At 45.3% G+C, this 122156-nt stretch overlaps 1 protein-coding gene across 3 annotated transcripts; it reads left to right on the top strand.

Moving 5' to 3' along the window:
- The first annotated feature begins 24194 nt into the window (after positions 1 to 24194).
- Positions 24195 to 121410, top strand: LOC143981833 (interferon alpha/beta receptor 2-like). Of its 3 annotated transcripts, none has more exons than XM_077479962.1 (8): positions 24195 to 24295; positions 44042 to 44145; positions 80831 to 80957; positions 89475 to 89644; positions 99944 to 100119; positions 104230 to 104392; positions 109256 to 109386; positions 120525 to 121410. In XM_077479962.1, the coding sequence occupies exons 2-8, from the start codon at positions 44097 to 44099 to the stop codon at positions 121194 to 121196; spliced, it is 1488 nt and encodes a 495-aa protein (XP_077336088.1). In that variant the 5' UTR covers positions 24195 to 24295; positions 44042 to 44096; the 3' UTR covers positions 121197 to 121410. The 3 variants fall into 3 exon arrangements, with proteins under 3 accessions (XP_077336088.1, XP_077336086.1, XP_077336087.1); XM_077479960.1 differs by having other exon boundaries at positions 99944 to 100158; XM_077479961.1 differs by lacking the exon at positions 24195 to 24295 and adding an exon at positions 69801 to 69920 and having other exon boundaries at positions 44036 to 44145; positions 99944 to 100158.
- The last annotated feature ends 746 nt before the right edge of the window (positions 121411 to 122156 follow it).

Raw genomic sequence — 122156 nt, 5'->3', positions numbered from 1 at the left:
GACATAGACCCAAAGGGCCTTGTATGGATTTTGGGGGGAACCCCCACACCATTTTTTAAAAAGAAAATTGGTGTGGAGTTCACCTTAATATCTATAACAGACCAGGGCCTAGTTTGAACTGGGGGGGGGGGGGGGCCCAACCGCGTTGCTTTTTTAAATTACTTTTTATGTATATTGCCAGGATCTGGAAATACGTTACAGCCGTGAGCAATTTTAAATTACATGTTTTTCTTTAGAGAACACTTTTACATATAAGCCTTTAAAATGAGCACTTTTGATTTTTCACATGCATGTCCCATAGACTTTAACTGTGTTCATATGTTCGCACAAATTTTTTGTCTGTTCGCAAGTTCTGGTGCGAATAGAACCGGGGGGTGTTCGGCTCATCCCTAATCTGGAGAGTCTTTCAGTGATCTATGGTGAGCTATGGTATCTGGGACCCATAATCCTCACCTCCTTAACCTTCTGTAATAAAACTATTGTAGCACACAGACCAGGTTGGTCTGGTGGTTTGATCCTTGTTCCATTCCCAGATAGGCATGCAGCAGCCAGGTACATAGCATTTCCACAAACACTTGGGTCAGTAACGAGGTTGTGTAAGTCTTTTTTTGTTTTGGGGATAGAACTTGCATAGGGTGAGGGTGAGTCTAGAGATACTCCAGTAACAGTAAACTTGAATAATTAGGACATTACTCTGCACAAAGACTTCAGGGTGAAGGTACCCCATGTGAAGTGTCTAACGAACAGCACAAAACAGAAATTCCTCAACAGGAATACAGTCCTGAGTATACAGACAGCAACTGCTGATTTTACAGAAAAGCTAAGGAAAGACTTTAGTATGTCAGGGTGAAGGCATTCCCTGAGAAGTCTATTGTTGAACAGTACCAAGCAGGAATAATGATGAAGGGCGGGGCATGAAATGTCCCCGACCCCACCACCTGTGGGATCGTGGCAGACCACTAATTTTAAGTTAGGTCAGTTATTTAAAAGAAAAGAATAATGTAAAAATAAATACTTACTTGGTAAGGATTGGTAGATACATTGGCAGTTGCCCAAAAAAATTGACCTCTTATATAAAAGTCTCAACCTATAAAAAGAAAGAGGATGTGTCATTAGTGGGCAGGAGATGACGAGGATACAGAAAGCAGCACATCTACGTTTGCCTCTCATGGAGCCCTTGCTTTGCCTGATGATGGATCAGGCTGCGGCAGGGGATGGTGATAGTTGGATGCAACAATGCCTCTCTCTGCCTGGGCCTTCGTCTGTGCTGGATTAGCTTCCTTCCTTGCCTGCCTTTGTCCTCTTGCCCCCTGGAGCCCAATATTAAGGCCATGTGGACTAAGGGTACCCAACCTATGTATCCACTGGGTTTCGTTCTGCGAGATAGCTTTTTTAAGGTTAGAACCCCTCCAGTGGGATTCAACTCTGTCAGTCCCACAGAACTTCAAACCCCTAGGATCACTATTATGAAATAGTCTAAAATGATTAGACAAACTATGATATTTAAAAACCTTTTTTAATCCTGTTCACATGTTCTCTTAACCACATGCCAACCGGGCCATAGCCGAAAGACGGCTACAGCGCGGTCGGCTTGTTCTGGAAAGTCTTAGACGTCCTCTGGAACTCCTGCTCCCCGCGCGCCCTGTAGGGTGCATGCACGGAAGTGTCCATGCCCGCCGGGTTCACGGGACCCGGCGCAACACGGATCACGGTGAAGGGTAAATTACAGCGGCCCTTTACCATGTGATCGCTCCCTCCAATGAGGGAGCGATAATAATGTCAACAAACTTGGGTCATGCAAAGATCCCAGCTCTCTTCTCTCCTTACACCAATACAGCGTGAGAGGAGAGAAGAGAGATCTAGTGAAAAACAGTGAGTGATCAGTACAACAGTGCCCAGCAGTAGAGATGGACGAACTTCCGATGGGAAGTTTCGAGAACGCGGCCGAAAGTTCGCGAAACGCAAAGTTTGCGGCGAGCCCCATTGACTTCAATGGCAGGCGAACTTTAAAAACCTACAGGTCATATTTCTCATTCAAAAGTTTTTATTTTATGTTAAAATAAATTATATGTACAGAATATAAAACAAATTATTTGATACCAGAAATAAAAAGACATATTGAAGTACGGATGATATAAAACAAAGAAGAATTTCAAGATATTCTCGTGGGAATGACAATAAATGGCCTTATATATTTTAGAATTTGAAAACATTCTTATAGCTGAGTTTTAAACATTTTAATCCCAAGAAAATATAAATATGTCTAAAAGAAAATATATGATTTTAAAGTTTTGACCATAACTTCTAAACTATGTTTATAGTAAGTATTATATAGTAAGGGAGGAACATAAAAGGTATATAGGAGGGGAAGGGGAGGGGATAGTTCTCTGGAGGAGGTTTTATATATCAGCTAATGTTGTAATTCTATAAAAAATCTTAATCACCATAACAATAAAACTCGGTTATCAATATTATCTGATGTATAATATTTAATCCAGGGTTTCCATATGATATCAAACTTTGTCATCTGGTTTTTATCTATAGCGTCCATTTTAGCATGGATGAAAGATTGATTCATTCTACGTTTGGTTTCTGCAATATTCACCACGTCTGTTTTCCACGCATTGGTAGTTGGAGTGTAAGAACTAATTTGAATTGTTTCTGATTCAGAAAGGCTGGTTTTAAATTAAGGCGAGCTATAATTGGGTCTGGAAAAATTGGACGATCAAAAAATTTTGAAATGATCAGAAAGATCTTTTTCCAAAATGATTGTACAATTGGGCAATGCCACCAGGTATGTATATAGGTAACTTTTTCTGGACAGCCACGAAAGCAGAGGCCAGTGTTGTCTGTTGAGAATTTGGCGATTTTCGCAGGAACCAAATACCAGCGTGTGAGAACTTTATATGATGATTCAGACGCCAATATATTTATAGAGGAAGATTTTGTGAAAGACCATATGTTGGACCAAGACCTAGAATCGATCGTACAATCCAAATCTTTTTCCCACTTGGCCACGTATTTAGGTATAACAGTATTAGAATTAGATATCAATTGTGTATACAATGATGTAAAACAACCTTTAGCATGTGGTTCCTTGAGACAAAATCTTTCAAATTGAGAAATATTATGTAAGTTTACATTTAAATTGAGAAGAGGAGTATAAAAAATGTTGATTTGGAGATATCTGAATATATCTGATTGTGGAAGCTTATATAATTTACATAGATCTGTAAAAGATTTTATTGATATAGTTGAAGTTAAATTATATAGACAAGTGATACCAGCCTTAGACCAAGCTTTAAAGGTTTTGGGATATTTCCAGGCTGGGTAAAAAGTCGGATTCTTGTGAAAAGATAATAGCGGATTTTGTGGAGATTGCAGACCATGTGAATTTCTATACCTATCCCATATAGATAGAGAGTGCTTAGAAATGGGGTTATTTATAGACTTACGATCCGCAGGTTGTAAAAACCTACAGGTCATATTTCAAGCCACAAAATAATTACTAGCTGTGCACACATAGTCCCACCACATGGCTACTGACATAACACATGTATGAAGTGAATCTGGGATCGACAACTACAAGCATTCTTTTTTTATATGTGAAATTTTGACAATTCAGGACTCAGGAGCACATGAAGGCAATGGAGGAGAGGAAAGGTCAGGGTACACGAGCACCGTGATAGAGTGCTCTGACACCAGCACCGTGATATAGAGAACTGACACTAGCACCGTGATATAGTGCACTGACACCAGCACCGTGATATAGAGAACTGACACCAGCACCGTTATATAGTGCACTGACACCAGCACCGTGATAGAGTGCACTGACACCAGCACCGTGATAGAGTGCACTGACACCAGCACCGTGATAGAGTGCACTGACACCAGCACGGTGATATAGAGCACTGACACCAGCACTTTGATATAGAGCACTGACACCAGCACTATGATATAGAGCACTGACACCAGCACCGAGATAGAGAGCGCTGACACCAGCACCAAGATAGAGAGCCCTGACACCAGCACCATGATAGAGTGCACTGACACCAGCACCGTGATATAGAGCACTGACACCAGCACCGAGATAGAGAGCACTGACACCAGCACCAAGATAGAGAGCACTGACACCAGCACTGTGATAGAGTGCACTGACACCAGCACCGTGATATAGAGCACTGACACCAGCACTGTGATAAAGTGCACTGACACCAGCACCATGATAGAGTGCACTGACACCAGCACCGTGATATAGAGCACTGACACCAGCACCGTGATATAGAGCACTGACACCAGCACCATGATAGAGTGCACTGACACCAGCACCGTGATAGAGTGCACTGACACCAGCACCGTGATATATAGAGCGCTGACACCAGCACCGTGATAGAGTGCACTGACACCAGCACCGTGATATAGAACACTGACACCAGAATGAGATAGAGAGCACTGACACCAGCACCGAGATAGAGAGCACTGACTGCAGCACTGATACCAGCAACTCGCCGCTGGGTCCCAAAAATATGTCACCGCTCAACCTCTTCAAACAGGAGGGTACAGGCATATAGAACGGTGTGCTTTTTTTGTACAAGGAAGTGAGCCAAATGTAGAAAAAAGGTCTGTGTGCTCGATTAAATAAATTGTTTATAGAGATATATATGGTCTACTGGTCACATGTGTTGAATTCCTCCGAGATCCATGCCTCATTCATTTTCAGAAATGTGAGGTAGTCAACACTGTTGTGAGCTAGGCGAATGCGCTTATGCCCCCTGCTGCGCTGAACGTGCTTTCAGACAGGACACTGGACGAGGAGCAAGCCAACAGTTCCACTGCAAATTGGGAAAGCTCTGGCCAGAGGTCAAGCCTGCCCACCCAGTAGTCCAGGAGTTCATCACTCCTCAGAGCGTCCACATCGGCCGTTAATCCGATGTAGTCGGACACCTGTCGGTCTAGGCGTTCCCTGATGCTGGATCCAGATGAGACCTGTCGATGGATCGGCTGAAAAAATGACCTCATATCAGAAGTCACCAACACATCTTCAACCCGCCCTCGTCTTGCAGGCGCTGTTGGATTGGTACCCGCAACTCTTTCTCTGGGAGTGGGAATTCCTCCTCTGCCAGCGCACGCAAAAGCAGAATGCAGCATTTATCGAAGCAAGGCCTGGAAGTGCTCCATTCTGACAGCCCTCTGTGATGGTGGTAACATTTCCGCCATTTTGTGTTTGTACCGGGGGTCTAAGTACGTTGCCACCCAGTACTGGTCCTTGACCCTTATGCTTTTTATACGAGGGTCCCTGTTAAAACACTGGAGCATGAAGGCCCTCATTTGCACTAAACTGGAAGCGGTGTGGTGGCCAGGCTCCTGCTCACCATCCAGGATAATGTCGTTCTCCTCTCCCCATACATGCACAACAACAGGGATCCCAGAAAGGTTTAAAGCATGTTCTTCTTGCTCCTCCTCATCCGCCCCGCCACCATCCTCCTCTGACTCCTCTTCAGACTCCTGTTGTTGACTTGTCTCAGATAGAGTAGCCCACCCTGGGAATTCATCCAGCATTGCGACTTCCTCATGTCACATGGCCATGAACATGGCCATATAGCTCTGGGATGCCCTTCTGTGAGAAATACTTCCTTCCTGGGACCATTGTGGTGTTCCAATGGCCACAAATTTGCGAAAGGCCTCCGAGTCCACCAGTTTATATGGCAGTAGTTGGCGGGCTATGAGTTCTGACAAGCCAGCCGTCAACTGTTGGGCAAGAGGGTTATCCGGCGTCATCATTTTTTTTTTACGCTCAAACATTTGGCCCACGGAAGCCTGCCCTTTTGCAGAAAAACGTGAGCTTGTCGTTATGGAAGGTGGAGTGGAGGACAATTGTGAGGAGAGAGGAGTAGGAGAAGTAGAAGATGAGGCTGGACGGTGAGAGCCTGGAGTGTGGCTTTGTGTGTTCCGTTGCTCCCACTGGGCTCGGTGATGGCAGCTCATGTGCCTTTTTAAGGCGGTCATCCCTAGGTGAGTGTTGGGCTTACCGCGACTTATGCGTTGACTGTAAAGATTGCAGGTGGCAACACTATTGTCATTAGTGGACAATCTAAGTTCTTCCTGCTTCTCCTCCCTATCTGCTGGTCCATATCTCCCTCTGAACTCCCCTCCTCTTCCTCTCTTGTGGGCACCCACGTGGCATCACTAGACACGCCATCATCGACGTCACCTTCCCCACTGCTATAATTAGAGATCTCGGATTAGGCAGCAACAGCGGGGACAAACCTCCTCCTTGGGCTGATCTGGGTACTGTCATCAGACTGCTGAGCGGCGGCTGTTGCTACCTCCTCTTCCTGATCCAATGCCAAGAGTGGCTGCGCATCGGAGATGTCTTGATATGGATCAGAAAATAATTCCTGTGATTCAAGCGGAAGGTAAATGGTGGTGGTGGTGTTGGTGGTAGTGTCTTTGGGGGTGCACATAGCAAAGATTAAAGAAGAGGGTGCAGATTGAGAGGATGAGGAGGGTGCAGAAGAGTAAGGCTGAATGAGCCACTCAACCAAGTCTGGTGCATCCTTTGACGTAATCGCATGCACCTTCTGCAATTTGCCACTTCGGCTCAAGTCTGTTGCTCCTGCCCTACCCCTACCACCCCTGCGGAAGGGCCTGCCTCTTCCTCTGCCTGTAATTTTTTAAATGACCCTGTGACAAAAGTCTCTAGAGAAGTGCAGTATGTATGTGGAAGAAGGTATATAACACCCCGCTTCAATCTGTTATTTTGGGGGGCCACTGGTCTATCACACCAGTTATAATACTTTTTTTTATTGCGTTTGTCACTCTTTGTAGTATCGCTGCAGAACCGCTCAGCAGTCACAATGCTGCACAGTGGAAATGCACTATACTATGCTTTCTATATGTGCAAGTATTTTATACGTGTATTACACAACTATATACTGCACACCAAATAGTACACCTATACCAGTCCTTACAAGGACCTTTGTGGACCAAGTACGTAGCTAGTGATTTGCAGACTGTACCTCAATCCCTACACTGATAAAGGACTGCTGCAGAATAGGACAGCAATCTGCAGCAGTGCACCACAACCCTCCAAATAGTACACCTATACCAGTCCTTACAAGGACCTTTGTGGACCAAGTAGCTAGTGATTTGCAGACTGTACCTCAGTCCCTACACTGATAAAGGACTGCTACAGAAAAGGGCAGCAATCTGCAGCAGTGCACCACAACCCTCCAAATAGTACACCTATACCAGTCCTTACAAGGACCTTTGTGGACCAAGTAACTAGTGATTTGCAGACTGTACCTCAGTCCCTACACTGATAAAAGGACTGCTGCAGAATAGGACAGCAGTCAAGTATAATTTTCTTTCTATATTTGGAAGAAAGTATATTATATGTGTACAACCCTATATACTGTACACCTATACCAGTCCTTGAAAGGACCTTTGTGGACCTAATAGTAATAGCTAACTAGTGATTAAACTGACTGTCCTTGCTGCACTCAGCGTCCTGTCCCGCCCTGCACTGACAAAAGACAGGCTGCTGCAATCACCAACACAGCAGTGCACTGAACTCTATATACTGTACACCTATACCAGTCCTTAAAAGGACCTTTGTGGACCTAATAGTAATAGCTAAGGATTAAACTGACTGTCCCTGCTGCACACAGCGTCCTGTCCCTCCCTGCACTGACAAAAGACAGGCTGCTGCAATCACCAGCACAGCAGTGCACTCAACCCTATATACTGTACTACACCTATACCATACCAGTCCTTAAAAGGACTTTTGTGGACCTAATAGCTAGCGATTTGTGTCACTACAGTCTCTCCCTGCTCCACACAGCGTTCTGTCCCAACACTGAAATAAGACAGAATGTAAAATGGCCACCAGAACAGGTCTATTTTTAAGGTAGGGGGAATGTACAATTGTCCATGTGCTGAAATGTCTCAATTGGTTGTCCTGTACCCCATGATGGATGTGTCATCATGGGTCAAAGTTCTTTCTGTAAACACATATGTCCGCCGGGCGAACAGCGGCAATAGTCCGCCGATCGGGCGAATCGAGAACACGCAAAATTCGCCGTGAAACGACCACTGAGCGAACAGTTTGGCCATCCCTACCCAGCAGTGCCATACAGAGCCAAACAAGTGCCACTACAGTGCTAATCTGTGCCATACAAGGCCATCAGTGCCACTACATTAACCATCAGTGCCACTACAGTACCCATCTGTGCCACCATTGCCACTACACTACCCATCAGTAACACTACAGTACTCATCTGTGCCACCCGTGCCACTACAGTACCCATCAGTGCCACTAAAGTGTCCATCAGTGCCACTATAGTGCTCATCTGTGCCATCAGTGCCACTATAGTGCTCATCAGTGCCACATCAGTGCCACTATAGTGCTCATCAGTGCCACCTCTGCCACTTCAGTGCCCATCTGTGCTGCCAGTGCCACGTCAGTGCTCTGTCAGTGCCACACCAGTGCCCAGTGCCATTACAGTGCTCATCTGTGCCATCAGTGCCACATCGATGCCACCAGTGCCCATCAGTGCCACCTGTGCCACTACAGTGCCCATCAGTGCCACCAGTACCACATCAGTGCTCCATCTGTGTCACGTCAGTGTTCCATCTGTGCCATGTCAGTGCCACTACAGTGCTCATCAGTGCCACATTAGTGGCAATACAGTACTCATTTGTGCCATCAGTACCACATCAGCATCGCTAGCATGCTCATCTGCACCACTACAGCGCTCATCAGTGCCACTACAGTGATCATCCTTGCCACTACAGTACCCAATAGTGCTCATCAGTGCCACCATAAAGGTGGATCCTCTCAGTGTCCATCAGTGCTACTTTATCAGTGCACATCAGTGCCAGATAATCAGTGCATCCTCAGTGTGGTGCATTAGTTCCCATCAGTGCACCCTCATCAGTTCCCATCAGTGCACCCTCATCAGTACCCAGCAGTGCACCCTCATCAGTACCCAGCAGTGCACCCTCATCAGTACCAAGCAGTGCACCTTCATCAGTACCCAGCAGTGCACCCTCATCAGTACCCAGCAGTGAACTCTCATCAGAACCCAGCAGTGAACCCTCATCAGAACCCAGCAGTGCACCCTTATCAGAACCCAGCAGTGCAGCCTCTTCAGCACCCAGCAGTTAAGCCTCATTAGACCAGCCTCATCAGCACCTATCAGTGCAGCCATATCTGTCCAAGTGTCCCTACCACAGCAGTTTGTCACCACAGCCCACAGACACCAGTATGGCGAAAAAAACTGTTTCCGCTGAGGAGGCATACCAACAGCTTAGCTTGACCGATGAGAGCAGCGGGGAGCTCTCTGAGTCTGCATCTGATTCTGGTTCAGAATATGAACCCTTTGTAAGCAGTGGGTCTGATGCAGAATCAGAGGAAGAGCAAAGTGCGCCCGTGAAACGAAGGCGTTCTGGCATGGAGCAACAGGCTACCACAAGTAGTGCTGTGGCATCAACCAGCAGCTCAGTGCCATCAACTAGCAGCTCAGTGCCATCCACCAGTAGCACAGTGTCATCCAGAAGAAATGAAGTACCACTGCAGCAAAGGCCAAGAACTAGCGGGGTGTCATCTCTGCCCCAAAGCGTTAGGACCCATGCCGGCCTTCCCTATGCCCTTGAAAACCCTCTGTGGCTTCACGCTAATTCAGGAGCAGCAAACATCCCCCCTTTCACCACCCAGCCAGGTGTTCAGGTGAACACAGAGAACACAGAGAATTTTGCCCCTATTGATTTTTTAATCTAACTATTGATTTTTTAATTTAATTTTTACCCAAGACCTATTTTCCTCCATCGTGGCCCAGTGCAACCTCTATGCACAACAATTCATAACACGCAACCCTGGTTCAAGTTATGCCCATCCCTATGAGTGGAGATCATTAACAGTGGAGGAACTTAAATTATTTTTAGGCCTAACATTCAATATGGGTCTCACAAAAAAAGGAATTATACTCCTATTGGTCCACCAACCCCATCCACCACATGCCAATCTATTCATCCATTATGCAAAGATCAAGATACCTCATGATAATGCATTTCCTCCATTACAATGATAACACCCAGTGCCCTCCCCGAAATGACCCATCACATGACAAATTATTTAAAATTCGGCCACTTCTAAATTCTTTCTCTGAGAAATTCCCCCAGCTATTTATTCCCGACCAAAATATCTCCGTGGATGAGTCATTGGTCCACTTCACAGGCAGGCTTGGCTTCAAGCAGTTTATCCCCAGCAAAAGGGCCCGATATGGGGTTAAGCTCTACAAGTTATGTGACCGAGAAACGGGGTATATCTACTTCTTCTGGGTGTACGAAGGGAAGGACACCCAACTGCATCCCCCTGAATGTCCAGAGCATATCGGAGCCAGCGGAAAGGTTGTTTGGGAGCTTGTATATCCACTCCTTGGAAAGGCTTACCACCTTTATATGGATAATTACTATACAAGATTGCCCCTCTTTCGCAATTTTTACCGCAAGGACACTCCAGCATGTGGTACAGTGTGAGCCAATAGGAAGGGCTTCCCGCAAAGGCTTGTTACTGAAAGACTACGACAAAGGTAGATGGCGTCTTTGCGCAATGAAGAGATATTGGCTCTCAGGTGGAGGGACAGGCGAAACGTCCACATGCTCACAACTATCCACAATGACACCTACGTGGAAATCCCCAGACGAAACGGCCCAATCCAGAAACCAAAATGTGTCCATGACTATAATTTGCTCCTGGGGGGAGTCGACTCCAATGATCAGATGATCGAACCCTACCTTCCCACTTTTGGTATAAAAAAGTCTCCATATATCTTTTCAGTTTGGCCATTTACAATAGTTTTGTTATTTACCGTAAATCTACAGAGAGCCCCGTATCTTATCTTCAGTATCAAGAAGAAATTATCTCCACCCTTTTGTACCCTGAAGGAGCATCAGAAAGCATTCTGTCGGATTCAGTGAGCAGACTCCACGAACACCACTTTCCTGAAAAACTCCCTTACCATGAAACAGGTCGGAAATGTCAGAAGAAATGCCAGGTGTGCCCCAGAGGAGGAGCTAGAAAAAGACACTGTGTATTATGCCGCGTACACACGAGCGGACTTTTCAACATCCAAAGTCCAACGGACTGAGTCCGTCAGACTATTCGATCGTGTGTGGGCTGCAACGGAATTTTGACTCGCCAAAGTCCGAAGGACTTCAGAATATAGAACATGCTTCAAATTTTTCCGGAGGAACTCCGCCGGACCCGGTCCCTTCGAAAAATCCGCTCGTGTGTATGCTATTCCGACGGACTAAAACCGACGCTAGGGCAGCTATTGGCTACTGGCTATGAACTTCCTTATTCGAATCCAGTCGTACGTCATCACGTTCGAATCCGTCGGAGTTTAGTGTGATTGTGTGTGGCCAAGTCGGCTCCGCCGAAAAGTCCGTCAGAACTCCGTCGGAACTCCGGCAGAACTCCGACGGAACTCCTTCGGAAGTCTGTCGGACATAAGTCCTCTCGTGTGTACGGGGCTTTATTGTCCTGATTGTCCTTCCCAACCAGGCCTCTGTATTGATGAATGTTTCCGCCGTTACCATATTCCTCTACATTATTAGGGAAATATGGTAATAACTGTACATACCGCTGCCTTCTCTGGAACTGACCCTGGCCTGCTAAACGGCCACGCTTTTGCCTAATGCTAAACTGTAGCTACCTCTGCTTTCTCCGGAACTGACCCTGGCCTGCTAAATGACCACACTTCTGCCTAACGCTAAACTGTACCTACCTATGCTGGCTCTGGAACTGACCCTGGACTGTTTGACCATGTTTTTTGCCTGCCTCTTGAACTGGTCTTTTACTCTGCTACTGGAGTACTGGGCTTCATAACACATATGTGAGGGCTCCAGAATTGTTTTTCTGGATGAAGAAAACTCTTTTTTTTTGTTTTCTCATTCCCGGATTAGGGTCTGGAGACTCGGAGGCTTCAAAGAGATTTTGGTGGGAGAAGCCTCTACCCCTGTCCCCATTCTTTCCCGCCCTGCTACTTGGACTATGTTCCTGCTTACTACCAGGACCAATATTTTGGCACTGCTGGAAATGTCTCTACTTGCACTGACCCTGGACTGTATATGGACAGTATCCCTGCCTGTACTGACTATGGACAATATTCCTGCCTGCTGCCTGGACATTTCCATTCACTGTTGCTGACCATGTCCCTGCCTGCTGCCTGGATCAAGGCTCTCCTCCTCTGGACAGCTGCACTATTAAAACCACAGGTAATATTTTGTTTACCCTTTGTTCAGTAGAATGTATTTTAGGGTGTAATTCTTGGTATGTTCATGCTATGTGTTAGAAATATGAAGGGCCTTCAAAAATTTGATAGATTGTACAGAAATTAGATGTGTAATTTATGCTCCTAGAACGCCTGAATCTGCTACTTCAATGTTGGGCCTCTGTTTGTGGCCAGGCTGTGTAAAAGTCTCACACATGTGGTATAGCCACACTCAGGAGGAGTAGAAGAATATATTTTGGGGTGTCAGTGCCTGAATGTTCTACTTCAATGTTAGGCCTCTGTATGTGGCCAGGCTGTGTAAAAGTCTGGTGGTATCACCATATTCAGGAGGAGTATCAGAATATATTTTGGGGTGTCATTTTTGGAATTTACATGCCATGTGAGAGCAATAACCTGTTATGATGATAATTTGGTGTGAAAAAAAATAAAAATAAAAAAAATCTTAATTTTGCAAAGAATTGTGGGAAAAAATGACAACTTCAAAAAAACTCACATGCCTCTTACTAAATACCTCGGAATGTCTACTTTCCAAAAAGGGGTCATTTTGTGGTTATTCATACTTTCCTGGCGTGTTAGGGTCTCAAGAATTGAGATAGGCCTCAGTACATCAGGTGTGATCAGCTGTGATCAATTTTCAGTGATTGGCACCATAGCCTCTATAACTTTCACACAGACTAAATAACATTCACTAATTTGGGTTATTTTTATCAAAGATATGTAGCAGTATAAATTTTGGCCCACATTTATGAAGAAAAATTACTTATTTGCAAAATTTTATAATCGAAATGAAGAAAATGTATTTTTTTTACAAAATTTTCAGTCTTTTTTCATTTATAGCACAGAAAAAAAAAAAACAGAGGTGATCAATTGCCACCAATGACTAAGTAATTGTCATTCAAAGTGTGAGAGCACCAAAAGCTGAAAATTGGTCTGGTTAGGAAGGGGGTTTAAGTGCCCAGTTGTCAAGTGGTTAATCTAATACCTAATTTTCTGATAGCTCTCCATACATATTGAATCCCGCAGGGGCAGGCTAAAAGATAAGTTACATGGGTAGCTCCACAAGCCATGAATGTATTTATTTCATATGTTTTACCTTGAAAAAAAAGAAGTAACATTTTTCATTTTTCACAACTATAAAAACCTATCTGATCCAAAAAAGTAAGAGATTTCTTAGGTGGATTAACAACAATATGTACCAGTTTTAAGTGGAGGTTTTGGTATAACTGAACTGCCCTACAGTGGGTAAGACCTTACCAAGATCTCTATCTTTAAGCAGCAATGGCCAATGTTCTTTAATTATTTTTTCAAATTGCTTATGCTGTCTATCCTTTTTCTTTTGAGGATTTGTTTTAAAAAGAGAGGGAGAACCACCAGAAAATTAGGTATTAGATTAAGAGAACATGTGAACAGGATTAAAAAAGGTTTTAAATATCATAGTTTGTCTATTCATTTTAGACTATTTCATAATAGTGATCCTAGGGGTTTGAAGTTCTGTGGGATTGACAGAGTTAAATCCCACTGGAGGGGTTCTAACCTTAAAAAAGCTATCTTGCAGAATGAAACCCAGTGGATACATAGGTTGGGTACCCTTAGTCCGCATGGCCTTAATATTGAACTTGACTTGAATTGTTTTTTATCTAATTGGTGAAAAAAAAATTTCCCCAAGTTTTAATTTAATTTTATATTTATTTTTATTATTTATTATTTTTTATTTTCATTTTTTATTCATTTGTATTTATTTATTATTTGTTTTTCATTATTATTATTATTTTTTTATATTTTATTTTCATTTCTATTTTATTATCTTTTTTTTTATTTACATTTTTTATTCATTTGTATTTATTTATTCATTTGCTTTTTTAATTTTTTTATTTGTTTTTATTTTCATTTTATTTCAAATAAATTTTACACCAAATTGATTTATTTATTTAATCCAAGTGGCTTTTTTCCCTCAACTTAAAGATTTTGCAAGTATTTATATTTGTATACATTTGTATTTTATCATGTTATTATTATGTTTCTGAATGTGTAATTTGCCATTAAAATTTTTTACAACTTGATATAAGACAGGAAATGATGTAATATGGAAGTCAAATGAGTGTTGATTACACTGGATGGTTTCCTTTCATTTCATTGGTGTATTCACCAATTAGCGGCGATCTGTAAGCATATATAAACCAACTCTGCGATACCAGAAGTGATGTCCTTGATGACGCTCTGGAGGAGGAGCGAAACGCATCAACGTATTTCCGATATTGAGTACCAGTGACGCTACTTCCGGTTTCCGGGGGAACGCACGCTGAAGGTGTGGACCCGGAAACACGCTGATGCCTGTTTTATCCAAGTCTTGTGAGTGACAAATGTTAGCAGCGCATTTTGTGTGTGTATTGGAGGTACTTCACATGTACGTTTTCTCTCTTTTTTTACCCCGGCATATTCCAACATTCTGGATTCTTTTGAGAACATAATGATTGAGTCTCTGGATGGTTTGTACATTGTCTCCCCCACTCTTTAAGCTCTCTCTGACCCCTGGACTGAAAAGCTGAGGGTTCAGCAAATTTGGTGAGTGCGGTTACCAGAGGGGATCATCACCTCAAGGAATAGAGTTTTTTCATCATCATCGAAAGCACTATTTTAGCACTTAGCATTTTTATTTATTTAAGCACCTTTGCTAACACTGTTATATTATGGCGTCATAAGATTATTATGTCACTTGTTATAGCACTTTATATGTACAAGCACTTTATTCCGCCAGCGCAGTTTTTTTTTGTTATTTATTGCTTTCTAAAATTTAGCTGGATCTGTTGTGTTTACATACTGTTTTGACTAATACTATTTTTTTTTTTCAGAAGTGAGCCTTCAACTTAGTTGATTTTTATACTCTGATTGTAAATATTTTGAGAAATTTTGAAAAAGACTTAATGGGGCTATGGATAAATTCATACCTATGGCTCATGGTATGTCATATAGACATGTGAACTTAGAAGCAGTGGCGGGTGGTGCTCAAATTTTTTTAGGGGGGTGCAAACAAACTGAAACATTCTGACACACACTGTGCAGGGACCGTCCTGTCAGATCTCCGCTCTCCTCTATGGGGGATCGGATGAACACGGACTGTCTGTCCGTGTTCATCCGATCCGCTCTGCAGATGGACAGAAAAATAGGATTTTTCTCCGTCTGCAGAATCGGACCATAGCGGAGACGGACGATATCGGGTGTCAGAGGATGTTCGTCCTCAGACACCCGCTATCCCATAGGGATGCATGTATGTCCGTATTTCATCCGCAAACGGATGGATGAAATACGGACATACTGTCCGCATGTGTGAAAGGGGCCTTTGGTTCTAATCAGGTGCTTCAACAGAAACACTCCGTTGCTGTAATTCAGGCACCCGGCATTCTCAAAGGGCCAGATGCCTGAATAGGAGGTGGCCGCGGTGGCCATGGATAAATTAAAGCTCTGCATGAATATATCCATGATACATATAGGGTGGGTGGCGTGATAATGGGGGCCGCGCCCCTGCGCCCTTAATGCACAGGCCGCCACTGCTTAGAAGGCGGATTGTCTGTTTGTTTGTTTTTTAGACATGACAATGTGCATTTATCTGATATAGCCCGTGACAGTGGCTGCCCAAATGAGGGGCTAATGTGGCCACCAAGCAGTGGAACTACAAGACTCAGAAACTGCCTGAGTAACACAAATGATGTTCCCAGGACTGAAGCCCCTGGGTGCGAGCCCTGCCATGCCTGACCTAATTGCGCTGACGTACGTGATGTGGCAACACAAATGAGGGGGTGAACTGAGGCCACCAGTTTGAGGAACTACAAGACCCAGTTTGCCTGAGTGACCCCACTGAGGTGCCCAGTGCTATGGCTCCTGGTGCTGGAATGTTGACCGCTGGCCAAACTGACGGTAATGCAACTGCCACATGGTGTCATAAGGACAGCTTTGCCATGAATAACCATCAGGAGCCGCAGGTGCGGAAATGGAAGTGTGGTGAACAACGAGTTGACAGGTACACATGAAAACAAGTGAAGAAGTAACAAACTGCAAGATTCAATTTCAACCCCATAACCTGTGAACACTGGGATTCCGCAGGTTGAACCTGAGTGATGTCAGTGGGACTGCCAATGCTGTGAGCCACGGGGACAGAGAGTGGCTGACTGCTACCCTTGGACTGAAATAGTGCCCTGCTACCCTGGGCTTCTGGTCCAGCACCTACCTTCTATCTGAATGAAGCATGCTAAATCCTGTGATATCCTCGCTAAGTACCCACACCACTGGCCGAGACTGATGCTGCTATGACAATGAAGGAGAGTCAGAGGGCCCAGAGTATCCACACTGCCTGCCACAGACCACTGTACAGAAACCAGAAGTGACATTGTCGACCACGTCACGGAAATTAAACCAGAAAAAACGCTAACCGATGAGTGAGTAGGGAAGGAGGGGGGATTAAAAGCCCCAGACTCCTCCTACAAACTCAGACTAGCCAATGGCCAGCCTTCAATATATATATATATATATATATATATATATATATATATATATACATACATACATACATACATACATACATACACAGTGGGGACGGAAAGTATTCAGACCCCCTTAGATTTTTCACTCTTTGTTATATTGCAGCCATGTGCTAAAATCATTTAAGTTCATTTTTTTTCCTCATTAATGTACACACAGTGCCCCACATTGAAAGAAAAACACAGAATTGTTGCATTTTTGCAGATTTAAAAAAAAAGAAAAACTGAAATATCACACGGTCCTAAGTATTCAGACCCTTTGCTGTGACATTCATATATTTAACTCGAGTGCTGTCCATTTCTTCTGATCATCCTTGAGATGGTTCTACACCTTCATTTGAGTCCAGCTGTGTTTGAATATACTGATTGGACTTGATTAGGAAAGCCACACACCTGTCTATATAAGACCTTACAGCTCACAGTGCATGTCAGAGCAAATGAGAATCATGAGGTCAAAGGAACTGCCTGAAGAGCTCAGAGACAGAATTGCGGCAAGGCACAGATCTGGCCAAGGTTACAAAAAAAAATTCTACTGCACTTAAGTTTCTAAGAGCACAGTGACCTCCATAATCCTTAAATGGAAGACGTTTGGGATGACCAGGAGCCTTCCTAGAGCTGGCCGTCTGGCCAAACTGAGCTGTCGGGGGGGAGAAGAGCCTTGGTGAGAGAGGTAAAGAAGAACCCAAAGATCACTGTGGCTGAGCTCCAGAGATGCAGTCGGGAGATGGGAGAAAGTTGTAGAAAGTCAACCATCGCTGCAGCCCTCCACCAGTCAGGGCTTTATGGCAGAGTGGCCTGACGGAAGGCTCGTGAACCCATGCATGGAGTTTGCTAAAAATCACCTGAAGGACTCAAAGATGGTGAGAAATAAGATGCTCTGGTCTGATGAGACCAAGATAGAACTTTTTGGCCTAAATTCTAAGCGGTATGTGTGGCGAAAACCAGGCACTGCTCATCACCTGTCTAATACAGTCCCAACAGTGAAGCATGGTGGTGGCAGCATCATGCTGTGGGGGTGTTATTCAGCTGCAGGGGCAGGACGAATGGTTGCAATCAAGGGAAAGATGGCCAAGTACAGAGATATCCTGAATGAAAACCTTCTCTAGAGTGCTCAGGACCTCAGACTGGGCCGAAGGTTTACCTTCCAACAAGACAATGACCCTAAGCACACAGCTAAAATAATGGAGTGGCTTCATAACAACTCAGTGACTGTTCCGGAATGGCCCAGCCAGAGCCCTGACTTAAACCCTATTGAGCATCTCTGGAGAGACCTAAAAATGGCTGTCCACCAACGTTTACCATCCAACCTGACAGAACTGGAGAGGATCTGCAAGGAGGAATGGCAGGAGATCCTCAAATCCAGGTGTGAAAAACATCAAAATCAAAAGGGTGCTTCTACTAAATACTGAGCAAAGGGTCTGATTTACTTAGGACCATGTGATATTTCAGTTTTTCTTTTTTAATAAATCTGAAAAAAATGTCAACAATTCTGTGTTTTTCTGTCTATGTGGAGTGCTGTGGGTACATTAATGAGTAGGAATGAGCTCAGGCGTGTTCGCATACTCCACACGCAGAGCCCTCCAGGAAGTCAGCGCTGCGCTAAGCACAGGCAGTGAGACATTGCTCGATCTCTGCACCCGCGCATCGGGGTGATGTCTCACTGACTGTGATTAGCACAGCGCTGTGCTGACTTCTTGGCGGGCTCTGCACATGGAGTATGCAAACACGGAGCTCATCCTTATTAATGAGGAAAAAATAATTATTTTAGCAAATGCTTGCAATATAACAAAGAGTGAAAAATTTGAGGGGGTCTGAATACTTTCCGTCCCCACTGTGTGTATATATATATATATATATATATATATATATATATATATATATATATAAACATTTTTTTTTTTTTACATTGGGACTTTTTGAAACGTCACACTGTGGTGTTGGGTCGTGATGGTTTTCGCCACAACCCGCTGCGCTGAGAACTACTAAGAACTAAGTTTTCAGCGCACACCACCACAACGCAGTGGTGTGAACGGACACCATAGGAAAAAAAGCAAATTGCATTGTCTTTGTGTTGGGACTGCAATGCACAAAGCTGCCTAGCGCACCCCAAAGCAAATGGTGTGAATGAGCCCTCACAGCCAAGGAAGCTGCCATCATAGCCTCTGTCTGATCTGCAGTTGCCATTGTGCTGCACATGTGATCAGTTAGGACACCAGACATTTGATGGCTTGACAGTTCTGTTTAGAGCACAAGTAACTGTGGCGTTATCATTGACAGCACGCCTTGAATGTAAATGTTTAGGGAAGCCATTAAATGTTTGGATTTAGTACCGCAATAAAGGGTTAGTTCACCTTTACCAAAAAACGAAGAGAGATTAGTGGCATCTGTAGATTAAAAACAAACTGTGCACCTTTTACCAAAGCCGAATAATGCCCTTGCTATAGGTGTAGGCCATTTACATACCTCATGAAGCCTGACTGAAAAACTCCCAGGATGTTGCAAGAATATTGATAAGCAAAGCCCAGCTTTTACTCTTCACCTTCCCAAGCGTGAGCTCTCAAACACCGAGCTCAGAGCTACTACATCAGGAAAGAGGAAGCTCATGTGAGGAGGTTTGAATCAAATAATGAGCTTGCTCCTGTCATGGTGAAGGTGAAGCATAATATCTGGGCCCCGCTTAGCAATGTCCTAGCAAAGGGATTTTTCCAGTCAGGCTTTATGAGGTACATAGGTACAGGTACATGGCTTGCCCTACACCAATAGTAAAGGTATTATTCAAGTTTGGTCAGAGCTGCACAGTAAAGATACTCCTTTATCTGCATAGGTAGTTTTTTGGTAAATGAGACCTAAGGCCCCGTTCCCACCTGAGCGATTTTCTGTTCAAAGCTTGTAGCTCTAAAACGCTCAACAAGCCAAATCCCATTTATTTGAATGGTCCCTGTTCACATATGAGCGATCTGTTGCCTGAAGCAAAATGCCTGTTGCTCAAAAAAGTACATGAACTTCTTTTTAGCAGATTACAAGCATTTTTGTCCCCATAGACTTCAATAGAAATGCCTGAAAATATGTGGCTTTAGTGTTTTATGAGTGTTTTGTCACACGTTTTCTACTCAAACAGCAGCTCTCTACCCCTAATCTCCTCCCCATCTCTTCCCCCTAGTGCTTTCTATTGGCTAAACAAAAAGGCCTAAAGCTGTAAAGCACTTGTAATAAACTTCTAAAAACGCTCAAAAACACAAAAAAAAATGCCTGAAAGTTGCTCTGCTCGGGTGTGAACGGAGCCTGAGGCCACTTCCACACGGGATGGGCTGTGTCAGGGGTCCGTTTGCTCAGCGGGGGGATCTGTCCATTGATCCTCAATGAGCAGGTGATTCACACAGAGGTGCGTTACAGGTGCTATATCGCTAAAAATAGCGCCTGCATAGCGTCTGTAAAGAGCCTCTCCTGTCTCTCCAATGTGAAAGCCTGAGTCCTTTCACACTGGAGCGGTGCGCTGGCAGGACTCCAAAAAATGTCCTGCAAGCAGCATCTTTGCAGCGCTGTAGGAGCTCCTAAAGCTCCCCTGCCCATTAAAATCAATGGGCAGCACCGCTTTTTACCCTTTTTCGGTTCTAGCCCTTTTTCAGCCGCTAGCGGGCCGTCAAAACCTCCGCAAAAACAACAGTAAAGCGCCGTTAAAAATAGCGGCGCTTTACCGCCGATGCCCCCAACGCCCCAGTGTGAAAGTAGCCTTAGTGCAAGTCCAGATCCCACCTCAGGTTTACCCATAGCTCCCAACTGTCCCTGGTTTGGAACAATGTTCCTCTTTCCTCCTCATTTGTCCCTCATTTTGGTCTGATCTATATAGTTGTATATAAAATGCACTTTTTATCTTTTCAAAAAGTGTTTCCCAGTGCTAAACCTTTCATCCAATTTCTAAATTGCTGCATTTGTACATTTTAAAAGCCAATATAAAGGAATAGTAGTGGTAACAAAAAAGTCCTTGTGAATTTAATGAACCTTTTTTGGTTAATTCTCCTTTAAGGGGATGTGACAGGGGCCTGCATACATTTGTTAGTAGATGTCCCTCATTCCCATCTCTAAATGTTGGGAGGTGTGGGTTTAACCCCTGAGGCGATCTAGTTTTTAATCTAAAAATCCACCATGTTTCTCTCCCTGTCACCTCCACTGGATGAATGAGACAACCGTTCTATGAAACGAGGAATCCCTGAGGACAGTCCCTCTCTAGTCTAAAGTGAAGTGTTGCATTCTAAATATTTACTATACTACTAATACATGCGTTTTCAGGTTGTTGAGAGTTATTATTGGACGTGGGAGACCCCTTTTTATTAGGCTTTTAACCGCTTCCCACCCGCCCTATGGCCGAATGACGGCCTTAGAGCGGGCGGCTTCCTTCGCCTGGCCGTCCCTGGATGGCCTGGTGTTTACTTCCGCAATGTGCGCCGCCGGGGGCGCGCATCGCGGAAGTATTGTATTTGCCGTGTCTCCCGGAGACAGGCAAATACAGATCGCCGTGAACGGCCAATCAAAGCGGCCGTTCGCAGCGCGATCGCAGCTGCCAATGGGAGATGATCTCATATGTAAAGATCATCGTCTCTCCCTCCTCACACAGAGACAGCGTGTGAGGAGGGAGAGCGATCTGTCAGCCCCAGTGCAGCCCCAGTGCCTGTGTCAGCCCCAGTGCCAGCCCCAGCCCCAGCCCCAGTGCCAGTGTCAGCCCCAGTGCCTGTGTCAGCGCCAGTGTCAGCCCCAGTACCTGTGTCAGCCCCAGTGCCATCTGTCAGCCCCAGTGCCAGTGCCATCTGTCAGCCCAGTGCCATCTGTCAGCCCAGTGCCATCTGCCAGTAGTGCCAGTGCTGCCAGTGCCACCTGCCAGCGCCTGCCGTCAGCCCCAGTGCCGTCAGCCCCAGTGCCGTCAGCCCATGCCGCCCGCCAGCCCCAGTGCCGCCCGCCAGCCCCAGTGTCGCCCGTCAGCCCCAGTGCCGCCCGTCAGCCCCAGTGCCGTCCGTCAGCCCCAGTGCCGTCAGTGCCGTCAGCCCGAGTGCCGTCAGTGCCGTCAGCCCCAGTGCCGTCAGCCCCAGTGCCACCTGCCAGTGCCACCTGCCAGCACCAGTGCCACCTGCCAGTGCCATCCGTCAGCCCCAGTGCCGTCAGCCCCAGTGCCGTCAGTGCTGCCAGTGCCACCTGCCAGCGCCAGTGCCACCTGCCAGCGCCAGTGCCATCCGTCAGCCCCAGTGCCAGTGCCACCTGCCAGTGCCACCTGCCACCACCAGTGCCGCCAGTGCCAGTGCCGCCAGTGCCACTTGCCAGTGCCACCTGCCAGTGCCACCTGCCAGCGCCAGTGCCACCTGCCAGCGCCAGTGCCACCCGTCAGCACCAGTGCCGCCAGCCCCAGTGCCGCCAGCCCCAGTGCCAGTGCCACCTGCCAGCGCCAGTGCCACCTGCCAGTGCCACCTGCCAGCACCAGTGCCACCTGCCAGCGCCAGTGCCATCCTTCAGCCCCAGTGCCATCCGTCAGCCCCAGTGCCGCCAGCCCCAGTGCCACCTGCCAGTGCCACCTGCCAGTGCCATCTGCCAGCCGCAGTGCCATCTGCCAGCCCCATTTGCCAGAGCAATTAGCCAGAGCAAATAGCCAGCACCATCTGCCAGTGCCATCTGCCAGTGCCAGCCCCAGTGCCAGCCCCAGCCCCATCTGCCAGCGACATCTGCCAGCCCCATCTGTCAGCCCCATCTGTCAGCCCCATCTGCCAGCCCCATCTGTCAGCCCCATCTGCCAGCCCCATCTGCCTCCAGTGTCATCTGCCTCCAGTGCCATCTGTCAGTGCCACGTGTCGTCAGTGCCACGTGGGGTCACTTTGTGGGCATTTCCATTGTCCTGGTGCTCCAGGGCCTTCAAAACTGTAATAGGTGGTTGAGAAATAAGATGTGTAATTTATGCTCTAGAACGCCTGATGGTGCTATTTCAATATTGGGCCTCTGTATGTGGTCAGGCTGTGTAAAAGTCTCACACATTTGGTATCGTTATACTCAGGAGGAGTAGTAGAACGTATTTTGGGGTGTCATTTTTGCTATGTACATGCTATGTGATGGAAATATCTTATAAATGGACAACTTTGCGTAAAACAAATGCGTTTTCATTTTTTTTCCACATTTTCCCAAAACTTCTGGAAAAAAAATGAACCATTCAAACGACTCATTATGCCTCATAGATTATACGTTGGGGTGTTAGCTTTCCAAAATGGGGTCACTTTGTGGGCATTTCCATTGTTCTGGTGCTCCAGGGCCTTCAAAAATGTAATAGGTGGTTGAGAAATGAAATGTGTAATTTATGCTCCTAGAACGCCTGATGGTGCTATTTCAATATTGGGCCTCTGTATGTGGCCAGGCTGTGTAAAAGTCTCACACATTTGGTATCGTAATACTCAGAAGGAGTATCAGAATGTATTTTGGGGTGTCATTTGTGGTATACACATGCCATGTGAGAGAAATAACCTATTACATTGAAAATTTTGTGAGAAAAAAAATAAATAAAAAATCTTCATTTTGCAAAGAATTGTGGGAAAAAGATGACAACATCAAAAACCTCACCGTGCATCTTAGTAAATACCTTGGAATGTCTACTTTCAAAAAAGGGGTCATTTGGGGCGTATTTGTACTTCCCTGACTTGTTCGGGTCACAAGAAGTGAGATAGGCCACCAGTACATCAGATGTGATCAATTTTGTGCGATTCGCACCACAGCTTGTAGACTCTCTAACTTTCACAAAGACCAAATAATATCCACTAATTTGAGTTATTTTTACCAAAGATATGTAGCAGTATAAATTGTGGCCAAAATTTATGAAAAAAAAATTATAATTTGCAAAATTTTATCACAGAAACAAAGAAATATGCGTTTTTTTTCAAAATTTTCGGTCTTTTTTCATTTATAGCGCAAAAAATAAAAACCCCAGAGGTGATCAAATACCACCAAAAGAAATCTCTATTTGTGGGAAAAAAAGGACACAAAATTCATTTGGGTACATTGTTGCATGACTGAGTAATTGTCATTCATAGTGTGAGAGCACCAAAAGCTGAAAATTGGTCTGGTCAGGAAGGGTGTTTAAGTGCCCAGTAAGCAAGTGGTTAATACTGTAAGCTAAAGCACAGGTACTCAGGTATTTATTGTTATTATAAGAAGTGTGAGGGGACAATCAGTCACTCCTTATCTGGAGCACAGACTCAGCAGAAACCAGGCTGTGAGGAAACAGAAGCGAAACCACGTGACCCGCCCCTGACTCATGACGAAGGGAAAGCCATCTACAAGCACGTGATCGCAATCCCTCCCCTTTGCTTGTCATTCATGGGTGTTTCGCCAATCAGAGGACTGAATGGCTTGTTGCTGGAGGAGAGAGGCGGGGACACGAAGCAAGTGTGTGTGCTTTCAGGAAATGACACAGAGAGGAGCTGGAGGAGGAGGGTGGTGCAGGTAATGTGCTTCTGTGTATGTTCTGTATTGTATTTGTATATGTTCTGTATCTGCGCTATATATGATCTATGCATGCTGGGTGTTATATATATATATATATATAAAAAAAAATTATAGGTCTGCTCTATATATAGCCTATGTATGCTGGGTGTTCTATATATAGGTGTGTGTGTGTTGTGTTCTTAAATAAATAAATAAATATATATGTCTCTCCTCCCCCCCCCCCCCGTGCAGTTAGTTGAGGTGAAGTGTTGGTGAGTTGCCTCTATCTATGACATGGGGTGCCCAACCAGTGGCCCGTGGCCTCCTGCCCTGGGATGTCAGCTTGGCAAGTCCAGATAGTGGGTTGCCGACCCACCATCCCAAAGCAAGAGGGTTGCGAATGAAGCCGGCGGTAGAGGAAGCAAGTGGTTGCGGAGCAGAGCCTCATAAGCTGACCTGAATGGAAGACTGTTATTAAAGGGAAGTTTATTACTAAAATCAGTGTGTATATGGACATATCTGGGCTGCTTTCAAAATGATCTGCAGGTGCAGCGCAGAACACCTGCAGGTTACCTGCACTGAGCCATAGACTTCTGCTATTACCTGCTTGTTTGATGCACTTCAGAAAGTGCACAATCCCTGCAGAATATAATAAAAGTCTATGGCAAAGTACAGCTAAGCCACAGGTGCACTACGCTGCACCCTCAGTGTGGGTAAACCACAGTGCGTCAGGGTGAAAGCAGCCTTGGGCTGCTTTTGAGACGATCAGTTCTAACACAATCAGAACCTCCATTCACCTCTAGTGAACCACAGATGTAAACAAACTTGTGGCTATTTACACCCACCTACCTCCAATCCGATAAAAAAAAATACAGAAGGGAAGGGGGTCCATCCCCTTCGATCTGAGGGCCCATAGAGTTGAGTGGGCTGTGTCTGTATCAGCTCTGCATATGCGGAGTGCACTTGGACCTGTCATCCGCCCACTCATTGTGGGTCGTGATTAGTTACCAAGTTGCAAAAGTGGCCCTCGCTCTTCAAAAGGTTGGGCACCCCTGATCTATGACCTCCTCATAGTTTGTGGCCCCCTTGCAGTCTTCCTGCCCCCCCCTCCATTGCCTCTTAATATAGACCCTATCAGGAAATGTGGGGACCCCATATAATGACATCGGGTATCCCTGGTCTGTTATGGGTTTCCTGTGTGTCACGCTGGCCTGGTTGGCATTACCGGGTATGCAGCAGAATTGTGTGTGTGCTCCAGAAGCGCGCTGTTCCTTAGACTTTAGTATCGCCAGCTGCATGCGCAAAACTGCATGGTGCGGTACAATGGTAAAATAAAGATTGGGAGACTTCTTTCCCCATGATTCTCCCAGGAGAGGCACCCCTTTGAAATGACTGCCCTGCAAGTGATGTGTGAATGCACATGGGGTTGCACCGATTCCAATACTGCGCATTTGCACAAGTACTTGTGCAAATGCTGTGATACTTTTTTATACTTTATAAAGAAGATCTCCCTGAAAGGGGTTGGTGACGTAGCCTTCCCAGGATTCATCTGTGGTGGGGGGAGGGGGGGCGCTACATCACCAGAACCTAAAGTTAGCCATACATGGATTTCTTTTTTTCTGGGTGGAGAAATTCTTCCTGCTGTGTTATTGTATTCTGACAGCAGGTACTGCTCTCTCTCCCCCCCCCCCCCCCAAATATGGTGGGTGGGGAAGGTCCACTTAAGTCTAGGTTCACATTAGGGTTGCACCTAGTTTTGCAACAGCTGGAGCTCCTCTAATTGCATATCCCTGGTGTAAGAAATAGGTAATTTTATTAGTTTTACTAAATAGATTGCATTAATGTAGTCAAGTTTATTAATGTGGAAAATAATTATTATGACTCAGGAAAACTGGGATAAATATACTTTTTTTTTTCTTACAAATATATTTAATACCTAATTGCAATAGGTGAGTTCTAAAGTGGGAGGGGCCTGTGCAATTTGAGTGGACCATTTTACTGCAGGGCCTGCTTTTAATAAGACAAGGTCCAGGAGAGATGCACATTGACATGCAGAGTGTTAAGCATAACTCCTCTTGTTGTGGGGGGAGAGAGACTTCACCTCTGGGTGATCTATGTACACTGCAGGGTTTTTAACAAACGACTGTTATAGATTCCTATCTTTTGTTATTTTAAAGAAATAGCCGTTTGGTTGTCTGTATCCATGTGCAGCGTGAATGTGTATGGGAGCGGTTTTATCATCATCATCATCAATCAGCTGCTGCACCTGCAGGGTTCTAATGAGGAAAGTGGCAGGATCTGCATCCTTTTTATGTATAATTGCACCAAAAATTAATATTATGTTGCATGAGATGCCAAAAATCTGACTTGTATCTAGGAAAATCAGTGAGCCAATCACACAAGTAGAAAATCACATTTCTGGGGAAGTTCTGTACACCATCTGTATACGGAATGCCTCCAGGTTGCCATAGTGCATTGCATTTTACAGAAAATTGCAGCGGCTGCAGATTAGGAAGGAAATGCATTTTTGGAAATTTTTTAATATTCAATTACAATATGACTTTAATAATTTCTAATTTCGTCGAACAAAAAATAGTAAGTTCCTCTTTAAGGCAGCCATTTAATTTGAATGGGCATCCTGATCCACCAAAAATGGAGCATGCACTATTCTTAGCAGAACACAACAAAGCAACACAAATAACACACACTTGCATAACACAACAGTATCAATCCAACATCCACAGAGTACAGTAATAATATTGGGCCGGGGCTATGAGATCTGGAAACGTTTGCTGTAGACTTTCCCCACGGCTGTTCTTTACATGCTGGATCTCTGTAAAGAACAGCCGTGGGACCAGAACGTAATGTAGCCAACTATGTTGACGGGACATGCTTTGGGCACGTCTTCCGCCTGTGATGTCACATCGAGTTGCTTCCGCTGTGATAATGAAAACGAGGCTTGGTCTTCACACAGGAGTTAGGGCTAACCAGACACTATTGGTCCTTCATTTTTTGCAGTATGGGGATTGGATATGTGGGAAGGTCACGTGATAGCGTTACTTCCTGTGCGGAAATACAAACGGGATCCGGAGGAGGAGGTTTAGAGTGGGATTCAGTATATAAAGAAAGGCAGTATGGCGTGTCACCCGAGCCCCGAGACGACTTGAAGTTTCACGAAACGCGTCGGGCGGTGTTACACGCTGTTTACTGCCTAGAGAAATTGTATCAGTTGGAGAAGGAGAGACACGTGGACATCAGCGTACGGCCGACGCTTTCCACTCGTTCATGCCTAATCTCACTGCTGTATTGTAAGTGTGCCTTTTTAGTTTGAGTTTTATAATTAAAAAAAAAAGCAATTTTACACTATTGGAGCGCCTTTTTCTCCCTTTTATGGTGAATTTGGTAATTTGTACATATGGGGAGCCTCTCTATACCATGATCTTGGAAGAGGGTGGAGTTCTGCAGGACTGAGGAGCATGTGTAGCAGGATCCAATCTTTCTCAAGTCATCTTCCAGGACGGCACACCTGAGAGATGAGAGGCTCCTCCCTACAGGAAACACAATCAATCGACAGCTGTTTTAAGTCCCCACCCTTCCCCTTGATCCTCAGTTTTTGATTGTGTTTCTCCCTACACAGCGAAACTGTTTGTTTTTTTCCAAATGACCCGAAGCCTGGGGCTGGTGGTCTCCCCCTGGGAGCCAGACCACAAGCCTGGGAAGCCTCTGGGTCTGGTAGGATATTCTTGTCCTTCCTGGGGGGTTCCCCTATCTTTTCCTCAGGGCGGGCAGCAGAAATTGGAAGAGCCCCCCTGAGAGCTGAAGGACCCTGGGTACAGTGGTGTACCCAGAACTTCAGGGGCCATTATCCTGTCTCCCCCCTCCTTACCTGTACAGGTGGCTGTTCAGACGGGGGTGCTGGCCATCGGTTCTTTCCAGGGGGCTTGTCCCCGACTCCTGGGTCCCCGGTAGCTCGCGTGGGCTGCCGGAGAGGGCGTGGCAACAAGCACCCGCGTCATTTTCAAACTTCGGGAAAATGGCAGCGGCGTTCTTACCCAGGAGGGAAGGCTGAGAGTCAGTAGGAGCAGGCGCCCACATCCTCCTTTCTCTAGAGCGAGGAGGCACCAGTTTACTACGGTGGATGTCTGCCTTAACCACCTCAGATATGAAGATGGGAATGAGGAATGGAAGGCATTGCCCCCCCCCCCCATGTATATAGACTGACTTCCCTATGGGGACAGCAGTTGGGGGGGGGGGAGCACTTTGGCGGCTATCCTCCTTGCGTGTGGACCATAAGGATGGAAAAGCAAGCCCGCTGGCTGTGGCAAAAAGAGGAAGACGACAACGGTGAGTACTTTACTTTCCTTTTGCCGTGGGAATTTAGCTGCAAAATCCCCAATTCCAGCCAGAGGGTTCCTGGGCATTTGAGATCTCACCTGGGGTCTGGATTCAAATAGCCCTTAAGCTTCTGCTAAAAACACCAGCCGCAGCTCCCTCTTACATCAGAGAAGCTGTATGGTGGACAGGTGGTGCAGAGGAACGAGTGTGCCTAAACCACCTCAGATGAGAAAGAGGTAGGTAGGCCATTGCTCCCCCTTCCCCGTGTATATACTGACTGGTGCAGTGCAGAACCTGGGGTCGGGATACAAATAGCGCAGACGCCACTGCTAAAACCACCAGCCACAGCTCCCTCTTACAGCAGAGACACTGTGGTTATCGCAGCAGTAGGTTGCCAGCCTCTCCCTACATGCCCAGTTGTGGTACATTTAGTAGGGATGAATATAGCGTACAGAGGGGACCTGGTAGATACAAAGTTACTTACAGGCCAGGTATACCACTGAACAGGTTATTAATTGGGCAGTGGTTGGTGGATTCAGAAGCTCCCCTGGTCAGCAGGTGCACTAGGTTACCGGCCCTATTAGCCCAGCTGCTAGGAATCTGAAGTTGCTTCACAATGTTCAAAAGCTGACCTAACATTCAAGGATGGGCAGAGACCAAGCTACTGTGTGGCACAGTAGGGGTTCCCTTGTCACAGATCCTCCTTTTGGGGGTTGCCTGCTATAGTTAACTTTCATAAGCTCCAACCTCCCACTCCACCTTTACACTGTGTTTATATTATAGTGTAGGAGGTAAGAAGAAACTTTTTTTATTGGTTTGGGCTACAATCCACGCAGTGGCAGATCTAAAGGCGATTCACCATAGATCGCTCCCTACATCCTTTTAATTGAGGATTTTCTGTGCAAACCTATGCAAGAGCTACATAATTAATTATTTGAAGCCTGCAAATAGCTATTTACCTCCCAGGCTAAACTGGTAACCACCTCTTCTAGAGAGGTCTTAAATTGGTCTCTAGGGCTGGGCTGATTGAGACTTTAGTTGCTAATCAGCACCACCTGGATATGTGCTGGCTAGCGTTTGCTCAGTCTATGGAGGTAAGGTAGGACAACAACTACTACTAATAGTAGGGTGTCCAACCATTTTAGGATCTGTTCCTTCTCTGGTGGTGAAGGTTTAGTATCTACAGCCCAGGCTATGCCTATGAAATAAATTGCCTGTTGGTTATTTCATAAAGGGATAGACCATGACTCCTCATTGGCTGCACACCAGTAGACCTCAGTAGTGAAGGTTTGTGCTTGCTGGGATGTTTTTGTGGCACAGCAGAAATACACATTGAGATTTGTGACATCTCTGCTTATAAGGTCTATATTGCTGTACATCAGAAGTGCACTGCACTGAAGCTTGTTTGCTGTCCTTTATATACTAAAGGTACTGCTTTGTTTGGCTACAGATCAGAAAAATACAACAGTGAAGGTGGTCTGTACTTTCTGGTTTTGTGTTGCACAGCAGAAATGCACATCATTGTGTCTGGTGACATCTCTGCTCATAATGGTTATATTGTTGCACATCAGACATACACAAGATTGAGGTCTGTCTGTGGGGCTTTGTGTCCTGTTTTACTGCCTTGTTGGTTACTTATCAGAAAGGCAGCAGTGAAGTCTGATGGTCCTGATTTGCGTGGCGCTGTGCTGATTCAGACAGTGCTATTAACAGCAATGGCTGCCGAGTTTAAACATGCGATTTGACATGTTGAGTCGCATGACAAATCATTTCAATATGGATGTGCTATCTCTATTCATAGTGTTTTATTGTTGCACATCAGATTTATACAGCATTAAGGTCTGTGAGGTTTTGTGTCCTGTATTACTGCCTTATCAGAAAGGCAGCAGTGAAAATTGATGGTTCGAATTTGTTGGGCTACATAGTAGAAATACAAATTGAACCCCTGCCAGGTGTAGTACATATACTGCCTTTGGTAATCCATGTAGCACCACAAAGTGGTGTTGTGCTGATTTTAGCCATGCGATTTGACATGTTGAGTCGCAAGGCCAAATCGCTTCAATATGCATGTGCTATCTCTATTCAGAATTGTTATATTGTTGCACATCAGACATACACAGGATTGAAGGTTGTCTGTCCTCTATGCCTTGCATATACTGCCTTATTGGCTGCATATCAGAAAGGACACAGCAGTGAAGATTGCTTGTCTTTTTCTGATTTTGTTTTTGCTGCTCAGCTGAGAGACACATTGAGGATGGTGGCCTCTCTGCTCAGTATTGGTATATTGCTACACATCAGACATACACAAAGATTGAATGTTTGTGTCCTGTATGTCCTATATTTACTGCCTTATCGTTTGTATATCAGGCTAAGCAGTGTTTCTCATGGATCTACCTTTCTGCATCTTAGGGATACACAGCAGGGGTTTGTTGGCTGCAATCCTCCAGGGAGTCACAGCATTGGGGACCCCTTACTTGTTCGACCTGAAAATTGCTATTTGTTTTTTTTTTTTTCCCTGCGACCTGTGTAATCTTGAGGTCTGTGGATCCAGGAATCAGGGACTGCTGGTGTCGCACAGACACAAATGGTACCCATTGGAAGCCATAGTATATGACTTCTCATGCGTCTTGCAGTCCCAAGTCGCAGGTTGGGTCGCACGGGTGTGGGAACCCTAAACTTATCTGTCCCTTCTGATTGAGGTTTTGCTACACAGCAGGAATACTCATCATGGCGTTATTGTTTTATTTTGCAGCAGACCAGAAAGATTGCAGCTGTAAAGGCTGTCTGTCTTTTTCCTCAGTGTCTGCTTTTATGTTGTTGCACAGCAGAAATACTCAAGATTGAAGCTTGTTGGTGCTTTCTGTTTCAGAAAAACACAATGCTGCAGGTTGCTTGTGTCCTTTCTCAGTGTTGGTTCTATCTGAACTACACTACAGAAGTGCATGACAGAAAGGATTGTCTTGTGTTCCATATTTTTCCCTGTGGCATAGCAGAAATGCACAACACGGGAGTTGGTGTTCATATTAATCTTATAACTGTGGTGGTTTGTCAGAAATACACAACATAGAAGTTTGGGTCTTTCTGTCTTTATAGCCTTGTTTTGCTGTACATAGGTAAAGCACAACAGTAAAGGGGGTTCCTGTCCTTTCCGTATTTATATATCAGTTATGACCTAGCTAGCTGCACTAAAGAAATACGCAGCATTTAGGGTTTGCTTGAGTCTTAATGTTTTTACGTCTTGGCAGCACATCAGAAAACCAGACTATGAGGACTGTTTGTCTACGTTGAGGTTCAGATTTGGGTCTCTTCCCATATTTGATATATTGGTTTAGCTAGTCACACTCAGGCACACAACATTGTTGTCTATGCTTGTGTCCTTTCTGTCTAAATCTATTGTGCCGTGCCCACAATCTATGATCATTTTATTTGTGATATTATTAATGCATGTATCACCTTTTTGTATTTCAGCCTTCTTTTCCATGGAGGGGCCAGGAGTTCGGGCTGCAGCTGCCACATGTCAGAAAACCTTGACCACTTGCATTCAGGGATGCCAGAACCATTTCCTAGGGTTGAAGCCCTGTAGGGTTATGGGACACTGGAGGAAGGGGATAATGAATCGCCCTGTTTAGTAAGAACTTGGAGAGCTCTGTTCAGAGGAGTATTAGGGCCTGAGGATGAAGTATAAAGATGTATACCCGATCGAATAGGTTTCGGCTCGGTGCATGGCCTTCATTTTGCCCTTTTAGCAAAACTAGACATAGCAATATGGGTAGTCTACTCCTGCTAGGGACTTTAATCTCCTGAAGAAGGCTCTCAGGCGTAAGTAAGGACATAGATTGGGCGTGCCTTAAACCCAGGGTTCAAGCTTCTGTTAATCTATTTCCCTTAAGTAGGCTTCCCTTTAGTCTTTTGCTGACATAAAGATAAAAAGGAAGCAGTTTTATTTCCCTCAACAGGATAGTGTTAAGACAGGCCCTCTTATTGATTAATGTAGTGTCCTTGTCTTACACAGGTCTCTTATTTATCTTTTTAGTGGTTCTAAGTAGCACCTACAGGCATAATAGGCCATGGTTGTTAGATGTGGAGATAGGCAACATTGCTAACCTACAAGTTTAACATGTTTTCTGATTCCATTTTTAAGAGCCCATTTCACCTAGATACTGCATCTGAAGCGGAAAAGGCAGGAACATCTGTGGAGCAGACCTGCAGATCAGCCGCATGATCCAGCTAAGATGCCTTCATCAAGCATATGAGCGTATGGAGTGGAGGTAAAGCTCACTGCAGAGCCAAGGTTCGCCAAGAGGGTTTTGCAGTGGCCCCACCCTAAGGTAGGCCTGAGGTACTTGTTTATCCTCTCAGGTGTGCCGTCCTGGAAGATGACTTGAGAAAAGTACCAGTTACTTACCGGTAACTGTCTTTCTGGGAAATCTTCCAGGACGGCAGGCCTACTTCCCGCCCGTTGGAGGAGGGAAAATTCTAGAACACTAGAAGGTGAGTACCTATGAGGAATGATTTCCCTTGTGAACCTGGTTCAGGAGTTACTTCTCTACAAACTGAGGATCAAGGGGAAGGGTGGGGACTTAAAACAGCTGTCGATTGATTGTGTTTCCTGTAGGGAGGAGCCTCTCATCTCTCAGGTGTGCCGTCCTGGAAGATTTCCCAGAAAGACAGTTACCGGTAAGTAACTGGTACTTTTTTGATGTGCGAATATTTGTTTGACATCTGGTAAGGAGCCAATTTTGATGTTTGGTGGTGCACTACGCTTTGTTCCACGATTTATGAAGCAAGAACTCAGAATATTTTGGACACTATTACTGACACGGGGTGTTTTTTCTGCTTATAATTGATTTCACAAGTTTTTTTGAGGACTACCACACAAGGATATATTTAGCAATTAAGGAGGACATTTTTTTTGATCAACCTTTCATGCATTTTTTGGGATTATTAATATGCAAGCTTAAAATGTAATTCATATTATTATTGTTTGGTGAATAATAATCCCGTTCACTATGACTATTTAATAACACTTTGTGCACTTTATTTCTATATATTTTTACTTTTATCCAACACGGTCCATTTGTTTGAACATTGGGATCACGTGGGAAATTATTTTAGTAAACATAAACTGCTAAATACTAGAGCTGCATGATTCTGGCTAAAATGAGAATCACTATTTTTAATTTTTTATTTTTTTTTTACTTGCGGCATTTTTCATTATTTTATTTTTAAATTTATTCAAGTGTATTTTTTTTCTCAAAAAAATGCGTTTGAAAGACCGCTGGGCAAATACAGTGTGACATTAAATATTGCAGCAATTGCTATTTTATTCCCTAGGGTCTCTGCTAAAATATATATAATTATGTATGTATGTATGTATGTGGGTTCCAAGTAATTTTCTAGCAAAAAATATTGATTTTTAACTTAAGAAAGAAGTGTTAGAAAAAGATTTAGACTTTTAAAGCGGTAGTAAACCCGCTGAATTTTTTTTTCCATACCTGCAAGGGAAAAGGCACAATGAGCTGGTATGCACCGTATACTAGCTCATTATGAAACACCTTTAGAACAAGGCCCCAACATCTCGCCCAATACACGCCGAGGGAGCTGACATGTTTCCTCATGTGTCTTCCAGATATCGCGGCTCTGGCGCTGTGAGTGGCCGGAGCGGCGATATCGTCCTGTTTCCTGTTTCAGATTTTTCTTTCAGACTGATGAGATTTTGGGGAGATTCGCTTTTACTTTTCCTTGTTGACTAATTGTCTCTAAATGATGGATAAACCAACATTGTACGGTTGCTGGAACATAACATGAGGGGAAACCTTCCAATGGGGACATCAAGATATAGTCAAAAATTTCCCCTCAAAAGGGTGGAACTTTATAGGCATGAACTGTGAGATATACAATTTTTTTTATTTTTATAAAAAAGTATAAAGTATTTTTATTAAACAATGTATCAAAAATACAATAGATGTTGTACTCATGCAATCATATACTTGAAAGGTATTTGTACAAATTTATCCTTTTGAGTGCGTAATGTATTCGAAAAAATTGCAGCAACATATGCATTCAAAATATAAGTGAAAAAAATAGATCATATGCATTCGATGTAGCCTACGCGCTATGCAGTCTTTATGTACTCCTTCAGGGATAGTTCGATATGCAATCTAACATGTAGAAAAGAGATATATATTTTCAAGCAGCAACATAAACAGAAACGCAAGCAAAAACTGAACAGCTAAAAAACGGCAATAAAAAATAAAAATAGCTATTAAAGTGGAGGGCCACCCTAAAAAAATAAATAAAATGCATTTTAATATTCTTAAAAAAAAAAAAATTTACAAAAAAATTTTTTTTTTTTTACTCCCCAGAAACCCTGTTGCTAATCTGCCTCTTCCTATTCCGAGGCGCTGTTTCTTCAATTCTTCCTCCTTGGCGAGCTGCCCCGTTGTCTTCTGGGACATGTGTGTGTGTCCCAGGAAACCCACGGGGCCGATTACAAAGCGGCTCGCGCCCGTAGGCAGTGAAGCCGCAAGGCTCCACTGCCTGTTTCCCTTAGGATGGCGGTGCCGGCCGCTGATCCGATGGACGGATCGGCCTCAGGGTGGCTGACATCGCGGGCTCGCTGGACAGGTAAGTGTCCTTATTAATCTGACTTTTTTTTTTTTTTCAATGTTCCCCTTTAAGTGGCAGAAGCTGGTTTAGACAAATGTAGGAAACATGCATAAAAGTGTAAAGCCCATACCAAATGAGCAAAAATTGAGCAAATGACCAGGATGGACCGATTTTTTTTTTTTATTTATTTATTTTTTTTTTTTCCTACGAGGTAATCGCCTCACAGTACAATGAAAATTGCAAGAGTATACTTGCATAAGGACCGCCTCACGCCGATATACGTTGGCAAAATGGCACGGCTGGACACAATCGCGTATCTGGTTTTTTTTTTTATTTTTTTTTTTTACCAAAAATATGTAGAAAAATAAGTATTGGCCTAAACTGAGGGAAATTATTTTATTTTTTTTAAATATATATTTTTGGGGGATATTTTATTATAGCGAAAAGTAAAAAATATTGCATTTTTTTTTTTTTTTTTCAAAATTGTCACTATTTTTGTTATAGCGCAAAAAATAAAAACCGCAGAGGTTATCAACTACCAACAAAAGAAAGCTCTATTTGTGGGGGAAAAAATGACATCAATTTTGTTTTGGGAGCCGTGTCGCACGACCGCGCAATTTTTCAGTTATACAACACAGTGCCGAATCGCAAAAAGGGGCCTGGTCCTTTGGCTGCAAATTGGTCCGGGGTTTAAGTGGATACAGATAAAGCTGTCTACATTTCCATTCCTCCCGACACAAACCCCTCAAAAGAAAAAAAAGGGCCTATAATTAACTTCCTCTTTTGCTCCCCCGTCAGGCTTGCAAATTAAAAGCATAATGGGCTAGTATGCATTGCATACTAGTCCATTATATGACACACTTACCTGCAAACGAAGCCCACACCCCCTCTTTCATCCGGGGCCACGGACTCTGGCTCTGTGACTGGCCGGAGCCATGTGATGTCACTCCCGCACATGCGTGGGAGCCGTCAGTCACAGCACACAGGGGTCTGTTTCTTCACAGCGCACAACATCGACACACAACGGTGCATATTTAGGAGATATTTCCACTACCTATAGGTAAATTGCAGACAGGCTAGATCAGTGATGTGGCAAACTCTGGTGCCCCAGATGTTTTGGAACTACATTTCCCATGATGCTCATGCATTCTGCAGTGTAGTTGAGCTTCATGGGAAATGTAAGTCCAAAACATCTGGGGTGCCAAGGTTCACCACTACTGCATTAGATTATACCAGTGTTTCTCAACTCCAGTCCTCAAGGTGCCCCAACAGGTCATGTTTTCAGGATTTTCCCCAGATGAAACAGCTGGGGTAATTACTAAAGCAGTGAAACTGTTAAAATCACGTGTAAAATAATGGAAAGCCTGAAAACATGACCTGTTGGGGCGCCTTGAGGACTGGAGTTGAGAAACATTGGATTATACTAAAGATTTCTGCCTTGATGTCTAGGACTCTGTGCAGCAGACAGTAAATTGAAATGAGTTTCTTGATGGCAGTTTCTGTGGTCGGAGACAAGGGAAGGGTATTTGTCACTGCTTCTGTAGCATGCTGTTGCTTTGTCAAAATTGAATGGGCGCCAAAAAAACGATTAATTTATTATATAATTTTTTTTTTTGTTTTTAAGTGTTATTTAGTTCTCTCTTAGGAACATTGACCAGTTTAAACTAGTTCTTGGTTTCAATGATACTTAGTCTTGTATCCCAACTACACATAATATTATTCATAAACAATCATTCTGGGGCTGACTTTGGTTTGCAACCAGTTGAATTACCAGTAACGTTAAACTTTGGTGTCCATTATTTGAATCATATCCAAGACCACGTTGCTGTAAGCGGGGCCACATTTAACTTTGGGCGCCATAATCCTGTACCTGCAGTATAGACAGATTTTCCCTGTATAGTTATAGGATACTTTTTTTCTTTTTTTGATATGCTGCAGCTACTTGAGTACAATAACCATCAGTGTACATTCCTCCACCTAAACTCAGCTTGCCAGGCATCCATCTCGGATATTGAAAACAATGGGACTGTGCCGCAGCCACAAGCCCCTTGGCTCAAGGTTGTGTGGTGGTATATCAATACAAAATCCCCTTTTGGGTTTAAAATAAAAACGCACTCAGGATGCAGCAGATTCACCTCCTGAATGCCTGGCAGCTACTACCTCCCTCGGAAAAAGGATTTGCCACGGCATAGGTTGACATATCGGGGCCCTTTAGCATCAGACCTAAAAAGAAAAACCCCTATAACTTCCCTTACAGACCTTTCTTTAGCTAAAATACCCAACTTTTATAACCTGTCCTTTACACCTAGCCCACATCCAACTCCTAAAACCCCCTCTACCTTGCACAGCATGGCTTATCTCCTCCAGAAAAATAATTGAACACTTCTTTGCTCAAAATTGTTGATGATGGAGAAGGCACTTGGAAATGACATGCACCAATCAGCCATAACATTATAACCACCCACTGAATATTGAGTAGGTCCCCTTTTTGCCACCAGAACAGTCCTGACCCATTGAGGCATGGACTCCACTAGACCTCTGAAGGTATGCTTTGGTATCTGGTTCCAAGTCACCAGTACCTGACCCTTCATGCTTCCACCAGCTTGCTGCCTTCTTCCCAGAGTGCATAATGGTGCCATCTCGTCCCCAGTTAAGCGACATACATGCACCCAGCCATCCATATATAATAGAAAAAAAAAAACTTGATTTATTTAGTCAGGTCACCTTCTACCATTGTTATGTGGTCTAGTTCAGTCATGCTCATGTGCCCATTGTAGAAGCTTATGGGTCAGCATGGGCACCCTGACCAGTCTGCAGCTATGCCGCCCCTTGTACAACAAACTGAAACAAAATAGGGGATAGTTTTATAGCATTTTTATTTGTTTTTTTACTAGTAATTGCGGCGATCAGCTTTTTATATATATATATATATATATATATATATATATATATATATATATATATATATATATATATATATATATATATATATATATATATATATATATATATATATATATATATATATATATATATATATATATATATATATATATATATATATTAATTTTTTTTTTTTTTTTTTTTATATATATTGTGACTGTGACATTATGGCGGACATATCAGACATTTTTGGGACCATTTATACAGCGAACTGTGCTATTTACCGTATATACTCGAGTATAAGCCGAGATTTTCAGCCTCTTTTTTGAGGCTGAAAGTGCCCCCCTCGGCTTATACTCGAGTCATCGCTGTCTGCCCGCTCGATCAGCGTGTCGAGCAGACAGACAGCGGCCATTCTGATTCAAAAGCCGCGCCTCCGGCTCCCCCTTCGCCTGTGATAGGCGGAACACTGAATTTCCCAGCAGCCTGTGTTCCGCCTATCACGGACTTCGTATCATCCTCGTACTACGGACGAGGATGATACGACGTCTGTGATAGGCGGAACACAGGCTGCTGGGAAATTCAGTGTTCCGCCTATCACAGGCGAAGGCGGCGGCGCAGCTTTTGAATTTTACAATGGCCGCCGACGAACGAAGAGGGCACGGGACGGAGGCAAGGCACAGGACGGCACGGCACGGGACGGGACGGGACGGGACCGGAGGCAAGGCACGGCGGCGAGGCACGGCGGCGAGGCACGGCGGCGAGGCACGGAGGCAAGGAGGCTCGGCACGGGACGGAGGCTCGGGACAAAGGCTCAGGACACAGGTAGGCTGGACACACACACACACACACACACACACACACACACACACACACACACACACACACACACACACACACACACACACACACACACACACGGATACACACACACACACAGGGATGGATGGATGGATGGAGACACACACACACAGGGATGGACGGACACACAGGGATGGACGGACACACAGGGATGGACGGACACACAGGGATGGACGGACACACACACAGGGATGGACAGGCATGTCTTACCCTCGGCTTATACACGAGTCAATAAGTTTGCCAGTTTTTTTGGGGGTAAATTGGGGGCCTCGGCTTATATTCGGGTCGGCCTATACTCGAGTATATACGGTAAATGCACTGATTCCTGTGTAAATGACACTGGCTGTGAAGGAGTTAACCACTAGGGGGCAGTGTAGGTGTTATGTATGATGTTATGTGTGTGTTTTTTATTTTTTATTGTAGGGGGCGTGGCCTGGCATGTGACATCACTGATTGTCCTTCCCTATGAAAGGGAACAGATGATTGGTGCCAGCAACAGTAGGAAGCACGGGGAGAGGTTTGTTTACGCGGACCTCTCCTCGCTCTGTGACCCAATCGTGGGATACCAGCGGCGATCTGGTCCTGCGGTCACGGAGCTCAGGACCGGGTCGCTGGCGGCACGCTCCCGACCCACTGCTGGGCACTTAAAAAGCAACGTACAAGTTCGTGATTGTGCCATTCTGCCGACATATATGTGCAGGAGGCGGTCCTTAAGTGGTTAAAGGAATGGGCTGGGACATTCAGGCTGTGAAGGAAAGATCTAGATGATGCTGGATGTTCTCCAGCCAGGACATAAGGCTGGGTTCACACTGCTGCGGGGGGGAGATCCGGATGTGATTCGCACTGCAGTGCAAATCACATCCGATCTCCGTAGCGATGCGAGTTCAGCCATACAGATAGTATGGCTGAATTCGCATCGCTCCCGCAGCAAACTCGCACGGGACCCTTTTTTTGGTCCGCAACAGAATTGGATCGCATGGGGGTTCACACCATGCGATCCGATTCCTGTGCAAGTCGGCAGATCGCACTGCGATATGCGGACGGATCTGGGGGTGTCATTAACCACTTGCCGACCGCCTAACGCCGATCTACGTCATCAGAATGGCACGGGCAGGCATAAGCACGTAGATGTACGTGTTTTGCCTCCCGCGGGTCGGGGGCCCGATCGGGCCCCCGCCCGGTGCCTGCGGCGGTCGGTTTTCGTTCGGGAGCGATCCCGGACGAGGGGACGGCCATTCATTCATGGCCACCCCCTCGCGATCGCTCCCGACGAATGGAAATCCCCGGTGACATCACTTCCTCTCCTGTAATGTAAACACAGGAGAGGAAGTGATGTATTCTCTCCTCCGTGTCGGTATTTTTCGTTCCGACACGGAGGAGAGCGGATCAGTGAGTTGCACCAACACATCCCACACACAGTAGAACATGCCAGGCACACTCACACCCCCCCTTTACCCCCCGATCACCCCCCCAATTACCCCTGCCCCCCAGTCACAGTGACACCAATGTCATTTTTTTTTTTTTTTTTTTTTTTTTTGCATTGGTGTCATTTGTGACTGTAATAACTGTTAGGGCAGTTAGGGTTAGCCCCCTTTAGTTCTAATGTACCCCCCTAACCCCCCCAATAAAGGTTTAACCCCATGATCACCCCCCGTCGCCAGTGTCACTAAGGCTGGGTTCACATTGCAGCGGTTTATGAGAACGAATGTGATTCGCACCGCACTGCAGTGCAAATCACATCCGATCTCTGTGCGATTCGAGTTCAGCCATTCGCCGCACCCGCCGCACCCGCCACACCCGCCGCACCCGCCGCAAATTCGCACGGGACCCTTTTTTTGGCCCGCAGCAGAATCGGATCGCATGGGTGTTCACACCATGCGATCCGAGTTTGCAGATCGCACTGCGATATGCGAACTGATCTGGGGGTGTCAGTAACATTTCACTGACACTCCCAGCAGTTCGCATAGGGCAGTGTGAACTGCCGCCGGGAGGCATGCGATGCGGGAACCCGCCGCGGATTCGCGGCGTTTCCGCATCGCTCCAGTGTGAACCCAGCCTAATAAGCGATCATTTTTCTGATCGCCGTATTAGTGTCACAGGTGACGCTAGTTAGGCAGGTAGGTATTTAGGTTCGCCGCAGCTTTTTATAGCGCTAGGGACCCCCATATACTACCGCATAAAGCCCCCTGATTGCCCCCTAGTTAACCCTTTCACCAGTGATCACCATATAACTGTTACAGGTGACGCTGGTTGGTTAGTTATTTTTTTATAGTTTCAGGGCACCCGCCATTTATTACCTAATAAAGGTTTAACCCCCTGATCACCCGGCAGGTGTCATTTGTGACTAATAACTGTTAGGGCAGTTAGGGTTAGCCCCCTTTAGTTCTAAGGTACCCCCCTAACCCCCCCAATAAAGGTTTAACCCCGTGATCACCCCCCGTCGCCAGTGTCACTAAGGCTGGGTTCACATTGCAGCGGTTTATGAGAACGGATGTGATTCGCACCGCACTGCAGTGCAAATCACATCCGATCTCTGTGCGATTCGAGTTCAGCTATACAGATAGTATGGCTGAATTCGTGTCGCACCCGCCGCACCCGCCGCAAACTCGCACGGGACCCTTTTTTTGGTCCGCAGCAGAATCGGATCGCATGGGTGTTCACACCATGCGATCCAAGTTTGCAGATCGCACTGCGATATGCGAACTGATCTGGGGGTGTCATTAACATTTCACTGACACTCCCAGCAGTTCGCATAGGGCAGTGTGAACTGCCGCCGGGAGGCATGCGATGCGGGAACCCGCCGCGCATTCGTGGCGTTCCCGCATCGCTCCAGTGTGAACCCAGCCTAATAAGCGATCGTTTTTCTGATCGCTGTATTAGTGTCACAGGTGACGCTAGTTAGGCAGGTAGGTATTTAGGTTCGCCGCAGCTTTTTATAGCGCCAGGGACCCCCATATACTACCGCATAAAGCCCCCTGATTGCCCCCTAGTTAACCCTTTCACCAGTGATCACCATATAACTGTTACAGGTGACGCTGGTTGGTTAGTTATTTTTTTATAGTTTCAGGGCACCCGCCATTTATTACCTAGTCTCACTAGTGTACCCCTAAATTTAGGGGTGTCTACTTTCTAAAATGGGGTCATTTGGGGGGGGGGGTTTGTGCCATCTTGGCATTTTATGGCCTTCAAAACTGTAACGCCCTTAGAAAGCCTGAAGGCGGTGCTTGGTTTTTGGGGCCCCGTACGCGGCTAGGCTCCCAAAAAGTCCCACATATGTGGTATCCCCGTACTCAGGAGAAGCAGCAGAATTTATTTTGGGGTGTCATTTCACATATGCCCATGGCATGCGTGAGCAATATATCATTTAGTGACAACTTTGTGAAAAAAAAAAAAAGTTTGTAATTTTCCCGCAACTTGTGGCAAAATATAAAATATTCCATGGACTCAACATGCCTCTCAGCAAATAGCTTGGGGTGTCTACTTTCTAAAATGGGGTCATTTGTGGGGGTTTTGTGCCATCTTGGCATTTTATGGCCTTCAAAACTGTAATAGGTAGTGAGAAGTGAACTCAAAAAATTACGCCCTTAGAAAGCCTGAAGGCGGTGCTTGGTTTTCGGGGCCCCGTACGCGGCTAGGCTCCCAAAAAGTCCCACATATGTGGTATCCCCGTACTCAGGAGAAGCAGCAGAATTTATTTTGGGGTGTCATTTCACATATGCCCATGGCATGCATGAGCAATATATCATTTAGTGACAACTTTGTGAAAAAAAAAAAAAAAAAAAAAAAGTTTGTAATTTTCCCGCAACTTGTGGCAAAATATAAAATATTCCATGGACTCAACATGCCTCTCAGCAAATAGCTTGGGGTGTCTACTTTCTAAAATGGGGTCATTTGTGGGGGTTTTGTGCCATCTTGGCATTTTATGGCCTTCAAAACTGTAATAGGTAGTGAGGCGTGAAATCAAAAATTTACGCCCTTAGAAAGCCTGAAGGCGGTGCTTGGTTTTCGGGGCCCTGTACGCGGCTAGGCTCCCAAAAAGTCCCACATATGTGGTATCCCCGTACTCAGGAGAAGCAGCAGAATTTATTTTGGGGTGTCATTTCACATACGCCCATAGCATGTGTGAGCAATATATCATTTAGTGACAACTTTGTGTAAAAAAAAAAAAAAAATTTTTTTTTTGTCATTATTCAATCGCTTGAGGCAAAAAAATAAAATATTCAATGGGCTCAACATGCCTCTTATCAATTTCCTTAGGGGGTCTACTTTCCAAAATGGGGTCATTTGGGGGGGTTTTGTACTGCCCTGTCATTTTAGCACCTCAAGAAATGAGATAGGCAGTCGTAAACTAAAAGCTGCGTAAATTCCAGAAAACGTACCTTAGTTTGTAGATGTGACAACTTTTGCGCAAACCAATAAATATACAATTATTGACTTTTTTTTTACCAAAGACATGTGGCTGAATACATTTTGTCCTAAATGTATGACTAAAATTGAGTTTATTGGATTTTTCTAATAACAAAAAGTAGAAAATATCATTTTTTTTCAAAATTTGCGGTCTTTTTACGTTTATATCGCAAAAAATAAAAATCGCAGAGGCAATCAAATACCATCAAAAGAAAGCTCTATTTGTGGGAAGAAAAGGACGCAAATTTTGTTTGGGTACAACATTGCATGACCGCGCAATTACCAGTTAAAGCAGCGCAGTGCCAAAGTGTAAAAAGACCTCTGGTCATTTACCAGCAAAATGGTCCGGTCTGAAAGTGGTTAACATATCATTGACACTCCCAGCCGTCCGCACAGGGCAGTGTGAACTGCCGGCGGGAGTCATGCGATGCGGGAAAATGCAGCGGATTCGCGGCGTTCCCGCATCGCTATAGTGTGAACCCGGCCTAAGGCAGGCTCTATCTGACTTGCTGCAAGTTCTAATGCATGTTGTGAGATGATCACACAGGGCAATAAAATCGGAGTAAGCAATTTTGGTACAGGAGAGGTGCCTATAAAATTGTGCAAGGCTGAAGGGAAGGCTGGAGTTCAGCTTTAACAGTGTATGATTTTTTTTTTTCCTCCCTGCAGGACTGTGCCTACACACCAGAAGAGGATGATTCAGGGGATGTGACCAGCGACTGCCATGGCAAGCTTGACACCCCTCCTCCTAACCTGTCATGTGATCTTCCTGGGTAGGAAATGCTTTTACATTGCCATTGCTCATTGTTTGTACATCTTGGATGAAAAGAGATTTTATCTCCAAATACTGAAAGGTTTCTTCACAGTAAGGCCCCTTTCACACTGGGGTGGGGGCGGCGTCGGCGGTAAAGTCACTTTACCGTCGTATTTGCAGAGGTATTCGGCCGCTAGCGGGGCTCTTTTAACCGAAAAAGGGTTAAAACCACCAGCAAAGAAGCAGCGCTTTGCTGGCAGTATAGCTGCGCTGTCCCATTGATTTCAATGGGCAAGAGCGGTATACACACCAGTCCTTCACCGCTCCAAAGATGCTGCTAGCGGGACTTTTTTTACCGTCCTGCCATTGCACCACAGGAGCGGCTCATTCAGGGCGCTTTGCAGCCGCTATGTTTAGCGCTGTAGTGCCTGCAAAGCGCCACAGTGTGAAAGGGGTCCAAGAGATGTGGAATAGACATTTAACATTTAACTTTAAAAAAATAAAAATAAACTTTTGATTTTGTAATGAGCATCAAAATAAACAAGTAAATAATACAGCCATCATATAAAGAGAATGCAGCGTACAGTCACATTTGTTGGGCACAGAGAATAAACACAATCAACAGGTGCCTCAAATGTGGGACACTAATATTTCTAGGTAAAGTTCAGGGAATATTTGATTGCCTAGTGGGGAAGCAGGAAGGAATTTTCTTTCCCTGCTGGAGCACATTGGATCATGCTATATTTGGGTTTTTGTTGCCTTGCTCTGGATCCACTGTGTGTATATAGGGAGGTTTTCTATTTGTGTGTGTGTGTGTGTGTGTGTCTCTCCCCCCCCCCCCCCCCCCCCCCTGTTGGTTGAACTGGATGGACTTGTGTCCCCTCTTTCCCCCCCCCCCCCCTCAACCAGGCTAACTGTGTTCAGTAGGTGAATGGTAAGGGCAGTGATGACATGCTGAGTGCAGTCACCCATTGCAACGAACTAGATTTAAAGCTGCTCGGGAGAAATCTACTTGCACTAAGTAACTACCTTGTCCATTATTCTTTGGCCTTATATAAAGTGATATTAAAGCACTTTTTTTTTTCTTTTAAAGTGGAGGGCCACCCTGAAAAACCAAAGTACATTAAAAATTATTAGAAAAAAATTAGAAAAAAAAAAAAAAATTAAGAGAATTTTTTTTAAAACTTACCAGAAATGCCTGTTGCTAGGCATATCGTCCTAATCTGCCTCTTCCTCTTCCGCGGTGATGTTCTGTCTTCTCTCCGTGCGGCGTCTTCTGGGTAATGGGTCGCGCTGCATGCACAGTAGGAAACGGGCAGTGTGTTTGCAGCTGCTGACTTTTTTTTAAATGTTTTTTTTTTTTTTTAAAGCTGGCCCTCTTTAATAACCAACATGTCATACTTTTTTTTTTTTTAACCAAAATAAGGTTTATTGAGCATATAGAAACAGAATACAGCATATATACACACATAGGAACCGGTGCAACAGGCACCACAAGTCACACAAAAAAATGGAGGGAAAATGAGTAAAGTCCATGTCTGACATACAACCTTGAGGTATACAGGATAAACAGTAGATTGCCTACACATGTTACCAATAAAAATTCTAAAAATTCTAAGGCCCCCTCGGGTGATCACTGCAGCGAGACCCAGGACCACAGCGCCATCACGGCCGCACTTCCCTAGTCCACACAGCTATGAGGGCTCTCTAACCACCTGTCCCAGATCTTATGAAATTTCAGAGGGCATCCCCGATTAGAGTAGATAGTTTTTTTGTATGATAAGGTCAAATTGACAGCTCTCATCCACTGCTGGACCGTCGGGGGATCAGGACGGAGCCACAATCTAGCTATCTGCATCCGAGCAGCAAAGAGAGTCTCCTGTAGAAAGGTCTTAAGATATTTGTCTTCGTCCCGGAGGGGGAGAAGACCGAGGATACACTGGCGGGGGCATAGTGTGAGAGGGGAGCCCATATGATCATGCAGAAATGCGACTATCTGTGCCCAGTATCGTTGGATGGGGGGACAGGTCCATATAAGATGAAAAAACGTGCTGGAAGCATCACCACACCTAGGACATAGAGGGCTAAAGTCAGGTTTATATTTAGTCAAGCGTCTAGGGGTAACATAGGAGCGGTGGAGAATGTAAAGGTGGGTCAGCCTATCAGATAATTTGGGAGATACCTCAGTTGACACCGCCAGGGCCTCACCCCATAGTTCATCCTCCATATCACCCACATCCGCCTCCCACTTCAGTTTGAGATCGTAAGCATGAGCCGTGGCCCCCGGAGTAAGGAGGTGCGTGTAAATAGTGGAGATAAGTTTTCGGGAGTCGTCCCCAAGGGACAAGCTAGCTAGGGACGTGCGGGTCAAGGCCGGGGGCGAATTCCCAAACTGTGTCCGTAGTGCGTGTCGGACCTGCAAGTAGCGAAAAAAAGCGTGGTTAGGAAGGCCAAACTCGTCCTTGAGCGCCTGGAATGTCTTAACCCCAAGGGTAGAATAAAGATGAGACAGATAAATAACCCCCCTGCATATCCACACCTTATAATCCGGCACTCGCAACAGTTCGGGTAAGTCAGGGTTGTCCCAAAGGGGTGTATGTGCATGCAGGGAGGGGGCTCCGGATCTCAGTTGTGACGTCCGCCAAACCCGACTGTGGTGGGCGAGCATAGCACGCCCAGGCCCCAGGCGGGACAGGCCCCTGTGTCTACAAAAGAGAATCTGGAAGGGGTGCGCAATCACATCCGTCGCCGACGTGCAGATCAGAAGGGAATATCTCAGTTTGTCGTGCGTGTTGAGGTAATGGAGGTGGGAGAGCTGGGAAGCCAGGTAGTATGTTTCGAGATCGGGTAGTGCAGCGCCACCCAAATGAGGTGGGCATTTGAGAGTCCGCCAGGATAATTTGTGCCTGGAGGAGCCCCAAATGAACGAATTGAGGATGGACTCCATATCGCGAAACACACGAGGCGGTACATGCAGCGGGGCGTGCCAAAATAAATAAAGGAGCTTGGGAAGAAGGATCATTTTGACAAGACCCAGGCGGCCCATAACTCCGAGGGGGAGCCTGGACCAGACCTGAGTCTTCTGTTTCAGGAAAGGAAAGATGGGTGACAAATTAAGACTAACATAGTCTGCAGGGGAGCGAGAACAGTGAATACCCAGGTATCTAATCCGATCCGTGCACTCGAGAGGCAGCAGGGCCTGCGTCCTCGTAGGGACGGATATATCAATAGGGAGAATTTGGGACTTAGACCAATTAATGCGGAGACCCGAGAAGGTGCCAAAACGCTGAATCAGTTCTAAAGCCGCCGACAGTGAGGGACCAGCATCCTCCAAATACAGTAGCATGTCATCCGCGTAAAGACTTACAACTTCCGACAGGCAACCCATGCGGAGTCCCCGAATGTCCGGATGGTCCCTGAGGGCAATGGCCAGGGGCTCCACAGCCAGCGCATACAGCAGGGGCGATATAGGGCACCCCTGACGCGTACCGCGGGATAGAGAGAAGGGGTCCGAGGTCTGGCCATTCACCAGGACACGGGCAGATGGGGCCTGGTAGAGAAGCTGGATCCAACGCACAAATTTGGGGCCGAAGCCAAACCTGTGCAGGCATTCCCACAGGTACCCCCACTCCACCGAGTCGAACGCCTTAGCGGCATCTAAACTGACCACTACCCTGGATCCAGTGTTGTCATGAGAAGCCTGCAGATTCATGAACAACCTCCGAAGATTAAAGGCCGTATTTTTGCCAGGCATAAAGCCGGTCTGGTCAGCATGGATAAGACGATGTATCACCTTATTAAGCCTAAGGGCGAGGATTTTGGCCAATATTTTGATATCCAGCTGCAGTAGCGATATAGGACGATAGGACTCAGGGCATAGGGGGTCCTTGCCCGGCTTAGGAATGAGGACCAGAATTGCCTCACTCATAGAGCGGGGAAGAGTACCTGTGTCAAATATGTGGGTGTAAAGCGAGTGAAGTTTAGGGAGCAGAACCTCCTGGAATTGGGTGTAGAACTCTCGGGGGAGGCCATCCGAGCCCGGGGCCTTGGACGGTGGCAAACAAGCTATTGCCTCAGCTATACACTCCTCAGTAATAGGGGCCTCGAGGAGCTCAACCTGAGAGTCCTCGAGACTTGGGAAGTCCACCGACTGTAGCAGGGCGCGCAGATCATCCAAGGAGCCGTTGGCTTCGGATGTGTATAGATCTGCATAAAAACGCCGAAATTCACCAGCCACCTCCCTCGGCTCCGACAGCACAAGCCCCCCCGCAGATGCAAGCCGGACCACCACCGGGGGTCGATGGTCCATGTGGGCCATATAGGATAACAACTTCCCCGCCCGCTCGCCATACTCATAAGCTTTCTGTTTACTATAGTATATCTTTCTCCCAGCCCTGTCAGTGTGTAGTTGGTCGGTAAGTCGGGAGTGCAGTCGTAACTTGGCGGAATTGGAGGGCGTGGGGTGCGCTATAAATTCGCTCTCCAATGCCTCCAGCTCTTGCTCGGCCTGCCGCACAGTCTGTCGAGAGGAGTCCCTAAATCGATTGATATGCGTCGTCATCAGTAAGCGGGCATGTAATTTAAAAGCCTCCCACACCGAACCATACGAGGCCGAGGCTGTATTAGCACTAAAATAATACTCCCATTCACGCCGGATAACCTCCAGGTCTGGGAGGATTGTCAGCCAAAAAGGATTCAACCTCCACAGGCGAGGCGCCGAGGCGGAGGGCAGGCTGAGACTGACCCAGTAGGGGGAATGGTCAGAGAGGATCCTGGTCCCGAATCCCACCTCCCGTAAGTGCGGGAGCAGGGCTGGGAAGAGCAGGATCATATCTATCCGAGACATGGCATTATGCGCCGGCGTGAAGCAGGAGTATGCCCTGCAGCTAGGATGGCTATACCTCCAGGTATCCGTGAGGGCGAATTCGGCTAGGAACTTGCCAAATCTAGTCAGCGGGGGGGGGGAAGCGGACACAGGGGACGGCGTGAGTCTGTCCAAGACGGGGGAGATCACTGAGTTGAAGTCACCCAGCCACATGGCTGGCACCGTGGGGTGTTGCAGCATAAAGTCCAGCCCATCTCGGAGAGCCTCAAACTGAAAGGGCGGGGGTATGTAGAAGGCTAACAGAAGGAACTCCAGACCCCCTATCGTAACATGTAGAAATGCATATCGCCCCCGTCTGTCAGTGCGCAAAGTGTGGAGATGGAAATGAGCAGTTTTAGCAACCAGGACTGCAACCCCGCAGGAATTATTGGTATAAGGGGCGTGATACATCCACCCGACCCATGGTTTTTTAAGGGAGAGTTGTAGCTGACCCGTAATGTGAGTTTCAACTAGAACCATGATGTCCGCCCGCATTTGTTTAAGATGCGTGAGCACCGCCACCCGCTTGGATCTGTCACGCAGGCCCCGCACATTCCAAGTAACTACCTTAAGGGCCGACATGACAGATGCATGATGTTATGCAGGACCCCTGGGACCCGTGGTCGGCAGCCCCACCAGCAGACAAAAGTCGAGCAGGGGGAAGGGCGGCCGAGGCATGGGAAACAATGATAAGCAGCAGATAAGTAGTCAGACATGTTAAGAAAGATGCAAGAAGAAATACATTGTGTAACTCAAACATTAAACAGAATCTTGCGATTGCAAAATATAACTGAACAATGCCCACTCTGGACCGGCAGGGCAGTAAACAAACACAGCAACACACAGTAGGCTGGGAAGCTGAGGCCGGCCAGGGAAACCCAACTTGGAGTAACAGTAGGAGATGGACCCAGCCGAGATGGACCAGGAAAAGCGCACACTGGCAAAGAGAATGCGCACGGCCGGGCTCACCCCCCACTGAAATCAGGGACGAACAGAGTTCAACTATGCAGTGCGTCCACGTAGTCAGCCTTGACATAGGGAAAAGTCAGCCTAGGGGAGCATCCGAGTCAGCGGCTGCACAAAATGTCTATGGAAAGGGGGGACCACAATAGGGTAGGACACCTGAGGGACACGGTGTAGGGGGGATGTGCATAAAGGTATCGGAAGACATAGGAGTGGGGGAGGCATAATGGGCAATAGCTGGGCGAGAGAGAGGAAGGGGGCAGCCGAGGCCCTGGCTTACTCACAGTTCACTCCATGACTGCCCCCCACACAGTAAGGCCATCATCCGGGTCGGCAGGGTGCGACAATACGACTAGTAGAGTCAAGCAGGGACATCATCCGGACGTTGTTCCAGCCAGGAGAGCACTGCTGCAGGATCCTCAAAAAAATGGGTCTTGCCGTCCCGCACTACGCGGAGCCGAGCCGGGAACATCATCGCGTAGGCTAGATGGCGAAGGCGGAGTTGACGCTTGGCCTCGGTAAACTGGGCCCTCTTCTTCTGGACCTCGGAGGAGAAGTCAGGGAAAACCGCGATGCGCTTATCCTCGTAAGGAATGTTGCCCTTCTCGCGAGTGAGACGCAGGACCGCGTCGCGATCCCGGTAGTTAAGCATCTTGGCAATGAAGGTGCGCGGGGGGGCCCCTGGAGGTGGAGGTCTTGAGGCCAGGCGGTGCGCACGCTCGACCGCAAATGTGGAGGAGAAGGCCTCCCGGCCAAAATTGGCAATCAGCAGGGCTTCAAGGAATGCAGGGGGATCGGAGCCCTCCGCCTTCTCCGGCAGTCCCACGAGGCGCAAGTTACAGCGGCGCATTCTGTTTTCGAGGTCGTCCTGCTTACTTAGGACGGCAGAGAGCTGGTGCTGCAGGCGTTCAGTTGTTATCTGAAGGGGGGGAATATCATCTTCTACATGCCCCAACCTGCGCTCCGCTTCTCCGACCCTCTCCCGCAGCTTGTGAAGGTCCTGGCGGATGAGAGAAATGTCCATCTTAACCTCCTCAATCCTGGAGGTAAGAGAGGTGCGGCAAAGGGTGACAGCCTCGAGGATGCGAGCAGTGTCACCTGAGGGAGGATTCGCTTCGGCCTGGCCCGGCGCGGCGCCATCTTCCTCCACGAGGTCCGGGCCGTCCGCCCGGAACTTTCCAAGCTTGGCAATCGCACCCTGGGACCGCTTCGGCGGCGACATGGGTGCGGGGTGTCCTCCCGTACAGAAAGGGGTGATGTACCCGAGAAAGACGTGCAGAATAGTCCACAAGGATAGCGGGAAGGATGTATAGCAGCCGGAGCTCACTCAAAGTGCGTCCTACGCCATGCAGCTGCAGGCCACGCCCCCCAACATGTCATACTTACATATGCACTGGTTTTGCACAGAGCAGCCAGATCCTCCTCTTCTTGGGTTAATGATGTACAGTAACGTCTAGCAGCTAAAACCAGTGAGCAGTAATGACGTGCAGTAACCTCTAGCAACTAATCGGTGAGCGGTAAGAATGTGCAGTAACCTCTAGCAACTAATTGGTGAGTGTGCACCAGTTCTTTGTTGACATTATTAAAGTGATTCTAAAGGCCTAAAAAAAAAAGTCATACTTGCCTTCTCTGTGCAATGGTTTTGTACAGAGTAGCCCAATCCTCCTCTTCTTGGGTCTCTCGCCGGCGGTCTTGGCTCTTGCCGAGTGCCCGCAGAGCAAACGGCTTGCAATAGAGGCACCCAAGCAGGCTTCTTCTCGAGCCACGGCTCTGCGTGTCTATTCACACACAGAGCTACGGCTCAGCCCCGCCCCACTCTCTCCTTATTAGCTAACTGGCTGCAGTTGCCTATCTTAGCCAATGGGGAGGGAGAGCCAAGGGGCTCAGGTAAGTATTGGATGCATGCATAGAATGCATGAAAGTAAAAAACCTTTGAGACTTTAATAATCCTGAATTCCTACAAACAGCCCATAAGATTTTCCCTTTATTTTATAACCTTCTCTGATAGGAAGAAGCTGACTTTGGCAACACGGATGTTTTCTTTTCAGAAACTTTTATGCTGATGATGTTATTTCCCTAGTGTATAGCGCAAGAGCCAGAAATTCTACCTAGTTGTGCAATGAAAGCTCGACGACTTCTGCTTTTATTAGGACTGTACAAACAAGTCATCAGTCCTCGTATAATCCATTAAATTCGGGATTGGTATCTATTGATCGGTTCTTATTCCAACATCAGGACTTTTTTAAGATTTTTTTAATGTGTAGATTTTATACAGTGTATAGGTTTGACATTTTGAACTTTGTTTATATACCTACATGGTTCGGTGAATGGTATCGGAAAACAAACAAAACAAAAGATAAAAACAAATTGCCTTTATTGGCCTTCAAAATAATCGCCAACCTTCACAACACACTTTTGGCAAAGTTCATAAAGCTTCTGGAAACTGTCAGCAAAGGACTCTTTAGGAATCTAAAGCAGAATCGCTGTCGCGCATTATTGGATTTGCCGCTACATCCGCAAAAAATATGCGCCTTTCTTGGCACTCTTCGGGTGGTGATACAGAAGTCCACAGATGCCAGATCAAGGGTGTGCAGTGGATGACAGAGAACACATACACTGTGCTGAGCCAAGTATCGCACAGTGCGCAGGCAGGTGTATCCTGGTCACACATGGCAATAAAATCTCCAGAAGTTTCCATCCGTTTTACTTTCTGTTTGTCTGTCAGCTTGTGCGGCACAAACCGGGAACAGATCTTCCGTGAAGATTTGGATAGAAGGATGATGGTGCGCACTGTGGGAAAAAATACAAAATGGTTGGTATATATAGAAGGGATATGCAATTAGCGGACCTCCCAGCTGTTGCAAAACTACAAGTCCCATCATGCCTCTGGGTGTCATGCTTGGGGCTGTCAGTCTTGCTATGCCTCATGAGACTTGTAGTTCTGCAACAGCTGGAGGTCAGCTAATTGTATATCCCTGGTATAGATGAACATTATTATTATTTTTATTAGTATACAGGATTTATATAGTGCCAACAGATTGCACAGAGCTATACAATATAAAAGGGGGCAATACAGTAACAATACAATTCAATACAAGAGGATTAGAAGGGCCCTGCTCCTGGGAGCTTGCAGTCTAATAGGGGAGGGGCTTGTGGAACAAAAGGTGGTAACTGTGAGGGATGAACTGATGGTAGAAATAAAATTTGGTTATTAGCTGAAGGCATGATAGGCTTCCCTGGATAGATGAGTTTTTAGGGATCGCATGCCGCTGTATTGCCCTATGACCACACTGGGCCAGCCACTAAGCACCATCTATATCACATGGGGAGAGTTGGTCCCGTGTAAGCTATAACTTGGGTGGCACAGTGGTGTAGTGGGCAGCACTCTCGCCTAGCAGTAAAAAGGCTGGTTTGAATCCCAACCAAGACACTACCTGCCTGGAGTTTGCATGTTCTCCCTGTGCCTGCGTGGGTTTCCTCCGGGTACTCCGGTTTCCTCCCACACTCCAAAGACATGCTGGTAGGTTAATTGGCTTCTGTCTAAATTGGCCCTAGTATATGAATGTGAGTTGGGGACCTTAGATTGTAAGCTCCTTAAGGGTAGGGACCGATGTGAATGTACAATGTATATTTAAAGTGCTGCGTAAATTGATGGCACTATACAGCATGTAGACCCTATGCTGGTATCTGGGGAGCCAATGATGTCCTGGTATTTGTGACTGGTGATTGTCATTAGCTCCTTAGCGCTTGAGAAGGAAGAGAGGGCACATGTGACCGCCACAAAAAAAAGGTGAAAAAAAACCTCTTTACCATTCTTGTTTTTATTTAAGATTATTAATGTGGTTTGTTTGCTGAAGCTATGCTGATTGTTAACCACTTGCCTACTGGGCACCTAAACCCCCTTCCTAACCAGTCCAATTTTCAGCACTCACATTTTGAATGACAATTACTCAGTCATGCAATACTGTACCCATATGAAATTGTTGTCTTTTTTTTCACACAAATAGAGCTTTCTTTTGGTAATATTTAATCACCACTGGGTTTTTTTGTTTGGGGTTTTTTTTTTTTTTTTTGCGCTATAAATGAAAAAGATTGATTTTGGATTAAAAAATTTAAATTTTTCTATGTTTATAAAATTAGTAATTTTTCTTTGTAAAATTTTGTCCAAAAGTACTACATATCTTTGATAACAATAACCCAAATAAGTCCCTTTCACACGGGGCTGTCCGCATTGAGCCCCTAAATAGCTCAGTGGGGATCGCTCCATTGATCCCCGCTGAGCCAGCGGATGACAAGTCCGCCTCTGCACTCCATGTAGGGAAGGACCTGTCCGAGCCCCGCTCTCCCCTATGGGGGATCGGATGATTACGGTCCGCCTGTCCGTTTTTCATCCGATTCACCAGACTGATGAAAAATATAGGGTTTGCATCCATCTGGTTTTAGCGGAGAGGATCGGATCGGGGCTGATCGGATGTCAGCGGACATGTCTCCGCTGACATCTCATGCTCCATAGAGGTACATGGAGCTCCCGTTCAGATCCGCCTGAAAAACTGACAGGCGGATCTGAATGGTCCGCAGGTGTGAAAGGGGCCCAAGTTTATATTATTCGGTGTTTTTAAAAAAACAAAAAAAAAAACACTTTAAATCTTGACTGGAGATCAGCAGAGCTTCCTAGTTAGGGGGATGAGTTCTCCTTTTTATAGGGAACATGTCGGGACAGAAATAAGAGAACTGATACTGCTGACTTGTTTATGGTGTGTGTGCTTCAGTAATGCCGTGCTTGGTCAGTGACCTGCCAAGAACTGACATGTGACTACCATGTAGGGACACTTGATGTGTGGAAGCTTCTCTAATGTCAGTGACTTAGTGAAGCTGAATTCCAAGCAGATCTAAAATATAAAAAATATTTGTTGCTCAGTATTTATGAATAATCGTTAGCCTTCAAGTGGTTGTTGAAAGGTAATTTTATTTTTTAAATGTTACTTGTTCTGTGCATTGGTCTTGTACAGAGCAGCCCGGATCCTCGTCTTCTTTTTTTTTTTTTTTTTTTTTTTTTTTTTTTTTTTTAGGGTAACCCTCTGGTAATCCTGGCTCCTCCTATTTATGGTGTTCCACCATAGGAAACTGCTTCCTATTATGTCGCTGCCACGGACTTGATCTATAGACACAGACCATGTGCACATCGCTGGATCAAAATCGGACTCTGGTAAGTATACGGGGGCTGACAGGAAGGGGCACGGGGGGCTCCTGCAAAAGCTTCCTTTTCTCTCTGCCTGCATTTCTGTATTGGCAGTTGCAGAGCTGGAGGAAGTGTCAGTGGAGTACGAGTTAAAATGACTGTAAACCCTTACACATACCTAGTGAAGTGACTGGCCTCATGTGCTACACAGAAATTAAACAAATCCTCCTATATAAGTTGTAGCTGTTTATCTGCAGTTGTTTCTTCTGTACTTAGGTTCAAAGTGCTGAATTTTAAAGCTTGTCTGAGAGTTCAGGAAAAAGGGGGTAGAGAGCTGAAGTTGCACTCTGCATAGCTCAGTGAGGAGAGCTGTGAGACCTGACCTGAAGGGATGACGCACACGGCACACAGGAACAGAGCTGAGGCTGTCAATCAGCTGGAGGTCCCTTCTCTGTCACCTTTTTTTTTTTTTTTTTTTTTTTTTTTTTTTTTTTCTCTTGGTGTTAGGAAAGCTTGTCAGAAGTGACTCGTGCTGCGCAATTGTGGTTTGAAATTGCAACAGCGCCGAAAGCTGGAAATTAGCTTTGGCAGGAAGGTGGTGAAAGTGCCCGGTGTCGTGGTTAATCTGGAACGATGGTTGCTTCACCCGACCACCTTTTTGCTTTAGTAGCCATAGTGGATTTAAATGGCCTTCATTACTGCTTTAGGTAAGGGACATGCCATATATTGCAATTTAGTGAATTGTTATCTTTATTGCTTTTTAAGAACAATGCTCTTGTGTTTTTGAAGTGAATTTCTCTTCTCCATAGAATCTCCCGCCAAGAATAAATGAACTGAGCAGATACGTATTTTTTTATTTTTTATTTTCCCATGTCCATTTAGAAAAAAGGGAAATGGCTGCGCTAACAGTGAAGCATTGAATCAGTGATTAAAACAGTGCTAAATAATAAACTGATAAATAGGTGAGTATAACATGTGACTAAAAAATTACAGTGAATGACAAAAATTAAAGTCCCAAAAATGAGTGAATGGAATATGTCAATCTGTGTCCATAAATCACACAATACTTCACAAATGATTGTGTTGATTGAAACAAAAAAAAATTTGTCTATAATCTTCCACCACCAATATGTGCTGACGCCAAATAAAATGCACGCTTACCAAATGGCAAGCAAAAAGAGCTTGCGGCTAAACACCCTGCCGGGGCCTTTGTCCGGAGATCCAGGAACGGTGACAGACCAATGAGCCAATAACTTGATCAAACAGAGCTCAGTTTTCTTTTTTAAGCTTTTCTTTCTTCTATTTTCATCTGATGATCCAGCCAGCAAACCTGCTAGCAGCTTCAGTGATATGTCCCAATCACCGGCTGACTCCTCTGCTCGTGTTCAGGCCAGCCAGGATGAGAAAACCGGAAGTGATTGGCTGGACCGGTGATGGCAACTCCTCATAGAAGGTTAATAGATTGGTTTGGCAAGAACGATTCTTCATGAATCCATGCTGATTACTGCTATTGATCGCTTTCTCGTTACTAAAATCTTGTATATAGTCTATTATCCCCTCCAAAAGTTTTGCATGCTATTGATGTTACTCTAACTGGTCTAAATCCCAGGGATGTATTTTGGGCCTTTTTTAAATATTGGTGCTACATTGGCTTTTCTCCAATCAGCTGGTACCATTCCAGTCCGTAGACGATCTGTAAAAATTAGGAACAATGGTCTGGCAATTATTTGACTGAGTTCCCTAAGTACTCTTTGGATGAAAGCCATCTGGTCCCGGTGATTTGTTAATGTTAAGTTTCCCTAGTCTAATTTTAATTCTTTCCTCAGTTAACCATGGAGGTGCTTCCTGTGATGTGTCATGAGGATAAACACTGCAGTTTTGGTTACGAAGCCCCCCGATTCCCTAGTGAAGACTGAGGAGAAGAATAAATTGAATACCATCTCCTCATTCTTTGTAACCAGATGTCCTTCCTCATTCTTTATGGGGCCAATATGGTCTGTCCTCCCTTTTTTTTTTTTACTGTTTACATACAGTACTTAAAGAATTTCTTGGGATTTTTTTTGCTCTCCTCCGCTATGTCTTTCGTGTTCTATCTTAGCCATCCTAATTGCACTCTTACATTTCTTGTTGTGTTCTTTATAAAGTCTGAATGCTGATTTAGGATCCCTCAACCTTGTATTTTCACTCCTTCGTGTTCTTTTGTTCCTAAGACTTTATCCCAATTCATGCCTTCTAACAAGGTTTGCAGTTCAGGGAAGTTGGCTTTTTTGAAATTCAGTGTCTTTGTATTCCCCTTATGTTTCCTATTTGTGTGATTTATACTGAAGCCAAATGACCTGTGATTCCTGTTTCCTAAATTGCCCCGTATTTCCACATCCGTGATCAGGTCTGTATTGTTGGTAATCAGTATTTCCAGTAACGCTTTTTTCAAGTTGGTGCGTCTACCATCTCTACCAGGAAATTGTTCTGCAAGACATTTAGGAACTGGCGAGCGTTAGACAAATGCGTGGTTCCCTCCACCCAGTCTGTCTGGATATTTAAAATCCCCCATTTATAACACTTCCCATCCTTGCTGCTAATCCAACTTGTGATAGGAGATCTGTGTCCCCCTCTTCCCTCAGGTTAGGGGGCCTATAGCATACTCCCAGTAATATTTTCCCCCTTAGCTTCATCCCTTTGGAGCTCTACCCATAAGGATTCCATCTCCTCCCTATCTCCCTTAGTAATGTCATCTCTCACATTCACTTGTACATTATTCTTGATATATAGGTATACCTCTCCCCCATTTTTACCCTTTCTATCCCTGCGATAAAGGGTATACCCTTGAATGGTTGCCAGATCATCATGAGAGCTGTTGAACCAGGTCTCTGAGATTCCCACAAAATCCAAATCCTCCTTGTACAACAGTACCTCTAGTTCACCCATCTTGTCCGCCAGGCTGCTGGCATTGGTGAACATGCCACGTAGTTTTGACCGGTTGCATGCTACCATCTTATTGGGTATTCCGAGATTTCAGCTAGGACTTGTTACTATACTTACCTTGGGTTTATGTGCTTTAGTCAACCTACCACTGATGCCCCCAATACTACCCTGTGGAATGTGTTATATACACAGGTACTCAACAAGGATTATACCCTGTCCAAATTACCCAACAACTTGCTTCCTGACCCTAATACTCAAGATCAGGGGTTGACAAATTTGCTTGGAATCTAGGAACCAGCTAAAAAAGTTAGGAGCCAGGTCCGTGACGGCGATCTGGACCTGTCCCTGGTCTGACATGGAGACGAGTAAATATGAAACGCATATGAAAGCAGTGTTCAAACCACACATGTGAGGTATCGCTGCAATTGGAAGAGCGAGAGCAATAATTCTAGCCCCAGACCTCCTCTGTCATTTCAAACGTTCAACCTGTAGAATTTTTTAAATGTCGCCTATGGAGACTTTAAAGGGTAAAACTTTGTCGCCATTCCATGAGCGGGCGCAATTTTGAAGCATGACATGTTTGCTATCGATTTACTCGGCGTAACATTATCTTTCACAATATAAAAAAAAAATTCGGCTAACTTTACTGTTGTCTTATGTTTTTATTAAATTATTTTTCCTCAAAAAAGTGCGCTTGTAAGTCCGCTGTGCAAATACGGTGTGACAGACGGTATTGCAACGACCACCATTTTATTCTCTAGGGCGTTAGAATAAAAAATATATATTATGTTTAGGAGTTCTAAGTAAAGGCAAGGAGATAGGCTGGCAGGCAGGGGAAGCTCCATTAGCATTGCTGGTTGTTATTCCAACGGCCACCACAAGGGGGCGCCAGATTCCAGAAGGAACCATAGGATCGCAGAAGGCCTCAAAGCCGGGGGCTCAATTACCAGCCGGCGGCGGCACGGCCCGACGCCATCACGCCGGGGGGGTCCACGGAGACAGGATATCCCCAGCTGTGATGCCCCAGGTGCCAGGTCGCTAGATCTAGTCGCAAATGCGACCTGGCGCCCGGGTTTTGTCGAGCCCTGCTCAAGACCATACATAGGTACTCAACAAGACAATACACAAGCACTCGCTGACTAATGTGCACATGTTGATGGGGACAAGGGCCTCATCCCCCCCACAACCCTGGCCAGTGGTTGTGGGGGTCTGCGGGCAGGGGTCTTACCGTCAGACCCCCCATGTAAATGAGTATGGAGGCCCCCAGATCCTTGTGCCCCCCCCCCCCCCCCCCCCCCGTGAACTAGTAGGGGGTACCCCTACCCATTCATCAAAAGTGTCAAAAAGTAATAAAAACAGACAATTTTTGACAATTCCTTTTATTAAAAAATAGTGTCTCCGGATGTAGATCCATTGCCAATCGCACCACCTGGCGCCGTGCCAACCCAAAGAAATAAAAATGCTACCACCGTCCATGAAGGCTGCCTACTGCAGGCTCTGTTCTACAGGTAAGGGACGGAGTCACCTGGTGGCACTGTCCCCCTGTGAACTCATGGACCAGTGCATGCTGGGTCCATGATGTTATGTGTTGGGGGAGGGGGGTGTGCCACCAAGTGACATTGCCAGATGTCCCCTCCCCTTACCTATATAAGAACTGTTAAATGGCAAAGCCTGCATTAGGCAGCCAGCCTTCATTGACGGCGGGAGTGGGTTTCTCCTCTTCCCCCCCCCCTTTTTTTTGGGGGGGGAAATGTTAAAACTTTTTTGATGTGGGATCTGGGAGCCCCCTGCTTAAAGGGGGCTTCGAGATTCTGATAAGCCCCCTGCCCACAGACCCCCCCACAAACACCGGCCAGGGTTGTGGGGATGAACTCCTGGTCCCCATCAGCATTGGGCTGGGACCCCCCCCCCCCTACCACGTTGAGGACATTTAGCCCGGTATGGTTCAGAGGGGGTGGCCTGCTTGCTGATCTGACAGGCTGCATGCTCAGATAAGTCTGGTATGGATTGGGGGGGCCGGCACCTGTGACACACACACACACACACTATAATATTATTTTTTTCATCATTTTTTAACCACTTACAGACCTGTCCATTTTGCTGGTCAAAGACCACTTTTTGCGATTCGGCACTGCGTCGTTTTAACTGACAATTGCGCGGTCGTGCGATGTGGCTCCCAAACAGAATTGACGTCCTTTTTTTTCCCACAAATAGAGCTTTCTTTTGGTGGTATTTGATCACCCCTGCGGTTTTTATTTTTTGCGCTATAAACAAAAAAAGAGCGACAATTTTGAAAAAAAGCCTTTTTTTTTTTTTTTTTTGTTATAATAAATATCCCCCAAAAATATATAAAAAATATTTTTTTCCCTCAGTTTAGGCCGATAAGTATTCTTCTACATATTTTTGGTAAAAAATGGCAATAAGTGATTATTGGTTTGCGCAAAAGTTATAGCGTTTACAAAATAGGGATGGTTTATGGCATTTTTATTAATAATAATAATAATAATAATAATAATAATTGTGTTTTTTTTTTTTTTTTTTTTTTTTTACTAGTAATGGTGGCTATCAGCGTTTTTTATTGTGACTGCGACATTATGGCGGACACATCGGACATTTTTGACACATTTTTGGGACCATTGTCAGTTATACAGCAATCACTGCTATATAAATGCAGTGATTCCTGTGTAAATGACACTGGCAGTGAAGGGGTTAACCAGCGGGTGGCAGTGTAGGGGTTAAGTGTTCCTAGAGGTGTGTTACTAACTTTAGGGGGTTGGGCTTTCATTTAGTGAACACTGATCTCTGCTCCAATCACATGGAGCATAGATCAGCGTCACTAGTTGCTAGGCAGAATGGAGAAATGCTGTTTCTCCATTCAGCCGTCCTGTGAGACGATCGCGGGTATGCCCACGGTGATCGAGTCCGCGGGACCCGCGACCGGACTCATGGGGGTCCCGACCGCCACGCGAGCGATGGCAGGGCAGCATTGAAGGTTGGACGTACCTATACGCCAATATGCCTGCCCGTGCCATTCTGCCGACGTACATCGGCGTGCGCTGGTCGGGAACCGGTTAGTTGCATATTTTTTTAGGACTCAGCAGCCGGGTGCGTGTGCGTGTGTGTGTGTATATGTATATATATGTATATATATGTGTATGTATATATGTATGTATGTATGTGTTTTTTTTTTTTTTTTTTTTTTTTTTTATGAATATAAGGCTTTTATTTGTTAAACTGTTTAATAACCACGTTCTGTATTTTTTATTTTTTTTTTGTATAATTATGAACTTACAAAAGCATAAGAATGTAAAAAAAAAAGTTCTCCTGGGTTTTTAATTGTTCATTTTAATACTCTAATCTGACAATTGCGTTATTAAAAAATAAATAAATAAAAAATAAAAAAAAACCCGTAGGCAGACCATTCATTTCAACAAAAATCTCCCCATAAGCTTATATGTGCATTTTAACATTTTATGCTATTGAATGTTGTTTGCATGTAACTGCCTCCTGTGTGTGTCTAAAGCCCTGCCATTTATAAACAGCGGTCCAGAAATATATATCCAACTCTCTTGCCATTTTTATTCATTTATTTATTGACCTTTCTTGTAAAGATAAAGCGATTCAGAAGTGTTTAATCACTTCAGCCCCAGAAGATTTGGCTGCTCAATGACCAGGCCATTTTCTCTTATATTCACCGACCGACACAGCTACTCTCTGTAACAAACGGGTTGTTAGCCCTATCACTAGGAGATACTAGGCAAAGTTGTAATGCAACACTCAGAACTCTCAGTTCCTCCCGGGGGGGCGGTCCCTCAGGCTACAATCCCCACACCCTGCAACAGCAGCCTCCTGTTTTATTTTGCCTAGTAAAGGAGATAGACCTAGGAACCCTGCGGGCCCATAGGTCTGTGGTGTGGGTTTTTTTTTTTTTTTTTATGCAGTAGCTTTGTTTTTTGCACAATGGGGGGCGCGCACTGGCTGCAATGGGGGGCGCACACTGGCTGCAATGGGGGGGGGCACGCACTGGCTGCAATGGGGGAGGGGGCGCGCACTGGCTGCAATGGGGGAGGGGGCGCGCACTGGCTGCAATGGGGGAGGGGGCGCGCACTGGCTGCAATGGGGGAGGGGGCGCGCACTGGCTGCAATGGGGGAGGGGGCGCGCACTGGCTGCAATGGGGGAGGGGGCGCGCACTGGCTGCAATGGGGGAGGGGGCGCGCACTGGCTGCAATGGGGGAGGGGGTGCGCACTGGCTGCAATGGGGGGGGCGCGCACTGGCTGCAATGGGGGGGGGGGGCGCTCTGGCTGCATCTGACGGGCACTGGTGAGGCTGCATTGATCTCTTGTACCATGTGTACAGTTTGACCATCTCCTGTACCATGTCCCCAGTCTCTGACCATCTCCTGTATAAAAGTATTTTTTTTTTTTAAATATGTTTCGGTTTCTGTTTTCGGCCTAGTGTATTTTTTATTTTCAGTATCGGTTTCGGCACCAAAAAACCCATTCGGTGCATCCCAACTCTGTTTAGATCTTTAGATGGCTAAAGGGGTCACTAGCAGGAGGACCTGATTCCCCTATATAGATCTTTATATCAATAGAGGGATCACCAGCAGGAGGAAAGGTTCTGATTCCCCTATCCTATATAGATCTTTATATCACTAGAGCGCAGACCTATATAAATGAACCTAATATGTACAGTGAGGGGAAAAAAGTATTTGATCCCCTGCTGATTTTGTACATTTGCCCACTGACAAAGAAATGATCAGTCTATAATTTTTAATGGAAGGTTTATTTTAATGGTGAGAGACAGAATAACAACACAAATATCCAGAAAATATGGCCAGGGTGGCCCGGCTCCAATGGGGTAGATACCAGTCAAATGCATAGATAATAGCCAGCTGTTGATGTAGCAAAGATCTCCCCTGTGGTTTCTCACGGGGGGTTACACACCCTCCTTCTGTTAATCCTCTTCTTCTGGTTTGTTGAGAAGGGATTTCTTCATTTTATCTTTTATTTTTTATTTTTTCAGGTCAATGTTGTGGTTATCACTGTTACAAGGCTAGGCCTCCAGGCCGGGCCACGTTCTGTGCTGCCACGTTTAACACGGGCCGTAGCATGGGTGTGGCCGGGCATTCCAGCCATTTATAATTGCACTTCTTACACTCTGTTTTATGTTTCTTCCTATTGTCCTCAATTTGAAAATGTAGTACTTTTTTGGCAGGGAGCTCCAGATTTATTTTATTTTTTTTCCTCCCGCCTGTTGGCTCATAATGGCCGTGAGTAAACCAGAGCCTCTTTGTTTCGTCTCCATCAAATACCCCAGAGAAACGATCAATGGTGCTTTCCAACTGGAAACATATGAAAGCTTATGTGTGCTTCCTGCAGGAGACTAAGTTCCGTGCCAATAAACCACCAAGACTCCAGGATAGCTCCTTCCTGACGGCTTACCATGATTGCTCCCTGGATTCTAAGTCAAAGGGTGTGAGTATCTTGGTGTTCACCTCAACCCTGTGGTTGGCGTGAGATCAGTGGGACTGGATCTGTTTGTGAACGGTACATTGGGCAAGTCTACGGTCACCTTGGTGAACCTTTTACCTCCCTAACTTGAATCAGATCGATTTTTCTGGAGCCCATCCTGACTATGTTAGGGGACTTTGCAGAGGGAGCAGTGATCCTGGGAGGAGACATGAACTTTGCCATGGACCTGACCCTGGACTCTTCCAGGAGTGCTCCCCAGTTCTCTTATGCAGCGCTGAAACGCCTTAATTTTTATTCTTTCCATCTGGTAGACGTCTGGAGGGTGTTAAACCCGACCCACAGGGACTAAGCATTTTATTTGCATCAACATGACTCCTACACCAGAATTGACCTCTACATGATGCCCCAATCTCTCTTGTCCAGGGTGGTATCGGCCTTGATCGGCTCCATCACCTTCTCATACCATGCTCCGGTCTTCATGGATATAACTTGCTGCCTCCCATCCTCAAGCAGTGATTGTGGAAGCTTAATCACTCTCTGATCCAGACCCCAGAGGTCATGGAGGCAGTGACCGGGGAAACGATACATTTCTTCTCCTCCAACGTGGCCCCAGATAGTGCCCCTTTATGGTCTGGGAGGCTCACAAGAGCTGCATTAGGGGATCTTGATCAAAATAGGTTCCCGGCTTAAGAAAGCGAGAACTCTTCAAACTGTTGACCTTCTAGACAAGATCAAATCCTAGAGGCCACTCATAAAAGATCGTTAGCTGTCCAGGCACTAACGGACCTTACAAAACTGAGAAGCCAGTTGCGATCCCTTGCCTTGCTGCACGCCAAGGCCGTGATTGCTAAATGCAAACAAACATTTTACAGCAATAAATGTGGCAAACTCCTAGCAAGGGCCTTGAGAGCTCAACAAGCTTGAGCATTTATCCCTAACTTCAACGCTAAGGTGCATGCCACAAAGAGATTGTGAATCAGTTCCGCAAGTACTACACTTCTCTTTACAATCGCCCATGCCCGACCTCTGAAAGGGAAAAATCCTCAAACAAAAAGCCATATGAGAGTACCTACAAAAATCTACGTTGCCTCGGCTGTCTGATGAGGTCTTGGCAGCTTTGGAGGACCCTCTCTCCAGGTGTTGGCTCACATGCAACCCAGTAGGGCCACCGGCCCAGATGGGTACTCCCTCATGTATTGCAAGACCTTTGGGGAACTCTTGATTCCACACTTTCAAAGTGGCTGTAAACCCTTTTTGTTGACTTTTACCTATAGGTAAACCTAGAATAAGGCTTACCTATAGGTAGTGGAAATAACTCCTAAACATGCGCCATTTAGGAGATATTTTACTTTTAGTGCGCCGATGGCCTCATTGGCGCATACACACTGAAGAAACGGACCACCGTGACCTTTTTTTCTCCCAGCATCTGCCGTGATTGATCGGCCACAGAGCCGGAGTCCGTGTTCCCGGAAGGAAGAGGGGCGAATATGGACGCGGCACAGGCTTCGTCTGCTGGTAAATGACGTATAATAGGCTAGTATGTGATGCATACTAGCCCATTATGTTTTTCATTTGCAGGCCTTGCGGGGAGCAAAAAGAAGTAAAACCCATCGGGGTTTACTTCCTCTTTTAAGGCTTATAATGAGGCGGGAGAGGGGGGTTATTCCACTGGAGGACACACTGCAGGCCTACATCACAGTGATCCCAGCAAAGATCCTCTCATATGCCAAAACTATCGGGAAACGGAACAAGGGTGCACACGCCCGATCCAAGGTGCTAATCCCGGCTCATGACCGTAGGCAATATCAAGAAGAGAAGAAAAGATTGATTGCACACTTGAATCCAAAAGATGCTGTAGAAATTTCTGTCATGAGCCAGACAAAATTGCAGTGATGATCAGTTGAGACGTTTCACACGAAAAGAACAGTGCTTGTTCACAACAATTGAAATGCTTACAATACAAGCTATTTAAAGGTGTAAAAAGGGAGTGCTCCTAATCTCAGCTTGTTACCCATATAAAAGTCACCTGTCAACAGAAGCAATCAGATTCCAATCGCTCCACCATGGCCAAGACCAAAGACTTGTCCAAGGATGTCTGGGACAAGATTGTAGACCTACACAAGGCTGGAATGGTCTACAAGACCATCGCCAAGCAGCTTGGAGAGCGGGTGACAACAGTTGCTGTGATTATTCGCAAATGGAAGCAACACAAGATAGCTGTCAATCTCCCTCGGTTTGGGGCTCCATGCAAGATCTCACCTCCCGTGGAGTTTCAATGATCATGAGAATGGTGAGGAATCGGCCCAGAACTACACTTGCCAATCTTGTCCGAAAACAATTGGTAAAATGAATCCTACATGCTCTCCCGATTGCTGGTGGTGTGGCTCCGGGGGACTTCACACACACACCTTCTGCACCTGTCGGCATATAGTAGGTTTTGGGGCTGAGGTGGTAGCTTTGTTAAATTCCATTTATATCTGCCCCTTTGCTGGTGTCTGTCTGTGTATGCCTTTTGAGTTTGGTAGAGGATATTCTTCCTACAGAGGAAAAGCGGACATTTGCTAATATTACATTGTTCTATGCCAGAAAAGCTATTGCCCTGTTTTGGAAAAAAACCTTTGCCGACCCGACTATCATATTGGAAACGATTAACCATTTACTGTTACATAGCGATACATACATGAACAGGGGTTGTCCCCACAAGTATGATAAAATATGGGCTAAGTGGCTGACTGAGCCCTATACGGCCTTGGATACTCTCATCAACTTTTGATATACTTTTACGTCTATTGTTATACAGACTACATGGATGGTTGCTGATACGAGCTGTTATAGTTGCTTTATTTTATTTATTTATTTTTTCCCCTGGGTTTTTTCTCTATATGAGTTGGTTGTCATTGCAGTGACTGAAAGGACTCATGCTTTAGTTATAATCTTATCCTTTTATCCTCAGGCCGGGTTCACACTGGTACGACATGACAGTCGTACCACTTGGCATCTGACTTTGCCCTGCTACTTGAAGTCTGACATGCTCCTGAAATTCAATGAACAGGGATCCGACTTTTGATCCCTGACAATACCAGGCACTGTCTGGTATGAATCTTTAGGGGGAACTCTATGCAAAATGTTAAAATAAAAAACCGGCATGGGTTCCCCCTCAAAGAGCATACCAGACCCTAAAAAAAATGTTGGCATGGATTTTGGGGGGGGGGGACCCCCACATCAAGAAAAAGGAATCCCCCTTCGCTGGGACTTTGTAGGCAACAAACACACATATACTTTCAGAAAGTATAATGTACATAAAAACATTTGATCGTATGATGACTGGTACTAAAAGAACATAGAAAAATACTACACAAGTATGCAAAACAGCATAGACAAACCAAAAAACAAGTTACATGGTATAAAGGAAAAATAAACTGCGCTTGAGTGAAACAACACAAACAAAAAATAAAATTAATCTATAAAGAAGGCAGCAGCAATAAGTGAGATGCACACACCTAACAGCAATAAGGAAATGCAGAAAGCTGCGCCAATAAAAATAAAAAAATAACCTATACATTAACTACCCAAAATACAAAATATATAAAAAAATATAATAAAAATTATAAATAATTAATATATTCAAAAACTTATAAAAAAATGACTATGAATCCATAATTAAAGAGTTCATGAAAAAGTCCATAGATAATCAACAATTGCGATCCTATGCAAGAACACCACGGTGGTTACACACACTCGAAATGCGCACAAGTGCCCGTCACCTTATAGTGAGTGCGCTTACCAGATGGAAGCTTAATGAAAGTGTTGTAAATATATCCTCAATCGCCTCAGAATACTCCTCCTTTTAATGGGTCAGCTCACCGTAATGAAAAGCAGTATTCACATGCACACATCTTATTCCATGATCCCAAAAAAAATCAGTGGCTCGAGGGAAGAAGAGGAAACCAACATAGTGTAACACTGTTTGGAAGTTTAATAAGAGCAAAAAGTAGCACACTTACATGAGCATCGAATCAATACGGCATGCACAATGCCCCCCCCCCCCCCACAATCTCTGTTGCAGAGTTTGCAGATTTTTTCATATAACAAGTGGAGAGACTTATCTGCTCACTCAGCTGTCAAAAGAAAACATCCCACAGTCTGACAAGTTTTAAACTTGAAACATTGTAACTAACTTCATCCTTAGATCAAAGGGATGTAAACTTCTGTGTGAAAAAAAAAAATCCAGGCAGTCTGTCAAGTTTTTAAACAAGTGTAAATGCAGGAAGTTTAACCACTAAGGCTGCTTTCACACTGGGGTGGTGCGGGCGTCGGCGGTAAAGCGCGGCTATTTTTAGCGGCGGTCTGCGGGCGCTAGCAGGGTGGTTTTAACCCCCGCTAGCGGCCGAAAAAGGGTTAAACCCGCCCGCAAAGCGCCGCTGCAGCGGCGCTTTGCCGGCGGTATTGCCGCACTGTCCCATTGATTTCAATGGGTAGGAGCGGTGAATACACCGCTCCTTCACCGCTCCAAAGATGCGGCTAGCAGGACTTTTTTCACCGTCCTGCCAGCGCATCGCTCCAGTGTGAAAGCCCTCCGGCTTTCACACTGGAGTGAAAGGGGCCGGTTTTTTTCAGGCGCTACACAGGTGCTATTTTTAGCGCTGTAACGCCTGAATACCGCCCCAGTGTGAAAGCAGCCTTAACCACTTGGGTACCGCGCTATTGCCGAATGACGGCATTAGCGCGGACCTAGATTTCCAGGACTACGTCTATTGACGTCGTCCTGGTTACGAGCGGCCTGCGCGCCCCCTGAGGGGCGCGCGCGGCGCGCTCTGTGATCGGCGAGTCCGGGAGACTCGCCTGATCACCGATCCGTGTAAGGGGTCGATCCAATGACAGCTGATCATGTGATAGAACGGAGCCGGTAATCGGCTATTATTCCTCCTCGCGCTGACAGAAAAAAAAAAAGCCGATCACCGGCGGCCGTGATCGGGACATCAGTCCCGATCACGGCCAGCAATGAAAGGCACCACATGCCACCTGCCAGTGCCCACCTGCCTCCCGCAGTGCCATCCTGAAAAATAACAAAGTAAAAGTAAGTGCCCCCCGTCTGTGCCCATAATGCCCACAGTGCCACCCCACAGTGCCACCCCACAGTGCCACCCCACAGTGCCACCCACAGTGCCACCCAATCTGCCTCAAAGGTGCTGCACCCCAGTGCCGCCCATCAGTGCCCAGCAGTGCCGCCCATCAGTGCCCAGCAGTGCCGCCCATCAGTGCCCAGCAGTGCCACCTATCAGAGCCACCTATCAGTGCCACCTATCAGTGCCCATCAGTCCCATCTATCTGTGGTACCTATCAGTGCCCATCCGTGCCACCCATCCGTGCCATCTTATCTGTGCCCATCTTTGCCCATCAGTGCCGCCTTATCTGTGCCCATCGGTGCCGCCTTATCTGTGCCTATTAGTGCCGCCTTAACTATGCCTATCAGTGCCCACAAGTGCAGCCTATCAGTGCCCACCAATGCAGCCTATCAGTGCCCACCAATGCAGCCTATCAGTGCCCACCAATGCAGCCCTTCAGTGCCCACCAATGCAGCCTATCAGTGCCGCCTTATCAGCGCACTTCAATGAAGGAGAAAAATGACCCGTTTGCAAAATTTTATAACAAACTATTAAAACATGATTGATTTTTTTTTTTTTTTTTTTTTTTGCATCTTTTTTTGTTTGTTTAGCAAAAAATAAAACTCCGAGCTGTAACTAAATACCACCAAAAGAAAGCTCTATTTGTGGGAAAAAAATGATAGAAATTTCATTTGGGTACAGTGTTGTATGCCCGCGCAATTGTCATTCAAAGTGCATCAGCGCTGAAAGCTGAAAATTGGTCTGGGACTGAGGGGGGTTTAAGTGCCCAGTAAGCAAGTGGTTAAAGTCTGTTTTCTGACACTTGTTTCTTCAGTTAAAATCAACATGTTTTTGCTAGAAAATTACTTGGAACCCCCAAATATTATATATATATAAAGTATTTTAGCAGAGACCCTAGGAAATGAAATGTCAATTGCTGCAATATTTTATGTATTTGCGCAAAGGTGTTTCAAACGCTTTTTTTTTAAAATTTTTTTTGGGGGGGGGGGGGAATGCACTTCAATGAATTTTAAACAAGATTGAAACAGTAAAGTTAGCCCAATTTTTTTGTTTGTTTTGTTTTAATGTTAAAGATGATGATACGCCGTGAGAATCATGATCTATCTTCTAAGCAAAAAAAAAAAAATTGTGATTCTCATTTTAGCCAGCTAAACTCTACTATGACTCCAAGAACACCATCCCCGCTATCAAACCTGGAGGTGCTAAGGATACAGGAAAACTTTACTGCATCAAAGGGATGGGGCCATGTACCGTCAAATCTTGGGTAAGGAGGAGAATCTTGGAGAGGATCTGAAAAGGGGAGTGGGATAAAATCCCTCCTGAGATGTGTGCAAACCTGGTGGCCAACTACAAGAAACATCTGGCCCAGGGGTCAAGTCCTGGGGAAAAAAGTGTGGGAACTCCCACCCACGATCCACTTGCCCACCAAAAAAAAAAATATGCCCATATGCACGAACGCTTCAAAAGTGGTATTTTTCATCCAATTTTCGTATTGTGTGTATGAAGCTTAACGGTTAGTACAGAAAAAAAGATCCTCAATAAACATAATACGGAAATTCTCTGAATAATCCACATTCATTCAATTGTGCTTCCATGCAAATGTGAACATCATGTTCTGATCTTTATTGGGGGATGTTATTTTGTATATAGAGTGTTTTATGTGGTGAGTTTACACTTTTCATTGAACAGAGTTTGGATAACAGGGTTAAACGGAAAGTCATAAATGAACTGCACATTATCTGGACAGAATGCTTGGGGAGATGGTGATGTGTTCCTGCTTAGGAGATATATGTTAGCTTGGGGGGCTGCAAACTCTTCAGGGCTCCAACACACACTCGCTGCTATTCCAACCCTTCACATATTTCCACATAAACTTCCCTCCTGGCATTAAACTTTGCCAGGTATTGTGCTCAGCTTACCACCCCAAACTGATGTTCCTCCCTCAGCTCACCTCTCTCCCTGCATGTCCTGTGAGCAGAATAGCTGTGCTCCTCCTCTGGGTTCTCTCATTATATGATACTGAAGATAGAGGAGGGGGGATTCTGCGGGATACACAGAGCAAGTATGCAGGAGACTGGGGGGAGGGGGATGAGGAGACAGAAAACCTGTATGGATGTAACACTTGACTATATGCAATTGTACTGTATGTTTTCTGAGACACAATAAAAACTTTTCTGATTAAAAAAATAATAATTATAGACTGATCATTTCTTTGTCAGTGGGCAAATATACAAAATCAGCAGTGGGTCAAATACTTTTCCCTCACTGTACAGTCGGAATGAAAGAAAGGAAAGAGGAGTCATGATTGAAACCTTTAAATACATCAAGGGGGTGAATAAGGTTCAGGAGGGCAGTTTTTTTCAATATGAAGCCAAAATCAAGAACACAAGTACATGACCTCAAACTAACTGGAGGGAAGTTAAAAAAAATAGCTTTAGAAAGTATTATTTTACTGAAAGGGTATTTGATGCTTGGCATAAAATTCCAACAGAGGTAGTGAGACAGTCAACAGTAAATGGCTGCAAACAATTGGATAGACTGGATGGACTACAGTCAAATTGCCTCTTAGATGTGTGCAAGACTGTGAAGTGGACATTAGAGCAGGGGTTGACAAATTTGCTTGGAATCTAGGAGCCAGCTAAAAAAGTTAGGAGCCAGGTCCGTGATGGCGATCTGGACCTGTCCCTGGCCTGACATGGAGACGAGTGAGGGGGAAGATAGCGCCCCCAGCCCCCCACCTGTCTCCAAGTCATTGCCCATAGCTCTTAGAGGGACATTTTATTTGTTTTATTTTTTTCAAATGACACATTTTTTTAAAATTGCATTTTAGTGTAAATATGAGATGTGAGGTCTCTCTGACCCCAGATCTCATGTATAAGAGTAAAAAGAAAGAACTGCGCTAACCACGAATACCCAAAGTGAGTAGGGTATGTATATGTGCCAGACCCACGATATTAGTATCTTAATGTCTCTAAGACCACCTCCAAAATATAGTGCAAACCATATACAAATAAGTGCAATTAAATACAAAAACAAACCATAAATGCGTGTCAATAGTGTGAATTCCCCAAACACAATATGAGTATATCAAACTCAGTGCATATACCTCTAAAAAATAAAAAATAGAATAGAATATGAAAAAAATGTTTGCAATTTTTTACATAAATGAACTATCAGGAAAAAAAGATTGTATTTAGAGACACTCTATATAATGTCCATATAGTCATATATCAAAAAAAATAATAGAATGTCCATATGGTAAACGAACACCAGTGAAGTAAAACTTCAAGTGGAGTACAGCAGTGAAGAACAAACTTCAAACAGCTGAGTTATAAGTACACAAATTAAAAATCTTCTCCAAAGATGTAATGTGCTTTTCCCATCACCGAATGAGTGAATTGGCTCCTTACCAGATCCAAGCGACCCCCCGTTACAGAGGGTCACCACAGACGACAACAGTCAAAGGATATCCGGATAGCGATTCCTCCTCAAGCGATCCTGAGTCTTTCACGCGATAGGGTTATGGCTGTTATTCCACATATCACTCCCAACTCAACGTGGTATCACATAGGGAAAAACATAGGCTCCAGATAGTGTAAAACCAAATGACTTTAATTTGCAAAAACGAACGTATACACTTACATAAAAGACTTTAAAAGCAGGTTCAAAACAGAAGCGTGCACCGGCCGGATGCACGCCAACGCAGAGACCGACCCGTCCTTCCTGGTCCAAAAAGAACGAACACGACTGGGGTGACGTCGACACGTTCGCACCGCCCTACGCGTTTCGTAATAATTTACGTCGTCCAGGGGCACGGGCGGCGTGCGACGTCACCCCTTTTATAACCATCAACTTAACCAAGCCTCGCTTTGGGTCAGCGGCCATCTTAGATATCACTTAAGCATTAGGAATCAATGACCATGGGCCAAGCCTCACTATCAATCACGAACGTCAGATGTGCGTATCCGCAACGAACGTCCTATGATTGTGGACCATACCTCGTTTCCATACGAACGTCATATGGTCATAAACCAAGCCTCACTTCCAGGTAATAACCATATTGGAAGAGACGTGGCAAATGCCCTCATTTTAAAATACCCTTCCTATGTCCAGAAACAGGGCATAGTGTAGGTCAAAAAGGAGGGTAAACTAAAATAAAAAATCAATAAAATGAAGAATAATAATAAATTGTAATAAAATAAAACAAAAATGAAGTAAAATATCACAAATTGGTATAGAGATACACCAAAAATTATGCGTTTCTTGATGTATTTATATGTCCATCAGATTCAGTTAAGAACTGGGGCTACTGTAAACATGTATTTCAAATACCTTACTGACTCGCGTATTCCCCAGGGATTAGCCTAGGGCATCCCAAACAAATATCAAGGAATGCAATTAAACGTGAATCCCCACATCTAGAGGGCCGCCAAACCCAAAGCCAGGCCTGCCATCCAAAAGGGGCCAGAAAAGGAGAAAAACAAGGATATGTTCTACAATATGTACCAAAATAAACAGCAAGAAAAAAATACAGTAGAATGGTATTTCACAGTAACTGATACAAGAACCGTGGTAGAGAAGCATTACATCAAACAGGTCACCTCAAGAGTTATTAATAAAGGCATTTACATCGGTGTCCACATTAAGGCCAAACGGAACATATGTTTTTAATTTATGGATCCAGGCCATTTCGAGCTTGGATATTTCCCTAACCAAGGACCCTCCCCTCCAGTGGGGCCTATATTTGTCTAAACCGACAAATAGGGTGCCTGATGGGTCTCTCTTATGTGTCTGGTCATAGTGTCTGGACACAGGGTGTTTGTCAAACCCACGTCTGATGTTGCCTATATGTTCGTTCAACCTGACGCGGAGTGCCCTCTTGGTCCGCCCTATATACTGGAGGCCACAAGGGCACTGTAAAAGGTAAACCACAGCCTCCGAGGAGCAAGTAATGAAAGACTCTATTTCGTATGTTCTAGAGGTGCTTGAGGATGCAATGCTAGAAATCTTAGAGCCCCTATGTGAATTCAGGGTACAAACCTGACAGTTCTTGCATTTATAGTAACCGATTAAGTTTTGAAAGAAACATCTATTGGCCCTAGGCGGGTCTTGTACACTGGGGGCAATCTTGTTTCCCAGTGAAGAGGCCCCTTTAAAAATTATTTGGGGTTTAACAGGTAGAATTGGGTTCAAAACATGGTCACTAGTGAGTAAGTGCCAATGTTTTTGAATCAAATTTCTTACACCGCGATGTTGGACTGAGAAAGTCGTGACAAACGGTACACCACCCTATATGTTAGCCCTAGCACTTTGTCTGTCTGCCAGTAGTGAAGATCTATCTCTAGTCCGGGCAGTCTTCATGGTTGCATCAAGGGAAACAGGATCGTATCCCTTTTCCAGAAATCTGCCTGCCAAAATCGCTGCCTGTTCATCATATTTTGCAATGTCCGAACAGTTCCGTCTGAGGCGTAAAAATTGCCCCAGGGGAACAGCTTTTAGCCAAGGTTGAAAGTGGCAACTGTCGGTAGGGATGTACGAGTTCCTATCGGTGGATTTAAAATATGTAGATGTGATGAACTCATCTCCAACCCTCCTGATGTTAAGATCAAGGAAATTGACCTCATCCTGGCTGGCCTCAAAGCTAAATTTGATCCCTCTATTGTTTTCATTTAAACTAGCCATGAACGACCGCAAATCTGGCTCTGTTCCTTCCCAAAGGAGGAGGACATCATCGATATACCTCGCCCACAGGACTATCTCAGACCTTCTAGGGGCATCAATGATGTCCTCCTCCCATTTGGCCATGAAAAGGTTGGCCAAGCTGGGGGCATATTTTGCCCCCATGGCCACACCCTGTCCTGGCGGTAAAATTGCTGGTCGAACCAGAAATAGTTGTGTCCGGCCGCATATTCCAGAAGTTCTATTAGGAAATCAATCTGAGGTGAAGGAAGACCCGACCCCCCTCTCTAGGAATAGTCTCACTGCCTCCACTCCTAAGGAGTGGGGGGTGATGGTGTATAATGAATTAACATCTGCCGTGACCAACCAAAGACCATCTCCAGGGGTGATACCGGACAAAAGATTGATTATATGTTTAGTGTCTTTGACATATGACGGGACCTTTTGGACCAAAGGTTGCAAATAGTGATCTATATACTTGCCCACCCGGGACGTGACCGAGTCAATACCACTATGGGTCGTCCCGGGGGGCAAGCTTGATTCTTATGGAGATGGTCTTTGGTTGGTCACGGCAGATGTTAATTCATTATACACCATCATCCCCCACTCCTTAGGAGTGGAGGCAGTGAGACTATTCCTAGAGAGGGGGTCGGGTCTTCCTTCACCTCAGATTGATTTCCTAATAGAACTTCTGGAATATGCGGCCGGACACAACTATTTCTGGTTCGACCAGCAATTTTACCGCCAGGACAGGGTGTGGCCATGGGGGCAAAATATTCCCCCAGCTTGGCCAACCTTTTCATGGCCAAATGGGAGGAGGACATCATTGATGCCCCTAGAAGGTCTGAGATAGTCCTGTGGGCGAGGTATATCGATGATGTCCTCCTCCTTTGGGAAGGAACAGAGCCAGATTTGCGGTCGTTCATGGCTAGTTTAAATGAAAACAATAGAGGGATCAAATTTAGCTTTGAGGCCAGCCAGGATGAGGTCAATTTCCTTGATCTTAACATCAGGAGGGTTGGAGATGAGTTCATCACATCTACATATTTTAAATCCACCGATAGGAACTCGTACATCCCTACCGACAGTTGCCACTTTCAACCTTGGCTAAAAGCTGTTCCCCTGGGGCAATTTTTACGCCTCAGACGGAACTGTTCGGACATTGCAAAATATGATGAACAGGCAGCGATTTTGGCAGGCAGATTTCTGGAAAAGGGATACGATCCTGTTTCCCTTGATGCAACCATGAAGACTGCCCGGACTAGAGATAGATCTTCACTACTGGCAGACAGACCAAGTGCTAGGGCTAACATACAGGGTGGTGTACCGTTTGTCACGACTTTCTCAGTCCAACATCGCGGTGTAAGAAATTTGATTCAAAAACATTGGCACTTACTCACTAGTGACCATGTTTTGAACCCAATTCTACCTGTTAAACCCCAAATAATTTTTAAAGGGGCCTCTTCACTGGGAAACAAGATTGCCCCCAGTGTACAAGACCCGCCTAGGGCCAATAGATGTTTCTTTCAAAACTTAATCGGTTACTATAAATGCAAGAACTGTCAGGTTTGTACCCTGAATTCACATAGGGGCTCTAAGATTTCTAGCATTGCATCCTCAAGCACCTCTAGAACATACGAAATAGAGTCTTTCATTACTTGCTCCTCGGAGGCTGTGGTTTACCTTTTACAGTGCCCTTGTGGCCTCCAGTATATAGGGCGGACCAAGAGGGCACTCCGCGTCAGGTTGAACGAACATATAGGCAACATCAGACGTGGGTTTGACAAACACCCTGTGTCCAGACACTATGACCAGACACATAAGAGAGACCCATCAGGCACCCTATTTGTCGGTTTAGACAAATATAGGCCCCACTGGAGGGGAGGGTCCTTGGTTAGGGAAATATCCAAGCTCGAAATGGCCTGGACCCATAAATTAAAAACATATGTTCCGTTTGGCCTTAATGTGGACACCGATGTAAATGCCTTTATTAATAACTCTTGAGGTGACCTGTTTGATGTAATGCTTCTCTACCACGGTTCTTGTATCAGTTACTGTGAAATACCATTCTACTGTATTTTTTTCTTGCTGTTTATTTTGGTACATATTATTGTAGAACATATCCTTGTTTTTCTCCTTTTCTGGCCCCTTTTGGATGGCAGGCCTGGCTTTGGGTTTGGCGGCCCTCTAGATGTGGGGATTCACGTTTAATTGCATTCCTTGATATTTGTTTGGGATGCCCTAGGCTAATCCCTGGGGAATACGCGAGTCAGTAAGGTATTTGAAATGCATGTTTACAGTAGCCCCAGTTCTTAACTGAATCTGATGGACATATAAATACATCAAGAAACGCATAATTTTTGGTGTATCTCTATACCAATTTGTGATATTTTACTTCATTTTATTTTTGTTTTATTTTATTACAATTTATTATTATTCTTCATTTTATTGATTTTTTATTTTAGTTTACCCTCCTTTTTGACCTACACTATGCCCTGTTTCTGGACATAGGAAGGGTATTTTAAAATGAGGGCATTTGCCACGTCTCTCTTCCAATAGGGTTATTACCTGGAAGTGAGGCTTGGTTTATGACCATATGACGTTCGTATGGAAACGAGGTATGGTCCACAATCATAGGACGTTCGTTGCGGATACGCACATCTGACGTTCGTGATTGATAGTGAGGCTTGGCCTATGGTCATTGATTCCTAATGCTTAAGTGATATCTAAGATGGCCGTTGACCCAAAGCGAGGCTTGGTTAAGTTGATGGTTATAAAAGGGGTGACGTCGCACGCCGCCCGTGCCCCTGGACGACGTAAATTATTACGAAACGCGTAGGGCGGTGCGAACGTGTCGACGTCACCCCAGTCGTGTTCGTTCTTTTTGGACCAGGAAGGACGGGTCGGTCTCTGCGTTGGCGTGCATCCGGCCGGTGCACGCTTCTGTTTTGAACCTGCTTTTAAAGTCTTATGTAAGTGTATACGTTCGTTTTTGCAAATTAAAGTCATTTGGTTTTACACTATCTGGAGCCTATGTTTTTCCCTATGTGATACCACGTTGAGTTGGGAGTGATATGTGGAATAACAGCCATAACCCTATCGCGTGAAAGACTCAGGATCGCTTGAGGAGGAATCGCTATCCGGATATCCTTTGACTGTTGTCGCCTGTGGTGACCCTCTGTAACGGGGGGGTCGCTTGGATCTGGTAAGGAGCCAATTCACTCATTCGGTGATGGGAAAAGCACATTACATCTTTGGAGAAGATTTTTAATTTGTGTACTTATAACTCAGCTGTTTGAAGTTTGTTCTTCACTGCTGTACTCCACTTGAAGTTTTACTTCACTGGTGTTCGTTTACCATATGGACATTCTATTATTATTATTTTTTTTGATATATGACTATATGGACATTATATAGAGTGTCTCTAAATACAATCTTTTTTCCTGATAGTTCATTTATGTAAAAAATTGCAAACATTTTTTTCATATTCTATTCTATTTTTTATTTTTTAGAGGTATATGCACTGAGTTTGATATACTCATATTGTGCTTGGGGAATTCACACTATTGACACGCATTTATGGTTTGTTTTTGTATTTAATTGCACTTATTTGTATATGGTTTGCACTATATTTTGGAGGTGGTCTTAGAGACATTAAGATACTAAGACCCATATCGTGGGTCTGGCACATATACATACCCTACTCACTTTGGGTATTCGTGGTTAGCGCAGTTCTTTCTTTTTTCTATTTCTGTTTGGTGTATTCTTGGTGTACATTTGAATTGCAGCTTCCGTTCAATACCATTTGTATTCCGTAGCGCAGTTTTTTCCCTTTTTTTTCATTCCTCATATATAAGAGGACCTGTCATGCTTTTTTCTATTACAAGGGATTTTTACATTCCTTGTAATAGGAATAAAAGTGACACACATTATATATTTTTTTTTTTAAAGAACAGTGAAAAAAAATAAAAATAAGTTAAAATAAGCCCTGTCCCGCCAAGCTTGTGTGCAGAAGCGAACGCATATATGAAAGCGGTGTTCAAACCACACATGTGAGATATCGCTGCGATCGGTAGAGAGAGAGCAATAATTCTAGCCCCAGACCTCCTCTGTAACTCAAAACGTGCAACCTGTAGAATTTTTTAAACGTCGCCTATGGAGATTTTAAAGGGTAAAAGGGTAAAAGTTTGGCGTGACATGTTGGGTATCGATTTACTCGGCGTAACATTATCTTTCACAATCTAAAAAAAAAAATTGGGCTAACTTATCTATTATTTTTCCCAAAAAAAAGTGCGCTTGTAAGTCCACTGTGCAAATACGATGTGACAGACAGTATTGCAACGACCACCATTTTATTCTCTAGGGTGTTAGAATAAATGAAACATTTTTTTATATATATTTGTTTAGGGGTTCTAAGTAAAGGGAAGGAGAAAGACTGGCAGGCAAACTCCATTAGCATTGTTGGTTGTAATTCCAACGGCCACCACAAGAGGGCGCCAGATTCCAGAAGGAACCATAGGATCACAGAAGACCTCAAAGCCGGGGGCTCAATTACTGGCCGACTGCGGCGCGGCCCGACGCGATCACCCCGGGGGACCAAGGAGACAGGATACCCCCAGCTGTGCTGCGCCAGGTCGCTGATTCTAGTCACAAATGCGACCTGGCGCCCGGGTTTTGTCGAGCACTGCATTAGAGTGTGAGCTCTTTAACCCCCTGGTGCTGTGCATACGCAAATATGCGGCCTCTCTGGACTGGGCTTTTTTTCGTGGTGCCGCATATTTGCGTATTTGTCTCTGCACAGCATAGAAACCAGTGTCTCCGCAAGACCCCCGAGCCCTGTACAAACAATCGAGACTATAACTCCCAATTCCGGGTCACCTGATTGCTGTGATAGCCTCTGGTTGGCTATCATGGTGGTCAGTCACTGAGAAGCTCGCCCCCATGTTTTCTCTCTGAATGGAGTAGAGCAATTCTCCGGGGTTAGAGTTTGGGCTAGTATTTTTATTTTTTTATTTTTTTATTAGTTTGTTTTAGGTGGGATAAAAAAAGCAGCAAAATGTGCATGGTTTCTAGGCTGCACTAAAAGTACAAACCCAGTTTTGTCCTGAAAAAAAGACTGGTATAATACATCTGCATGCACAAAGTAGTTGTGGTGATATGTACGGTTTTACTAACGCATGTCAAAGTTGCAAAATTGTGCGGAGGCGTTAACATTTGTTTAGGCCGCTTTCATGTGGGTGATCTGATCAGGTCCACCTGTCTGTTTTTCAGGCGGACCTGATTGAACCCTTAAGTGTCTTCTATGGAGCGGTAGGTGTCAGCTGATACATGTCCAATGACATCCAACCACCATCCAATCTGATGCTATCTGCCAAAAACAGGCTGCTATTCCCCCATCCGTCTGGCGGATCGGATTGGATGGATAACGGACAGGCGGTCTGTTTCCATCTGACAGCCCTATAGAGAACAGCAAGGCTATGCAGAACAGACACGGAGCTGTCATTCGCCTGCTCAGCGGGGATCAGCGGAGAGATTTCCTGCTTATCAATCAGATCCTGCTTCACCGAGGCACCTATGTGAAAAGGGCCTTAGATGTGAAGGACTTAACCACTTCCCACCGTCATTATACATCAGTACTTTGAAGAGGAACATAATTATGGGAGTAGCTAGCTGGTATCCTCTTCTTCGATGGGCGGTCTGATTCAAGATAAGTGGTCTCTGTGGCCCATAGCTCTTAAAGGGCCTTTTTTTTTTTTTTTTTTTTTTGTATTTTAGTGTAAATGAGATATGAGGTCTTTTTGAACTCAGATTTAAGAGGTCCTGCCATGCTTTTTATTTTTATTTTTTTTCCTATTACAAGGGATGTTTACATTCCTTATAAAAGTGACGCCATTTTTTTTTTTTTTTTTATTTTTTTTTTTTTAAAACCGTGTAAAAATAAAAGGTAAAATTGGTAAAAAAAAAAAATTGAACCGCGCTTGCGAGCAGAAGCGAACGCATACGTGAGTAGCGCCTGCATATGAAAACAGTGTTTCTCTGTAACTCAAAACGTGCAACCTGTATAGATTTTTTTTTTAAGGGTAAAAGTTTGTTGCCATTCCAGGAGCGGATGCAATATTTGAAGCGTGTCATGTTGGGTATCAATTTACTCGGTTTAACATTGTCTTTCGCAATTAAAAAAATATTTGGGCTAACTTTACTGTTTTATTTTTTAATTAAAAAAAGTGATTTTTTTTTTTTTTAAAAGGTGCACTTGTAAGACCGCTGAGCAAATACGGTGTGTCAAAGTATTGCAACGACCGCCATTTTATTCTCTAGGGTGTTAGGGAAAGAAAAGTATATTGTTTGGGGGTTCTAAGTAATTTTCTAGCAAAAAAAAGTTTTTAACTTGGTTATGTGGTTAACCAAGCACTGATATAAATGTTTCTAGATAAATACAATTCCTAAGTTTTAACACTTCGTTTTTTGTGTTTTTTTCTCCCCTTTTTGTCTCAGTCTCAGCTATTCTGCAGCCTCCAACAAATCTCACACTTGTTTCTAAAAACTTTGAGCACATCCTGACCTGGGATGACCCTAACAATGAATCGGTTATCTACTACAAAGTGGAGTATCAGAAGGATGGGTATGTATGTGATGAACCGGATTCATTTGAGTATACATTGTAGAACACATAATAAAACAGTTCCCTTGTATTTCAACTAACAGCCAGGCAACTGTCACAGGAAGTGAGGACAAAATCACGCTTGCCCTCATTACCCGCTCTAGCAGCCTCTGTGCCCGGTGATGTATAGCAGATTAACTGGGTAATTGGTTTGTATGTATACACACAATAAAACATGGGATCTTGTGGATACATGTACATATGTATATTTTGATGTACTGTATGTATATTATAAAAAAAAATTGCTGTCATCTATGTAGATATCCTGTTGTGGTTTATTTATGTGAAATGCACCACCCTGATGTGTACTCTTGTTTGTGTCTTAAAATGTTGTTTCATAGTGTTTCATATTGCTGATAAGGTTATTCCTTTTTGTAGAGATGCATTATAAATGATGTATTGCAGGTCTATTGATGTAAAGCATAGGGCCAAGTTGTATTCGTTTGTATACAATGTTATAGTCCACTTTGCTTTATTTTGCGTGCTTCTGAAGGAAAGCAAGGAGGCAACAGAGAGGAGTATCTAACCTCAGATGCTAGGGAAAGCACATTTTAACTTTTAAGTGGTTGTAAAGTGTTTTTTTTTTTTTAATACAAATAATCTGAAACTTGCCTACTCTGTGCAATGATAATGACATATAATGCAGCTTGGCCCCACCCCTACACACTTGATTTGATTGAGAGCAGCAGGAGCCAATGGCTCCCACTGTATCAGGATCAGACCTGTAACCAGACACAACACTGAATCAATACAGGAGTTGGGTAAGTTGTGGGGGGGGGGGGGGGCAGACAGTTTTTATTCTACATTAATGCAGAGACTGTATTGAGGTTTAAAAAATAAATTTCTTTATCGTACATATGAGGCTTAATTTACTTAGTGGGTTATAGCTACCTTCAGGTGTTAACACTGGCAAACCCAATACAGGAAGTTGACTCCCCTATATAATCCCTCCTCCTTCCAGGAGTACCACAGTTTTTTCGCCAGTGTCTAAAGGTGTTGGCACGACTGAAGATGTGCTCTGCAGAGCTCCAGGAGGGATCCATGCTGGATTTAAAAAGCCTCCACAACCGGATCCATCCTGCCGCTCCTTTTTCCGATCGTGTGTAGAGAATTCTGATGCACAAAGTGGCATGCATGCTCAGAAAAATTTTGGAGACGAAAGCTATTGGCCTCTACGTAGTCCCGTCGTACATTTTGTACATCACTTCGTTCCGAACTATCGGATTTTTCGTCAACTTTGTGCGACCGTGTGTATGGAAGACAAGTTTCGGCCAAAATCCGTCTGAAAAAATCCGGATTTTGTGGTCGTAATGTCCGACCGTGTGTATGGGGCATTAGTCCTTCTGACTAGGAAGCTGATATTTTTGGTTGCTGTATCCTCAGCAAGGAGGGTTTCAGAATTGGCTGCTCTTTCTTGTAAAGAGTCATATTTGATTATTCATGAGGATAGAGTGGTGTTACGCCCTCATCCAGGCTTTTTGCCAAAAGTTGTTTTCAGGCTTTCATCTGAATTAAGATATTCTTCTGCCATCGTTTTTTCCCAAAACCTTGTTCCAGGGAAGAAAAAATCACTACATTGTCTTGATGTAGTGAGAGCAATAAAAATCAATTTAAAGGAAACTGCTCAGATTCGTAAGACTGATATCTTATTTATTCTGGTCCTAAAAAAGGAGAGGCTGCGTCCAAATCCACTGTTGCTAAGTGGATTCGGCAAGTTATAATTCAAACTTATGATTTAAAGGGTAAGATTCCCCTTATTCAAAGTAAGGCGCACTCTACCAGAGCGGTTAGTGCTTCTTGGGCAGTGCGTCACCAGGCCTCCTTTGCTCAGATCTGCAAAGCCGCAACTTGGTCTTCTGTCCATGCATTCACAAAATTTTACCAAGTGGATGTAAGAAGGAATGAGGATATCGCTTTCAGGTGTAGTGTGCTGCAGGCAGCAGTGTAAGTCCTCAAGGTCTGGGGGTGCCCTACGGGTTGTGTCTCCCTCCCCTCAAGTAGCATTGCTATGGGACGTCCCACGAAGTAAATACTTAAGGTTCTGTGTCCTATGATGTACTCCAAGAAAAGGATTTTACAGGTAAACTGTTATAAAAATCCTATTTTAATGTTTAGAAACCCCTTCATGACCAGGCTGTTTTTTGCTATTCAGCACTGCACTACTTTCACTGGTAATTGCGCAACACTGTACCCAAACTAAAGCTATATCATTTTTTTTTCCGCATTAGAGCTTTCTTTTGGTTGTATTTGAACACCACTGGGTTTTTTATTTTTGCAATATAAACGACAAAAGCCCGAAATTTTTTATTTTTGCTATAAAACGTGTATATAATAAAAAAAGATTTAATTTCTTCATCATTTTAGGCCAATCTCCTTTTCGATTTGTAAGCTCCACGAGCTTCTATATTAAACTTTATTGTAATTGTACTGTCCACCCTCTGTAAAGTGCTGCGTAAACTGTTGGTGCTGTATAAATCCTGTATAATATATTTGTAGATGCTATAACTTTTACAAAACCAATTTAATATAAACATATTGTTTTTTTTTTGGGGGGTTTTTTTTTTCATTGGCCTGTAGCAGAATAAGTTTTGACCTTCTTTTTTTAATTTATGAAGAAATTAGATTATCTTTTTTTTTTTTTTTTTTTTCACTTCCCGTCAAGCCTATAGCAGCTTTATGGCCGGACAGTGGCTTTCCTGTTCTGAGTGGACGTCATATGACGTTCTTCAGAACAGGGCGCTCGTGCATTCCCCGGGGGGGGGGGAGGGGGTGGCGGCGGCATGCAGCGCAGCGATCCGTAGACATACCGCATCAATGATCACGGTAAAGAGCCTATGATATAGAGCTCTGAGTGAGAGGAGAGCCAATAAGAGTCTTTCCTCGTTGGAGACATGCACACAGAAGCAAGGGGGTTGTGGGACTTTAAATGAGGTGCATGATAACATGCACCTCCATCCCTAAATCAGAAAGGGCTTTTTGGGACTTGAATGAGGCACAAGACACGTGTTAGAAGAAATTGTAAACAATTTTACAATTTCTCCTACCATGTGTCTTGTGCCCCACCAGTGATGCCTGCAAGTGCCCATCAGTGCTGCAAAATAGTGCCTACTCATCAGTGGCCATCAGTGCAGCCTCTACAGCGCACATCAGTGAAGGAGAAACATAACTTAATTACCAAGAAACTTTTATTTTTTTTCAAAAATGTTGCACTTTTTTCAGTTTTAAGCCCAAAAAAAAAACAGTGCTGAGTAACCACCTCAATACAGTGCACTTACACCCCCTTCCTGTCCAGACCAATTTTCAGCTTTCAGCGCTCAGTTTGAATGACAATTACTCAGTCATGCAACACTGTATCCATATGAAACTTGCGTCCTTTTTTTCCACACAAATAGAGCTTTCTTTTAGTGGTATTTAATCACTAGTGGGGTTTTTATTTTTTTTGTGCTATAAATGGAAATAAATGCCTTCTTTGTTTCTGTCATAAAATTTTGCTAATTTAGTAATTTTTCTTCATAAATTTTTGCCAAAATGTATACTGCTACATATTTTTGGTAGAAATAACTCTCATTAGTGTATATTATTTGGTCTTTGTGAAAGTTATAGAGTCTACAAACTATGGTGCCAATCACTGAAAATTGATCACATCTGATCAGGCCTTCATTACATCAGGTGTATCTCATTTCTTGAGACACTAACAAGTCAGGAAAGTACAAATACCCCCCAAATGACCCCTTTTTAGAAAGTAGACATTCCAAGGTATTAAGTAAGTAGCATGGGGAGTTTTTTTTTAAGTTGTCATTTTTTCTCACAATTCTTTGCAAAATGAAGATTTTTATTATTATTTTTTACTAAATTGTCAGATTATCAGGTTATTTCTCACATACAGCATATGCATACAACAAATTGCACCCCAAAATACATTCTCCTACTCTTCCCGAGTATGGCGATACCACATGCATGAGACTTTTACACAGCCTGGCCACATACAGAGCACCAACATTGAAGTAGTACCTTCAGGCGTTCTACGAGCAAAAATGACACATCTCATTTCACAGCCACCTATTATTATTATTATTATTATTATTATTATTATTATTATTCAGGATTTATATAGCGCCAACAGTTTGCGCAGCGCTTTACAATATGAGGGCAGTCAGTACACTTACAATACAAATCAATACAGGAGGGATCAGAGGGCCCTGCTCGTAAGGCCCCTTTCACACTGGGGCGGGAGCGGCGTCGGCAGTAAAGCGCCGCTATTTTTAGCGGCGCTTTACCGTCATTTTAGCGGCGGTCTGCGGGCGCTAGCGGGGTGGTTTTAACCCCCGCTAGCGGCCGAAAAAGGGTTAAACCCGCCCGCAAAGCGCTGCTGCAGTGGCGCTTTGCCGGCGGTATTGCCGCTGTGTCCCATTGATTTCAATGGGTAGGAGCGGTGAATACACCGCTCCAAAGATGCGGCTAGCAGGACTTTTTTCACCGTCCTGCCAGCGCATCGCTCCAGTGTGAAAGCCCTCCAGCTTTCACACTGGAGTGCAAGGGGCCGGTTTTTTACAGGCGCTATTTTTAGCGCTGTAACGCCTGAATACCGCCCCAGTGTGAAAGCAGCCTTAGAGCTTACAATCTAGAACCTATTACACTTTTGAAGGCCCTAGAGTACCAGGACAATGGAATTTCCCATAAAATGACCCAATTTTGGAAAGCAAACACCCCAACGTATAATCTGTGAGGCATAACGAGTCTTTTGAACTGTTCATTTTTTTCCAGAAGTTTTTGGAAAATGTGGAAAAAAAAAAAAAAGTTTTCATTTATTTATTTTTTACACAAAGTTGTCAATTTATAAGATATTTCTAACACATAGCATGTATATAGAAAAAAAATACACCCTAAAACGCATTCTGCTACTCCTCCCGAGTATGGCGATACCACATGTGTAGGACTTTTACACAGCCTGGTCACATAGAGAGGCCGAACATTGAAGTAGTACCTTCAGCCGTTTTAGGAGCATAAATGACGCATCTCATTTCATTCCTGCCTATCACACTTTTGAAGGCCCCGGAGCACCAGGACAATGGAATTGCCCACGAAATGACCCCATTTTTGGAAAGCAAACACCCCAACATATATTCTATGAGGCAAGGGCTGCAAATAGGTACTCGGGTACTCTGATGGCCTGGTGACAGGCTCTCGGGTACTCTGATGGCCTGGTGACAGGCTCTCGGGTACTCTGATGGCCTGGTGACAGGCTCTCGGGTACTCTGATGGCCTGGTGACAGGCTCTCGGGTACTCTGATGGCCTGGTGACAGGCTCTCGGGTACTCTGATGGCCTGGTGACAGGCTCTCGGGTACTCTGATGGCCTGGTGACAGGCTCTCGGGTACTCTGATGGCCTGGTGACAGGCTCTCTGGTACTCTGATGGCCTGGTGACAGGCTCTCTGGTACTCTGATGGCCTGGTGACAGGTACTCGGGCTCTCTGATGGCCTGGTGACGGGCTCTCTGATGGCCTGGTGACAGGTTCTCTGGTGACTGGTATTTGGGTACTCTGATGGGCTGGTGACAGGTACTCGGGTACTCTGATGGGCTGGTGACAGGTACTCGGGTACTCTGATGGGCTGGTGACAGGTACTCGGGTACTCTGATGGGCTGGTGACAGGTACTCGGGTACTCTGATGGGCTGGTGACAGGTACTCGGGTACTCTGATGGGCTGGTGACAGGCACTCGGGTACTCTGATGGGCTGGTGACAGGCACTCGGGTACTCTGATGGGCTGGTGACAGGCACTCGGGTACTCTGATGGGCTGGTGACAGGCACTCGGGTACTCTGATGGCCTGGTGACAGGCACTCGGGTACTCTGATGGCCTGGTGACAGGCACTCGGGTACTCTGATGGCCTGGTGACAGGCACTCGGGTACTCTGATGGCCTGGTGACAGGCACTCGGGTACTCTGATGGCCTGGTGACAGGCACTCGGGTACTCTGATGGCCTGGTGACAGGCTCTCTGGTACTCTGATGGCCTGGTGACAGGCTCTCTGGTACTCTGATGGCCTGGTGACAGGCTCTCTGGTACTCTGATGGCCTGGTGACAGGCTCTCTGGTACTCTGATGGCCTGGTGACAGGCTCTCTGGTACTCTGATGGCCTGGTGACAGGTACTCGGGCTCTCTGATGGCCTGGTGACAGGTTCTCTGGTGACTGGTATTTGGGTACTCGGATGGGCTGTGACAGGTACTTGGGTACTCGGATGGGCTGTGATGGCTGTGACGGGTACTCGGATGGGCTGTGAGTGACAGGTACTATGATGGGTGGTGACAGGTCCTCTTTACTGAGGGGGGCAATCAGTGTGATTGGTGTGTACACTGTAAGCAGTAACGAGATGTTACCGCAAACTCCTCCTCACACACGATTGGTGTGTAAGGAGAACCCGGTAACATCTTGTTACCCCGGTTTGTTTACATTTAGTGATCGATTGTGAAACAATCGCAGCCGATCACGTGTGTAAACAGCCGGCCAATGGCTGTTTACCAGCATCGGTGACGAGCAGTGTTCCCGGGAACACAGCCACCGACGTGCGATCGCACCGTGCACAGTGGGGGGGCACAGTGGGGGTGTAACCATCTGTGATCGGCCGTGACTTCATCACGGCCGATCACGTGGTAAACAGCCATACCCAATGGCTGTTCACCCCCCTCAGTGGCAAGCGGTGTCTCCGTGACACGCCGCCACCGAAGGAACAGGGACGTCATATGACACCCTCCCGCCACAAGAGATGTGCCGCCTGGCCGTCATTTGATGGCCGGTGGTCGGCAACTGGTTAAATACCCCAAAAGAAAGCTCTGTCTCCAAAAAATTATAAAAGCGTTGTTTGGGTACAGCGTTGCATAACTGCACAATTGTCATTCAAACTGTGGCTTCCCAGGACAATTGAAGTAAAGTTAACTGGCTCAAAGACCTCACAATTAACATCTCAGACGCAGACTGGGAAACCATTTATACGATAGCTCACAAAGACTCCTTAAATATATATGCTCAAGAAAATACATACAAAATAATCTCACAGTGGTACAATACACCACTCAAACTTCATCGTATTTACCCATCCCTCTCTCCACAATTTTGGAGATGTGGAACTGAACCCGGATCCCTACTACATGTATGGTGGTCGTGTGGCAAGAAGTACACAGACTGATACAACAGATCACCACATATCAACTGGACTATACTCCAGCACAATTCCTGCTACATCACCCAGCACGTCCAATCCGCACCCACTTATGATCCCTGCCCATGCATATGATCACAGCTGCGAACATGTGTATCCCACATAATTGGCGTTCCCCACTCCCACCAGCTATTAAGGACTAGTTTAACCGGATCCAGAAAACAGCTGACATGGAAGAATTAATCCATCAGGCAAGGGATACGCCTTTCAAGTTCACACAAACTTGGTTGTGTTGGTTACATTTCATCACAACCCCAGAATATCACAATTTGCGGTCACGAACAGACCGAGGCCCGTGAATTAGAAGACCTTTACCACACTCGGGTATCTTCCTCCCACAAAACTACTAGCCTTGCTACACTACTTTGTCTGGACACGTAGAATGACCTGCTGAGTCACTTGCATATTGCTCTTGTCCCTCGCCCGACTAAGACACCCTAAACCTCCAATTTACAACTATAGCGTGATAAAATTGTTATGTTCTATAGCATAGATGATACACTTTTTAACTGTTATAAGGCGGCTGCGTCCGCAACTGTTTTGTTTCTTTAACAGTTAGTTTACAAAATCACTTCTATGAACACTTTGTTATAATATGGCTTACTTACTAATTGTATTACGCTGCTTATATCCCAATTGTAGTAATATGTTCCTTTAACTCTCACCTAGTCACAGTCAGATCCCTTTAGGGGAGACTGGGTTTTGAAGTAGTTATTGGGCATCTCGCCACCAAAACTACTCAGTGCAAACACCTTAGCTCTCCCACACGGAGACACATGACAGAACCCTTATCCAAACTCAGCGCGACATAGATGCTTGAACATATTGGGATACAATATCATATTTGTTCGTCTATTCCCATATTAACTACACATAGTTGAACACGTGTATTAATAGACCTATATTTTCAAAGATATGCATAGTAACTGTTTCTACTTGTTTTGCTTACTGATAAGATGCTTGTATCTAATGTATTTGATTTTTGTAAACCTGTTTAAAGCCAATAAAAACTTCTTTAAAAAAAAAAAAAAAAAAAGGTGTAGGAGTGAATGATACTAAAAAAGGACAATGGTTGACACATGTAGCAAGATAATTGGAAGACTTCATTGAACATTTATAGCAAGTTGTTTTGATTTAGTATTTTCACATGTCATATTTCTGATTGGTTATATTATTATTTATACATGATAGATATTTTTTTTTTGCCACTGTAATACTATATTGGTTTAATGTTGGCTCTCCCTTTTTGTACTTTTCTAGCAATTCAGTTGTCAGTAGCAAAAGCTGTTCCAATATCACAACTCGGCACTGCAACCTGACCAAGGATTTCACAGATGTTCTGTCATACTATACGCCCATAGTCCGCAGTTTTACAGATCATGAAGTCTCCGAAATAGCTGTAACTGAGGATTTTTGGCCGCTTTCACAAAGTAAGTATATTTAGCATCAGCTTTGGACTTTTAATAGTATGTATTCATGACCATTGTCTTTTAATGTTGTAGCAGCAACATCTCTAGCAGTATTTTATAAAAATTTTCTATTATTGTACATCTGCAGATGCAGAGCAACTTTAGTATCCTTTCTAGTGGAGTTATGTGCCACCTACAGGTGGTTGGACACTGGCAAAAAAGTCAGCAAGTCCCATCTTAAGCCTGGTACCGCCTCCTTCCTCACCTTTCTTTCTTGTTCGTTCAACCCAGCAAGACTAAACGTAAAAACCTGAAGAGCTCAGGCAGAGCATCTGTGCTAACTTTGCAATGTTGGTACAGCAATTTCACCTGCTGTCCTATTGTGTTCTGACAGGGGGAGCTCCCCCACCCCACCCTCCCCTCCCCCCAGAACACACGAGCCTGCTCTCTTAGCAATTGACGTAGAGCGCTGATTGGATGCCAGTCGTTCATGCCCCTTTTGACAGAAGTTGGTTCGGCTCGCTTCTGTCAGATCAGCTGCAATACACACGGTAGAAACCAACCGCCATTCGGCCCATATGTACTAGGCTTTAGGCATAACCCCTCCCTTTTAGGAGGGACATCAGGTTTATTTGAAAACGGTAAAGAAAATTCTTGCACTAAAGGCTAAATGGGGGGGGGAGGCTGCTGGCACAAGACTGGTAAAAGTATCACAGTATAAAAAAAAAGTGCAGCGCTATTGAATTACCATCTTGAAAATACGTTGTGCAATGAAGCTCAGAAATTGTAGATTGAAGTGCTTTAAATGTGCAATAAATAAATCAAATGGAAAATTATATCAAATGCATATAACAGTAAACGGTTATAAATCCAAAGTGCCTTGTGCACCATGACTTGAAATAAATAATGGAAATTTAAAGTGCTTATGTTCAATGAAATTAAACCAAGAAGAAAGTTATTGTCCAAGTGCATAGAACCATAAACTATAAAGTCCTTCACATTGAAGTATAAATAACTTCACATGAAATGATGAGCTGTAATAAAAACAATCCTTTTCAAAACATGTCTCAAGAAACCACCAGAAGGTGAGAGATGTATAGTGGTACAAATGGGAGGCTTGCCAGAAGCTTGTGGCCCTGATTATAGTGGTCAACACCAGCCTTAGTCGGATACAATCCTACTGATCAATCGTCGCCAACTCTTACCACGATCATACATAGAAATGAGCCTTTCCTTTATAAATATTTAATATTAAGACATGCCTTGCAGGCCCAATTTGGCAAGCAGAATCTAAAGATTTCAAAATACACCCTTATAGGAATCCTGAAGTCCCAGGGTCCGAAGGGACTGATATCACTATTGTACTAATTTCTATTACAAGCTAAAATAGGCAGAGAACCATTGAAATTAAGCGATTAAATGGCAGGTTTTGATCCTATAAATGACAGATAAGAAATGGGAGGAGATGCAGTTGTGCTCATAAGTTTGCATACCCTGGCAGAATTTATGATTTCTTAAAGGTTTTTAATACCGTGTATTGCCCCTTTACCATCAATGACAGCTTGAAGTCTTTTGTGGTATTTGTGGATGAGGCTCTTTATCTTCTCAGATGGTAAAGCTGCCCATTCCTCTTGGCAAAAAGCCTCCAGTTCCTGGAAATTCTTGGGCTGTGTTGCATGAACTGCATGTTTTGAGATCTCCCCAGAGTGGCTCAATGATATTGAGGTTAGAAGACTGAGATGGCCACTCCAGAACCTTCACTTTATTCTGCTGTAGCCAATGACATGTCAACTTGGCCTTGTGTTTTGGTTCATTGTCATGTTGGAATGTCCAAGTACGTTCCATGCGCAGCTTCCTGGCTGATAGATGCAAATGTTCCTCCTATTTTTTGATGACATACTGCATTGATCCTGCCAACAATTTTGACCAAATTTCCTGTGCCTTTTTGTAGCTCACTGATCCCAAAAACATCAGCGATCCACCTCCGTGTTTCACAGTAGGAATGGTGTACTTTTCATCATAGGCCTTGTTGATTCTTCTCCAAATGTAAAATGTATGGTTCTCATCACTCCAAATGACTTTGTGCCAGAAGGTGTGAGGCTTGTCTCTGTGCTATTTGGCATATTGTCAGTGGGATATTTTTTGGCATTTGCATAGTAATGGCTTTCTTCCAGAGACTCGACCATGCAGCCCATCTTTTTTCAAGTGGCTCCTTATTGTGCATCTTGAAACAGCCATACCACATGTTTTCTGAGAGTCCTGTATTTCACCTGAAGTTATTTGCGGGGTTTTCTTTAAATCCCGAACAATTTTCCTGGCAGTTGTGACTGAAATTTTAGGTGGCCTACCTGACCGTCTTTTGGTTTCAACAGAACCCCTCATTTTCCACTTGATTAGAGTTTGAACACTGCTGATTGGCATTCTCAATTCCTTGGATATCTTTTTAGATCCCTTTCCTGTTTTATACAGTTCAGCTACCTTTTCCCGCAGGTCCTTTGACAATTCTTTTTCTTTCCCTATGATTCTGACCCAGAAACGTCAGTGTAGCACTGGATGAAAGATGCAAGGGTCTGTCAGGAGTCCAGAAACGCATTGACCTTTTACACACAACCACACACACACAACCACACACACACAACCACACACACACAACCACACACACACACACACACACTATTGCCAGTAGATAAGATGATATGATTGTACAGTGCCTTGAAAAAGTATTCATACCCCTTGAAATGTTCCACATTTTGTCATGTTAAAACCAAAAACATGTATTTTATTGGGATTTTATGTGATAAATCAACACAAAGTGGCACATAATTGTCAAGTGGAAGAAAAATAATAAATGGTTTACAAAATATTTGACAAATATGGGAAAAGTGTGGCGTGCATTTGTATTCAGCCCCCCTGAGTCAATATTTTGTTGAACCTCCTTTCGCTGCAATTACAGCTGGAAGTCTCTTTGGGGATGTCTCTACCAGTTTTGCACATCTAGAGAGTGACAGTTTTGCCCATTCTTCTTTTGAAAATATCTCCAAGCTCTGTCAGGTTGGATGGAGAGCGCCTGTGAACAGCAATTTTCAAGTCTTGACAAAGATTCTCAATTAGATTTAGGTCTGGACTTAGAATGGCCCACTCAAACACATGAATATGCTTTGATCTAAACCATTCCATTGTAGCTCTGGCTTTTTGTTTAGGGTCGTTGCCCTGCTGGAAGGTGAATTTACGCCCCAGTCTCAAGTCTTTTGCAGATTCTAACAGGTTTTCTTCTAAGATTGCCCTGTGTTTTGGCTCCATCTATCTTCCCATCAACTCTGACCAGCTTCCCTGTCCCTGCTGAAGAAAAGTATCCCCACAACATGATGCTGCCACCGCCATGTTTCACGGTGGGGATTTTGTGTTCAGGGTGATTTGCAGTGTTAGTTTTCTGCCACATATAGCGTTTTGCTTTTAGGCCAAAAAGTTCCATTTTGGTCTCATCTGACCAGAGCACCTTCTTTCACATGTTTGCTGTGTCCCCCACATGGCTTCTCATAAACTGCAAATGGGGAATGTCTTATGGCTTTCTTTCAACAATGGCTTTCTTCTTGCGACTCTTCCATAAAGGCCAGATTTGTGGAGTGCAGGACTAATAGTTGTCCTGTGGACAGATCCTCCCACCTGAGCTGTGGATCTCTGCAGCTCCTCCAGAGCTACTCTTGGCTGCGTCTCTCATTTAATGCTCTCCTTGCCCGGCCTGTCAGTTTAGGTGGATGGTAGGTTTGTAATTGTGCCATACTCTTTCCGTTTTCAGATAATGAACAGTGCTCCATGAGATGGTCAAAGCTTGTGATATTTTTATAACCTGACCCTGCTTTAAAGTTCTCAACAACCTTATCCCTGACCTGTCTGGTGTGTTCCTTGGTCTTCATGATGCTGTTTGTTCACTAGTGTTCTCTAACAAACCTGTGAGGACTTAACAGGACAGCAGTATTTTGTACTGAGATTAAATTACTCACAGGGGGACTCAATTTACTAATTAGGTGACTTCTGAAGGCAATTGGTTCCACTAGATTTTAGTTGGTGGTATCGGCGTAAAGGAGGCTGAATACAAATGCACGCCACACTTTTCACATATTTATTTGTAAAAACTTTGCAAAAAATATGTATCATTTTCCTTCCACTTCAGTTTTGTGCCACTTTGTGTTGGTCTATCAAATAAAATTCCAATAAAATGTACGTTTTTGGTTGCAACATGTTAACCCTTGAAATTTTCCACATTTTATGAATATTTTTTTAAAGGCACTTTATATAATGCATCAGATATATCTAAGCTCTATTAGATTATATAAACTGGGTAGAAGGTCAACATCGGAATGTTTCTGCCATTTGATTTGCTCATGTAGAGGGGTAATAGAACAGGGGTGTCGAAAAATGTTTTCAAAGAACTTGAGTGTGTTGATTTTTTAACAAAAAAATGTTAACTTCACACTCTTAATCATGAAAAGGATTTTTTATAAAGTAAATGCTGTAAACTACTTGAGCAATAATGACAAATTAACATCCTGCACTCTCAGTCCTCAGATCAGCCCCAATTCCTGCACCTTCACACCACAGATCACTGCCCCCCCCCCACCTGATAATCTGTCCCACCACCGTAACCCCCCTGCACATACATCTTCCTCACCACTGTACCACCTTGCTCTTCTGTCCCACTACTGTAACCCCCTGCTCATCTGCCTCAACAATGTACCCAGTTTCTCACCTTCCCCACCATTGTATCTCTCTGCACATCTGCTCTACTGCTGTACCCCCATGCTCTTCTGTCTCACCGCTGAACCACCTTCTCACCTGTTCTAACACTGAACCCATCTGCCCCACTACTGCAACCCCCTTTCTCATCTTCCCCACCACTGCAACCCCCTTTCTCATCTGCCCCACCACTGCAACCCCCTTTCTCATCTGCCCCACCACTGCAACCCCCTTTCTCATCTGCAACCCCCTTTCTCATCTGCCCCAGCACTGCAACCCCCTTTCTCCTCTGCCCCACCACTGCAACCCCCTTTCTCCTCTGCCCCACCACTGCAACCCCCTTTCTCCTCTGCCCCACCACTGCAACCCCCTTTCTCCTCTTCCCTACCACTCTACCCCCTGCCAGTGGTGTATCTAGGTTTTGTGCTGCCCTAGGCCTATCTAAACTCATGCACTACCTAATTCAAATATGGGACTTCCTGTTTAAGACCTGCCCTGTCTAAACCAAACCCCTTCCTATTTAGGCTCAACCATTTCCTTTTAGAGCTCCACCTCTTCTGCTCTGTTCATTAAAAGTGGGTAGCAAGTGGCCTCATCAGTCAGTGCCCATACAGCCTTATCGGTGCCCATCAGTGCAGCCTCGTCGGGGGCAACCGGTGCAGCCTCGTCGGGGGCAACCGGTGCAGCCTGTTAGTGCTCATCAGTACAGCCTTATTAGTGTAGCCTCATCAGGGGCAACTGGTGCAGCCTTATTAGTGCATCAGTGCAGCCTCATCAGTGACCATGAGTATAATAACTTCAATATTGAGCACTTGACACACACATTAGTAATAGTAACATGTCCTGGCTGGGGATTCCCTTCTCCCCCTCTTCCCTCTCTCTCCCTCTCTCTCTCTCCCCCTCACCCTGGGCCGGGGAGAAGGTTCAGTGAAGAAGCTGGCCGTGCAGAGGAGAGAGTGGAGCTGTCTAATCACTGGCTGCTCATGGGGGGGGTGGCAGCGTCAACGACTGGCACCCCCCCCCCCCATGAGCAGCCAGTGATTAGACCGCTCCACTCTCTCCTCTGCACGGCTGGCTTCTTCACTGAACCTCCCCGCCGGCCAAGCACGCTCCATGTACTACCCACAATATTTACAAGTGCCGCGCTACAGCAAGCCAGCTGTCGGGGCTGTATTTGTACAGGAGGTGGCTGCGGGAACGGGACTTGGGGAAAACAGGACGGGAGGGGCTTATTTGCATGCAGGGGGGCGGCTTTTTTGCTACCCTAGGCCAAGAAACGGCTCTGCCCCACCTCTGTACCCCCCTGCTGTTCTGCCCCACTAATGAACCTCCCTTTCACATCTGCCCCAACACTGTAACCCCCTGCTCATCTGTACTGTGCTCTTCTGTTTCACTGCTGAACCCCCTTATCTCTCCCACCACTGTACCTTCTGCATTTCTGCCCAACCACTGAACCCCCCCTGAACATCTGCCCCACCGCTGTACCCCTGTTCTTCTGTCCCACCAATGTACCTCCTTTCTCCTCTGCCCTGCACTGTACCCCGCTGCACAACTGTCCAACCTCTGTACCCCCCTTGCTCTTCTGCCCCACCGCTGAACCCCCTTCTCATCTCTTCCACCACTGTACCCTCTGCACATCTGCCCCACCAGCGAACCCTCCTGCTCTTCTGTCCCACCACTAAACCTCCCCTGCTTATCTGCCCCACTGCTGTACCCCCCTACTCTTCTGCTCCTCTGCTGTCTGCTCTGCTCATCTATGATATGCGCGATATGCAGAGTGGTGCAAGGAAGCAGATGAGACTCATCAACCTGTCCTGGCACACTCATCCCCGCTGATCCACCTCTTGCCTCCAACCCACGTGTTTGTATGGGATTTCACATACAACTATCTGGAATGTATGTGCAATGATGAGCTCCGTTCAGGGGAATTTTCTGAAAGCAGTGGGCCTGTGTGCAAGATCGAGCCCGCAGCTGAGAAAAATAAGCAAAATTGTCTGTGATTTTCATTGTGCTGAATACTGGCTGTGGCTTAAAGGGACACAGTGCCGGGGTTCAGTGGTAAGTGATGCAAAGTTCAGGGGTCAGGTGTAAGTGATGTAGAGTTCAGAGGTTGGGAATAGGTGATGTAGAGGTTGGTAGTAGTAGATGATGCAGAGCTGAGGGGTCAGTAGTAAGTGACACATACAAATATATATATATATATATATATATATATATGTGTGTGTTGGGGACATTTTTATATATAACAAAGTTGCCAGAAGCTCAATAGTAATTCCACAAACTGTCACCAGATTGTGGTTTTCTTAATCCCAGTGAAATCCCTTCTTTCTGAGATTGGTAGTGGCAACCAAGTGCGTCCTCTTCCTCCACATGGTAGATGGGGCTATCAGGACTGTGATTGGCTTTAGCAGTGGCCAATCACAGTCCTCCTCCTGGAAAAAGGGACCGCCCCCTACTAGAACTGCACCCAATCTCTTCCCCATCACAAGAGCTGTAGATCGCAGCTACAGCAAAGTTAGATAACCAATCAATGTTTCCCATCGTTTACAATGTGTGGGGTCACAGTGCCTCCCCCTCAGTGCAGATCTCGCATGGGGAGTTGTAAGATTGGAAAGCATTACCGTCTCACTGACACTTCCCTGCTCTGCTCTTGGGGAGGGAGTTGCGTGCTGGCAAGAGGCTTTGCGTGCCACTTGTGGCACCAGTGTAGGGGGCACCGGTACCGCTTGTGGCACCAGTGCCCCCTCTAATAGAATATTGGAGTCAAGTGATAAGAAAATTATGTGAAATTATCAAGACTGGTGCCTTGTTCCACTGAAGTATGTTTGTTGGGGATGTTGAATGATGAAGAATGGTCAAGACATGTAAAGATCCTGTTGCAAAAAAAAAACATTTTCAGGCTCGAAAGCAGATTGCTAAGAGATGAATGCAAGTTATAACTCCCATCAGAGACTGGATGAATGCAGTATATCATATTATCATAGCATATGAAAAAGTTACGGTATGTATAAAAGTAAGGGAAACCTACAGAAATATCAGAAAATTTAGAGTAAATGGTGTTGTGTGAAAGGGACTAGTGAGGGATAGAGTAGATGAATGGTATGATTCATGTATAAATTTGTAAATGAAAATATAATTTTTATTACTCTGTATGTTTTTCATATGCAATAAAGCAGGGCTCGACAAAACCCGGGCGCCAGGTCGCATTTGCGACTAGAATTAGCGACCTGGGGCAGCACAGCTGGGGGTATCCTGTCTCTGTGGACCCCCCCCCCGGGCGTGATTGCGTCGGGCCCCCCGGCGACCGGTAATTGAGCCCGCGGCTTTGAGGCCTTCTGCGATCCTATGGTTCCTTCTGGAATCTGGCGCCCTCTTGTGGTGGCCGTTGGAATGACAACCAGCAATGCTAATGGAGCTTCCCCTGCCTGCCAGCTTATCGCCTTCCCTTTACTTGGAACCCCTAAACATTATATATATATATATATATATATATATATATATATATATATATATATATATATATATATATATAATTTTATTCTAACACCCTAGAGAAAAAAAAGGTGGTCGTTGCAATACTGTCTGTCATGGTATTACAATATGGTATTGCAATACGATGGTATTTGCACAGCGGACTTACAAGCGCACTCTTTTTGGGGAAAAATAATTTATTTAATAAAAAAAAAACACAACAGTAAAGTTAGCCCAATTTTTCTTGTATTATGAAAGATAATGTTAAGCCGAGTAAATCGATACCCAACATGTCACGCTTCAAAATTGCGCCCGCTCATGGAATGCGACAAACTTTTACCCTTTAAAATCTCCATAGGCGACGTTTAAAAAATTCTACAGGTTGCATGTTTTAAGTTAGAGGAGTTCTAGGGCTAGAATTATTGCTCTCACTCTACCAATCGCAGCGATACCTCACGTGTGGTTTAAATACCGCTTTCATATATGCGTTTGCTTCTGCACGCAAGATTGGCGGGACAGGGCGCGTTTAAAACATTTGTTTTTCTTATTTTAACTTTTATTTAAATTTTTTTCACTGTTCTTCTTTTTAAAAAAAAAAAATGTGTGTCACTTTTATTCCTATTACAAGGAATGTAAAAATCCCTTGTAATAGAAAAAAGCATGACAGGTCCTCTTTTATATATGAGATCCGGGGTCAGAGAGACCTCACATCTCATATTTACACTAAAATGCAATTTAAAAAAAAATTGTCATTTGAAAAAAAATAAAATGTCCCTCTAAGAGCTATGGGCAATGACTTCCCCTCACTCATCTCCATGTCAGGCCAGGGACAGGTCCAGATCGCCGTCACGGACCTGGCTCCTAACTTTTTTAGCTGGCTCCTAGATTCCAAGCAAATTTGTCAACCCCTGCAATAAAGAGTATTTAAATAAATGAGTCTTTCCAACACTCCTGTCTACTGCAGTAAGATCAGTGGTCTCCAGCCCAGCCAGCCAATCTCACCTGTCCATAAATATAGGAATGAAACCGAGAGACCGACCATAGTGAAGTCCCGTTTGTGCATAAAAAAGGTTTAATAAAGTATTGAAATTACAAGTATAGTGGCATTCAAGCGTGTACAGTACATCAGGGAAGAAAACTATTCTGGTCGCCAAAAATTGCCTTTATTGTTATATGCACTTGACCAATAACTTTCTTCTTGGATTCATCAGGTTTATTGCCTGTGTGAAAGTGATGGTCACTGCTGTGCAGCTCTCTGCACGATTCTTCCAGATTCTCAGCCACTTGAGAATAAGGTTGGGTCGAAGCGTCTGTCCAGGGGATTGGAGTCCTCTAATGTAGATGCTGATTTGAATGAACGCCAGGCAGATTTCCCTCCTCTCCTGTGTTTAACAGTGAATGCCTGGTAGGGTCCTCTTCAGCAGATTTTTTCTATAGGTACTTGTATAGCGCCGGTAATTTACGCAGATATATATAAATATATATATATATATATATATATATACACACACACACACACACACACACACACACACACACACACACACACACACACACACACACACACACACATATATTATATGTGTGTGTGTGTATATATATATATATATATATATATATATATATACATTCATACACACTAGAGCCAATTAACCTACCAGCATGTCTTTGGAGTGGGAGAGGAAACCCACGCAGGCACAGGGAGAGCAATGCAAACTCCAGTCAGGTAGTGTCATGGTTGGCATTCGAACCGACAACCCTAGTGCGGCTAGGTAAATGTGTCACTGTGCTGCTCTGGTTTGGGCCTTCTGTCAGTGCACATGCGCAGGATTCTTCAGTTAAAATGCCCCCTGCAAGAAGATACTGGCGGATTTCCCTACCTCATTAGTTATTACTAATTTGGAACCACTAATCAATATGAGGATAGGAGTTGCCTCTCTAGAAAATTTCCAGAACACCATCTAAAACTAAAAGAATGTTTTGCCTAGAGATACACTTCAGGTCCTCAATGGTAAAGTTTTATGTTTATTACATTTTGTATATATTCTGACACCTTGAAGGTGGATCGATTTTCTTACAAAGTTGTTTTCCATCTTTTGTTCCTCTGTTTTCCAGCCATGTTGGGCCCAGTTTTAGTGGATGTGGTTCCCTGCATGCATTGTATTAATGTGTCTATCCATCCTCCAATCTCTCATTTATGGGATGAAACCGAGCAGCACAATGTTACCATGGTCAGTGATGATGTCTATCCACTTCTGGAGTACAATGTCAGTTTTGGAGACTCGGCAGAGGTCAGGAGAATGTTATTGTATTCTCATATAATTGCTAAGGTGAAAAAAAAATGTAGACTTATTGTGGGCATATATGTGTGTGTGTGTGTGTGTATATATCTATATATTATATTCTCAGCTTCTTAGGCCTTGTTTACAATTTTTTAGTACAGGGTGCTGTGGGGGAGAAAGTGTATAGAAATAGATGGTTGAGACACTGTTTAACCTCCCTGGCGGTATGATTATTTCAGATTTTTTTTTTTTTTTTTTTTATTGAAAAAGCCAATTTTATTGAAGTACGAATGCTTGATACATAAATCGACAGGGGCCAACATGGCCAAAACAATAGCACATATATAGACACATTACAGTAACCGGGCAGCATAAAGCAAACTACCCACAAGAGGTAGAGCCATCACATAGTATGTATAAAAAAAAAGAGACAAAGGAAAGGGGGAGAAGAGAAAAAAAAAAGGGAGGGAAAGGGGAAGATGAAGGGCGAGTATATCAAGTACACGTTTCACCATCTGCCAACCATCTACCCCAGACCTTTTTCGTATTTAGGTGAACACCCCCTATGCACATAAATCGGCTTCTAATATGAAAGAGTATCATTTACCTATTTTTTCCAACACTGGATTGTGGGGGGCAGGGCCTGCATCCACCTTCGAGCCACCGCTTTCCTTGCCAGGAATAGGGTCTCATGCAAAAAGGTGTGAAGAGTTTTATCAGCTTCTAAGCTAGGCATCAGAACGAGCAGGCACATTTTGGGGTCTAGGGTAGCAGGTGAACCCATCTTGTCGTGCAGGAATCGTATCACTTGCATCCAGTATGCTTGAATAGTTGGACAGGTCCATAGAAGGTGATGAAGGGAGCCCGGGGTATGACCACATTGACGGCATCCTGGATTGTACATGGGCTTGAAACGTGCTATCTTCTGGGGAGTTAGATATGTCCTGTGTATGATACACTGCTTGGTGAGGCGATCTGACAGCCGGGGGGATACATATTTCACATCCCCCAGAATGTCATCCCAATCCCAATCCTCATCCGCAATAAGCCCAACGTCCACCTCCCATCTGGTGTTAGCAGCATAGGCCAAGGCCATGACACCAGGGAGACGGATAGCGGAGTACAAGGTGGAGATTAATTTAGCTGGCTCAGTACCCGTAACTGTATCTACTATAGAGGGGACTGCCAAGGATGGGTTAGAGCTAATAAATTGGGTTTGTATGGCATGGCGGTGCTGCAGGTATCTAAAAAGGAGACAGTCAAGTAGGGAAAATTCATCCTTGAGCATTTGAAATGTTTTTATTCCCATAGTAGTCATGACCTGATAAATATATAAGATCCCATGGCATATCCACACTGCAGGATCTGGAATGGACAGCAGTTCAGGTAGGTGCATGTTGAACCAGAGAGGCGTGTGGGAGTGGACCCGTGGGATCCCAAGATTTATTCAGTGCCACCCCCCACACCCTCCGGTGATGTGTCAGCATGTCTGCGTTATGGCGGGGGGAGCAACCCGTCAAGGGGGCCCTGAGGACTGCCTGAAGGGGGGTGTGGGCTGGATTGTCAGGATGTCCACAGATTAGTGCCTGATATCGTAGTAGTTCGCTTTTGTCAAAATAATAAAAATGGGATAATTGGGAGGCAAGGTAGTACTCCTGAAAGTCTGGAAGAACAGCTCCTCCCAAAGTCGCCGGGTTTTTCAGGAGCTTCCAGGATAATTTGTCTGCTGTGCCCCCATATAAATGAGTTAAGAACAGACTCAATCGTTTTGAAATTTTTTTGTGGTGTATATATAGGGAAGGATCTGAGATTTGGACCAGTTAATACGCAAACCCGAATGGCCATCGATACATTCTATAGAATGAAGGGCAGCGCACAGGGAGGGACCCGAGTCTGCCAGGTACAGAAGGGTATCATCGGCATACATTATTTCTGATTTTAGGTGCTAAAAGCGGTACCATTATTTTGCAGGTAAATTTGGTGTTTTATATTGTAGGCCTGCAATTCTTAGGAATAACTCATCCAGGGTATGATAAAGTTTGAAACACAAAATCATAAATTATAATATAATAAATAACTATAAATAAAAGAAATGATAATATAATAAAAAATATTCAATAATGTAATCAAATCAAAAACACTGAAATTTGTTCAGTTGCAGAATTGTCGCTTTCATTAGATTTAGTGTTTGATGACGAATTTCCCCAGAAATCGCTATCACTCAATTCTGCAAGTGATTATAATTTATTATCGCTGTTTTCTAGCTGGTCTATAACCACTTTTGACATAAAGGGACACTTTTTGGTTGCTATGGACAGTCTCCAAATTCCAGGCAGAAAAAAACTGTACTTGTAATCTAAAACTACATGCAGGGCACTGGGCAGACCACTAGGGACAAAGGGGGTGTGTCATTTTTTTTTTTATGCAGTACTGTATGTGTTTTGTATGTTTTTTACTTTTTTGAATTTGGCGCCAATCTTCGCTCCCGTGCGTCATAACGTCGCAGGGAACGGAGCCCAGCGGCACTCGGGCACTGTGTGAATCGAGCGGAGGACGACTCGCACACACAGCGGGGAGGACATCGCAGGATCGAGGGGATAAGGTAAGTAACTCTTCCTGTATCCTGCAATGCGATCCCGAGTCTGGCTCAGGGTTACTGCTTATGGTACTGAAATTACACCCCGAGGCCAGACTCGGGAATACCTCCAGGGTGGGTTAAAGCGGATGTCCAGTCTGGGAAAAATAAATTAAGTCAGCAGCTACAAATCCTGTAGTCGCTGACTTTTAATATGAGGACACTTACCTGCCCAGGTATCCAGCGCCATCCTTGCCTGGGCTAGGTTCTTCACTAGCTTTCTGGTTTTCCAGCACCTTCACAGCTGGCTGCCCACACGTGAGCCACGCTGTGCTTTGTGAATGGTCCCGCAGTCTTCTGGGACCTGTGATGTGATGTGGGGAGGTGGGAAGGAGAACTTCTGCTCAGATTTCTGAGGCGATCTAAGCGGAAGTGGGACCAGGTACCCACCCTCCAAAAAATGACATGCCAAATATGGGAGGGGTGGGGGTGGCTTAAAGAGGAACTTTCCCTTTTGGGTGGCGTTGCGCTTTAAGGCTACATTCACACTGGCAATTCATGCCAGTGCGATCTTCCGATCCCTACTGCGGCTATTAACGGGGAGGTGTGGCTGCTGAACCGTAACACATTAAAGTGAGTAGGGTTGTGCTGCAACAGATTGTGGCGATGAAGCCTCGGATGTGTTAAACATCCAGGAGGCAACATATCGCCTGCCAGCTGCTTGTCATCTGCCTTCTGAAAAGTGATCCACTGTTAATTGCTTTTCAGCAGGGCGGCAATCACGGCCCCAAGTGTAAACGAGCCCTTAGCTTGTGTGTGCCAGACTGTGATGGAGTAAAAATAGCTAGCCATGGTACCTTTTTGATGCACAACAGAGAAGCTTTCCGACCCAGAGTTTCAATAAGTTTTTTTCGTAGTTCCGGTGATCCAATGAGGGAGTGCAGTATACTACATATTGACAGCAGAGGCTACAAAATGTACCTTATCACTAGAAGTCTGTGCTTCTCTATGCCGTGCAGGCAGCTCATGGCAGATGAGAGGAGCCAGAAGTGCATGGCTTCCTGAAAACATCACGGCACCCTTCCTCTGTACTCCTTTAAAGAGCCTTAGCCCTGATGCAGCAGTAGGTTGGCTCTTCGGAGAGTTATGCAAATATCAAAATGCCTTTATGGGTGGGTGTCTGGAGAAGTGGGCGATCCTAGGCAGACTGCATTTGCATGTGGACTTGCCTTAAGTAATGCCCACATATGCTGAGCTTCTATGATGGAAAGAACTGAAATTCCTTAATTTGCAGGAATTTCCTCTCACTTCCTGTTTGGCTATGGGACAGGAAGTGAAAAGAAATCTCTGCAATGGGAAACAGATGACAACATCTGAAACTGGTTATAACCCTCCTTTACGCTATCCAAAATGAACAAAAAAGTTTTCACTATAGTTCTACTTTAAACGCTAGTATTCTAATGATACCGTAATACCACTTGTACTTTTTAACAGAGCTACTAAGAGAGTCCTTTCTAACAATGTCCTCCTCTGTTGCTTTTTAGACTTGGCACACCAAAATGCTGACTAACCTGAATCCTACAGTTACCTTAAATCTGCGGCCAAATACAAATTACTGCGTGTTGGTGGAAGTAAAATCGGGTTCCAACATGGCACCTTTTATACCATCCGCACCGAAATGTGCCATCACAGGAGACGTCTCCAGAGGTACGACAACACTATTATGTTGGTTTGTTTACATTTTAATGTTTGTATTACATTGGTACAGATATGTAACTTCTCGTTTAGTGCCGGTTAGACTGAAACGCAGTGCAGGGAAACCTGCATTCCGTGCTCGTTTTCTGAATCGCATTCAAAACGCACTCTGTCTGCAATCTGCAGCGAGTGTCAATGTAATTGTAAAATGTGTAAAATGGACCCTCGCGCCACTATGTGCTAGACGTGAAATAAATCTACGTGCATAACAAAGTATAATGTAACAATCTGTGGAATAACAAAAGTGCAAGTGCTACTAAATGAAACAGAAAATGCAGCGGGACAAAATAGTAAACACAAACTATCACTTGAATAATTAAAAAAGAGTCCTGCGCAAATAATGCCACAAAAAATAAATAATGTATAAAAATGTGAAGAAAACAAGAGTCAATGTAAATATTTCAAAAATAAACACACCAATAGTGTAAGTGTGTAGTGAAAAAGCACTGGAAAAAGAACAGGACCAAATGTTCCAAAAGATCAGGCTCCCAGAACTCTCACCTCAGAGATGGAACAATAAGGCAAAAGAAAGTAATTCCAATGGACTTCTCCTTCACTTCTCTGTGCACAATCATCAAATGGCATAAACTTCTACCACTAGAGGGCCGATTCAATCTCTTATGAGTAATGCTGCAGCATATGTATCCTCGTGGTATGAAACTTAAAGAAAACACAGAGGGGTAGGGGGAAGGGAGAGAGAAAGGGGACTCCAATAGTGTAGTGGTTTCCAAAACTGAATAAATTTATTTAAGAGAAAGCAAATGGACTCTCACATTTAAAAAGAAAATATCAAACAGAAAGAGATCTGGCGTGTACAGCCAGTCTTACGCTCGTTCCGGTATTCCTACGGCCACTCCCTGGCCGTAGGAATACCGGAACGAGCGTAAGACTGGCTGTACACGCCAGATCTCTTTCTGTTTGATATTTTCTTTTTAAATGTGAGAGTCCATTTGCTTTCTCTTAAATAAATTTATTCAGTTTTGGAAACCACTACACTATTGGAGTCCCCTTTCTCTCTCCCTTCCCCCTTCCCCTCTGTGTTTTCTTTAAGTTTCATACCACGAGGATACATATGCTGCAGCATTACTCATAAGAGATTGAATCGGCCCTCTAGTGGTAGAAGTTTATGCCATTTGATGATTGTGCACAGAGAAGTGAAGGAGAAGTCCATTGGAATTACTTTCTTTTGCCTTATTGTTCCATCTCTGAGGTGAGAGTTCTGGGAGCCTGATCTTTTGGAACATTTGGTCCTGTTCTTTTTCCAGTGCTTTTTCACTACACACTTACACTATTGGTGTGTTTATTTTTGAAATATTTACATTGACTCTTGTTTTCTTCACATTTTTATACATTATTTATTTTTTGTGGCATTATTTGCGCAGGACTCTTTTTTAATTAATGTAATTGTAAAGGTAACGCCCTAAACACAGATAGCAATTCCCGTGTGTTCTTGCTGCACCTGATCACATGGTACCAAGGTACTATGCGATCTGGTAGCAGTGCGTTTTTAAAAGTAGTGCTTGCACTACTTTTGATGTGGTGCAGTGCGATTTTAGGCCATTCAGATGGTCGTAAAACGCACTGCACTCAAATCGCACAGGAAAAAAAGCTTGTTTCTGTGTGATTCCTGGTGTGAACCATCCTTTAAAATGGACCTTACACTAAAATGCATCAGGCCTTCATTCCTCCGGTTCAAATCCCTTTAATAGCCGCTTCCACCCTAGAGCATTTTTTTGTTTTTCTGCACACGTTAAAAACAACAAAAAAAAATCTGCATTTTTGACTATAAAATTACTTCGAGGAGGTCTGCCCACTTCTGCAAAAATGAAAGGCCAGCACTTGCAAATACTGCAGCTGCTGACTTTTAATAATAGAACACCTGTCTATTATACCTGTCCTAGAGTCCAGCGATATCGGCAGCACAGCTTATGTTTCCATCAGCTGTCGGGTGCTGCTGTTGCCGGTACGGGAACCTGGTAGTGAAGCATTACAGTTGTACGCCGAGTCCCTACTGCGCATGCGCAAGGCACCTCTGTGCGCTCCCACTGGCCTGGTGTCAAAGGAAGGTCGAGGAGGGAGCCGAGCTGCTGACGTAATTCGCCGCGGCCCGGACTCCCGGAAGTGTGGATAGGAAACCTGTCAAAGATGGGTATCTGCTCCCCCCCCCCCTCCGGTGCCACATTTAGTACCAAATGAGCGGAAATCCAATTTTGGGTGGAACGTCGCTTTAAAACTCCCAGAACATTATACATTTTATGAAACCTAAGGCTTTGTAGAATTAAAAGAAGATGGTAGTTTCATCTTTATTTTTTTTTATTTTTTTTTTTTTAAGGTATATTTTCAGGAAAAAGGCACTAAAATGTAATTTAATTTAGGGATTCAGAAGCCCCCATGTAATAGCACTGGGCAAGTGATTAAAAACACTGTTTATATAGACATCAGGGGTCTGTTAGACTTCTAATGTCTCCTCTGCTCTCTGCACCAGCAACCAAGCACAGGAGTGTAGCTGGGATTTTGACAGCTCTGAACCAGAAGTGCTCAGAGCTGAGCACTTCCAGTTCACAAGACTGTGGAGTAGATGGGGTAACCATTCTTACTGTAGATGAATTTTTACATAAAATCCCAGAGCCCACAGATAAAACGTAAAATTGTTTTAACCTGTTCACTCTTTGAATGTACCACACATGTCCAAAGAGCTGAACTAGTTAAAGTTGGGAGCAGGGGTCGGGGAGGGCACTAAGAGATCACATCCAGAAAATCATGAGACATTCTGAATTTTTTTGCCCATTGACTCACATTGATATGGGGCAGTAAAATACCATGATCCACTTGTACTCACCTGACAGGTGCTGGATCAATGCTCCTTCCACCATTTAAGCCAATAACCCTAGTACTTTGGGGTTTGGAGAAGCATGTGACCTTTTCCCATGTGACAGATCAGGCCTGGCTTCCAATCACTAGGCCCAAGCACTATCATATGACCAAGGAAGTGAATGCACCTAATCCTTCTCCACCTCTCCTACCCAACCCCCCCCCAGTAGTTCTCTTCAGCCACAAGATGTCCTTGATCTTTGGGGTTGGATGACAATGAGCATCTGACTTAGGCCATGCCATGAAGTGACCAGGCTGTAGACTTCTAAAGAGAAATGTAAAGCAAGAACATACAGCATGGGTGGGCCTCCAGAGGAGGAGGTTGGGTCTGAGCCTGGAGCTGGCTTTATTTTAGATTTTTCCTCCCTTTCTGGTTTGGTGACAATGTTCACCAGGAGAAATCGAGAAATTGAATCTCCCTAGCAGACACACAGACAGCAGAAAGAACCTAACAGAGGTTCTAGCCCGTTCTTACTCCTTAACTGGTTTAACCACCACCCTCCCCTGCAGAACATAATCGCCCTCTTTTCACTCCCCATTCTGTTCAGCCACTCTGAACAGAGAGGAGGCTTTAAGCGTGTCATGACTTAGGAGTTTAAACAGGACTGAGGACTCTCATATGGGGGCACTAAACTAATCGACAAGCACCAGCACTTTCACATGTTAACCACCTCCTGCCTGCCGTATAGACTGACAGTGGCAGAGTGTCTTTCTCGTCCTGGGACAACGTCATATGTCGCCCCAGTCTCACAGCGCTTGCGCAGCACCGCGAACACGGGTGCCATCCTAGGGACACTAAATGTTTTGTGTCCCTAGGACACAGCGCAACCCCAATCTCAGTAAAGAGCCAGTGACGTGGCTCTTTACTCATGTGATCAGCTGTGTCCAATCACAGCTGATCACATGTAAACAAGGAAATGCCAGTTATTGGCTCTCCTTGCTTCACATTGGCAGTGTGTTAGGAGAGGAGATCAGCAGCATTTCCTCACAGGTGAGACATGTACAGATAATCAGGGCACTGATCATCAGTGATGCCACTCAGTTTGCTGCCTTTCAGTACCACCCATCAGTGCTGCAGTAACTCCTAATCAGTGCAACCTCATTGGCGCAAATTAGTGAAGGAGAAAAATTACTTATTTTAAATTTTCTGATGGAAATGAAGAACTATTTTTTTTTTTTTTTTTTTTTTTTTACAAAAAATAAAAACCCAGTGGTGGTTGCCACCAAAAGAAAACTTTGTCTCAAATGATAAAAATTTCATATGGGCACATGACTGCTCAATTGCCATTCAAAGTGTGACAGCTCTGAAAGCTGAAAATTGTCCTGGGCAGGAAGGGGGGGGGGGGGGGGGGGGGGAGTGCCCAGTATTGAAGTTGTTAAAAGGAGAATTGCATGCTTCCTGTACCTGGAAGCATCAGTTATTTATCTTCATTGCTACCAGTGTAAAGAAGCAGTTGAAAGAAAGGTGACTGTGCCCCGGGGGAGATTAAATTTAGGCATATCTGAATGGGCAAAATACGGCTTCACCTTAAGCCAGCAACACATTCCAATCTGATTGTCCAGCTATTGTCTTCCAGTATGTTTAATTCCTAAGAAAACCCTTCATAGTTGGTAAGTCTGAAGGAGGTTATAGAACTGGGTTTCAGTGTATGTGGTCAGCGTTGGACTGATCAACAATCTCTAAATGGCCTAACTAAATGCTTTCAAGTGAATGTTTCAATAATGACTCGTAGGGCTCTCTTTATAACTGCTGTCACACCACGTTCACCCAAGATTCACATTTTGCTTATTGGCTTCAATTGGGGGGGAGGTGAAAGCTGTGTGAATTTGGTGTGAAAACAGTTATAAATAGACCCCATAATGTGTAACCACTGGACATACCCTGCAGCTTTATTTTAGCCATCTATCTATCTTATACCTGACCCCATGTTTTTCTTGTTGCAGTCGACAGAACGTATGTGATTCTCCCTGCGGTGTGCGGTGTCTTGCTGTTTGTTGGAGTATTACTGTGTTTATTTGCACTAGACAAAGCTGGATACATAGGCATGCACAGGAAATTCTTCCCAAAAATTTTGGTGAGTACCTCAATGTCTTTTGTCTAACTACTTCTATCTGTTATAGGGAGCTGGCTTCTTTTGTTGTTTTATTCTGTAGTCTTGACTCAGTGATGCTTTGGCTAAAGTTCAAATCTCCACAGTGCTAGAAATCCTACACTGTTAGGCTGCTTTTACATTAGCACATCTCCAAAGTGCGACTTTGGAGCAACTTTGATCTAACTTTACATTCTCTGGAGTGAAGTTGCATCGAAAGTCGGACCAAAGTAGTGCAGGAACCTTTTCTGCAGCGACTTCTGTACAGTGTTAATTTCGTCCACTAAAACATTTAAATGATTAAATAATTTTAGTCGACTAAAACAACGGAGATGACTAAAATACGACTAAAATGAAAATGGCAGTTTAGTCAAAAGACTAAAATGGGACTAAAACTAAAATGCCATTTTAGTCAAGACTAAGACTAAAACTAAACTGAAATTTGACTTCAAAGTTGACACTGGTCTGTAGTGCATGTTCATACCTCAATACCATAATTCAGGGGTGCCCAACCAGTGCCACGGGGGCCACATGTGGCCTGCGACCCGACCTCCTGCTCTGTGATGGAGTAGAATACTGTTATTAATAGTAAGTTTATTACTAAAATCACAGTGTATATATGGGCAAATCTGTTCTGCAGTGGTTACTGGTCTGCTTTCAAACTGATCCACAGGTGCAGAGCAGTGCACCTCAGGGTTACCTGCACTGAGCCATAGGCCCCTTTCACACGGTAAGTCCGACCCAGTTGGACCCTCCATTCACCTCAAACTTCCAGTAGCAGATGTAAATAGACTTGTGTCCGTTTACAAATGCCTACATCTAATCCGATCTGCAAAAAAAAAAAAAAAAAAAAGTCAAGTAGGATCTATAGAGTGTACTGCCATGCACCCGCTCCGCTCATTGTGGCTCACGACCGGTTACCAAGTTGCTTAGGTGGCCCTCGCTCTTCAAAAGGTTGGGCACCCCTGCCATAAATTATAACATTTCGATTTTTCACTCCATCAGTATATAATGAGTTTGGAAATTGTAGAGAAATGTTTAACAAATGCATTACAATTTATTTACACCCATTAGATTTTAGACAACTAAAATGAGTTTTAGTCGACTAAAATGTACTAGAGATTTAGTCGACTAAATACGACTAAAACAATTGCAGAAGACTAAAATGGGACTAAAACTAAAATGCTATTTTAGTCCTAAGACTAAAACTAAATTTGCTGCCAAAATTAACACTGCTTCTGTAGTGTCAGTAGGAACGTCCCTCATAGAAATAGATTGAATTTCACATGTCCTGCAACCTGGGGTCTCACAAGTGTAAAAGGAGCCTAAGACATTTGGGGATTGCCCATCACCTGGTCCCCTGCCTTCTGTGGTTTTCTTCTTCTAGTTCCTATGTTACCACAGGGCATAGAAGGGGTTGGTGTATCAAACCACTGAGCTTATTGGGAGACTATGAATTTCTTAAATCAATTTTGTAACAAGAAATTCATGTGAATTCATATTCACAGATTCATGTGAATGGCAAAGTCATTTTAACCAGTTACTGTCTTACTTATAGCAGATTGGCCGGGCAGGACTCGCCTCCTTTCTGATGGACATCATATAACATCCTCCCAGTCACGCCGCTCATGCGTGCCTCCTGGGAGCAATCAGTGGTGAGCTGTGTCCTAAGGACATGGCTCTTTACCTAGATCGGTAATGTGCTCATAACCTTGCCTCTTTACCATATGATCAGCAGTGTCCAATCACAGCTGCTCCTATGTAGACAAATGTCAGTAAACGGCATTTCCTTTCCTCAGTGCTGTCAATGAGAGAGGAAAGGAAAGATGCTAACCAGCTTTCCTGTGACAGGGAATATTTGCACTGATAATGTGACCATCAGTGAAAAAGAAAAATCACTTATTACAAAATTTTATAATGGAAATAAAGGGCGGTTTTTTTCAAATTTTTTTCAGTTTAGCAAAAAAATTAAAATCCAGTGGTGATTAAATACCACCAAAATTAAGTGCCATCTGTGTGAAAAAAAATATGATCATTTCATTTGGGTACAGCGTTGCATGACCCTGTAGTTGTCATTTAAAGTGTGACAGCGCTGAAAGCTGAAGATTGGCCTGGGCAGGAAGAGGGAGAAAGTGCCCGGTAGGCAAGAGGTTAAGAGTGGAGTTTAAGCGATGTACAAATGCTCCTTTCTGAATGGTCCCCCTTTATAAAAGTCCCATAAGGCCTAGTGTAGAATGCACAGATCCTTGAAGCTTCACCACCTGGACAGTACGCCATGTAATTTTACTATCTATTGTAGGGCAGGAAGAACTAGAGGAGGGGTTACTTCCTTTTTAATGTATCATTCTGCAGGCACTAATTTAAAAACTTTTGTATATGGGTGGGAGGGAGGATGTATTTGGTTATCTGAAGCTCAGCCTTGCATAAAATATTCTTTGTCATGTGAAGCTCTTTGTTCCCAGAAGATAAGGAGCCTCCAGCTGTAGCATAGTCCAATTAGTTCACTTTGAAGTCTTCGGCCTTGGCGCAACATGTGGAATGGTTACCTTGCTGCCCAAGGACTGACATAATAAGTAAAATAACTGAGCATAAAAGATTTACAGGGAGGACAATGCTTATTTTATTCCCCACTTTTTTTTTCATGTATAATTGATTCCTAATATAATATGTTGATAGAGGGCAGCCATGGTTGCTATTTTATTTTTATTTTTTTTCAAATAACATTTTATTGATCTTATCAAACAGCAATTGGACATAGCCTGAACATTGTAACACACACATAATGCTAGGGCGATAATTTAACCGGTGTATACATAGTGTCAACATACCCCATTCTAAGTAGTGAGTTATCATATTCGGCATCAGGGTTGCCAACCGCCAGTAAATTTACTGGAAGTTTGTAAAAATCTGTGATTTTTTTTTTTTTTTATTTTTTTTTTTTACAACTGCCAGTAAATATCAGGGGCTGATCATTTCATGCTGCGTTGAATTTTTTTTATTGTAAATCAAGCAAATTACTTTGTTATAGGTATTATCAGTGTTTCCATATCATGTTTATACAGTTCAAACATTCGCAGTGTTAGTTTTCAGTAGGAGTTCTGTAATTTCTCAGGTCACTGGTAAAAAATGCGCTCCGTCAGTGATTTTTTTTTTCACGTTTTGTCAGTAAAAAATGCTGCGGTAGGTTGGCAACCCTGTTCGGCATACTGCATAAAATATCCGTTTTTAAATGAAATCTGCCATCGTCCATCACAGGACCAGAAAAGATCAGAGAAAAAAGAGTAACAGAAAGCAAGACAATACAGATTTAGAAAGAGAAGAAAGGGGGAGGACTAAGGAGGAGAAGGGGGAAGTGGAGGGTAGAGGTAGGGACCCATCTCTCGGCTCAAGGTGGATCCTCATGACGGTGCCATTCCTCCCAGACCTTATTGTGCATTTCTATCTTGTAGTCTAGCTGTCATCTTTTCCATGAGTTCTACATCTTTTATTCTAGCGTATAGGTCCTCCTGGGAGGGTCGGGAAATGCTACTTGTCTTGCCTGCTGATGTCTAAATAATTTTTTGGAGGGTTTGGAAATCCATAGAGGTGAGACCCCTAGTAAAAAATTGTTTGGGCACAGGGAGATTTGCACCCCCAAAAGGCGGGGTAGCAGGAGCTGTGTCTCTGTCCAAAATGGCACAATCTTGGGGCAACTTCAGTATATATGGAAGAGGGTGCCCCTGTCTCCCCGGAAGCGCCAGCAACTATCTGAGCAGGAGGGATATATAGCATGAAGTACATCTGGCGTCGGGTACCAAAAACTAGAACTTTATATGCATTCTCCTTATACAGAGTACAGTAGGAGCTTTTTGCTGCCTGGGACCAGATCGTCTGCCATGTCTCCTCTCCCAGCACCTTTTCCCATCGGAGCATGTAAGCGTGCTTGCCCTTAGTGGCAGTAGAGTAGGAGTTAAGCAGCTGGTAGATATCAGATATCGGGCCTCGGCGTGCTGTTCCTTCCAAAATGATGCTCTCGAAAGGGGATGGCGCAGAGAATTATATATAGATAGATTGGGCGTAGTGCCGTATCTGCAAATACATGGTTGCTATTTAAGGGGTGTGTGTGTGTGTGTGTGTGTATATATATTTATGTATGTATGTGTGTGTGTATGTATATATGTGTGTGTATGTATATATATATATATATATATATATATATATATATATATATATATATATATATATATATATATATATATAAATTTCATATTCTCTAGCCTTGGAAAAGTATTCATACCCTCATACCCCTTGAAATTTTACACAATTTGTCAAGTTACAGCCCAAAAAAATGTATTTTATGTTATACACCAACACAAAGTGGCACATTAATTGTGAAGTGGAAGGAAAATTATAAATTGTTGTACTTCTTCTTTTTTTTTTTTTTTTTTTTTTTTTTACAAATATCTGAAAAGTGTGGCATCCATTTGTATTCAGCCCCCTTTACTCTGATAAAACAAACAATGCACATCACCTTGAACACTCCATTCATGTTGTGGGGATGCTTCTCTTCAGCAGGGACAGTGAACCAATACACACACAGGGACACTGGGGGGAAAGGGGAGAGCACACGGGGACACTGGGGGGGGAGAGCACACGGGGACACTGGGGGGGGAGAGCACACGGGGACACTGGGGGGGGAGAGCACACGGGGACACTGGGGGGGGAGAGCACACGGGGACACTGGGGGAGGGAGGGGAGAGCACACGGGGACACTGGGGGGGGGGAGAGCACACGGGGACACTGGGGGGGGGGAGAGCACACGGGGACACTGGGGGGGGGGGAGAGCACACGGGGACACTGGGGGGGGGAGAGCACACGGGGACACTAGGGGGGGGAGAGCACACGGGGACACTGGGGGGGGGAGAGCACACGGGGACACTGGGGGGGGGGAGAGCACACGGGGACACTGGGGGGGGGGAGAGCACACGGGGACACTGGGGGGGGGGAGAGCACACGGGGACACTGGGGGGGGGGGAGAGCACACGGGGACACTGGGGGGGGGAGAGCACACGGGGACACTGGGGGGGGGGAGAGCACACGGGGACACTCGGGGGGGGGGGGGGAGCACACGGGGACACTCGGGGGGGGGGGGGGGAGCACACGGGGACACTGGGGGGGGGGAGAGCACACGGGGACACTCGGGGGGGGGGGGAGCACACGGGGACACTCGGGGGGGGGGGGGGAGAGCACACGGGGACACTCGGGGGGGGGGGGGGGAGAGCACACGGGGGGGGAGAGCACACGGGGACACTCGGGGGGGGGGGGGAGCGCACACGGGGACACTGGGGGGGGAAGAGCACAAGGGGACACTGGTGGGGGGAGCACACGAGGACACTGGTGGGGGGGGGAGCGCACACGAGGAAACTGGGGGGGGGGAGCACACGAGGAAACTGGAGGAGGGGGAGAGCACACGGGGACACTGGGGGGGGGGGATCACACGGGGACACTGGGGGGAGAGCACACGGGGACACTGGGGGGGGGCACTGGGGGGGAGAGCACAAACTGGGACACTGGAGGAAGAACGTACACACAGGGGGACACTGGAGAGAGAACGTACACACAGGGGGACACTGGAGAGAGAACGTACACACATGCGGTCACTGGAGGGAGAGCGCGCGCACACACGGTCACTGGAGGGAGAGCGCGCGCACACACGGTCACTGGAGGGAGAGCGCGCGCACACACGGTCACTGGAGGGAGAGCGCGCGCACACACGGTCACTGGAGGGAGAGCGCGCGCACACACGGTCACTGGAGGGAGAACGCACAAATTGTGGGGGGGGGGGGGGGTACTGGAGGAAGAACACACACACAGGGACACTGGAGGGAGAATACACACACACACACGGGTACACTGGAGGGAGAACGTGCACACACTCAGGGGGACACTGGAGGGAGAACGTACACACTCAGGGGGACACTGGAGGGAGAACGCACACACACGGGGACACTGGAGGGAGAACACACACACACACACACAGGGACACTGGAGGGAGAATACACACACACACGGGTACACTGGAGGGAGAATGCGCACACACACAAGGGGACACTGGAGGGAGAACGTGCACACACTCAGGGGGACACTGGAGGGAGAACGTGCACACACTCAGGGGGACACTGGAGGGAGAACGTGCACACACTCAGGGGGACACTGGAGGGAGAACGTGCACACACTCAGGGGGACACTGGAGGGAGAACGTGCACACACTCAGGGGGACACTGGAGGGAGAACGTGCACACACTCAGGGGGACACTGGAGGGAGAACGTGCACACACTCAGGGGGACACTGGAGGGAGAACGTGCACACACTCAGGGGGACACTGGAGGGAGAACGTGCACACACTCAGGGGGACACTGGAGGGAGAACGTGCACACACTCAGGGGGACACTGGAGGGAGAACGTGCACACACTCAGGGGGACACTGGAGGGAGAACGTGCACACACTCAGGGGGACACTGGAGGGAGAACGTGCACACACTCAGGGGGACACTGGAGGGAGAACGTGCACACACTCAGGGGGACACTGGAGGGAGAACGTGCACACACTCAGGGGGACACTGGAGGGAGAACGTGCACACACTCAGGGGGACACTGGAGGGAGAACGCACACACTCAGGGGGACACTGGAGGGAGAACGCACACACTCAGGGGGACACTGGAGGGAGAACGCACACACTCGGGGACACTGGAGGGAGAACGCACACACACACACGGACACTGGAGGGAGAACGTACACACTCAGGGGGACACTGGAGGGAGAACGCACACACTCGGGGACACTGGAGGGAGAACGCACACACACACACGGACACTGGAGGGAGAACGTACACACTCAGGGGGACACTGGAGGGAGAACGCACACACACGGGGACACTGGAAGGAGAATATACACACACAGGGGGTCACTGGAGGGAGAACGCACACACACACGGGGACACTGGAGGGAGAACGCACACACACACGGGGACACTGGAGGGAGAAGGGACACACACACGGGGGGACTCGCACAGGGGGATGCACACGCACGGGGGGACTCGCACAGGGACACACACGCATACGGGGACAATGGGGGGGGGAGAGCACACGGGGACACTGGGGGGGGGGAGAGCACACGGGGACACTGGGGGGGGGGGAGAGCACACGGGGACACTGGGGGGGGGGGGAGAGCACACGAGGACACTGGTGGGGGGTCACTGGAGGGAGAGCGCGCACACACACGGTCACTGGAGGGAGAGTGCGCGCACACACGGTCACTGGAGGGAGAACGCACAGGGGGACACTGGGGAGGGAGAGCACAATGGCGGACACTGGGGAGGGAGAGCACAATGGGGGACACTGTGAGGGGGGTGAGCACACAGGGAGAAATTGTGGGGGGGGGGTACTGGAGGAAGAACACACACACACAGGGACACTGGAGGGAGAATACACACACACACAGGGACACTGGAGGGAGAATACACACACACACAGGGGGACACTGGAGGGAGAATACACACACACACAGGGGGACACTGGAGGGAGAATACACACACACACACAGGGGGACACTGGAGGGAGAATACACACACACACACAGGGGGACACTGGAGGGAGAACGTACACACACGGGGACACTGGAGGGAGAACGTACACACACGGGGACACTGGAGGGAGAACGTACACACACGGGGACACTGGAGGGAGAACGTACACACTCAGGGGGACACTGGAGGGAGAACACACACACACGGGGACACTGGAGGGAGAATATACACACACAGGGGGTCACTGGATGGAGAACACACACACACACACACACACGGACACTGGAGGGAGAACGCACACACACGGGGACACTGGAGGGAAAAGGGACACACACACGGGGGACTTGCACAGGGGGACACACGCACGGGGGGACTCGCACAGGGGGACACACACACACACGCACATGGGGACACTGGGGGGGGGGGAGAGCACACGGGGACACGGGGGGGGGGGGGGGAGAGCACACGGGTACACTGGGGGGGGGAGAGCACACGGGTACACTGGGGGGGGAGAGCACACGGGGACACGGGGGGGGGGGGAAGCACAGGGGGACACGGGGGGGGGGGAAAGCACAGGGGGACACGGGGGGGGGGAAGCACAGGGGGACACGGGGGGGGGGGGAAAGCACAGGGGGACACGGGGGGGGGGGGAAAGCACAGGGGGACACGGGGGGGGGGGGGGGAAAGCACAGGGGGACACTGGGGGGGGGGGAGAGCACAGGGGGACACTGGGGGGGGGGAGAGCACAGGGGGACACTGGGGGGGGGAGAGCACAAGGGGACACTGGGGGGGGGAGAGCACACGGGGACACTCGGGGGGGGGGGGGGGGAGAGCACACGGGGACACTGGGGGGGAGCGCACACGGGGACACTGGGGGGGGAGCGCACACGGGGACACTGGGGGGGGAGCGCACGAGGAAACTAGGGGAGGGGGAGAGCGCATGGGAACACTGGGGGAGGAGGAGAGCACACGGGGACACTGGGGGGGGGATCACACGGGGACACTGGGGGGAGAGCACACGGGGACACTGGGGGGGGGACACTGGGGGGGAGAGCACAAACTGGGACACTGGAGGGAGAACGTACACACAGGGGGACACTGGAGGGAGAACGTACACACACGCGGTCACTGGAGGGAGAACACACACGCGGTCACTGGAGGGAGAACACACACGCGGTCACTGGAGGGAGAGCGCGCACACACACGGTCACTGGAGGGAGAGCGCGCGCACACACAGTCACTGGAGGGAGAACGCACACACACAGGGGGACACTGGGGAGGGAGAGCACAATGGGGGACACTGTGAGGGGGGTGAGCACACAGGGGGAAATTGTGGGGGGGGGGGGGGGTACTGGAGGAAGAACACACACACAGGGACACTGGAGGGAGAATACGCACACACACACGGGTACACTGGAGGGAGAATACGCACACACACACACGGGTACACTGGAGGGAGAACGTGCACACACTCAGGGGGACACTGGAGGGAGAACGTACACACTCAGGGGGACACTGGAGGGAGAACGCACACACACGGGGACACTGGAGGGAGAATATACACACACAGGGGGTCACTGGAGGGAGAATGCACACACACCCACACACTGGAGGGAGAACACACACACACGGGGACACTGGAGGGAGAACGCACACACACGGACACTGGAGGGAGAAGGGACACACACACGGGGGGACTCGCACAGGGGGACACACACGCACGGGGGACTCGCACAGGGACACACACACACACACACTGAGAGACACACACACACTGAGAGACACACACACACTGAGAGACACACACACACTGAGAGACACACACACACTGAGAGACACACACACAGACACACACACACAGACACACACACACAGACACACACACACAGACACACACACACAGACACACACACACAGACACACACACACAGACACACACACACAGACACACACACACAGACACACAGACACACACACACAGACACACACACAGACACACACACACACACACAGACACACACACTGAGACACACACACTGACACACACTGACACACACACACACACACTGACACACACACACACTGACACACTGAGACACTCACACACACACACACTGACACTGACACTCTCACGGACACACACACACACACACACACACACACACACACGGACACTGACACTCTCACACACACACTGACACTCTCACACACACACGGACACTGACACTCTCACACACACACACGGGGACACTGACACACACACACACACACACACGGACACTGACACACACACACACACACACACACGGGGACACTGACACACACACACACACGGACACACACACACACACACACACACGGACACTGACACACACACACACACACACACACACACACACACGGACACTGACACACACACACACACACACACACGGACACTGACACACACACACACACACACACACGGACACTGACACACACACACACACACACACACACACACGGACACTGACACACACACACACGGACACTGACACACACACACACACACACACGGACACTGACACACACACACACACACACAGGGACACTGACACTCACACACGGGAACACTTACACGGGAACACACACACTCAGGGGGGGACACTGTGGGGTGGGGGGATCCGGGGCCCATGTATCAGTACCGCCCCCCCCCCCCCCCCCCCCATCACTTGTGCGAGCCCAGGTGTCTCAATCTTGGCTTCACTTACCGGATGCCGATAATAATACTTCTAAGGGCGCGCAGCTCCCCACTGGCCCCTCCACTCTTCTGCTGTGCCTGTATCACATGCCGTGATCATGTCGATAATAATGCTGCTAATGACGCGCTGCTCCCTGCCGGCCCCTCCTTCCCTCCCGTCCGTCCCAGGTGCTTGTACTGTATGCGTCGTGAATCACGACGCATACGATACAAGCACCTGGGACGGACTGGAGGGAAGGAGGGGCCGGCAGGGAGCAGTGCACTGTTAGAAGTATTATAATCGACATGATCACGGCATGTGATATAGGCATAGCCGCTTCAAGTGGCCTCTCGTGTGGCCGAGTCCAGGCCCCTAATGGCCTTGGGCCGTGGGGCAGCGCCCGAGTGACCAACTGGTCAGTCCGCCCCTGACCCCATCTCAATCCAGTGATGTGCATTGGCTCTCCTGGCCAAACACCTCATTGGCTCACACAGCAGCAGGAGCCATTGGCATTTATAGGAGCATGGCTCGGGATTGAGCCTGCTTCCGTGCCCCTATAGCAAGCAGGTAAGTATAACATGTTTATTATAAAGAAAAAAAATACAACCTTCAGAACCACTTTAACATCTAAAGGTAGAAGAGAGTAAACACACTGGTTACCTACCCTCATGATATAATGTTCTTCCTGAATGAGCAAATTGCTTCCAGGCTATTGTGTGGATCATAAGACTAACTGAACAGTAATACAGATATTTTAGCCTTGCATTTAACTGCATAGAATTGTTTGCGTTTATCATAGTAAATTAACTGTGCCATTTTCTTTTTTCCCATTTTAAGAAATCCATGCCCCAGTCGGAGAGTAGATACAGTAACGAATGCACTCCGGCATACATTGTACCAGTCGAAGTAGTAAGTCAGAAGATAAATATAGAGAAAAGCCAAGAAAATGAAGACCACTACAAGGAAGGGGGCTACGCCAGCAGGAAAAATCTATTGGACAGTGACACCAGTGCAGGAGACAGCAGTGGTCCAGTACTTTCAAGTAATTCTTCATCTTTAGAGTCCAGTGATCAGATGACTGGATCCTCGGATGAAGAGAGAATTTCCACAATGCACCCTGTAGACTTAGACATAATCACAGATTCATCAGGAAGTTTCTCACCAATACCAAACACTGCCTTAGAATCATCTTCAGACCTCTCGTTCAGCAACAGCGGGGTCTTCAATGTCAACCTAAACTCCATATGTATGGGAAATCCAGTAAATACATGGACAGGCCTCAAAAATGGAGGATCTTTGGAAGTAAAGCCAACTGATGAACTAGATATGAACTCAGGCCAAGGGCTTCCGCTCAATGGAGACATCAATTCATGTACATCGATTGTATTAGTAGATTTGCAATCAATGCCAATTGAGTATGACAGTGATAATTATGAAGACCACCTTTCAGATAACGGTGATAATTGTGATGTTGATGATCAAGTTGTTTCGGGGTACATGAGACGGTGAACTGGACACTATACAGTTTTTATTACTACTTATATTTTTTATATATTTTTATATCTCTCCATTGTTTGTTTTTGTTTTTTTACTGTGAAATACCTTGGGAACACAAGCAATTAGAAAAGATCAATACGGAGCCTTCGGTTTTCTGTACAGAATGCAATTGTGAAAATTCCAAATATACAAGTCTTCTGTTTTAGTAAAGAAACTGTAAACCAGATTCCTTCTCTATGGTAGTTTTGCATTTTATTATGTCAAACCAAACTCCTTTATGTGTCAAGAAGACTAAAACTAGACATTTCATGTAGTATAATCTCAGGAAAATGGAAAAAAAAAGTACCTTTTTTATTATATTCACACATCATTTAAAAGTTACCTCTGCAGCTCAACCTCCAAGATCTAGAAGTGTAGACACAGAATCGAGCAAATCAAATACCTAAAGGGTAACTCCACTTTCATAATAAAACAAAAAAAAGCAAGTACAGTGTATACAATTGTAACACAAGCCATATGGTAATTTAACCCTTTCATGACTAAGCCTATTTTTGGAATTTGGTGTTTACAAGTTAAAATCCATATTTTTTGCTAGGAAATTACTTGGAACCCCCAAACATTATATATATTTTTTTAGCAGAGGCTCTAGAGAATAAAACGGTGATTGTTGCAATATTTTATGTCACACGGTATTTGCGCAGTGGTGTTTTAAACGCAACTTTTTGGGAAAAGGGACACTTTCATGAATAAAAAAAAAACAAAACAGTAAAATTAGCCCAATTTTTTTGCGAAATGTGAAAGATAATGTTACGCCGAGTAAATAGATACCAAACATGTCACACTTTATAATTGCGCGCACTTGTAGATTGACGACAAAGTACGGTACCTAAAAATCTCAATAGGCGACGCTTTAAAAAAATTTTACGGTTACCAGGTTAGCGTTACAGAGGAGGTCTACTGCTAGAATTATTG

This window comes from Lithobates pipiens, unplaced genomic scaffold (genome assembly GCF_037356315.1).
Source record: "Lithobates pipiens isolate NorthernLeopardFrog02 unplaced genomic scaffold, aLitPip1_a1.2 Scaffold_16, whole genome shotgun sequence".
Lineage (NCBI taxonomy): Eukaryota > Metazoa > Chordata > Amphibia > Anura > Ranidae > Lithobates > Lithobates pipiens.
Note: the sequence above shows the minus strand (reverse complement) of the source record. Positions and strands in the feature narration are given on the sequence as shown.

Excerpts from the sequence above, each read along its gene's own strand:
- LOC143981833 (XM_077479960.1), top strand. The coding sequence starts at position 44,097 with ATGGCAAGCTTGACACCCCTCCTCCTAACCTGTCATGTGATCTTCCTG. Across the intron at positions 100,159-104,229 it reads ATTCTCATATAATTGCTAAG|ACTTGGCACACCAAAATGCT; the intron begins GTGAAAAAAAAA and ends GTTGCTTTTTAG. Across the intron at positions 109,387-120,524 it reads AATTCTTCCCAAAAATTTTG|AAATCCATGCCCCAGTCGGA; the intron begins GTGAGTACCTCA and ends TCCCATTTTAAG.